Source organism: Acanthochromis polyacanthus, chromosome 8 (genome assembly GCF_021347895.1).
Source record: "Acanthochromis polyacanthus isolate Apoly-LR-REF ecotype Palm Island chromosome 8, KAUST_Apoly_ChrSc, whole genome shotgun sequence".
NCBI classification, from domain to species: domain Eukaryota; kingdom Metazoa; phylum Chordata; class Actinopteri; family Pomacentridae; genus Acanthochromis; species Acanthochromis polyacanthus.
Window position 1 is genome coordinate 29,106,048 of NC_067120.1, and position 110,323 is coordinate 29,216,370.

At 39.6% G+C, this 110,323-nt stretch overlaps 4 protein-coding genes across 8 annotated transcripts; 1 reads left to right on the forward strand and 3 right to left on the reverse strand.

Moving 5' to 3' along the window:
- The first annotated feature begins 13,517 nt into the window (after nt 1-13,517).
- On the forward strand, nt 13,518-53,363 carry pard6a (par-6 family cell polarity regulator alpha). Its single transcript, XM_022212045.2, is given in 9 exon segments — nt 13,518-14,064; nt 26,519-26,741; nt 42,595-42,623; nt 42,625-42,847; nt 42,850-42,884; nt 48,024-48,149; nt 48,714-48,904; nt 52,707-52,893; nt 52,895-53,363. Coding segments are annotated over 9 exon segments (1,413 nt in total). The 5' UTR covers nt 13,518-13,800; the 3' UTR covers nt 53,030-53,363.
- Nucleotides 53,364-76,647: 23,284 nt separating this feature from the next.
- LOC127535065 (kinesin-like protein KIF2A) lies at nt 76,648-100,299 on the reverse strand. 5 transcript variants are annotated; one of them, XR_007943709.1, is made up of 7 exons: nt 80,369-80,567; nt 79,874-79,939; nt 79,056-79,597; nt 78,016-78,106; nt 77,843-77,906; nt 77,382-77,701; nt 76,705-77,223 (listed from the first exon to the last, which is right to left on the reverse strand). XR_007943709.1 is itself a non-coding variant. In XM_051951938.1 (2 exons), the coding sequence occupies exons 1-2, from the start codon at nt 90,775-90,777 to the stop codon at nt 77,028-77,030; spliced, it is 279 nt and encodes a 92-aa protein (XP_051807898.1). In that variant the 5' UTR covers nt 90,778-90,981; the 3' UTR covers nt 76,648-77,027. The 5 variants fall into 5 exon arrangements, 1 of the variants encoding a protein (XP_051807898.1); XR_007943711.1 differs by lacking the exons at nt 79,056-79,597; nt 79,874-79,939; nt 80,369-80,567 and adding an exon at nt 92,685-92,833 and having other exon boundaries at nt 76,648-77,223; XR_007943708.1 differs by lacking the exons at nt 76,705-77,223; nt 77,382-77,701; nt 77,843-77,906; ... (2 more) ...; nt 79,874-79,939; nt 80,369-80,567 and adding exons at nt 93,026-93,230; nt 93,507-93,572; nt 93,676-93,801; nt 100,278-100,299.
- LOC127535063 (homeodomain-interacting protein kinase 1-like) lies at nt 82,808-86,684 on the reverse strand. The gene is made up of 9 exons (XM_051951928.1): nt 86,588-86,684; nt 85,206-85,456; nt 84,846-85,034; nt 84,517-84,698; nt 84,281-84,410; nt 84,084-84,194; nt 83,910-83,993; nt 83,617-83,789; nt 82,808-83,465 (listed from the first exon to the last, which is right to left on the reverse strand). The coding sequence occupies exons 2-9, from the start codon at nt 85,434-85,436 to the stop codon at nt 83,165-83,167; spliced, it is 1,401 nt and encodes a 466-aa protein (XP_051807888.1). The 5' UTR covers nt 85,437-85,456; nt 86,588-86,684; the 3' UTR covers nt 82,808-83,164.
- A 2,751-nt stretch (nt 100,300-103,050) lies between the features above and the next one.
- On the reverse strand, nt 103,051-107,056 carry LOC127535064 (spexin prohormone 2-like). Its single transcript, XM_051951937.1, has 5 exons — nt 106,930-107,056; nt 106,593-106,667; nt 106,460-106,508; nt 105,309-105,386; nt 103,051-103,401 (listed from the first exon to the last, which is right to left on the reverse strand). Exons 1-5 carry the CDS (start codon nt 107,005-107,007, stop codon nt 103,310-103,312), a joined length of 372 nt encoding a protein of 123 aa, XP_051807897.1. The 5' UTR covers nt 107,008-107,056; the 3' UTR covers nt 103,051-103,309.
- Nucleotides 107,057-110,323: the final 3,267 nt, after the last annotated feature.

Here is a 110,323-nt window from a genome sequence, read left to right on the forward strand (position 1 = left end):
ATTTCAATGTGTTTATAATGTTTAGTAAAAAGATAATTCATTAAATGTGAACAGTGGTGGGGCCCACTTGAGGTCAAATTGGGTTTTGTGTGACCCTTGAACTAAAATGAATTGAAACCTCTCATCTTTACTCTGAAAAACAACAAAAATAGAATCAGATAAAATAACACAGCCCTGCATATTCACGTTTTAATATAAAAAGAGTTTATATGTGTATATATATATATATATATATATATATATATATATTACTGTATATATATATATATCACTTATCTGTTGTGAAGTAGCCTGTCTCATTCAGTGCCGAACTACTGTGCCTAAATTAGTCAACTGCCTGCCTGCTTACCAAGCTCGATGCTACCCATAATAATAACCAATTAATCAACATAACGTGACGACCGGGACCACACAACCAATGTCATGTGGTGAATTAGTACAGCGCATGATCAGTATGCTATCACTGACTATTTAGTTTGTGTAGGTTTATTATTAGCCTACATTAGGTCAAGGCAGCACTTGCTGTGACTTATTTGCTAAATGGCAAACAGAAAAAGTAGCTTTCTGCCTTGTTGTAGCCTAATGTTCTACACGCCGCACAACAGTTGAAAATGTACTTTACTTTTCCTACCAAACACCTTCTTGTGGAGAACAACAGAAAACATTCAAGTGTAATATTTCCATTACATGTGCAATAGTTTACTTTCATGTATAACTCTGTCAGTGCAATGTGTAATATTTCATTATTGTGTGTGATATTACTAGCTACCTCAGTAAATTTGCCAGGATTGCTTGTTGCAATTCTATTGTAATTTTATTTTAGCTTACTTAGTTTATTTCAGCAATCCACAGTACTTATATCTTGTTGCTTTTCTACTTATAGGCACTACATTTCTCATATGCCATTTTGGTTGTTCAGAGCAGTATCTGGCACAAGAATTTCATTCAGGATTAACAAAGTTATCTTTCCTGAGCTTAGCTTACCTTATATTTTAAGATATACTGACACTTATGTTTGTGTACGTGTTAACCTAAATTGTCTCTTTGTGAACTGTATACGGAAACTGGAAAAGTTGGAACATAACACAAAACAGTTATAAGCTGTATAGCTTTTCTTAAACACAATCTTACAAAAGTTGAGATATGCTTACATGACAGGCAGGGCCGGCCGCTGGCATAAACACTCTATGCCATTGTTTATAGCCACATCCACTAGAGGGGGCCACACCACAATAAGTGTGTGATTCGCATTTTGTCCCTGTCGAGGATACATTTTTTAGAAAATAAATATTTGCTGTTAATCATGTGCATGTGTGTTTTAACCCAATTACAACCTATGCACGTGATTTGGTAGTTGCCCTGTGCATGTTTTGGGGCCACAAAAAAAATCTTGCTTAGGGCCACCAAACTCCTAGGGCCGGCCCTGATGACAGGGAATTTGGGTTCTTTCATATGCCTCCTTGTGGCAACACCAATGCTGCATCACCAGCCAATGCAATGGCCACAGTGGAATAAATCTGTTTTATTACTAGTCAGTGCTGCTATATCTGTGTGTTGCTGCTGCCCCAAAGTGGACAAAAAGAACTCCTACAGTCAGATCAGCAAAAATGAGCTTAAGATTTTCAGGAGATAATGAAAGTGAAGATTATTATTATAACTGCTATGTGTTTCTCAATACAAATATCTGCAATTCAGCAACATTTATTCACACACTGCAAAAACTCAAAATCTTACCAAGTCTATTTGTCTTATTTTTAGTCAAAATGTCTCATCTCACTTGATTTAAGATAAATTCTTTTAACAAGTGACATTTCAGCAAGATTGAGGGACTTATTTGAAGACAATGCATCTTAATATCTTGTTAAGTCAAACAATCTTGAAATTACCTTGTTTTGAGTTAAATTTCACAAGAAAACTCAAAATAAGTTTAACCCTTGTGTCGTCCTGCAGGTCAAAATTGACCCGGTTTAAGGTTTGAAAATGTGGGAAAAATATGTAAGGGAAGCTTAAGGAATTACTGGAATTTTCTTCTTGGAGGTTTTGCAAATTTTCAGAAATTTGGAGAATTTTTTTGCTGATTTTTCAGGATTTTTTTCAGACAAGGAAACAATATATTTGGTGCCCGTAAATGAAGAAAGCAGAAAGGTTTATACATCTCAAAGGATACTTGAAAGCGAAAATCTGTTTTTGAGTGAAAAACTGCTTCTTCTTTTTTTGCATATCTGGCTTATTTTAAGACACCAAAGCTTGACAATCCTGATAAAACATAGCTTAAAATAAGTTTTCCCAGCTGATTTTGAGATCTCAATATTCTAAATATCACATCTTATATAAAGAAATCTTACCAAGCCATATTTCACTTGTTCTATTGGCAGGTTTTTTTTTTTTTTTTTTTTTACTCATTTCAAGGTAAAGGTTCCTTGAAATAAGTCTTTTTCTTGTTTTGAGAGGGGCATTTTTGTTCCAGTGCTTTGTGAATTGTAACTACGTGTTCACTGCTAGAAGGTCCTGGATTGGATTTTCTTTGCTTGTTCTCCCTGCTGAGTTTTCACCAGGTTCTCCAGCTTCCTCCCACAGTTCAACAACATGCTGAGGTAAATAAGTGACTGTCCAGTTGTCCATATGTGTGAATGTGAGTGTGATTGTTTGTCTCTTGTGGAGACCTCTCCAGGGTGAAACTTGCCTTCACCGGAAAGGCCCCACCTGAAACTGGCGTGAATGTTCAGATTTCTGCTTTGTAGCTGTTGGGCAGACCATGATGAGGTAAAAAAATATTAATAAGTCTATTCCAAAACAAACAAGAAGCCAGTGGAGAAAAAACAGGAAAAGTATTCTGCAATGTTGTTTGTTAAAACCAGTAAGAAACTGAGCTTCTGGATGGTTCAAGAAATGAGTTACAGGCCCTTGAAGTACATAAAAGTTAGGTCAAAATTTCACATTTTTTAATTTGCAATATTTTTCCATCATTTTTGAGCCTCGTAATTTCATGGGTGCATGAGGAAGACCCATGAAATTTTTAGGGCTGAAAAACACATTTGAGCTGTTTTTAAAAATAGGATGACAGTACAAGCTGAAAGAACAAGAGCAGAAGACTATTAGAGTAAAATTTAATAGTCGCAAACAATTCTATTTGTCTGATTGACAGATTTTGTCTTTAGAGTGTATGAATAGATTGGAATGGATGGGAAGTTGATTGGTGGCAAAGTATAAGTTGTTGTACATTTTTAAAAAATCTGATTCTGAAGGGATAAGGTGGGAAGTTTATTTAGATTTGGTTGATTTTGTATAGAAAGAATCTGGTAGAATTCTGAACTGGTGAGAGGTCAAATGGGGATTTTTGGTATATTCCAAAGAGGAGGCAGTAATTAAGGCTGGGGGGAAATGCATTAAGGACATTATACAGGTTGAGAACATAAGTTTAAATCTTGAGGCAGTTCTTAGCTGAAGGAAGCAGAAATTGACAACTTTTTTAAATTTGTGATTCAAAAGTTAGCTCTGTATCAAATTATGCTCCCAAATTCTAGGCAATAGGCTTCACATTAGCAGACATGGAACCAAGGCTTCCCTCAGTGAGACTATTGTCAGTACATCAGTTTCATCAATATTTAAAATGAGAAATATCCAACAAGTAACATCTGTCTCTCACTGCAATGATACAACATATTTGCCACACTGACCAGCAGATGTCACCAGAGAACAAGTTTTCAGAGAAAAAAGCTTTGGTCCAGTTCAGGGACCTCTGAACAGTAATGCTCATGGAAGAAATTGCTGAGACACCATATAGTTGATAGAAGGTCCCCAAAAATTCCCCAAAATTAAGAATTCCATTCATTTCACAGTTTGGACAGAATAACTGACTGAAAAAAATTCTGTGATTAGTTGTCTGGTGCCAACACGGGCCCGCATTTTTCCTGAAGGGCACACTAAAGATGCTTTTGTAACCGACTCTGCTGTGTGTAGGGGAAAACCATATTATTGCTACATATATGCAGGATCATGGATTGATTATTAAGTTAAACATATTAAAATGTTATAAATAATTTTGACACACGCAGTCACACAGATGCCCCAAACATTATGAAATACTGGTTTGAAAAAGTGCAACATTATATAATTATTATTGGTTGCACTTTTTTAATATTGAAACTCAAGAGAGAACCTCTTCCAAGAACCTTGCAAGGTTTTTATAAGAATATGTTGTGGAAGCCCAAGGTTACATTTGAGTTTGAACTGAGTTTCTAGACAAAGGCCGGTATATTATTACCTCCGCCAGGAGGTTATGTAATCACCGGAGTTTGTTTGTCTGTCTGTCTGTCCGTCTGTGTGTGTGTGTGTGTGTGTCTGTCTGTTTGTCTGTTAACAGCATAACTCAAAAAGTCATGGACGGAATTTCACCAAATTTTTACAGGATGTCCAGAAGAGCACAAGTAACAATTGATTGGATTTTGGAGGTGATCCGGATCACCGTCTGGATCCAGGATTTTTTTGAAGGTCGAAGGACAATTGAGAGATGGCCGCCAGGGACAGGGACAGAGTAGGCCCCAGTACCAGCTGGTACTGAAAATGATAAGGACGGGCTAGCTGTGGGTATAAATGTGGAGGAGGTGGGGATCACCTCCAAAATCTAATCGATTGTTACTTTTGCTCTTCCAGACATCCTGTAAAAATTTGGTGAAAATCCGTCCATGACTTTTTGAGTTATGCTGTTAACAGACAAACAGACACACACACGCACACACACACACAGACGGACAGACAGACAGACAAACGGCATGGCGGAGGTATGCGCTCTCCGAGTGCTTTTCTAGTTCAATGTTGTAATCTGGAACACATTTAATGCATTCTTCAGTGCTTTTTTATTATGGGTTTACCAGTGTTTGTCAAACGTATCCGTATTCTTTGTGGCTCTTTGTGTCACAGTGTGGGCACGTCTGTGGAATTGGAAGACTGACAGTCAGACAAGCTTGACGACATTCCAGACTCTTGGGTTTTGACTGCATGGAATGTAGCTGTATCTTATGAGCAGCTGATGTTTTCATATGTGAAGGTTAGTTTTCAAAAATATGTCTTTTTCTACTTGTCCACATCTATATCTTTGGCTTTTTCCCTTTTGTGGTTCTCCATTTTGCATTTGATGACTTTCCACAGGTTTTGAATTGATTCAGATCTGGTGACTAAGCAGGCCAAGGAATGATTCCAATGTTCTGGTTCTCTGTCCATGCTTTAACTGACCTTACCTTGTCTCGTTGGAAAATCCAGTCTTTGGACGCAGGAAATAGTTTTCCAGCTGATGCGAGAGGAGCCCTGTACATGACCTGGTTTACTGGTCCTTCACAGAACTGCATTTGACCTGTTCCACTCATACTGAAACAACCCCAGATGGTCACTGATCCACCTCCATGTTTTACTGTAGGGGCAAGACAGTCTGGTTTGTAGTCTTCTCCAGGCTTCCTCCTAACCAGTCAGTTGGCTGGAGTGGGCATCAAATCAAATGGATTATTGTGTTTTACCTATTGTTTATTTTTTGAAAACGTGTTTCAAAAATTTAGAACATAAAGTGTGTCTTAATGGTCATTATTTTTCAGTCACAAAGTGTAAAACACTGATACCATCCTGATGAAAGCAAGAAAATGTTTTAGGGAGCAAAAGTAGCTCTGTATATCAAAGTTCTGACTTTTGAAGAACTTGTATTCCACACCATTGTGCTTTTTCATTTGTAATGCATGAGTCAAATCATCTGGTGAGGACAGACACTCTGCTAGGTATATCCTCCTGTGACAAGCAGAGAAGAGGGCTGATTTACATCCTATTGTATGCCAGAAAGTGTGTGCATGTGAGAGATCCACCCCGTATTGTTGCACTGGAGGCCAGCCAGAAATGAATGAAGCCACGTGACAGAGATAAAAACCTGTCCTTCAGCATCACCACCTGTCACGCCCCAGTACACTAAACAAACTGACTCACTGGAGGCCTTCACATACCACGAATAACAGACATAGATGAGCTGGACTTGATTTAATGCACCTTGCAGAAAGAGGCATGTGACTCACAGGACTGAACAAAGTATTCAGAAACTCTTGCCTTGTTCAAGTATGCCAGATATTTTCCGTGTTGAACAGTGGTTTCCATGCAGTGACTGTACTGTCAGCTTCAGTTCAGTGAAGACAAGTCTGGAGAAAACATAACAACAGGGCAGGCTAAAGGTAACATAAACACATCATATGAACAAACTAAACAATATCGCAGAACAGGAGAGATTAAACAAACAAGAGGCAAATAACTTCTGTAACTAAGAGAAATACAGAAATGATAACAGCATAAAAGAAGAATCAAAACATGAAAAAGAAAAAAGAAAACATGATACGCATAATTAGAAAGGAGACAAAATGAGAAATTAAAATGAGACAGAAGAAGAGATGTGAATAATGAAGTGAAGAGCATTATTAAAACAACAGTTTAAAAGCAGTTAGAACTTGGTACACATAGGTGACATTCCTGCTCACACACACAATTCTCTCTGTCACAGCCTCGCTCTGTCATCCCAAGATCCCCAGAGGAAGAGACAGGAAAGCACAGGGATAGAGCTGAGGTGTGAGTCTTGTCTGAATTCATTAATCTTGAATTAGGCGGTTTCCTGGGTGTGGCTGCAGGTTAGCACACTGAGTACACATGCTACAGTCAGGTCCATAAATATTTGGACACAATTTTCAGCATTTCGGCTCTGTACACCACCACAGTGGATTTTTAAATGAAACAATCAAGATGTGCCTTATGTGCAGACTTTCAGCTTCAATTTAGGGGGATTTACATCCAAATCAGATGAATGGTATAGGAATTGCAACGCGTTTTATATAGACCTGACTGTAGCACTTCTCATTCTCTTTGCTCTACAATTTTAGGTGTATTACAAACTGAAATGTCCATAAAAATAAAATTATTTAGAGGAGCTGAAGTTTACTGGCTCATGCTGTTTGTTAGTCTTTCCTCTCACTTTATTAAATCCCTGCAGTATCAGATGACAACAGGATCCATAAGAGCATCTCCAAAGAGAGAGAGCTGCACACATTTACATAGCGGTAACTTCATTATTAACTTATTGCTAAATAGTAAATTATCCCTCATGTGGATATGGGCTTATTCTAGCCTAGCTGCGCTAGACCCATGTTCTGAAGGCACAAGGGTCTAGGGCCGCTCAACAGGGAGGCAGGCGGGCTAAAATGTTGTCTATCAAATCACTCTGCAGCAATTGGGTAGGTGTACAACCAATCAACGCAACGAATAGGCTGACGTAGTTCCTAGAGCGCCGGCGGATTGTGGCTAAGTCCCATTAGCTTCCCAACCAGCGGAGCCAACTGGTATATTAAGGATTTGCCATATCCCGTCGGCATAAGTCCAAATACGTCTTTATTCTCAATGAAACACTTCAGTGCCGTCCTTTGTTTATCTTTCAAGTTGAATTTTAGCTTCAAATCTTTAAGGGCTGTGGCCAAAGCCGAGTCGAAAGATAACTGTTTATTGTGCGCCGGTTGTTTCTGTCAGAATCGTCGCACCTCTGTCGTCACTTCGTTACGCCCGCCTTCTGACTACACTTCATGGTGATTGGTCCGGCCAGTTTTAGGAGAATCCAGCCTCGAGCCTTATGGAGGGTAGCTAGACCCACCCTGGCAGAGAATTAAATTTGTTGCCGTGGGTCTAGCGCGGCTAGGCTAGGATTATTCAGGAACTAAGAGTAGGTCATGGTGAGCACCTCAACAGTTCATTTATTTGTTACCTGGCAGCCATGTTCAGGTTGAGCCCTGAGCCCCATCACAGCTATCGGGATATTTTTATTTTTTGACCGTGTGGTAGTTGGATTATTGTCACATGTGGATAGAATCATCAGTGTTTAGGAAATCATAAAGAAACTAGCCTATTAGTCATTATAAGAGTTTGAGAAGCTGCTGTCAGTTTAAACTTTGCCTTTTCTTTGTGCATTATTATTCTCTATCACTTGGTTTACAATCCAGTCACAAGTGAATTACAAATATTGGGTGTGTACCGTGGCTGTCTTTGTCACTGTGGTGGGTATGAATAACATTAGTGTGAAAGCGACCAATGTCAGATTGACAGAATGTTGTTGAATCTTGAATTGTTCTGTATGTCATGTCTGAAAAAGGCTTTATATGTCAAAGTCTGTTTAACTGTGCAATGCATAAAAGGAGGGAGTTTCATCTGTAAACAGCACTGTAAATTGCCGTAAATTTAACTGCTGCTAACGGGAACTTGCAGCTAGCACAGAAAACTACCAGGAATTGCAGGGAATTGATGTGGACGGTTGATCTCCCAACTACTAGGACAAGGGAACCTTTACAGTGTCAATGAAAGTGCTGCAATGCAAATGCAGCAAATGCAAATCAGAGTTGTGTGTGTGTGTGTGTGTGTGTGTGTGTGTGTGTGTGTGTGTGTGTGTGTGTGTGTGTGTGTGTGTGTGTGTGTGTGTGTGTGTGTGTGTGTGTGTGTGTGTCTTGCTTTCATTGTGGGGACATACCATTGACTCCCATTCATATCTAACCCCTAACCCTTACCCTAACCGTAACCTTAACCAAACCCTTACCCTAACCAAAACAATGGCTAACCCTAAAGAAACGTTTTTGCACTTTTACTTTTTTCAGTAACAACAACATGGCCGAGAAAACACTGTTTAAACTTGTGGGGCCCAAAAGATGTCCCCACAAGTGACATAGTTTTCGGTTTGTGTGTGTGTGTGTGTGTGTGTGTGTGTGTGTGTGTGTGTGTGTGTGTGTGTGTGTGTGTGTGTGTGTGTGTGTGTGTGTGTGTGTGTCTGGGGTGGAGGCATGGGGGGTTGATGGGTGGGGGAGGGAACTGACTTTTCACATTGGCATTGGTTTAAGAGAATAAGGACACACAAACAAAACTATACAGTTCACATTTTATTTTAATCAGGGTTCCCACAGCTTTTATAAAAGTAAAATCAAAGCACATCACAGGCACTTTCAAAACTTTCAGTACCCTAAATCTCAAACACCATACAGAGTGGCATGACTTCAGTCACCTTTTCTCTTATGTTGCTTAACTACAGTGGGTATCTCGACTGCATAATTCCTGATGGGTAGTGGTGGCGCAACGGTTAAGTTTCTGGACTACTGATCAGCAGATTAGAGGTTAAAACCCCGATGTGGCCAGTGTCGGGCCCTTGAGCAAGGCCCTTAACCATTCCTGCTCTAGGGGCGCTGTATCATGGCTGACCCTGAGCTCTGACCCCAATTGGGCTATGCAAAGAAACTGCAAATTCCTCCTTGTGGGCCTAACAAGGGATATATAAATAAAAAATAAAAATAAAATCTAAAAGCAATCCAATGTGGCATACAATCTGAGAATGTAAACAAAGTCATTTTACAGCACCGTATGAGGATGTATTTTGTCCGCTCCGCTCACCAACTAGTTCCACGTAACCAGTTCCAACAGAAAAAGGAAACGTCGTAGGTCAAGGACGTCTTAAACTGAGGACTCCTGTATTTATTATTTCATTTTTTAAATTTTATTTTTATTCTTTTAAAGAACAATTTCGGTATCTTGTTTTAATTGTCATTTTGGGAACTGTACTGTTGTTCAACAAAGCTCTTATTTTTCAACATGTGTTTGCAAATAATGTTTCCCTGCCCGTAAATTAATGTTATTGATTGTAGGATAGCTCGTTGGTTAGCAATATCAGGTTTGTATGTTGTTTTTACAAAAAATTGTAAAAACAACTCTCTAAAATCTTGGCCATCCCCTGACATGATGGAAGGTAAAGTTACTTTACTGAAGTGCCCTTTTGCTCACATAAGATCTATTCTATTCAACTCGGGCATCATAAAGCATTATGACAGTGCTGGAAAATTACTCTCCTGCAATAAGTTTTTGCTAGTTGCTTGTGGTAAAAAGTTTAGACAGTAGTTTAATGAAGTGAGTAATTAAAAAGGGAGGGGGGGGGGGGCAGCAGTGTTCTGCACTGTTGAAAAGAGTTAAAGTGTAATGTGAATATTCAGAGGATGATTCGTTATCATTCTGGTAACTCCTTGACATATAACCACCATCTCTTCTACACATGAAAAATTAAAATCTAATCTAAAATTAAAAATCTCGCTTGCTATTTTTTAAAACTATATTTAATATTTTAAAAACTGTAAATGTTAAACACACTATTTATATTGTAAGTACAAACCCAATAAACACTAACTTAAGTCTCTTTGACTGTCAAAGGCATCTCTGCAATACAGTAGAATATTATTTTCTTTCTCTCTCGCTCTCTCTGTCACACACACACACACACACGCACGCACACACAGACACACAGACACACACACTGAGAGAGAGACTGAGAGAAAGGGAGACCAGAGCAAAAGAGAAAACTAATACAAAAAAAACAAAGAAACTGTAGACCCTGAAATAAAACAAGTGCTTACATTTGGTAAATTACATAAATAATCATTCCTACAGTCATTTAACAGTAGAAGTGGGGAAGCCAGTAGCATTTTTATGGCACAGCACTCTTTTAAGCTACGGGGACTCAGAGGGACACCAGTATTTAATTGTGTGTACAGACAACATTAGCAACACAAGCACACACACACACAGACACACAGACACACACACACACACACACACACACACACACACACGCGTGCACACACTTTTGGCTGGCTGTATGAGATCACACTGCACTCCTTTTTCAACTCTCCTCACATTCCTACATTCCATCACTGAGAGAGGTGGAACAGGAATACCAGGGTTGATGGTGAAAGACTGGGGAGGAGTGACTACAGAAGTTAAGGTAGAGAAAAGAAAGCAAAATGAAAGAAGAGAAGAGAGTTAAGGCTTAGAGAACCGTCAGAAGATGTAGATGACCTTAAAGAAGGAAATAGGTTTTTTAGAAAATAAACCAAAACAAAACATATTTCCATTGTCTGGTCTTTCTGTCTCTTTCAAAAGTATCCTTATCTAGGAGGTTTATGCTACATGTGGTTGGTAATTAGCCTCTTACATAAGCGTGAGATCCGGTCATGGTACACACGCACAAACACGTAGGCCCCAGTACCAGCTGGTACTGAAAATGATAAGGACGGGCTAGCTGAGGGTATAAAATGTGGAGGAGGTGGGGAGGTGGAAAATTGAGCAGGAGAAGAGAAAGGGAAAATGCTGAAATAAACATGCAAGTGTTTGGATATCTGAGGATGAAAGTATTATTTCATGAGTGTGATAAAATAAGGTATGGGAAGTGATATATGTTAACATTGTTCTGTGCGATCAATTGTGATAAATATTTTAGCATGTCCGCAAACGTCACATTTTGAAAAACAGTGGCACATTGTTCATTATTTGGAACTTGGAGATTTATATATGGGCTGACTAAGTAAAGCACGGTGTGTGCCCCTCCCAAATTACAGCTCTGTAGGCCAGTGGCAAAATCTGAGAGAACAAAAGACAAAAGATGAAGCAAAGCTAATGATATCACAACCCTGCATGACAACCTCACACAATATCTTTGGTTTACCTACTGGAATAGTATTCATGTAACTATAATAAAGTATACTTGATTTATATCTATACTTGATTTCTACTTGTTTTAAGCCTCTGACTGGTGAGTTTTTCCAACATGCTAAAAACCCACCCAAATAGCATCATTTTTCAGAGAAAGAAACTGTTAAAACAGCCAGAATTGTCAGTCCTTTGACTGAGTCAGTTGTCAATGTACATAAATTCAGAGAGTTTTCATGTGATTTACAGAGTGTATTTTCACAGACTAGAGAGGAACAAAAATAACAAGAGAGACTGCAAGGAAAACAAACACGCTGAATCAATATAATAAATGCAGCATGGTTCAAAAATGGAATACAAACGAGCAAGTTGTCGGCAAGTTAATACATCAAGCATTATGAAACATCTTTCTAGAGCTGATTCTAATTAAATGTATAATGTTATTAAATAAATAATCTATCCCATCCGACTCAGGGCGAAGGCAGGTCACCAGTCTACACAATCACAGGGCTGCACAGACAGACAACCAAGCACACTCACATTCACACCTACAGACAATTTAGAATCACCAAATAACCTCAGCATGTCTTTGGTGAAAACTGACGCTGCAGAGAGAGAACATGCAAACTTTACACAGCAAGATGCCGGGGCCGGGCCAGGATGCAAACCAGGGATCTTCCAGCTGTGAGGTGACAGTGCTAACCACCAGGCCATTATGCAGCCCTCCTAGTTAAATGATAACAATTTATAAATATATATATATATAACTTTTGTTTTCCTTGATTTAAATTAATTGGGGCACTATAACTTTGGTATGCAGCAAAGGAGACATGTTTGAGTTCTCTCTGTTTCTGGCCATGGTTATGCTGTTTCCATATAGCTGCAGAATTTTATGTTGCAGTGAAATAGTAGCCCATCATGACAAAAAATGTGAAAGGAGCAACAAATTCCCAGAATTTCAGAGGGTTGAGGCCTAGTAACAATGGACAAATATTAGCAAGTATCCTGTTATTTGCAGTAATTACAGAATCACCCCTGTCCGTCAAGCAGCAAGGATTCCTGGATATAATTCTAAATTTTATATTGGTGGCTTTGGCTTAGCTGGTAGAGCAGGTTATCCACTGATTGCAAGTTTGGCAGTTTGATTCTCTGCCATGAGTGTGCAAATGTGTGCATAAATGGATGAATGAGAAACAAATTGTAAAGTCACTTCCACTAAAGGAGAAAGGCACTGTAAGTACAGATAATTCACTTAAACTGTGTCCATCCAGCCTGCAGTTTCTTTTTATTTTGACTGCAGGTTCTGGGTGAGTCCTACACTGTTCTGCAGTTTGGACCACTTGTTTCCAGATCTCTTCAAAGCAGGTTTAAACTCTACAGTCTATTACAATCGCACAAGATGCACATATAAAAGCAAATGCATTTTTATAAGCGCTATACACTTTTCAATGAAAATAATATGACAATAATGTAAAAGATGCTACAAAATCACAGTAAACATTTTCTGGTATGTCAGAACTTCTTAGTTGTATGTCGCTGAGTGGAGGGTGGTTCTGTTGTTGCAATATGAGAAAATAATTGTGCAGAAATGGTTCCACAAAAACTTCTGCAAAATAAATATTTGCTACTGGATTCAAGTCCACTTGAAGGACTTCTGCAGGGCTATTTTTTGAGTGGGGGGTGGCAGTGGGGTCTCCCTCCCTAATTGATATCCCAGTTTGAATGGAATTAAAGATAGCTTGAAGCGCAATTGCGAATCGTTAAAATCAAACAGTATATATTAAAAACTGGAATTACAATAATCATAATTCACGCTGCAGATAGTTGCAGATCAGTTGTACATTGCTATCAAGAATGAGAAACCCCATACCCACGAAGAATAAAAGTGACATCCTTTTCCAACGACGACTGACACTGTGGAAATTTGAAAGACGTGAATTGTTGATATCTGTCATACATAGGCTACACGGTCTAGTTATGACATGTTAATGGAAAAAATCTATTCATTTTTGTGGGGCTTTGTCAAGTTGTGGACGTCAAAAAAGCTCCGAGTAGCACACTAGCGATGTGAGCATCAGTAGGTAAACGTTAAAGGCAGCAGCAGCGCCGGTGTACAGACTACAAGCCCCGCAGGCCAGTGCTGAGTTATGTCCCGCCTCCTCTGCCGTTCCAGTGTCGTCAGGAGCGGAGAGGGGGCCTCACATCCCAGACCGGATTGACCGGACTCCACCTGTCGAGAACCGGGCGCTGTGCTTGGTTTCTGTTCGTGGATGTCGTGAGCGAATGACAGTAGCGCGCGCAGACACAGGACGGCACGAGCCCCGGCAGGAGGAGCCGCTCACGAGCCGCAGCATCACATCACCGAGTGACTCCGTGAGTTCAGCCCGGGGAGGAGACACCATCTCCCGCTGCATGCTTTTATCCGCAGTGCCTCAGCCAAGCAGAATGTCAAGACAGCAGCAGCAGCAACAGCAGCAGCAGCAGCAGCAACAGCAGCACCGGACGCCGTTAAAACTCACCGACAACGTAGTGGAGGTCAAGAGTAAAGTGAGTTGTGGGCGAATGGGAGTGTTTTACGGGTTATTCGAGCGCTAATGAGAGGATACGGAGTCTGGTTACGGCAACGTAACCGTCTGTTGTAGTTCTAATAAGATTCGTGATGTCGCCCTGAAACAACCCATAACACGGTAGATTCTGGCGAAATGAGTCGTGGAAATCAAACGCGATCGAGGGGCACCTGACAGGCTTGGCTGCTCCTGCTGTAATCAGACAGACTGCTGTAGACAGACTGCTATATAGACAGACAGACCGCTGTATAGACAGACAGGCTGATGTAGACAGACAGACTGCTGTAGACAGACAGGCTGATGTAGATGTGCTTGAAACCACAGTCGCTACAGATAAGAGAGGAAGCAACATTAGAGCCAAAGCAGCCCGGTTTTAAATTAATTAAAAAAATAATTTCGGTGTTGGTTAAAAAACAACAACAATACTAGTGATGCTGCATGTTGGATCTGATCATCGGCCAGGCTCATAATTGGTGAAGCCCCACTACTCACGACTGTTTATCAGAATCTGTGTATCAGTCGCGCTATTGGAAAAGCTGTAACGTTAGGGGGGAAAAATACCTGTATGAAGAGCCAATATGCAGAACTGGTAAGCAGCTATGCAGGATCTCTGTGCCTTCTGACACACACACACACACACACAAGGTGTGTTCTGGTTCAAACCGTTTACAGTTTACTTTCAGATGAAAGAAATATGCATTTACTTTGTCCTACAGCTGTAGCACTGTGCTGCTGTTCTAATGAATTTTATGGCATTTTGCATTTCAACAGTATGCATTGGTGGGCAACATTTCAGCATTAGGGGTAGAGTTGTTGTTTGGGTAACCACCTTTTCAGTGTTTATCTCACTTCGTCTTTACCTCTATGTGTCTGTCACTCATACCTTCTTGTCTGTTCATCAAGTCACATGATTGTTTTGGTTCTTTATCAGAAACAGTCCTGGTTTGAGAAATTGCCACTATTAGTGTTTAGTGAATCTGGACTTTGAAATACAATGTGAATGACAAGAAACTCTCATCAGGAATCATTGTGCATCATTTATTTGCACACACAAAAAAAAAAAAAACATTTTGCATGACTGCATTGGCATTGGAGTGATTTACTTTCATGACAAGACAGTTTTTTGACATGCAGACTCCATGTGTGCACAACCAAATGAGCAAGAAACAGGACAGAAACACTTAAATGTAAGATTTGGTTGCATGAACAAAACACATTGTCAGTTGTACAACAAACAATGAATGAAATATTAATCATAATAAAGATTTTAGTTTCTGGCGATTAAATGAACATAGTTGGCCGTGACATTAACATTTAAAATATTCCACCCATAGAAAACAGTCCATATGGATAAAATCATGTGGTTTAAGTTGGATAAATTTGGAATGCCTTGTTCTATTTTTAAGTCATTTTTGGGCATATACACTTCAGAGTTGCTGTGCTGCATTAACTCCATGGGATGACAACAGATTTCTCTGTGCACAGCTGCCTAGGTAGCTTCTGCTGTTGTCTTCATGTGAGGCATTTAGGTGGAAAAAGTAAAGTGTAATGTCTATCAGTAAGTAGAATTTTAGCAAGTGAGACGTTTTGGGTTCAGTTTAATTTATATGGTGCCTCTGTGAGATGCTCTGAAGCCTGGTGAAGTAGAGTCATATTTTAAACTCAGAGAAAGGAGAATGTTGACCAAAAACAGGTACTCTGTTGCCATTGTTGTGTACTACAGCAGGCAACATGACTAATTTGTTTGACTGTTATTTAAATAGTTCAGATCTGGCTTTAAGATCTGTATTCCACAAAGCTCAGGTCTGAATCCTGTCATAAGTATGAAACTATTCTGGATGCCTTTGCCATATTAAAAACTCTCCAATCAGTTCAAACTCAGAAAGAAGTAGATTTATATCTTCTCCTTTTTTATTATCGCCCCAGAATTGTTAAAGTAATCCTATTAAAATGTCATTGGGGAGAACATAGGTTGCAAATTGCAGACCTGTGTTTATTTTAGAAAGAGAAAGTGTAGCAGTGGATTTTCTGTTGTTGTGTTTATTTTCGAGGAGAGGAGGGAAAGGAAACCTGTTGACCAGTCTTCACTAGACACCGGCCCATCAGGACAGTGCCTGGTATGCCAGATGGCCAGTCCACCCGTGCACATAAGTAGGAAGAAAGGGATTGTTTTCACACAAGTTCAGTGTGGTGGATTTGGGTTGTTTCATCCAGTTTTGTTAGGCTTCCTGAAAGAGCAAAGGTTGCGTCAGATAGTGACTTTACTTTATTAACACCATATTAAACAGGTTATGAATACACTTAAAGATTAGGATTCTAAAATCATATTCCTACAAGAAACACACATTCTGGAAGAGGAAAGCATTAAGATTAGGAGGAGAAGGCAGGGAAACGTAGTCGCAGCTTCTGTTACTTCACAGGTGACAGGAGTTCTGATACTTCATAAATCAGTCCCATTTCAAGTAACAAATGTAGTCAAGGATAAGATGGTCAAATACCTTATTATCCAAGGTTCACTCTTGTTAGAAAATCTGTGCAGCCCTAATGAAGATGATCCAAACTTCTTCTTTTTTTTTTTTACAAATCTGTTTCTTACTCTCTAAACATACCCAGGGCAACATATTAGCAGGAGATTTTAACTGCACAATGGATCCAATCCTCGACAGGTCTACAGATCTACCGTCAGTCACATAACCAATGCAGAGCAACTATTCAGCGTTTTACTAAAGAACTAGGCCTAATAGACATATGGAGGGAACTGAAACCTGACGGCAAGGCTTATTCATGCAACTGAAGAACGCATAATACATACTCGCATATTGATTACTTCTTAATATCTGTGGGATTTTACTCCAAAATGCAAAACTGTTTCTATGATAGTATTGTACTTTCAGACCATGCACCATGCATAGTGTATGCAGATGCTAAGTTGGTAAAGGACCCACATTGGTGTCACTTTCAGCACTAGTCAGTCCTTCCAGGATTTCACAGGCGTGTTTCGAGATTGTTGCGACCGAAAATGCCTGAATTAGCTGCAGCTTTTCTAAGAAAATTGTGATGTAAGTTGAGATGTTTTAAATTTTGTTGTGATGAAATTGCGGGAGACAGAGACAATTGCTAACAAGTTGTGTTTTTTTTTTTTTTTTGCTTTTAGATAATGTTTGAACTTTTTTTATTGACAATATTTATTCTGGAACTAATTTTTTAACACACTGAAACCTATTTACACAAGCTGGCACACCACTGTGAGAAGTTAGCACCAGCCAGATACTGGTTTGACATGAATTGGGTGGTAGATTTACGCACAAAATGATCATTTAATGTTGAATTAGTCATTTTTGGACATACCTGTCGGTGGCTTAAAAAGTTAATTTCACATTCTGGCAGACACGTTTTCACACACACATGCTCACAGCTTGTCACGTCAGTTAACAAGAAAAGCATTCAGAGAGCACAGTACTCCACCAAAGGATTTTTAGTAGGATTGCAATAATGTGATCGTCAGTAGGCCGCAGAGGTAGTTTAGTTGTTGTCATGGTTACCGTTCCACTATCAAATGCCGTGACGCTATCTCAATGGGAAACCCTTAGCAAATCCCTGGATCCAGACTATAAGCTGCATCACTGCCAAAGTCTAATCACTTGGTCCTTGTGTCATTTCTGACTTTCCCTGAAAATTTAATCCAAATCCATTGGCCCGTTTTTGAGTAATGTTGATAAAAGAAGAATGATTCACATATGCCGACCATCACAGAACTCCGCTGCTTTCCTTGGTGGAATAATTAATCAACTCACCTTCTTTCTTTCAGTGCTCACAATAGATCTGGATGCAACAGCTTGCCACATGGTGATTTGTCTGGTCTGTGGTCCACTTGTTTCAGCAATTCTCCTCATATACTTTGCGGTAGAAAAGTGTTTGTCAATCGATCTTTTTTGTATTCCACCACAATGTTGCACAGAGTGCAAAACAGTTTATTTCTGCTTTCGTGAAGAACATCAGGGAAATGTGTTGCACCGTCTTTAGCAGTAATTTTTGTTGGCACATGAGAGACATTAGTTTTGCAGGTGTATCTGTTCAGTATATCTTCAAACCATAAAGAAGGAAGTGATTTCAGTGGCGTACGTGCAATACGTTTGCACTGAGGACTGCAATGACTGGTGGAGCTCATGGGAGGCTGGCCAAAATTGCGAAAAAGTTGCTGTGATTGGACAAAATTGCAAGGTTGTGCAAAATTTGCAGAGAATAATTAAATTTGCGTAAATTGGTGTGATCGCAACATCACAAATTATAATATGAATTTCAAACCATACAAATAGTCACTTGTAAGTACAACAAGCAACATGATACACTATTTATTTATAATCTCTTGGTTAAGCAATTTGCTATTATTGTCCTGCAAATGTGGATTCTTTTGTAGCCTGTTGCCTTGTATTAGACACTAGTTCCAATTTTGAACGGTGTCAAAATTAATTTAGAAAATTTTATTTCAATTCTGATTCTCATTTCCTAAATAAGAATAATTTTCACTTTAGTTTATAGACAGTGTACTCCAAACATCTGACGTATATCCAGCTGCACAATTAGTTGAATGCCCCTCAAAGAAACAGACTCAGTAATTATTAAATACCACAGTCAATGGGCAGAATTGGAATCATAATCACTGAAATACAGATGATACCTGAGACCTATCCTCATCATCAGCACTGTTGTCTGTGACATCAGTTAAGTTTTTGGTATTTGAAGTTAGGTCTAGCACATTTTTGTCTTTTATTATCTAAGTTAAGAAAGGTTAACAGGGTAGATGTACTTTCCATACCAAGACTGGATTCTGATAGAAAATCATGATCAGCATAGACGTCTTGATCGATCAGAATATTTGTACCACTTTAAATCCAAATATGTGGCCACATTTAATGCCAATTGCCCAGCGTGACAAGTAAACATGTTGTGGTGCTTGGAGAAGTTGAGTTTGACTGGGAAGGGCTGGGCAGAGAAAGGCAGGGAGAGCTGGGCAGAGAGCATGGCTGTCTGGTTGTGTAGTGCTGGTGGTATGGAATGTTGAGTTGGACAGGCTGACTTGGTAGCCTGTCAGGGAGCTGAGTTGAGGCTGGCAGGTTGCAAACGGTGGGCTTGAAACACAGAAGCATACAGGGATTACTGAGCAGGTCAAACAACAAGGGGAGACTTAACCGAGTCAAAGGCTGGCTGTTGCATTAGTACAATGTTGGTGAGCCGAATAATCTTTCAGAGAATGAAGAATGAAGAGCAGAGTTGTGGTATATATGCTGCAGGATCTTGATAGGTGAATAAGTCTTATGGCACCTATCCATATGATGCGCTGTTCCCGCATATAAATGGACCGCATCTAAAAATGTGTAATTGAGGGCAGTAGGTGGTGTTTAACTCATGCTGATCTACTTCTCCAACTATCCTGCCTGCCCCTGATTGGACAAACGCATCGACTCGGGGGCTGTCTGCTACTGGATTCAAGCCGGACCGACATTGCGGCTCGGTTGCAAACTTTCTCTTTTATTACGAAAACAGTTCAGCAAAAAGTATTTCTGAAAGCATCTGAGGTGAGAAATAAACTGTACAGTAGCAGAATCTGTCCTCCTTTTAGTTCACCAACAGCTAGTTTAGACGTTTGACAAAAGTTTTGTGATGCGTCTGACCTCTGCATGCCGCATCAAATTTGCATAAAGTAGAAGTCGATTCTACTTTATGCACGTGAGCTGTGGCCTGCTCTGGGGAGACACACCGGATCGCAGCTCGAAACACACCACAACCAGCACAGCCAAATCAACATGCAATGCGCTGCGTTTCACATAGACAATGAATGGGATGTGGGAAATTGCCGCATCAGGGTGACACGTACCTTTAGGTGTACAAAGGAGTTTGTAGCACCCAGACTATAAGCCACATTACTGCCAAAATCTTTTCAGGTGGTCCTTGTGTCATTCCCGACCTTCCCCAAAAATTTAATCCATTATTCCATTTTTCAGTAATGTTGCGCACATATAAACAGACAACCGTACGTTGATCGTCATATAACTTTGCTGCATTCCTTGGCGGAGTAATTATGAAACATAGAGTGCACACTGTTTCCTGTCCAGCCAGTTCTAGAGAACAATAGAAATTTCAACACTTGAAAGGACAAACTAGTATACAGCCATGGCCATAAGTTTGGACACAAGTACCATGACGCTTGTGAATCTTAGACAATACCACAAAATTGTCACTTACAATACAGTACACAACTCCTGAGAACTATATTAAGTTTCATATTTAAAAAAAACATCAAAAGAGTTTGGTGTCGTTTTGTTATTCTTACCAAATTCGGTTGTAAAAGTACTGCATTTTTTTGTTATTTTCTTCTAATATTATGTTTTGGGAACAAAGTTGTTCCAATTGTTGGAATTTATTGATAATATTATATCCCTTGTTGATTTGTTGACTAATTAAACTGGTGCTGTCAAAAAATATTAGTTTTGTTCTGTCATAGACATCAAAACAGACATAGTGTCCATAGTGCTGTGTCCAAACTTATGGCCATGGCTGTATGTTTCCTTCAGCCCGCTAACAATGCCTCAGAAAAGATGTCTTTTACATTAGCTAAGATGGGCTGAGAACAATTCCAGCTTGACCACAGTTCAAAAGATCAGATGTGAGGGTAATGGTAGCCTTTAACTTTGTCTGCTCCAGGTATACCATAGTGTAACTGACCCTGTGCTTTGATCTCCACTTCCTAACAAGCTGGAATCATGAAAATAATGGCAATATATTAGTATCTTATAATATATAATATATTAATATCTTATCTTATGCAACTTAATGTGTAGTACATGCTTGGCGTATAACTGGCTTTTAGGTGTAGAGGTGTAGCTATTTAGCCTAGCCATGCTAGATCCCATGTTTCTGACGGCACAAGGGTCTAGGGAAGCTCGACAGGGAGGGAGGCGGGCTAAAAGGTTGTCTATCAAATCCCTCTGCAGTAATTGGGTAGGTATACAACCAATCAACGCAACGAATAGGCTGACGTGGTTCCGAGAGCACCGGCGGATTGTGTGGCTAAGTCCCATTAGCTTCCCAACCAGCGGAGCCGCAGAGCCAACTGGTGTATTAAGGATTTGCCATATCCCGTCGGCATAAGTCCAAATATGTCTTTCTTCTCAATGAAACACTTCAGTGCCGTCCTTTGTTTATCTTTCAAGTTGAATTTTAGCTTCAAATCTTTAAGGGTTGTGGCCAAAGCCGAGTCGAAAGATAACTGTTTATTGTGCACTGGTTGTTTCTGTCAGAATCGTCACGCCTCTGTCGTCACTTAGTTACGCCCGCCTTCTGACTCTACACTTCATGGTGATTGGTCCGGCCAGTTTTAGGAGAATCCAGCCTCGAGCCTTATGGAGGGTAGCTAGACCCACCCTGGCAGAGAATTAAATTTGTTGCCGTGGGTTGTCTAGCGCGGCTAGGCTAGTAGCTATTAATACTTGACATCTATCATTGTCACATCTTGTTGCCACTATCATTTGTTGCTATAACTGCCTTTATCACCCCAGTCTCCATCTTTATGTTCTCAGGGTTGATATTTAGTATTTAAATATGTAGAACCTTTACCACCAAATGTAACTGTTTAACCATTTGATAGAAATGGCTAGTTCATTGATCTAGTTCACTGCTGATCTCAGCACAGGACGACTGCAGTAACCCTGAATGGGCCAAAATATAACTTGGGTGTCCAGTGTATTGCAAATCTGTTGGCCTGTCATGCTTAAGTTGACCAAATCAGACCCAAGTAACAGATGAGATGTTTTTTTAAAAGCAGTTTTAGTGGTACTATTCCTGCTCAATAGATGTGGACTTGGAGTATGAACCTGCCATTTCTGCCATACATTTCATGCGACTTTCGCCTCTCTTTCTGCTGTCTGTGATACAGTTTTGAAAATCCCCTTCATAAACAGCGACCTGTTTTTTTCAGTGTTTTATCCATTTTATTGAGAGAGTTTGTCTCCTTCCATGCAAGTGTTCCACCAAAACCATTTTTCTTGTCGCTGTTTTGCAGAGACACCATCACTGCGTCCTCAGCTTAGCACCAACCAGGATTACTGTAATTCATTGAAAGAAATAATACATGAAATTGGACTGTAAACTCTTTGGATTATCCATTTGGGTCATTGCAGAATTGGAGGACACTTTATGTCCTACACATCAAATTTTAAATAACTCATGTACAAAATACTAAAATATGCAGTTGTTGTATAAGCATACTTGTCCTGAGACCAGATCTGGAAAAAAAAAATACAGTAAAGGAAGGTTTAAAAATAATTTCAAATTAGCAAATAAATCTGGAGTCCCCTGAAATACCATTTTTCTCTTGTCCCACCCCTCTGATGACCAAACTGAATCTCAAATATAACAGTTAAAATGAAATTGAAATCTTTTTTTGGTATCTTTTTTTCATTGATGCTTCTTGTAATTTTTATTTTTTTTAATCAGCATATTTTAAATAATTATTATGCATGAAACGTGTGTCCTACGACATGTATGCAACCCTGTTACCATAACCTTTTTAGCTGCTAGAAGAAGAAGAAAACAGTGAATCACATGATAGACTGGAACTGACATCATCAAACAGTTTTTGAAAAGAATGGGTAGAGCAAAGCTATGTCAACTCTTCTATTTTTCATATTTTCATACCATTGTCAACCTTGAATGTCTTACTCTACCTCATGCAACCCTGTTACAGTGCCTATCACAAGTATTCACCCCCTTTGATGCTTTACCCTTTTATTGCTTTCATAAATCAGTCATGGTCAATAAAATTTAGCTTTTTTAACAAACAAAAAAATATTGGAAAAAACTCTTTAATGTCAAAGTGAAAACAGATTTCTATAAAGTAATGTTAATGAAAGAAAATTATATAAATGAAAATAATTGTTTGCATAATTATTCACCCCCTTCAAGTCAGTATTTAGTAGATGCACCTTTGGCTGCAATCACAGCAGTGAGTCTGTGTGGATAGGTCTCAATCAGTCTTGCACATCTGCCCACTGCAATTTTGCTCCATTCTTCTTCGCAAAACTGCTCAAGCTCTGTCAGGTTGCGCGGGTATCGGGCATGAACAGTCCTTTGCAAGTCCAGCCACAAATTCTCTATAGGATTGAGGTCTGGGCTTTGACTCGGCCACTCCAGAACATTTAGCTGGTTCTTTTTTAACCATTCCTGTGTAGCTTTTGCAGTATGTTTTGGATCATTGTCTTGCTGGAAAATAAATCTTCTCCCAAGACGTAGTTCTCTTGCAGACTGAAAAAGATTGTACCTCAGGATTTCAGTGTATTTTGCAGCATTCATTCTGCCCTCTATCTTTACAAACCTTCCAGGTCCAGTTGCTGAGAAACAGCCCCACAGCATGATGCCGCCACCACCATGCTTCACAGTGGGGATGGTGTGTTTTTGGTGATGGATAGTGTTTGGTTTCCGCCAAACATGACATCTTGTCTGATGGCCAAAAAGCTCAGTTTTGGTCTCATCAGACCAAAGAATCTTCTTCCACTTGACCATGGAGTCTTCCACATGCTTTTTGGCAAACTCTAGTCGAGATCTAATATGACTTTTCTTCAACAGTGACTTTCTCATTGCCACTCTCCCATAAAGCTTTGACCGGTGAAGAACCCGGGCAGCAGTTGCTACATCCACAGTCTCTCCCATCTCAGCAGCTGAAGCTTGTAATTCCTTCAGAGTAGTTGTAGGGGTCTTGGTGGCTTCTCTCACTAGTCTCCTACTTGCACGGTCACTCCGTTTATGAGGGCGGCCTGATCTAGGCAGATTCACACAAGTGCCATATTCCTTCCATTTCTTGATAATTGATTTCACTGAACTCCGGGGGATGTTCAGTGCCTTGGAAATTTTTTTGTAATCATCCCCTGAATTGTACTTCTCAATAACCCTTTCCCTGAGTTGCTTAGAGTGTTCTTCTGTCTTCATGGTGTAATGGTAGCCAGGAATACTGATCAGCCACTCTCTGGACCCTTCAGACACAGGTGTTTTACAACTCAATCACTTGAAACACACCCACACCACTCAGGTGATCTTCATTTCACTAATTGTGAGACTATTGGCAACAATTTGATGGACCTCTATTGAATTAGACCATTAAATTAAAAAGGGGGTGAATAATTATGCAAACAATTATTTTTATTTATATAATGTTCTTTCATTGACATTACTTTATAGAAATCTGTTTTCACTTTGACATTAAAGAGTTTTTTTTTCCAATAATTTTTTTTGTTAAAAAAGCCAAATTTTATTGACCATGATTGATTTATGAAAGCAATAAAAGTGTAAACCATCAAAGGGGGTGAATACTTATGATAGGCACTGTATGCATATAATCAGGATAAGCTAATTTTTTTAAACTTTTTTCTTACTTTTTTACTATAAGTAAGTTTGTCCTCTTGGTCAGCAGTAACAACTAGCTAAATATGTAGGTTCTACTCCTGACAAAAAAAAACAAAAAACTAATATTAGCATGAATTTTCAACCCTGCTACCTGCAATCCTGTTACTGTATTTAGAGTTGGGTTAGCAAACAACAAAGAAACATGGAATAAAAATGTTACAATTGATATGTAAGCTGAGCCAGTCCAGCCTTTGATAATTTATTACCTATAATTGATGAATATGTAGCAGAAAACTGTAAAAGAGAAGGTCTATTTTTCTGAAATATTGAAGCCCACATGTACTCCAACTCTAGAATGACCCATTTATTTTTATAAAATTAGGTACTGACTGGCTGCACAGTGATGTAGTGGTTAGCACTTTCGCCTTGCAGCAAGAAGATCCCTGGTTCGATTCCTGGGGTGGGCCTGGGATCTTTCTGCATGGAGTTTGCATGTTCTCCCTGTGCATGCATAGGTTTTCTCAGGGCACTCTGGCTTCCTCCCACAGTCCAAAAATATGCTGAGGTTAATTGGATACTCTAAATTGCCTGTAGGTGTGAATGTGAGTGTGATTGTTTGTCTATATATGTGGCCCTGTCACAGACTGGCAACCTGTCCAGGGTGTCCCCTGCCTTCGCCCGAATCAGCAGGGATAGGCTCCAGCACCCCCTGCGACCCTAGTGAGGATAAAGCGGTGTACAGAGAATGGATGGATGGATAGGTACTGACTGTAGAAAAAATTGCAGCTTTTAAATTTTTAAAATGCATCTGTTCTTTGCCCAACAAAGTACCCAATAAAATGCAGTCCTGAACTCTGTACTTATTAATATTTTTTACTGACCTGTTTTTAGTAAGGACATGGGGAATGAGGCTTTGTAATGTAATAACTTCAGCCTATTTATCAGATGTCACAAATAATAATTTGTTAATGAAACATATACATACACACAATTTTCATAGCTTTTGTACTAGCAAGGCTAGTGCTAATGCTAACTAGTACTACTGCTAGTAGTGCTAATACTTGCTACTTCGCGTGGGGCGAATACACTTTCGCTGTTGAAGGGTTTACAACAAACTTCTCACTTGAGAGGATGATGACATCGCCCTGCTAGAAATTTTGAAAACTCAGCCTATTTTGCTTGCTAATCCACAACTCCTCAGGAGCTGTGTGCTGAAACCTGGTGGTGAGCGTAGCGCATACTGCACACTGTGTGAAAACCTGCAGCCGAACTTTGTGTTTTTGTTGCGCTGCAACAGTTTGCATTTAATTGAAGCTATATATTATAACATGTTGTGTTGTAAATGAACAGTTTTCCTACAGCAATTGATGAAATCTCTACTGCCAGTAGATCAAGCTGTGTGTGATATTTGTCTGATGAGTCTTCCACACATCAGACAAATATTACACTAGAAAACTGAACTTTATTAGTCTTAGATCTTTACTGATTATTTTGTTTTGCTGAGAGATTTAAATAGTTAATGAGGTGAATAGTGCTGTGCTATGTGCATAAATGCTCCTGTCTGTCTCACTTGCACTGCACCTTCTAGTGTGCAACAACTGTAGGAATTTCATAAACTCAGAGAAACAAATCCTACATTCAGTAGTCGATAGCGTCAAACTAAAGATGAAGACTGACATTTCTTCACAACTTACAGCAATTTTTCATCAAAGAACAGGAATTTTTTAGGCAGCAGAATGCTGCTCTGAGCCAGGAATAATAAAAATTATATAATACAGAAAAAAAATAATAATTTCAGTTAATTTAAAACAAAAGATGGATGGGTGTCAATCCCAAATGTCTCAAATTCAGGCTAAAATATCTGTGTTTTGTTAACCCACCCAACTGGAACATGCAACGAAAGTAGAGCTTCTGTTCCATATGTGATGATGCACCCACAAAAGAGTAGACAAACATGAAATTCCAAGTTAGTTCTCTTTGAGAAGGACCTGAGTGCTGAACACAAATTGATGTGTGTGTGTGTTCACTGTCATCTGCAGTTTGAGGCAGAGTACCGTCGCTTTGCTCTCAAGAGAAATGGCCCAGGTGGATTCCAAGAGTTCTACCGCCTCCTCCAAACCATTCATCGCATCCCTGGTGTTGATGTGCTGCTGGGATATGCAGATGACCATGGAGACCTCCTTCCAATCAACAATGATGACAACTTCCACAAAGCTGTCTCATCAGCTAATCCACTGCTCCGCATTATTATAACCAAAAAAGGTAAGAACAAAAAGACAGGAACAATTGAGATTAAAAAGCTGAAGAGTATCACCATCCACACACAAGATTTAAGTAAATCAACATTATAATTTCCTCTTTAATTTCTCCTCATTTGATGGAGGAAAACTGTTCAAGGGTATCTGCAAAAGACAAGGAAAGCAGAAGACAAACTGAAGTAGAAGGTGACTGTACGGTTTAGGTTTTCGCTTCTAACCACAATGTCCATGTAAGTTTGTGCTAATTCATGCAATGAGCACATTCACCTAAGAGAAAAAATATACAATCCCATCAACATTGATGTATTTCTAAAAAAGAAAACATTACACCAATGACATGATCTTTGTTGTGTTTAGGAGCAGTCAAACTACGAGCATTTAATGTTAGTAACTACAATCAAATTATATACTTCACCTCGGGGCTTGTTTATTAGCAAGACTTGTTACACATCCCGAGTGATAGCAGGAAACCAGTCATTCATTCATTCAGACCTATAATACTTCATTATTTATCCCTAATCATAAAAAATGAATAAACACAGATTAACAACTGACATATGCTATATATCAAAGCTTCCTTTAATATATACAGTAACAAATGTTAGAAGGACTGCTTTTTTTCATGGTCTGAGGGGGCCACATTATTGCACCTTCGACTCCATCCAAGACAATACAGTAGGGAGTATATCTAATCGTGCAGTCACACCAGAACCAACTTTGGGGTTGATGATGACTACTGCATCATTCAAGAACGATAAACATCTCAACATGAATTTGTGTCATAGATTCTGCTGCACTTGATAGATGCTTCTTTTCATGTCTTCTGTTTGATCTCCATCCAACTTTCCGTCAATTTTATCATCTTTCTCCATGATCAGTTCTTCCACCAGTGGCTATGTGATTGTTTTTTACTACACTGCAGCACTGTTGTCTCCCAGTGCACATGTTCTTACTATGTCCCTGTATCTTGCACAACTCATGATGTAAACCTCCTGCTTAGTATGCTGCTGTTGTTGAGAATCACAGACAGCTGTTTAGTCAGATTAATGTAGTGGGCCGAAGGATGGAAGGAAAAGAAGAGAGCAAGGGAGACAAGATTTTGAAAGACTGTACAGTGAAAACGGCATTTAATTTACTTGTTAACATGTCCAGACACTGTTTTGTTTGTATGAAGGAAAGCACATTATGAACAAAAGAAGCCGTCAGTGCCACTGCTGAGGATTTGACAGAAATGTTCTACATGGATTGAGATTTCCACAGTTCAGTTACGACCCTGCCACTAGGGTCAGCTGGGTGCAACAAAAAGAGCCAGATGTCATGGGTTAGGGTAAAGCAGTTTATTGCTTAGTGGCAAAATTACACAAAAGAACAGTGATAAGAAAACAGGACTGGTGGATGCAGCTAAATCAAAGAACCAAATAAAACCAAATGAATACTAACACAGTTCTTAAACTAGCTAAAGAATAACAAAACCACTAACTCCTTAGCCAAACTTAAACACAATAGGAACACCCACAACCAACAATGCCACAAAACACACATTAAACACAGGATAACAAGTAACTCCTACACTGAGTTGAACAGCTGCCAACTGAAGTTCCAGTTATCACCGGGACATGGGGAACTTCCACACAAAATTACCAGCTGCCAACAGAAGTTACAACACGTCCAGAAACAAGTAACCTCTCCGCTACGTTAACTGCTGCCAACAGACGTCACAATTCACACAGACCAGTTGCCAGCAGCTAACTGAAGTTACAATAACCACAAACCAAACACTTATACAGAAGACAAGGCCACCCTGAATGAGAATTTGATTGACGATTTATAGCAGGTGTGGTGATGGCTGGGGTCTTGTGGTAGGAAGAGTTCTGGTTGTGGATCAATCCGACAGTTGGGAGGTGGGGAGAAGCAGGGCTGATAGCAGGTCTGGAGCTCCAGGCCAATCGCTCCTGATCTCTCCCAGGTGGGATATGGAGCTCAGTCTTCAGCCAGCTGTGATCAATACATGTTTTACAAGTCCATTACCAACCACACGACCTCCAGAGGATGTAACGCATGAAAAAAATGTACATTTGTTTCTTTGAATCAGAGAGATGAGTTTTTAAGAGTTAATCAGTGACTGGTGAGTGACTTTAAGGCAGAAAGACTACATACTTTTTGCCCTGACATCATGTTTAGCTGACATGCATTGCATTTAGGAAATTTATGCTCAAAGCTTAACAGCCAAAACTTGAAAAATTGTTTCAGAAGTCCATCCAATCCTTTAATCTTTTACACACACATGCACACACAGACGTGCGCGCACACACACACACACACACACACACACACACACACACACACACATTGCATTTGGAGTAGTAGCATAATTTCATCTTCATTGTGCTTTACCTCATTAGTAAGGATTACAAAATAGCTAAAAATCTAGTAACTTGGTCATTTAATCTTTCATCCCTTAGATGTAATCGTGTTTAGATGTCAGACTGTTGTAAATGGAGAGACTTGTACAGTTGAAGAAGCAGAATAGTCTCTGTTGGTCTTGAGAGGGCCGTGCAACAAGAGCAGATTTATATAGTGGTGATGGCTTCATTTTTAAAAAAATATTATGTTATTTATAAGGTTCTTCATTGTAGTATTTGCAACATTGTAGTGGTTTTGTTATACTGTTCACTGTATTAAAATTATAGATTGTGTCTAATACAGTGATATGTAAGAAGTATTTCTGGATATCTTTTATAAAAAATTTCTGACAAATGTTCCAGATTATTAAACTAATATTTATATTTATTGCGTATTAGACAGAGATCACCCACATTAGGCAAAATGATGTTTTTAAATTATTGTTGATTGACGATTTATTGAATGTAAGTTTTGGCCCTACACCTAATAACTGGTTGGTCACTTGGCGGCAACAACTGCAGTTAAACATTTGTGATAGCTTGTGATCACTCTTTTACATCACCATGGCGGAATTTTGACCCAGTCTTCTCTACAGAATAGTTGTAATTCAGCCACATTAGATAGGTTTCGAGCATAAACTGCCCTTCTATAGGTCTTGCCACAGCATCTCAATGGCATTGAAGTCCATACTTTGACTCGGCCACTCCAAATCCTTAATTTTTTTTTTAAGCCACTCAGAGGTGGACTAGCTTGTGTGCTTTGGGTTGTTGTCTTGCTATATAACACATTAGTGTTGAGCTTTAGGTCATGAACTGATGATATGATGATATTCTCCAGGAGGATTTTCTGATAGAAAACAGAATTCGTAGCTCCATCAATGATGACAAATCGTCCATGTTCTGTGAAAATAAAGCATCCCCAAACCATCACACGACCACCATGTTTTACTGTTGGTGTCATGTTCTTCTTGTGGAATGCAGTATTAGAGCTTTATATCAGATGTAAAGGGACCCATGTCTTACAAAAAGTTCGGTAATTTGGTAGAGTAGAAGCTAAGGGGACAATTACTTTTTGTCACAGGGGTCAGACAACCTAGGTGCAGACACCGAACAAGCAGACAGGAAGGAGTATTCAAAAGGCTTAATTTTATTCAAAACCAAAGTCCATTCAAGTAAGGCAAACTACAGAGCCAGACTAAATGGGAAATTTACAGAACTGAAAAAATTACTCGGGTTATTTTTGCCTTACATTCAAATTTATGCTTGTTTGATGGTCTGAATCATTTACTTGTCACAAAATAGAAGATATCTCTCAAGGGGTGAATATGTAGCTCTGTGAGGATGTAAGATCTTCCTGACTACTGCACAGAACTAAGCTCAGTGCACCACTTGCCTCTGCAGAAATATTTTTGCTATGTAAACATTAGATATTCCATCTTGTCTTGTGTACACGTCTTTCCTTCATTCAGTAGGATCTTTACTCCGGGTTGTGTCTGTGTGTGCACATGTCTGTCTTTGTGTATGCGTTTGTGTGTGACAGAGACAGAGAGCGTGATAGCAGCCCATCTGGTGCTGTACGCCATTAGCTGCTGAGTGGGATTATCTTTCTCTAAAAGACTTCATCAATCATATCAGCTCCACTCAGTGCTACCACCCTGTGAGCTCTGTGAGTATATGTGTGTGTTGTTGACATGCACAATGCAGAAAGGTCAGAAAGGATTACATAGAGGAAGCTGGTGTCTAATATCTGAATTACACCCGTCTGCATTAGTGCTGCAGTCATAGCCATGGTAACAGTAATACAACAGTATTACAGTGATTTTTTACTTAATCTGTGGAAACTTCAGAGCTGAAAAACCCACTGTTTGAGGTATTTTGACTTCACATTTTTGCAAAAATTAAATTGCATTTCTGTATTTTAAAATGGTTGAGTTGGCATTGGAAAAAAGCTTGAATAATGAACACTATTGAAATGTTGATTTTGCAAGTATAAACTAGCCACAGAGTGATGGCTCATCCTTTGTTTTTGTGCGTATAGCTTAACTATGGCATAACTGTCTGTCTTTAGCAATATAACAATGACAAAATCTACTGAAGATCAGAACTCTTTCTTAAATGCTGTGGTATACCTCTACACTGAACTGACTGGTCTCAAACAAATAATTCAGAACATATTGGTGTACTGGAATTTTTTTTAACCAAATTTTATTCATCAATCTGCAAAAGTCAAAGTAGTACAGTGTAATGCACAGATTGTATTGTTACAGATTCATGTTTTTTCTTTTTTTCCCAAACAACAATTTCCGCTTCCTCCCCACCTCGACAACCATTCCTCCCTATAGAAACATGAAAGCAGATAAAATAAATTATGTGAAATGATATATATACTTTAAAAAAGGGAGATTGAGAGGAAAAACAAGTATACCTCTAGACCACTACCACACGGTCACCCAGCAAGTTACCCTGAACCTGTTCACATCTATAATAATCAATAACCTCTCATTTTCACTGTATTACTCATAATTACTTGAACAATAAATGCAGAAACATTAATGTTTTCAATTCACATTTTATTTGCAGCAGTTGACACAACATAACTAGAAAAGCACTCAGAGATCGCAGTACTCCACCAAGGCTTCTCAGCTGACGTATCATTTCCGACGGATGAAATCTTTAATTAAAAGTGACCTTGGGCGTTATGTATGAATACCGAATTGCGTGTAAATTACTCTTTTAAAGATCTGCTGATCAGTTCGTCACTTTTGGCAAGCCTTTGTTTTGCTAGTGTTAAAATAATCGTTCCCTCCATGCTTTTATTTTGAAGACGTATTTTTAATGCTGCTGGCTTTTATTTTGTCACCATTCCACCGGCACAGGAAGTGTTTATCTAAGAAGTTTCATGACATGACGAATGGACCAGTTATTGTGTCTGAAATAAAGTTAATGGACCAATTAATGGACCAGTTATTGTGTCTGAAATAAAGTATTGAAGACACTGCTGAAAAGTCTCATAAAGATGAAAGAAAACGGTTCCACACTGTTACTGTCTAGCAAAGGATGTGTATAAACCTAGAAGCACCTAGCTGGAATGGGGACAAGCTCTGACGGTGTTTCCTGAAGAAAGGAGTGAAGGACACAAAGGTGAATTTGTGTTCAAAATAAGGCTGACCGCTGAACTTAACATATCTGGCTGGGCTTTGCTACATTTCGTGACCTAAATATGTAGCGGGCGGCAGGAATTGATGGGACTCAGAAACACCCCACAGTTTAATCATTTGTTCCTCGCAATCATGTGATCGTCAGCAATTAACTGACACAGTGTTCACTTGTAGTCCTGGTTACAGTGACACTGTGCCGGCAGCTATATCTAGCAATGAGAAAGCCTGAACAAAGCTGTGCTTCCAGACTATAAGGAGCATCACTTCCAAAATCTAGTCACTTGGTCCTTGTGTCATTTCTGACCTTCTCTGAAAATTTCATCCAAATCTTTCGTTTGTTTTTGAATAATGTTTCACACAGACAGACAAACTTACACCGATCATCACATAACTCCGCCATTCCTTGGCGGAGTAATAAACAGCTTACATACCAGATCGGAGCTAGAAACAAACCACATGTGGCATGCTGGTCCGGTTGCGATGTGTTTCCAGCTGCAATCCGGTGTGTTTGCCTGGAGCGGGCTTCAGCTCATTTGCATAAAGTAGACTGGACTTCTACTTTATGAAAATTCAATGCGGCGTGCGGAGATTCCGCGTGTCATGCAAATGTCCTCAAACATCTAAACTAGCCGTCAGTGAACTAAAATGGGGACAGATTCAGCTACTGCACAGTTTATTTCTCATCTCAAATGCTTTTAGAATTACTTTTTGCTGAAGTGTTTTAAAAAAAAGAGAGAACGTTTGCGGCCGCTGTGTTTATCCGACTCATCTGCCGGACTGTCAAGCTGAAAGCTCGGTCACGTGACCACGTAGTGGCCCGCTGTTGCTTCAGTTCTGTCATGAGACAATGTTGTGGTACACTAGTGACCGCCCACCATCCGTGCAATTTTCAGATGCGGTGTGTTGCTGTGCGGGAAAATCGCATGTAGTTGACACACGGCTATAGTCCTCTTCGTCATTGTTTATTGTTTACAAGTTATGTGAAACTTGTGGATTCACACGATAACCCCAAGACCCGCCTCTTTTCACAAATAAGCCAATCACAGTGGTCATTCGCCCCTCGCTCTCACATGCATTGGCCCGCCTTCTTCCTTGGTGTTCGTCTCTTTTCTTCTTCTTTTGGAGTTAATGTCGGTTGGCAAACCAGCTCACTTCTGTCTGTCTCAGTACTGTCAACTACTGAGCTGAAGTTTGTCAGCAACAAAAAATAGTCAATAATAATAAAAAAAATCAGCAAATTTACTGGTCGCACATGTGCGAGTACATGAAAAATTTATGCGCACTGTCTCAATTTTAGTTGCAAAATGCGACCATTTAGTCGTAATCTGAAGCCCTGTTTAGGTAAAGAATATCCTGCTGCATTTCTCAGTATGATGAAGACAGTATCATCACAGATAAAGATGTCATGTACTCATGTATACAGTCATCACAGCACCACCTCATTGGAGACCCACTGCAACTTAGGAGGTTGGCCCTGACTTTGTGATGAATACAGTACATTACTACTACTAATATTTCACGACTTATCCAGAAATGATAGAAACACCTGTGAGTCAAGGTAAAGGGCAAAATAGTCAAATTAACAAACCAGCAGAGCTCAGAGCACCCAGGGAAACAGAGAAGTTTCAGAGGAATCAGCTGCATCAACTTGCAGAACAGATGATAGCCTGTCTGTAAAGTAACGGGCTGTCATCTGCAGGAAAACAAAATGTGGGAAACAAAAAGTGGTTCACACAAATACACACAGAGAGACATATCTGCTAAATCTCTGGCACACTGTACAACCAATTAAACTATTTAATTGCATTTGACAAAAATATCTGTCATATGCAATAAAATCCTATTTTTTGCTAAGTAAACATAAACTTTCACATATATCTTCCTTTGGAAGACACTCTCTCTGTGTTGTTAGTCTTTCGACTGAACGTCTTTTAGTAGTACCAACTGCACTCTTGTAAAATACAACACCAAATTTAACAATCCAAACAACAATCCAAGAGGATAAGCCTTTACAAAGACTCCAGAAAGTACTTGATTAATCGTGTGCATCACAAATGTGTAGCTCGGTCCAGCAATGCTGTAGGTCTAATGAAATTGGTGAAAATCTGTGTCAGGTTTTGGTGAACATGTTTGTGACTTAAAATTCCGTCGTGGACGTATTTCCAAAAGGCCTTTACCTGGTAAAAGGTCTTTACCAAGATTTGAGATGATTGGAAAAGTGGTCAAGGAGTTATGGCTAATCTCCTGCTTGTTTGAATCCTCAATAATAATAATAAAGCAGCAGAAACTCTCCAGGATTGTACCCCTGCAGGGTGTAAACATTAAGAAACAGGCACAAACTTAGGACCCTAAATACTGTGTCATGTATGTCTGTGAGCACAGGTGGTTGTGTTTTTGTGGTAACATCTCTTGTACCTATTACCACTGGTTAGAGTTTCTGCTCAGTGACTAGATGAGAGCAAAAAGCTAATCACTGACAGGTTAAAATAGTTTCACGAGCACGTGTCTGTTTGTTACCCTTCTCAGGAAGAGTTGAGTTAGCAGTAACAAAAACTGCTGTGCAGTAAAGGAATAAGTCTCATCATCTGACTATCACCATGACTGGAGTTAAGTTCAAAAACATAGGAGTCTGACACACAATAGCTTTTAATAGTTTTTTTATTCAACATTTACAGCACTGCATCAGTGCATACAGCCATGTGAGGAAATAGGTGTATCCTATGTGAATTGTGAATCATATGTGAATTGTTTTGACTCTTTCAGCATATGTGAAAACAATATTTGATGCTCATTAATGCAGTGCCCATCACTGAAGGTGACATATTCAAACAAGTAACACGTAAAATTACTTAATAACATAAATAATTTTTTAAAATAAATCTGTCATGGCAGCCATGGCATTGTGAAGTTTTATGAAGCTGGGGATTTTGTATAGAGGAGAGCTGTGGCAAATGGTTGAGGAAAGTTTGGTTTGGTTGAAAAATAAAGTGAAATGACTGTTACACATAATCACAATGAATCATAAGAGCCTTTGGAGTTAGAGTCCCCTACAGCATGACACCTCCTCTTTGTTTCATAATACACCCTGTCTTGGCTTGTATTGTATACAAGCCTGTTAAAGACCTGCACTGCATTCAGCCATATGGCAGCCCCTTAGGCTCCAGATGGTGGGCACTGCAGAGTGAGGTCACTCTATAGCACACACCCATACACAAGCTTATGACAGCTGCAGATCACAGTCACATGATACATTAATGAAAGATATGGGGCAGTCAGACACAAAGGCAGATTGACAGCAGTTTACCACAAGGCCAACATCTACGAACAAAAGACCATTTTAGACTCTGGTCAGTGGTACTATGACTGTGCTGTGTCATTTTTAGTTCTCACCAATCCTCTCGTATCCTTTCTAATCTTTGTAAAATTTCACGATTGGATTTTTCAGTTTCTGTGGCAGTTATTTTTTAAATATGGAGTAATAATACAGACAGACAGACAGACAGATAGATGGAGCCATTTGTCCTAAGATGAGAAAGTTCTGATGTTCACAAGTCATTTTATTACTATGTCCATACACTGAGGAAATTTGCAAATTTCAGGTGAACTCGATTTTGTTTCAGTGATCACAAGTTTTTCAGCTCGTCTCAGCAATCACTTGTATTCACTTTTGTTTCATTGACTTTCTACTTTGGCTTGTATTTTCTTAAGTATTTGTGATTGTTCATAAGAAAAATGTGGACTAAAAATATTAAGAGGAATGTTTTGGCATTTAAATGGACAAGGTAGTTTACTCACTTCTGGTCGATACACCTTTTTTCACCCTCCCCTTTCTTCCTCTGCTATATCCGTCTTTGATGGAAATTTAAGAACATCCATCTATTTTCTATACGCTGCTATTTCCTCTGTAGGGTCATGGGGGACTGGAGTCTAAACCAGTTTACTTAGAATAAAGGCAGAGTACTATCACAGTCTATCACAGGGCCACACAGACATACATCCAAGCACACTCACCTTCCCATCTACAGACATTTTAGAATCACCAGTTAACATTTAGGAACATGATACTCAGTAGTAATTTACCAGAATTTACAACAAAATGGAGAGGGATCAAAAAGCATCCCTGGCATTGCAACAGACTGGTCCTGTTTCCTCCATTGCAGCGCCAATCTAAAATACAGAGAGAAATCAACACAGAACACACACTCAAACAGCATGCTCTTTAACTGGTACAGTGACTGTAATATGCCCACAGCAGATTTAAAACAATCTAGAACGGCAGAGAGGCGCTAACAACATGATGACCTCTGCTAAAAGCACATTCAGCACAAAGATTTCAAACTTGATTTTAAGGTGCAATACATAATGATACTACGGCGAGATGCAGTCACAAGTGAGGAGAAAGCCGACAATATTCTTGAAACAAGCATAAGCAGTGTGTGTGTGTGTGTGTGTGTGTGTGTGTGTGTGTGTGTGTGTGTGTGTGTGTGTGTGTGTGTGTGTGTGTGTGTGTGTGTGTGTGTGTGTGTGTGTGTGTGTGTGTATCGAGGAGGCATAGCAGTGTCTGTACCTTCAGGCCTTAATCTGGCAGTTTCCTGTGGGTTCTGTCTCTCTTCTGTCTGCCTTGTCAGGAAAAACGCTCTTTAAGTGGATACAGTGAGGGTATACGTGTTCGCTGTGCATTAGGGCTTTTTCTCTTACTAATAATGTTTGTGTGTCAGTGCTGCTTCTTCATGTCCTGATGCACACTCTTGCAGAGGATTGCAGCAGGTCAGGTATTTGTCTCCAGCAGCAAAACTGCCTTCAACAGGGCCCGAGCACTGAAAGCAGGGTCAAGACCTTCTTGGATGCAGGAAGTATTATTTTGTTTGTTCTTACTCTTCGCCAACTAAATAGCTGCCTTATGAGACTTCGTAATTTTTGTGTAAATATGTGGCATCATGTTTAGATTGATTTTTATTTCTCTCTCATTTTTTGACAACAGTCCAGCAAACTGTAGGTTTGGGTCGTGGGTCTGTCTTTTGAGTTGTACTGCCGTGTTTTGAATCACAGGAAGTCCAGAATGCTACAGCACTGTCTGATTACACATCCTGCCCTTCAACATTAAAGGATAAATGCTGAAAAGGTTTATGTTAATGAAATATGTATAAAACACAATAATAAACAAAAGCATTTTAACAAGATTTTGTTTAAATTAGTGTTATCTTGAATTTTGTTACCAGGATTTTCATTTACTGCAAATGTGAATCTGTTCCAAACATCAGTTATTGATCTTAAATAATAATTGTGTTCTGTCATCCCTGGAAAATCCCTAGTCAGTTACCCCAAGTCTGCTCCAGAGGTCTCTTAATGTAAAGACCAGCAAGGAGGTGGAAGTATTTGCTAAAAGTAATGGTTTGTTGACATGCTGTGTCTTTTGATATCATGTTAAAACGTGAGTCTAATCAGACAAGTATGATCTTTAAACAGATGATGTAATGACATGAAGCTGGAAGATGTTTTGTCAGGCATACCCCCTTAAGCATTACAAATTGTTGCACAAGTGCTAATGGAATCTAGCTTTGCTTGCTGCATTGCTAACATACCTTCATATGAGAACCCTCTGTTCTGGTGTATACTTGTCCATGTGAAATGCACGTCACAGAAATGTGGCTGAAACTTCAGCCTCGTCTCAAAATGAAAGCCCAATGGTATTCCCTGTTTTTCCGGTTGGTTCTCTCCTATGACCTTGTCCTCTTGCTGCAGATGAAGGCTCTGACTGCTCCACCAGTACTGCTGGTAGAGAGCAGGAGGGCTCAAAGTCTACTGGAAGCCAACTGTGTTCAACATAAATCACTTTTACGTTTGGTGGTCCTTGTCCAGAGAATGTTCTGCATTGTCTAATGCCGCTATCAGAAGATATTCCATCCTTGCAATATACTGGTCATCAATCGGGAAGCCTATAAAAACTAACTAACTAAAATGGATGTTCCTTCACTTGCTGCAGTCTGTTTTATCTGAATGTTAAATGATTACAGACTCACATGAAGCAAGTTGATCCATTCAGTGGTCCTTACAAGCGCTCTGCACTTTTGATCAGTCTTACCTAGTAGCTGTTGAACATCGAAAACTGCTAAAAGATGCTCCTAGAGTACAATAATGGCTATCTGTCCCCAGTGTATGCATGCATACATACTGATAGAGGCTGCTGAGACCTCAAACATGGAGACAAAAGAGAATTACGTACAATGACGATGGGATTATAGACAGATTATTTCTGGCAGCGTTAAAGCTGTTTCAGTGTCTCAATTATGGATTTTGACCCTCCACAGCTTGCTCTCAGGTTCCTAGAAATCCCCAATAATCCTCTCATATTAATCTTTAATCAAAGCAAGCCAGTGAGCCAGTAGTCTCAAATAAAATCTCTGCCTTTGGAGGGTTGGACTTACAGTAAAAACAAAATCAAACGTTTTCTGTATGAACCATTTATTAACTGAGTAATACTTTTGTTTTTCTTTACTTAGCTGATTGGTTTGTGCCATAATATGGATTCTAACCGTTGCCAGATTTGGCTATACCAAAATGACTTCTGCACAACACAGCTGATGGTCCCAGCCCCATTAAGAAGGCAAGAAATTCCACAAATTAACCTTGACAAGGCATACTTTTGCTTCTACTTCACTGAGAAGCTATGGAAATAGCTGCACACACTCACACCCACATGTGGGTAAAATCAAACAGGCAGAAGAAGGGAGGTCAGCTGCCACCTAGGCAGAGGTGGAGAGCATGACAAGTATAACAGAAAAAGAACTATTCTGATATCCTTTACTGTGCCCTATCATTTTTCTATTCTTTTGAATGGAGGGGATATAGAGGGGAAATTAGAAAATGATGTAGACATTGTAATTCAAATATTTATAAATTCCCTTACAGTGAGAGTAAAGGGTCCAGACATGAAATCTGATACAGATAATAATATTTTTGGACTGAATTGTATTAAAGTTCTTCCAAAAAAAAGTTCATGAAAATATTCAGTGCTCTGCTCCATTAAATTAGATTATATGAACAAACCACTAAGGGTGCTCTGCAAGTATGTAAAGAACCCTCTGTGAGAATGACTGCAACGGGTCAACACTGCTGGAAGTTCTCACAACCTTCCTGCCAAACACAAAACTGGTTTTAATCATATCTGTAAATTTTGATATTAGTGAAGGTTTGAAAAGCTGCTGCCATTGTTCAATTTAATTATTGCTCTATTGTCAGCATGCTTCAATGACTGTAGGCAGCAAAAATATGTGGTTGCAGTCATGAATAAATATGCATTTAAGATAGAATGGGAAGCTGGGCTTCAGAGTCTAAAGAATACAATATGCACTTCCAAGTTTTTCAGCTTTTGATACGGTTTAAATTGATACATTTTGAATAAATACAGGTTGAATAAGAGAATAAAACATTTACTAATAGGGTCTGTTTCTGTTTTTGTTGTTGTTATTGTTGTTGTTTTTAAAAATGCCAGACATATAGGAGCTGTGTGATGGACTGGTTAACTGTACAGGTGAACCCTGCTTTCACTCTCAGTCAGCTAGGATAGACTCCAACCCCCTCACAACCCACAGAGGATTAAGCTGTGTATAGATAATGGATGAGTGAATATTGTCTTTGAGGAGTAAAGAGCAGAAGGAACACAGACTTGTTATTAGTTTGGAAAGTAATCATATTTCAACTGTTTTACTTAATGGGAAAAATCCCCGAGATAAGCGCTTTTATATTACAAACAATGAATCTGACTGTTATTCTGAAAAAATAACAATTATAATAATAATAATTCAATTACAATGCATTCAAGATGTATATAAGATAAGATAATCCTTATAATTCCCCATGTCGGGAAATTTCCAGTGTTACAGCAGCAACATCTTTCAAAGCAACACTAACCATATGTACAGTGATGATAATTATTATAACAATAATATGTACAATATGTGGGCTGCTCAGTGGCGTAGTGGTTAGCACTTTCGCCTTGCAGCAAGAAGATCCCTGGTTCGAATCCCGGGGTGGGCCTGGGATCTTTCTGCATGGAGTTTGCATGTTCTCCCTGAGCATGCGTGGGTTTTCTCCGGGTACTCCGGCTTCCTCCCACAGTCCAAAAATATGCTGAGGTTAATTGAGTACTCTAAATTGCCCGTAGGTGTGAATGTGAGTGTGAGTGTTCGTCTGTGTATGTAGCCCTGTGACAGACTGGCGACCTGTCCTGGGTGTCCCCTGCCTTCGCCCGAATCAGCTGGGATAGGCTCCAGCTCCCCCCGCGACCCTAATGAGGATAAAGCGGTGTATAGAGGATGGATGGATGTACAATATGTACAAGAATGAAGAATGAATGAATAAATACAGTATTACTACACTATAAATGACAGCAGCATAAAGTGGCTTGTGGAACAAATGTAACTGTAAAAGTGCAAAAATGTCAGCAGTGCAAGAAGTGTTGTGCAGATTTTACCATGGTTTAACATGATATGATATAGTCCAGTTTATGTTAATAACAGCCAGTGAGACTGATATTGTAAAGCGTTACAGCAGATGGAATGAATGACCTGTGATAGCGCTCCTTCGTACAGGGTGGGTGTCTCAGTCTGCTGCTGAAGGAGCTGCTTAAAGATCCCACAGTCTCATGCAGTGGGTGAGAGGGATTGTCCATGATGGGTGTAAGCTTTGCTCCTCTAACCCACCTCCTCTATGGAGTCAGGGGAACAGTCCAGGACAGAACCTGCCCCCCTGACCAGTCTGTTCAGTCTCTTTCTGTCCCTTTCAGTACACCCCACTCTCTAGCAGACAACTGCTTAGAAAAGAGCAGATACTACCACAGTGTCATAAAATGTCTGAAATGACTATTCTGGCTGGAAATGAGACATTTTTAATGGAGTATTTACATAGGGGTACTGAGGCCCATTTCCAGTAATTATCACTCCTGTGTTCTACTAGTACATTGTGTTAGCTAATCGTGTTAAAAGGCTAATTGATGATCAGAAAACCCTTATGCAGTTATGATCATGATTCATGGAAAATTTAAATGACCTTGGTGACCCCAAACTTTTGAATGGAATTGTACATCGATCAGCCATAACATTATGACCACCCGACTAATACTGAGTTGGTCTCATTTATGCTGTTAAAACTTGTCTGACCCAGTGGGATACGGACACAAGGCCTCTGTGGTACCGGGATGGTGGCAGGGAATTCTGTGGGTCCTGTGGGTTGGAGGTTGGGACCTACCTAGATCAGGCTCAGCAAGGTGTATCTACTCATTTTTTTATTGCACAGTTATGACAGTTTCGTCGTGAGTAGAGGATAACTGATGAACTGGAGTTGTAGAGTGAGAAATTTCCAAGTTATGGTGGAGGCATCATCCAGTGACACAAAAACACAATTTTTCTGAGTCTTTTTCTCATTTATCTTTTTTTTCCCCAGCAAAACTGATTTGTAATCTCACTGAATATGTGAGGATTTTTTCTTCTTCTAAATTTACATCTTGAAAACACAACTGAGTGTTCTTTTTTCTCAGACTAGAACCCTCCTCCTCTGGCTTTGTACTTTTTCCGCAGAAGAAAATTCCTTCTGTTGATATTATTGTTGAATAAATGATGAAAAATCTTTTTTTTTCTTGTTGCAGTGTTCCAGTGTATCACCTTTAACAGTGGGCAGTCTTTCAAAGGGGATCAAATGTTTGCTTGTACAAATATGCAACAAAAAATAAACTAAAAAAATGGTTTCTTATTTTATGCTCTGACAGTAAATGGGAAAGACAAAGTATTTACTGGGACATCTTATTTTGAAAATACAATAAAACTAACAGGGATGTGATTTTTCCGCAAATTCGCGGAATTCCGCTTTTTTTGGAATTTACCGCGGATCCACAGATTTCCGCCGATTTCATTTCAAGTTTGAACACTTTATTGTCGCTGATACTCCCGCGAGATGGTAACAACGTTAACGATAGCTTGATAACGACGATTGTAACGGCCCAGCGATTGGAAGTCGCCTGCACCGCCGCCGCCCGCGCCGCCCCCCCCCCCTCCCACGTCACCAACATTCCACTAGAATCAGAACTTGCTGATCCCATCCCTGAACTAAGTAAAATGACAAATTTATTCTACTTTACAGCAAAGTCAATCATCAGGACAGGTTTCTAGCCGTTGCTGTATTTTATGAAATGACATGTAATGTTTGTTTTGTAACTCTTATTGACATTTTAAAATCATTAAAATGTGAATAATCAATTTCTGAATGATTAACTCTCTTCTTCCTTCTGTTTGTCTTCTTAAAGAGGATGAACCTGTCGTCTTTGCCACCAACTTCTCTCCAGAGGCGTAAAAAGGGCTCGGCTTAACTGGGACTGCGCACAACAGGCTCAGGCTCCGCCCACTCAAAGAACAAATCAGGCCTCATGATTGGCCTGCCGCAGAACTTCAGACAGATCTCATCCATCATCGACGTAGACATTTTGCCTGAGACACACCGGCGGGTACGACTCCACAAGCACGGTACCCACAAACCACTGGGCTTCTACATCCGTGATGGGTGAGCGTGCGGGTGACATCACAGGGCGTAGAGAAGGTAAGATAATTAATTTAATTTCAGCTACTTACCAGCCAGACAACATGCTGCCTTTCAAACTGACACAAATTTCAAAAACTGGCTCTTTACTTGCTGTTTAGTATATCCTACCCTTTGACAGGTCTATTTGGCGGTATTCACCTCAACTGTGATTTTAATTTGACTTATCGGTCTGCGTATATATTGCATGTTTTAGCACACCTATTTCAGTGGTGCAGTGCAGTAGTTTGCATTTTCTGCCATGTTACAATAATTGTATTATGCAGTGTGTCATGCTGGTGAAGTCTGTAGAAGGGAGTGTAGAGGTCCCTTGTCCAGTAATGGCCCTGAATATCCCCGATGAGAGCATTCATGGATGACCTCACAAAAACAACATCTGTGCCTGGACACAGGGGAGTCCTCCAACGATATAAAAGGCTCATTACTAGAGGTGTGCATCTCTGCCTTAAGAGGCGATCCGATATGAATCTAGATATATAAGTTATGATACAATTCAATAACGATGCATTTTAATGCATTATGATGTGATTCAGCTTGAATCTATTTGTGTGGTGAAAAAAAATGAGAAAAGAGAAATGTATCAGGTCAGAACAATGTCATTATGTTTATTTTTTGAATACACACAGAGTAGACAGACTGTTGCTATTTTAAATATGAGAAAATGTTAACGTTAACCCCTTCAATATATTGCAATCCATAAACTGTGCAAAAACTTTTCAAAAATAAAAACGTTTCAATGTTTAAAAATGACACAAAATACAGAAAAAATACCATAAAAAGGGATGAAAACAAAATATTTTTGGACAAGATACTGTTTTTGTACTGTTGTTTGCTCAGGTGGCAGTAATAGTATGGAGAACGCATACCTCCGCCATGTCGTTTGTCTGTCCGTCTGTGTGTGTGTGTGTGTGTGTGTGTGTGTGTGTGTGGTGTGTGTGTGTGTGTGTGTGTGTGTGTGGTGTGTGTGTGTGTCTGTCTGTTTGTCTGTCTGTTAACAGCATAACTCAAGAAGTCATGGACGGATTTTCACCAAATTTTTACAGATGTCCGGAAGAGCAAGAGTAAGAATCGATTAGATTTTGGAGGTGATCTGAATCACCGTCTGGATCCAGGAATTTTGTGAAGGTCGAAGGACAATTGAGAGATGGATCACCTCCAAAATCTAATCAATTCTTACTCGTGCTCTTCCGGACATCCTGTAAAATTTGGTGAAAATCCGTCCATGACTTTTTGAGTTATGCTGTTAACAGACACACACACACACACACAGACGGACAGACAAACAAACTCCGGTGATTACATAACCTCCTGGCGGAGGTAATAACAGGAGCATTTTATCCCCTTTTCATTTTTCACAATTTATTCCTGTTTTTAGTTAGTCTTTTGAGAGACACAATATGAATGCATCCTTGCACACTCACTTTCTTTCACTTTACTGTACTTGTGCAAAGTATACTGTGCTTACTTGCGTACTTAATCGCAGCTTTACACATTTTTCAAATGGCCGGACTTTTATCCAACTTTCCATCTTTCTTTTAAAATCCAAAAGTCTTCCACACCTTAGGTTTAAGATTGCATTGCAAACTGTGCCGGTTGTCTGTTGTGTTGTTGTTGCCAGCAAACACGTTCAGCGAACGTGTCTCTCGTAACACATCACGGCCGGAGTCTTGGAGTGGAGCTGCTCATCGACTGCTCAACAGTTGGTATAGATCGATCCAGAGGCATGCGGGTAGCATGCGGAGGAGGCAATTAAGTGGGCTAAGGAAAGATTGCGGCACAGTAGCCAGGTGGGAGCTGCAGTAAATGGTCAGGTTGGCTAAGAAGCAGTTGAAGACCTCACTACAGCAAAGTTTGAGGAATATAGAGGTGAAAGCTTAATCAGGAGGAGGTATGTGCAGAGGTGGAGAGAGGTCGCCTTGCAGAATAGTGAGCGTGTACAAAAACTTTCTTCAACAGTCAGAAGAATCTCAGCTGATCTTTGATTAACAAGAATATTTTTGGCCTCACATTGAGGTGTTAGTCCGCACAGTGCTTGCCTGTAGCAAGTGGGACCATGTGGCTGACAGCAAGATCACCTACTCAGAACTCTGGGAGGCCTGTTGGTCAATTTAAATTATGATTTTACATTTGATCTTTACTTGCATAAAAAAAATTTAAGCAGCTGAGCATAAGACTTAAAGTGTCTTCCAGCCAAAGCAATGAGACTTGTCAGAGCGGATTCTTTGGTACTGTTAATGAGGGAAAAACACTCGGAGACAAGGAATGACCCAGAGTCAAAATATTCATTTAAGATATTTAGATAAAAACGCATTGGATAGTACAGAAATACATGCATGCAGACTCCATGTTGATCTAGCTGGCATCAGACTGACTTAAACTAAGACAATATTCCTCTGCATGCAGCTGTTCACAACAAAGAACGAATTCTAAATTTACATGAGTTTTTAACTAAGAAAGCTGTTGTCTTCTGATGGTTCACACTGCCGGATGTCTTTCAGTCTTCGTCCAACCACAGCCCAGTCTTCACCCCTGTATTGAGAGTACTTTGCATGTGTTGTATGTGCCTGCCTGAGGTGTGACTTCCTGTGAGCTTTACACAGGACTACAACTCACTCTCTGCAGACAACAGGTCTGAGTTCTTGCTCAATTTATGCTGAGCTTTGAGTTTTATTAATTCAGCTTATTAAATTTATATTTCATAATAGTACAACAATATCATAATTTAATTATTTGTATAGGCAGATTAATCTGATTTTATCCTATTTTAATCTAGGATCCTCATAGGTTTATATAAGATTTCTATGCCTGTCCCCAATTTACTGTTAATTTAGACATAGTTGATTACATTTTCTTTTTAAGTATTTTTCTTAGAACATATATTCTTATCTTAATTCCCCAATATTGTTTTATGGTTTAATACTTTAACTTTTATTCTTGTTTAACATCTAGCTGTTGTTGAACCTTTTGCCCTGTCTCTGTCCTCGTGAGTACGTGAACAAGGTTGCACAGTCTTTCTGCCATAACCGCAGACCCCCCACTTTCTTCCAGGTATTGGCATAGTTTTAACCGGATGTTCTTTATTTGTTAATTGTTGTAAAACTGTCAACCTGTCCACACTAAAACTGCCATCCTAGATGCTATTCTTATTTCAGTTTGTTAGTTTTGAAGCGAGGGGAGAGTTTTCCCCTCAGCTCTTTGAAAGGTCAGTTGTAACCACAAGCCTTTAGTCAAGTGGAGCATCAAGCATTTACCTTAAACACACTTTCCTTTAAGTTAGATGTTGAAACTTGCACAACCTGCTTAGATCAACACTTTTCCAGGTTATGAGCTAGAACTCAAACATGCATTCATAAGCACTTTATTACATTTGATTATAGGGTTAATACAAGTTGCAAGCACACATAATATGATCAACGAAGGTTAATGATGAATATAAGTAATAAGTAAAAGAGTAATTAAATGATGATTGTAAGTAATGAATAAAATAATAACATGATGATCATGAGTAAAAGCAAAGTAATTAATATGATGATTGTAAGTAAAAGTGATAAATGATGATCATAAGTAATAAATGTGATTATAAAGTTAATAAAATGATGACTGTAATTGATAAGCAAAAGAGTAATTAAAATGATTATAAGTAATAAGCAGAAAGCAATAAAAACATGATAGTTTAATGTATATGTAAAATGAATATTCCCCACAGACTCATTGTGAGAGTATGAAATCCATCATCCACATTATTGTGACAATAGTTTGATTTTGTTACTAGGCCTTATGTGAGTCACATGAAATGACAGTGTCTGTCATTTGGCTAGACAATCTTGTGATGCATAGTTAGAACTGACTTGAGGGTGCCCGGAGAGCTCAACAGGTTAAGCAGGGCTTCCCCAAGGCAGCGGGCCGGGTTCGATTCCTGCTCACAGCCCTTTGCTGCATGTCTTCCCCCCACTCTTCTCTCTCCTTTCCTGTCGGTCTCCACTGTGCCAAAAAGGCAAAAAAAATAACATGAAAAGAAAGAACTAAATTGAATCTTGAATAAGAAATTGTCATCTGACCAACTCATACACAAATGGACAGTGATATTAAGCATTTCAATTAAGCTTTCACATAGTCTGCAGGGTTCTCACCAGAATTTTTTTTCAGCATGGCAGCATACTAGTTTCACATTAAACTTTTGTAAACTTGACAAAACCATAAAACATTTATTTTAGATTGACTTATTGTCCCTCATTGTGTGTGTTGTACACTACCAGTCAAAAGTTTGGACATCTTCTCATTCAATGTTTTTTATTTAATTATTTTATACATTGTATATTAATACTTAGGACATCAAAACTCTAAAAGAAGATGTGCAATTATGTTGTAAGCAAAAAAGGGTTAATTTGCAGTATTAATCTACAATGCAGAAAATATTACAAATAAATAAAAAGCACTGAATGAGAAGGTATGTCCAAAACTTTTGACTGGTACTGTACAACACGCACAATATGACACCAACATTATCAAACCTTGTGCCTTCATCAGCTAGGTGCTAAATGATAAAGACCTTCATTCTGTATTCAACCTTTTTTTGCCACAGAAGCCGGCACCTTTTCCTTCAAGACTTGGTCATTGTTTAGGTGATCTTGACTACAACAGTAATGTACGATAAATAGCTGGTTGTACCAAAACACTGGTTGGCAAGATGACTCCCAGCATGCAGAATGTTGGCAAAAGAGAACTTGACAATGATTCAACGCACTGTGTCACAAGAGATTCTAAACAAGAAAAAAGTGAAATATGTTACCTGGTGAAGTATGCCACGTCTTGAGTTCAATAAAAAAAAGACTTTTCTATTTTTTAAAAGAGAGAGAGAGAGCAACACAACAAAGAGCTTCTGAAAAAAGACTCTTCAGGTCTGTATTTTTATATAGTAAATCAAGAGCAAATACCCTACTGTTCTACTTAGATGTAATACAGTCACTGTAAGGTTGTACAATTTTAAACCATTTGAAATTTAAGTGATATTGCACAGCGGTGTAGTCCCTTCAGTTATATACTGCACATGAAAAAGGCTAATACAATCACGCAAAAATGTAGCAGATGTTAGGGGATGCTGTCTGTCTGTGGACTGACATTTCTTCCATCCTCTTGTAGGTTCCAGGGGTATTTATATCTCGTCTGGTCCGTGGTGGGCTAGCAGAGAGCACAGGGCTGCTGGGTGTTAACGACGAGATTCTCGAGGTGAACGGCATCGATGTTGCAGGAAAATCTTTGGATCAGGTAAATATAGAGCCAGAAATTAACCTCATGGAAACCTGAAAGCCCACACAAAAGTCAATAAATACAGAATTATATTCAGAATTTCTGAACCAAATACCAAAATTCTGTTTGTCTGTTTGTGTTATATAAATTATATATGTTACCTCACATAACACACATATGATCATTCTAATAACAGAAAATCAGTTCTAATAACAGACCGCCATTTATTTTGCCTGTAAATTAGAACATGAAATTGTACTGGATTAGTGTATGTTAGGATTTTTGAAACAAAACGTGGCACATTGAAGGTGTTTAATGCAGTAATATTAAATAATGTGACCTCACAAGGAACATACAGTTATTAACTAAATATTCAATGAAATCAATGTAACATGTGGAAGTCAGTGGAATACCATAACGCAGCTGGGTTGCAGGAATGGCCCGATCTTACGAGGGTATTGACCTTGATTATATTTGAAGGAGAGGAAACTTTCTTTCAAATATAATCTTTGTCTTTGTTTTTGCAATTTTTCTAGTGTTTCTTCACACATTCCCGAAGTGAGAGTCTGACTGTGATTTCAGGTTACAGACATGATGGTGGCCAACAGCCACAACCTCATTGTTACAGTGAAACCGGCTAACCAGAGGAACAACGTTGTGCATCGCGGGAGTAAATCTTCAGTGGGAAACTCTGGTTCGGTGGGCTCAGCTGGTTCTGCTCTGTCACATGACTCACCAAGCCCTGCCTCTCAGAGCAACCCCATTACTGCGAGGTATGTAATGGACAGGACAAATTTTATGCAATATTGTACTTAGCTATAAGATTACATTTTTTCTAGTGATAGTTCAGTACTTTTGTGGCCCATGGGTAAAAACATGTTCAGCATTTTCCAAATGTCCACAGGTGTTACCAATACTGAAATATATTGTGGCCCTCCATACTAATGATAGTTTATTACTCACATTTTTATTGACTGCAGCAGAAAGATGTCACACAATTGCACTGAAGTCGGCCCAGTTCAGTCAGAGTCCCTGAATTTCTGCCACTTGACTGTTTTGACTGAATTGTTTGTCATTTACAATATTTGATGCAAACATTTTTTGTGCAAATTTTTAAATGAGACATATCATGAATTTTGATGAAATATCGTGACTTTAAATTTAAATTTGGTTAGTTATCCAGACAGAGATGCACAGCAGGGAAATTAGTGGAATGACCGTCCATTGGAAGGTTGAAAATCTGACACTTCGTTTTGTTTTTACAATTACTGGCTCTCATTAAAGGTGTAATTTTGGTGATTTTTAAAAGGTAACATGCCTTTTCAACTCATTAGTGGGTTTTGGGATGCAGAAGGTTTAACATGATGTAGGTTCAGCACCTTCAAGAGGGCACACATTTTCAACAATCATACATAAACTGTGAACAGCAAAAGATTGTTTTTCTATAAATAATGGATTAAATGACAGAATGAATGAATGTAGAGTGATTAGTATGATACATAGTCGCATAATGTCATTTTATGTTCTGTCCAGTTTTGTATGTATGAAAGAGATGGCACTAGCTGTGGCTCTTTCAGTCACTTTCATGGGTATATTTGATTGACAAATGTTAATGTTATGACACCACATATGTAGCTTTTCCCTGCCAGTTTGAAAGGCTGCTCCAGACGTGGGGGAGCCAGAAGTGGAGCAGCACAGAGTAAAGTCTTAACATTCTCAAAAGCCACTTGATACTGGGCAGAAACGATATTTAACCAAAAGAGGAAAAAAACTCCATAAGAACCAGGTTCAGGGAAGGTTTCAATCTGGCTCCACTGGTTGGGATGGAGGGGATGGGGATAGCAGGACAGAAGGTGGAGAACATCCATCCATCTATTATCTATGCACCACTTAATCCTCAATAGGGTTGCGGGGGGCTGAAGCCTCTCCCAGCTGAGTTGGGATGAAGGCAGGGACACCCTGGACAGGTGGCCAGTCTATTACAGGGGCTACACAGAGAGACAAACAAGCACACTCACACTCACACCTATGGACAATTTGGAATAACTAATTAACCTGAGCATGTTTTTGTACTGTGGGAGGAAGCCGTTGTTGGTGGAGAACAGATAAGCAGTTTAGACAGAACAATGAACATGTTAGAGGTTCGTGAGACCAGAAACTGCAGATCAGAGATGTGTAGCTCCAGATCCAGAGACACCTGCACAGAGAACAAACATAGGACCTCAGTGGGGAAACACAGAGTTAGTGATATGTAATGGTAATATATAACTGTATGGAAGAAAGAGGAGAGGAGCTCAGTGCATCATGGGAATCCCTAACCAGTCTAAAAATATAGCATCATACCTAAGGGACACCTCAGGTGATCCTGAGCCACCCTAACTATAAGCTTTATCAAAGAGGAAAGTTTTCAGCCTAACCTTAAAAATAGAGAGGGGGTTCGCCTCCCGAACCTAACCTGGGAGCTGATTCCATAGCAGGCAGAGCTGGTAACTGAAGGATCTGCCTTCCATTTTACTTCTGGAAACTCTGGGAGCCACAAGAGTTTCTAAAGTCAGGTCCATCGCGAAAGGTCTGCATTTGCTTTCAACCTGACGGGGCCAGGTGGAGTAATTACAGCTGTGAGAAGGGCCATTGGAAGGACTGGTGTCATCTGGTGAAATCAACAACTATGCATCAGGTCTATAAATATTTGGGCATTTTCGACATAGGAATATTTTACAGTTGTGCTCATAAGTTTACATACCCTGGCCAAATTTGTGAAATATTGTCCTTTATTTTTTAGCAAATATGTTTGTTCATGGAAACATTTTTTTTTTTCACTTAGGGCTGGTGTTCAGACAAAGCTATTTATTTTCATGCAATTGTATTTGCTCTGATGATTCATGTTTTCACTAAAGAATGGAGCACATTTTTCAAATTCTGCCAGGGTATGTAAACTTATGAGCACAACAGTATATGTGCCCACCACTTTTCAACGGACCAAAAGGAAAAGGGCAGGTGGCTGCTCAGCTGTTCCATGACCAGGTGTGTGTAAGAGAACAGCATGGAGAAAGAAAGAACTGCTCAAGATCCAAAGCACACCAGCTCATCAGTGAAGCATGACGTTAATGGCGTCAACATGTATGGCTGCCAGTAGAACTGGTTCTCTTATATTTATTGATGATGTGACTGCTTACAAAAGCAGCAGGGATGAAATTCTGAAGTGTTTTGGAAAATATTATCTGCTCATAATTCAGCCAAATGCTTCAGCACTCATTGGACGGCACTTCATGGGCAGATGGACAATGACCTGAAGCATACTGCGAAAGCAACCAAAGAGTTCTTTAAGGCAAAGAAGTAGAATGTTCTGCCAATAGTCAAGTCAATCACCAATTGGAGCATGTGTTTGACTTGTTGAAGACAAAAACTGATGGGAAAATACCCCAGAGAACAAGCAGGAACTGAAGACAGCAGCAGTAGAGTCCTGCAGAGCAAACAAGTATCTCCTGAGAGGGCAGGACATGAACTGGTGAGGGCTGATCCTGAGATGCCAAGCTCAGTAAGTGTGGAGAAGAGGGATGTGGGTGGTTTACCTGTGTCAGAAGCAGCTGACAGATCTAAACAGCAAAAGACAGTGCTCAAGTATTTTAGACAAGACGGACATAAGTGAAACTGGTCTGTAGTTGTCGACCTGCGCTGGGTCGAGTGTGGTTTTTTTGAGTATTGGAGCGACTCGAGCTTGCTTAAGTACAGTGGGGGACATACCCATAGCAAGTGAGGAATTGATGGTGTTTGTAAACTGCAGGTTAAGTGCTGGGGAAATGGGATGTAAGAGGTCTGGTGGTATCAGGTCCAGTGGACAAGTAGTGGGACAACAGTCCCACTATTGTCACTACAATAGTTTAGAAACGTTCTCCTCAGTCAGAGGGGAGAATGAGGAGAGCGTGGCTCCATTAGCTGGCAAGTGTACGGTGAGTAAGTCAGGCGCAGAGAACTGGTTACTTAATTGCACACAATTTGTCCGTGCAAGTATGCTTGAAGTGAGCAGAGTGGAGGATGAGGGTTAGGAGGTGGTTGGGAGGAGTGGTTTGTCTAAATGACAGAATGAAGCAGTAATGTTATGTCTTCCATGTCTGAAAAGGGCTGTAGTAGAACACAGTGGACATGTTTGCTGCTTGTGGAGACCGAAGGCCACAGCTAAAAACTGAGGAAAAAAATGAATGCTGAATTTACATTCATATTGGTGGACGCCCATCCATCCATCCCTCAGCTTTACCTGATTCCTCTGACAGATGGTTGCAGACCTAGAGCCTGATCCAGCTGGACATTGGGTAAAAGGCAGGGCATGCCATGAAAAGGACGTCAGTATGTCACAGCGTTAACACAAAGAGACAGACAATCATGCATCCTTATACCTATGGTCAATTTAAGTTTACCAGCTAGCCTGCCCTGCATGTCTTTGAACTGTGGGTGGAGGCAGCATAAGAAAAAAACTGATGAAAAGATTAGTATTGTTTTGTTCATCACAAAATGTTAAACTTCTGGATTCATTCTAAAATCATTTGCCATGACATTTGTTGTTATTTGTTGTTATAGCAACAGCATTGCTGAGGGCGACAGTGATGATGAAGATGATGACGGCGACCTCATTCTGGAGAATGACTGCCTGACACCCTACGACTCCCACAGGGTAGCTAACAGCAACAGCACTAACCTCAACAGAGACTCACCAAGCAACAGGCCGCACAACTTCGCTGTGGGTAGGCCCTTCCCACAGAGTGTTCTCGTTGCCGAACAGCATTGGAGCATCCCTGAGTGACAGCTCTGTGATGATGTCCAATCACAACGGAAACCCTTCCCACACAGCTAGCAGCAGTCAAGAAAGCATGAGAGAGGACGGCAACACAGTAACACTGTAACCATGACAGCAAATGATACACTGACTGTTACAAAGGGATTATGGAATGTTACAGTCACAGTGCTGTAACCATGACGATTCCAGATAATTGTGTCAGATGACAGACTCAGCAGCATCTTTTCTTCTCAAGGTTCTGCCTGTTGATCCCCTGTAAGTTTCCCTTTTTAAAGTTAAAGGGAGATGTGGACAGTTAAGTGCGCTGACAGGACCACACAAACCTTGTTCAGAACAGTCTACGAATTTCTTACCTCTTGTCAGCCTTGGTGGATCATTTCCTGAGGCAATATATAGAGCTGAATAGTCAAGTTCTGGAAGATATATGTATGTATATGATGTTATGTATTGTGTACATATATCTATATCTATATGTCCATAGATAGATAGAAAGATAGATAGACAGATATAGAGATATAGATATATATCATATATATGCTCCTGCAAAAGCCATATGTTGGTTTGATGTCAACAAGTTAAGTTAAGATAATGTCTGTATCCAAAATGCTTGTCAAGTACTACAAAACCTGCAAACCTACTGGTGCACCAATCAGATCATCACTAATAACTGCAGTTTAAGTGGCCATCTGAACAAACCAAGACATTGAAAGATATATAGTCAATAACAATATAGTGTTTAACATTAAGGTTCAATTTTCACACCAGAACAACTGTGTCAGTTTAGTAGCTCCATGATTTTGATATCTCTTTGTCTGTCTGTGGTTTATTTTGTCACCCAGTTCACAGCACATGGTGCACAGATGGAAGCTGAGCAACAGGCAGGTGTGAGGTCACTAAAAAGAAAGTTGTTGGTATTTTGGTGGAATGGAATATGTGACTTAATGCTACAAATAGATGCCTTAGAACTATGTCTGTTTCTGGCGCAGCGTTACTTTACTACCACTTGGATGATTGATCAACGACAGCAAGTTACAGGGCTAGCAGCAAAAGCACAACAGTAACTGAATCAAGTGCTACTTGCCGTACAGCCATTGCATATAATTGGTGTGTGAAATAAAGGTTCATTATGATCAAAACAGAAACATCAGTAAATCAGTTTAAATAAATATATATCAATTGATATGGTTGTTTAAGCTTCTTCTTTAGTTCAATAAACACCTGCAACCTCTGAAGGCAAAAGGACACACTTCTTAATAAACTTGAAGCCTCTGATAGTGGAAATCCATCACCCGAGCACTGAGAGCCGTGCTGTGATTGGCTAAGAGAGCATTTATTAATCACCACACCCTCCTTGTTTCTATAGTTATATTGACAGTGCTGTTGCATGTCCATGAAGCAGAATAGCAAGTGGAGACGGCAAGCAGTTTGTACACAGAAGAAGTGCCGTCCCACACTGTTGGCACTGAAATAGTGCAACAACCAATGGAACTGAACGTAATTTACCTACAAATCACAAATCAATGATCTACTTGCCATTTTTATTTTCTTTTTTCATTCCTTCAATTTTTTTTCAGCAAATAATCACCACCTTCTTGGCAGTTTAACTGAAAGCTTAACATTTTTGAAGTAATATTTTTGTACATGTAATTCCACAGCAACATGCTCTGGGTTGTGGTCAAGAATGTGGTCAGTTCTGCTATGTTGTAAGGCTAAGATTTCGCCTTTTTGATCAGGCACAAGTCTACGAACACAGTCACTTATGTGACTTTTAGAACTATTACAGAATAAACAGTGAGGGGCTGGAAAGGTGTGATTTTTATGTGATGTTCACTCTAAATTTGTTAATCTCATAAGCAGAGACTTCAGTTGCTCTTAGGCCAAACAAAATACAGAAACGTGCCGTCAAGCATCGGTATCAGGACAAATAATAATATTTCTGCCATGTGGAATGCTCCTGTGCTGTTATCTGGCTCATATAAGATTGTGTTTCGGTGTGTATGTCTTGAAGCTGGGAGTATCCTTACAGTCAGAAATGCTGGGTGATGTTGTCACACACTGCGTTCTTCATTCTGTCACATTCTATGCTTCATATTTCACCAAAATATGATTAATCAGAAATCAAATTGAAAAATTGTCCAAAAACAATCACCTATATTGCACACAACAGGAAATGTACAAATCGTCATAAAATCTCTTCATCTTGGCCTTGGCTAACACCCATCTTACTGTATTCTCTACTCATGAAACCTAAATCATATCCTCTGATTCTAATTTTTTGAAATCTTGAAATTTTATACAGAATTTCATTGCATCTAACAGCTTGTGCTCAGCAGCCTCTGATAGTCAATCAGAGGTCCTCAACCCTGTTTTTGTTGATACATGCAGCTTATCCTGTCAGCACCTTTTGCTCCGTGGAATAGTGCGACGCCACCCGGCAAGGCTGTGCCAGCACGTCACTCCTGGATAGTATGTGTTCATGTGCAAGCTCCATAGCGCTACAGAAGTGAAGGGTTAAAGAGGGAGCCTATGAAACACCGAAAAGACTTTCAACTGATTCATTGCTCATGAATCGACAGTAATCAATGAACCATGAGAATTGTTATGAAGCTGTTAGTTTGTGACAGAGTCCAACAATGCTCTGACCCCCAGACCAACCTGCTCTCTCACAGGCAGGTCAAGCGATCGCCGCTTTTTCCAGTCCTGCTTCCACTGATTCACATAGTTACAGCTGCCACAGATCCATTCTCGTTTGTCATTTGTTCCGTATTTTCACAGCAAAACCAATAATAACAGAATTAAAGTTGGACACTGATAGGTTTGTCAGCATTGAGTATTTATCTGAGGCAGTCAAACTATTTTACAGTTATATCCAACAAATGGAGTGTCTGATCCCACTGCTATCCTGTGTGTGTACAGTACAGCCTGCTTTAACTACAGTATATCCCTGCTGTGGCAGTGTATCATTCAAATTACAACTAAAATGTGAGTTTAGGGCTGCCAGTGAAGGCAGAGCTACCAAGTAGACATCTCTAATCAAACCTTTAATATCATTCAATGAGGTACTGAGTTTTGGAAGTATGTCTGTTTGATGCTAAACCAACATAAATTGTCAGCAGACCACATGAATTTTTGCTGAACATGCTGCTTGGTAGGATACTTCTAGACGAAAAGAAAAACACGAGTGCTCAAGTTTACCTGCCAAGTCCACTGATGCTGTTCAGCAGCCAGGAAGGAAAATCAAGTCTGCAAGACATTAATATGTCTTTTCACACTTTTATGTCAACAGCTGCTTATCGCACACACACACACACACACAACACACACACACACACACACACACACACACACACACACACACACACACACACACACACACACAAAACACACACACACAAAACACACACAAAAAATCTTCTTAATGTATGTTATTGTAAAATAGAAATTTAAAGATAATATCTGTAATGTCCCTATAACAAAGTATAAGAAGATTTTCATTACCTGAGAAGTTTTATGTAAATTGACGTTTTATAATATGTGTAAAATATGGAGACTATTTTTCATATTCTTGTACTTTTCAATTGTGTATGAGAGGAGACAGAGGACTAACATGAACAGTGTGTATGTGTAGGCTGCTCTGATTTTGTTATGATTGACAGTGTTTGTTTGTTTTGAGGCAAATGTGATTTTAACAGCCTCGCTGAACACGAGTGGCATCTTTTTCTGGAGGCAGCAGGTCCACATTTATGTTGGACCTAAATTTGATTACATTTAATTTTTCTTAAATGTTCTGAGTGCATGCCTAAATGTTCAGTGTTCATAATGAAAATCCAGAGAATGTTCCGAAAATGAAGTAGCATTGGTGTGCATGCCGGCACAGTCAATCCGAGGGTCAGGTTAGGTTGCTTCTCATGGCTTATAACTGTATCCATAACTGTATTGATCGTTTTGTTGTTGCCTGTTGTATTTTGTGTCCCTTACAACAAGCACAGGGGTTTACAGTGCTGAGACAAACACTTAGCAGCTCATGGTCATTGTAAGTCAAAGACTGAACAACCTAAACAAAATCTACTGGGCACACAGTTGGACAAACTGGATCTCCACCAGGGATCTCAAAGATGCCAGACACACTATCATGTAATGTAGGCTTAGTGTTTAATTGTACATTTGCACCACAAAGGTGCAATATAAGTGAAACAATGATGGCCATGAAAGTGGTTCCTGCATTTGAACCTCATCTTAAGGCCTTTTCTTGTTTGAAGGACTGGAGAAGCTGTAATATATTATCGATGTCCGTATGACATGCAGTGTTTTCCTCATTAAATCCGTGTGTAGCCCACAATCACAAACTAACTTAGAGAAGGATGGTGGCTTATGAGGCAACTGCTGCTCATTCTGGCTGCATGAACCCTTTGTACAGACCAGCATTGAAAGAACATGCTAAAATTCATTCCTTGAGTCAGATGAAAAGATGACTGTACCTCTGTTTATCTAGTGGCTTGGATTCAGGACATGTTTCTTTTAGCTTAGCTCAAAGAATAGTCTATCTCCAACTCCGAAAGAGTAACAATTACTGTACATTCATTTCCCTTGTGGAATTCTTGTTAAACCCTTTTCTATACAGAAAAGAGTTCAACAAGAAATGGCTAATGGCGCCTGTGTGTTCATTATCTTTTGGGCTTCATGTTATCCGGCCAGTCAAGATGTCTAGCAATGATATTTGTATGAACTCTGAAAAGTTAGTTTAATTTTTCAAATGGCCAAATTATTAAAGGGGAACTTCGTTTTTTTTTCAACCTGGGGTCTGTTTCCATATGTAATTTCATACATGTGAGTGATGGAGAAATGAATTTTCGACATAGCTCCAGTATTTAGCCAGGCAGGCAGCTTAGCAGCTCAGCTAGCAGCTCGGCTAGCGAAAAGTATGGGGCAGCTGCCCCGCCCCCCCCCCCCCCCCCCTCCCCCCCCCCCCCCCCCCCCCCCCCCCCCCCCCCCCCCCCCCCCCCTCGTCAAAGTCCGCCCTAACGTGCTTTTGCCCCACACTGACCGGCTCAGATAGTCTCAATGAGTGTCCCACAACATACTAGAGATGAGAAGTGAACAAAAACCTCCACATTACCTGACGATCGCTCTTTGTTGCGGTCTGTATCCAAATCTCTGGACGCTAGAAAGCAAATCTCGTTCCGAAATCGCACGATTTCGGATTTGCGATTGTGTGTCTCCACTCACAGCTTCTTATAAACGCTTTGTGGTTCTATCTTTGCCTTGTCTTAGTGGGCTCACCTGATTGAAAGAATTTTGAAAAGCATGTTGTTCTATTATGCTAGTTTCCAAACTACTACGCATGTTTTGTGTGAGTTGAATTGGTCATCAAAATCATTTGAGCCAGTGGTGTTATTTTTTTCAATCAGTTATCATTTGGTCTCTGTGCTAAGCTAGGTCAAACACTTTCTAGGTGTACCTGTGATAAACGTACAAAGATGGCACTGATACTGATCTTCTTTGACTCTGGATAGGAGCACAAACGAGGATATATCTTAAACTATTGTAGTGCTCCTTCATTCAATAGTGAGGAGAAGCTTCAGTCCATGTAACCTTAATCTGATAATGATCTAATAATGCTAATAATTGGGATAAAGTGCATGCACAACACTAAAACATTAAAATAATTGTTTTACCAGTAAAAACAATTATTGCTAAACTGAGTTGACTTTGGCCCTACCCCATAGTGCCTCTGGAGGAAAAATCCACTCTAAAGTGTATCCCTGATGCTAATGCCTGATACCCGATGGCAAAGAACCAGTTCATGCTTGTGATGATCATGTTGCCAAACCCCACAAAGTGACATCACTGTTGAATTCTGTGTTTAGTCTGCTTACAGCAATACAGCAGGTCAGCTTGGAGACATTTGGACAAAGATGTCTTCCTGACTGCACTCAGTTTGAAAAGAAATCAAGAAGTGCCTTTTTTAAGTGAGGATCCTTAAGTTTCATTGGATGTTATGTCTTGTGTGATGTGCTGTACACAACGGAATCATGTCAGTGTGTTGAAGGGTAGACACATGATGTGTGACCTGCAATCAGCACACAGCTGCTTTCTGTAGGAGTTTTTAACACTGTGAATGTCATTTAGAGATCAGATAGGATGATTATCAAACTATGATGTTATGCTAATAAAGTATTATTAAGAGGCACAAAGACTTATCTTTCTTCCCTGCCATTATGTTTTTATCTTCTTTTTTCTTAGTTTTTTGTTCCTATGTCTTTATTTTTTTCATTATCTAGTCATATTCTCACTTCTTTCTTCCATTTCTTGGAGCAGTCTTATTGATTTTACTTGTATTTGTTTTTCATTTGTCTTTTGTTTTTACCAGCAGCATTTCCTTTCTGTCTTCCTGCCCCCTTCCCATCTCTTTTCTGCGACTGTATTTCCTCCTTTGCTTCCATTTTTTATTGCTGAAATATATTTTAATTGCCATTAACTATTAATGTATTTTAATGTGAATGTTGTTTTCCGTGGATCTTTGATACAATGATGCTCATACTTCATTAGACTTCAAAGTATCACCATGTTTGGGTGTGGTCAGACATGCAGAGGTGGAACAGCAACACAGAACTGCACCACAAATATTGAGCTAAATGCTGCACAACAACAGCTATAATTAAAACGAATTATGCCATTTAAACAAATTAAGCCAAAGCAGCATCAGATAATAAGAGGTAGTCACTAATGCTGGACAATAGACACAAAATAAAAGTTGGTCCTATTCTGAATATATGAGAAAAAAATGTTTTCAATCAAGATTTAAACACTTGAAGTGCAAATGGCATCCTGACCTGGAGAAGGAAGCTGTTTCAAAGTTCCAGAGCTGTCACTGAGAAAGCCCTCTTGGCCTTATGTGCCAGTCTGTGATCAAGGAACGTTCAAAAAAGCTAGTCTAATGGCCTAAGCATGTGGCATGGGACATAAGCGTGCAACACATCGGAAAGATAGGCTCGAAATAGTACATTCAAGCACTTGTAAACAAGTGACAATTCTACAGTTCTTTGATTTCATTTATCAAACGCTTTTATCCAAAGTGATGTACATCTGAGAGTAGATACAACACAAGCAAGTGACACAATTTTAACATAAATTCTTTACTGAAGTAGTAGCTAGTAGTTTAATTTTAAAATTAAAACAAAAATATGAGAGTGAAGTATCCAAAATCCATCAAATCTCAATTTTATTTTCATTGAGATTTTAAAAAATTAGCAAGAGCCAAGTTTTGAACATCAGCCAAACAACTTAGCAAGGAATTTAAAGCAAGTGACAGGTATCATTGGCATAAAAGTCATACTTGACTAAGAAGAGTGATTACCTATACTGATGAACAAAAAAAAAATGAACTTTCAGTGTGGAAGGATTGCCCTTGGGATATAAGAGATGACAGAAAAGACAGGAGAGCAGAATGGTATGGCAGCTGTATCAGTGGCAGCAGTGAGATCAAGCACAATAGGGACAGTGGACTTATTAGGATCCACAATGAGTTAAAGAGTCAGCGCAGTAAATTATTTGATTATACAAAATTTATCAGTTGTATGCCAATGCAAGAAATTTCAACATAATTTACTTTAAAAAACAAATGCAAGTCCTCCTTCTCTGTTTCGTTGTAGAGATGCAGTGAATAAAATATCAAATACTTATTTCCCTGTGTTCAAAAGAATGGATCCAGTTTCTATTTTTGTTCAGGTTTAGCTCATAACTAATGAGAGATCAGCCCAAGAAAGCAGCTACACCCTCTCTTCCAAGCATGGTCACATCTCGTTTCAAAAGAACTCAGATGGTGACAGCCAAAATTCCAAAGTTAGAGTTCTAAACTTCTCCACAAAGCAACATCTGTCTTTTTATACAGTTTGTGCTTTTATCCAGCAGAGAGCAGCACAGTAGATCTCTTTACAGGAAGTTCACTGAAGTTCTTTGAGGGGCAACAAAAAAATCTCAGGCCTCCTTCGAGGTGAATGTGGGGTTAAGTTCACATATCACCCTCTAAGCCTTCCTGTCAATGAAAAAAACTAAGAAATGTGCAAGCTGATTCCAGCATCAATGTGATGAAATGTAGCAATGTGATCAGTGTAAACAGAGGTGATATCCACCCCCGTTTAGGGAAACCAAGCACTGCTGCTGTTTATTTAACTGAGGTTAATAGAGACTGTTTATATGGCTGGAGGAAATGGGGCTTTGAGTGGTTGAAGTTGTAATGAGAGGTAACAGTGTTCAGACGGAAGCTCTCTGACTCGGGTGTAACCTCAGCAGTTATTATCTCAAGTTAATGATAAAAAAATGAGTTCTCTGAAAACGGAGTAGGTATACTTTGTTAGTAAGGTTGGATGACCTTTTGCCCCAGAGCCACCTGACATACTTTCAACAAGTGGAATTTCGCTGGATTTTGGTTGATTTTTATGTGAATGTTCGTAAAGAAACATTTTTAACATTTCTTTTTTCCACCAAATAATGTTCAAAGATTGCCCAAAAATGTTGAAACTGTGGACATCAGAAGTTCCACTGTGAAAATATTTTTTTCCCCACATTTTCAAACTTTAAAATGGGTCAATTTGACCTGCAGGACAACACGAGGGTTAAACTTGTTTTGAGTTTCTTGTAAAACTCAACTCAAAACAAGACAATTTCAAGTTTGTTTGACTTAACATGATATTTAAGATGCGTTGTCTTAAAACAAGTCCCTCCATCTTGCTGAAATGTCACTTGTTAAGTTAATTTGTCTTAAATCAAGTGGAATGAGACATTCTGACTAAAAATAAGACAAACAGACTTGGTAAGATTTTGAGTTTTTTTCAGTGTACCACTACTAATATTATCAAAATGGTTCAAGTCCCACCAGATATGCAGTCAGCCATGTTGAAGACATCAAGTCATCGTTAGAGCTCTTCATAACACCATCGATTGAAAATGTTGTTCTTGGGATGACAAATTTAGAGGGGAAGCTTGTGTATGGGGACAGTTGGAAAAGCTTGAATGTAGTTGATTTGGAAGCCAACATTGGCTTGCTCAGTTTGGCAGGAGTCGTCAATTCAAAAGGTGAAGCAACAGCAAGCCTTTGGAATGCTGAAACAAGAAGGGCAATATTTCTTGTCACCCTGTTTCTAAAGATATTCCAAGTTTAGTTTTGTGCCATACATTTTGATAAACAAACAAATATGTCTATGAGAGAAAAGCGGGGGTCATCAACATCAATCAATATGGTTCATTTTGTGAGAGTCATGAATGTGCACCTGAAATCAGAAAAGATCTGGATGAAAGATTTTCAAGATACACTAACTCTAAAACTGAGAGTTTGACCTGACGGCGGTGCTACAGGAATGGTCATACATATATAGGTGTATCTGCTGCTTTTAAACACATTTTCTAATATAATTTATTTTTAGCAATGAGCTGTACCAGTCTCAATGACTTTTTGACCTTTTCCTGCCATCTTTAACCTTTTAACTGTAACCCATTCACCTCTAAAATAAACATTTTTAACCCTTTACACATGGCACACATTATATCTGCCACTACAGTTGCATGTAAAGTGCATTAAAAGCGGCACCGATAAGAAAATAAACATTTACTTACCGAACTATCAGAGTCCTTTCAGTGTCAGTCGAAGGTAGAAAACTGGTTAAAACAAGCCAACAGGCAGGAAAACGGTGTGTGGAAAAGGTTCTGCTGCTCCACCAACAAATAAACAGTTATTATGTCAGAATTAATCCAAAGGAGAACAGTGTCTCGGCTGCCTCCTTCAACAGACTGTATATCTTTATATATGTGATATATATATGATGGAGCGGCATGGTTCAGTGGGTAGAGTGGCTGTCTTGTAACTGGAAGGTTGCTGGTTCGATCCCAGCCCATTGTGCTCATGTCGAGGTGTCCCTGAGCAAGACACTGAACCCCTAATTGCTCCTGGTGTGTCATAGTTAGCGCTTTGCATGGCAGCTTCCTCCATCAGTGTGTGAATGGCTGAATGTGACGTATCATGTAAAGCGCTTTGGATAAAAGCGCTATATAAATACAACCATATACAGTCTATGCTTCCCGCTCTCGGGCTTCTCTAACACTCTATTAAAATAAAAACGAGATTGATTTATTTTAAGATCGGCCACCAGATGTCCCATTTTGACCATGAAAGCTAATGGAAAAAAATTATATACAGTCTATGCACCGTACTCTGTTTGGCTTCACACTTGCTGATGATCCACTTCCGGTCTCAGGAAATGGAAAAACTGACGTTTTTTCGTTTCTGTCTCTTACTGATTTCATTTTCTTGTTATTCTAAATATAAAATGAAAATCTAAGCATTTTTAAAAATGTGTTTATCCATTTTAATTATGAAAAGAAAAAACGCCTTCTATTTTAATATTAATTTTGTATTTTAAAACGAAAATCAAATAACTATTTGTTTTTTGTTTTTCAATACCCGTTTCAGAACGGATATCCAATTACCACATCCATACATGGACAAGGGACAAGGTACGTTTTATCCGTTTGTTTCCTGGCTATAAAACACACAAGCAGAAACAAAAAATCAAGCCGTTTTATCGTTTTTTCGTTTTGAGCAAAAAAAAAAAAAGGAAACGGTTCGTTTTTTCGTTTTTTCGTTTTGAACAAAAAAACAAAAAAAACAGGAAACGGTTCGTTTTTTCGTTTTTTCATTTTCACCCCCAAAATGAAAATACGACTCCATATTTCGTTCCATTGGTGGGCGGGGCTTCGGAGCCTGCCAGTGCACAATAAAGCTCCTGCCCATCACAATAAAGCTCTTGCGCTGGCATTCACAGACAGACTGACTTTCATTGTATTGCCTGCCCCCACTGCACTTCCCCTAACTCTAAATCAAAGTAAGTCGTGTACACAGTAATGACAGTCATAACCAGTGGTGTAGTCTAGTTTTTTCTACTGGGTATACTCCAACCTCATAAACCAAAGCCAGGTCAGGTTCTCATACATGTGCGCGTGCACTCACATGTCCACGCGCTTGTGTGTGCGCGCGCACGCACGCACGCACGCACGCACACACACACAGCAGCAGCAGCAGCAGCTGCTCCTTTATTTCAAACTACCAATTAGATACTTATAGACTTTTTAGCGACGGCAGCTCCTCCTCCTGCCATCAGGTAGAGCTGATGTTTCCTCTTCATCAGGTAGAGCTGATGTTTCCTCTTCATCAGGTAGAGCTGATGTTTCCTCTTCATCAGGTAGAGCTGATGTTTCCTCTTCATCAGGTAGAGCTGATGTTTCCTCTTCATCAGGTAGAGCTGATGTTTCCTCTTCATCAGGTAGAGCTGATGTTTCCTCTTCATCAGGCTCCCTTTCCTAAATGTTAACCTTAGCTCCAGCTGTAGTGTTCCCTAAAGTGGCAGTATTCACAGGACAAGCAACAGGCTTATTAAAACACTGAAATGGTTTCATTTAGCTTTGCTTTCTTTTTCTTATTTTTTCTCCACTGACTGATGTTGGGTCATTAGAAGTTCTAGACTCATGTCCCTCTTCTTCTAAGCCAGGGGTATTCAGCTAAAATTCAGAGAGATCCAGTCAGCAAAGGTCCAGAACATCATAATGTCTAACTTGAGTTACTGTGATATATGCTGATGTAACCTGGTAGTTTTATTAGAGTCTGCCTGTAATCAAAAACTGACCGTCAAATAAATTCAGTACGGTTCAAAACATTTAGACATTTATTAATAAATAACTTATATGTAACTGTATATCTTAGAATAAAGTGCAGAACTTAAAAAGCATGACTGAACAACCTGAATCAACTTCTATACATCTTTAACAATAATTAAATCTCATAAATGTAAACATTTGAACACTTTTACATTTTTGTCTGTCTCATATCACTCCCCTAATATCTCTGCAGCTTAATGGGAGAACTGAGCTGCTGCTTGTTTGAGCCGTTCTCAAAACATATTTTGATTATGTTCATAGTTGAGAAAGCTGCCTTACAGCTGTTTGCTGAGCCAAACATGGTCAGCATGTGACCACAGTCTGTCCTCTAGAGATGTATAAGGCACAAAAGATACGGTCCGAATTTCCATATAACCACTTAACATGGTTATTTCACCTCACCTGCTTTCTAGTGACCCAGCAAACAAACAAACATGGTGAAAAAAAGAAAACAGAGGAGAAACTACTGGAACTGTAGTTTGACAGCAAAATGAATGAGTGGATAACCAAAAAATTCAATAATAGTAATGTTTTTTGCTTTGAAAATGTGGTTGTTTTAGATTTGTAATTTATTTTTCTTTGGTTTGGGGAAGTCTGACCTTCAAGACTATAGTAGAGGAAATTATGTTTTCAATGACAATTTTTTTCAATGGTAATTTTTTTTTTTTTAATGACAACCAATACTGTCTCTATTTTAGCTCCATGAGGAAATGCCTGACCATCTGAGCAAAAAATGAGCTCTGCAAAATTAACCACACATGAAAATGTAAAGGATTACAAATGATTAAGATTGATAGTTATGGGAGACTTGTAAGTTGTGGAGTGCAGGAAAAATAACTTCATCACTCATTGCAATGAGATGTGCTTGTCACTTTAAACCCTTGTAATACCACTTTGTTTACAAGGCATGTATTCTTTTTAACAAAATCTTCAAAATGCACACTCTTTTTAGAGCCAGAAACTATAAAAATGGAAAGAGTGGTTCAACTTTCTGTTTGTAATAAATACCATCAGTTTTGTGTGATTACATAGAGAAAACATCTTGAAAATAAGCTTAAAATTGTCAGATTTCATTGTAGTCACTTTATTTAAAATGTCAAATTTAAAAATTCACCAAAAATAACGATGGTATTTGTAAAAAAAAAAGAAACCCAAAGATTCTCTGCTCTGCACGGCACTGAGAAGCCATGACTGACTCAGGGCAGTTCTGAGCAACAACCATGTGACCAAAATCCAGACACTTTTTGGGTGAAGCTTTCAATTCATTTTCAATCATTTTATTTACAAGTTCAAATGTGTGATCTCAAGACAAAAGTAAAGACAAAATTATAGAGAGAAACCCAACAAATCCAAAATTTCCTTTGGATTCCCTGTCTGAGCAAGCACTTGGCGACAGTGGGGAGGTAAAACTCCCTTTTTCAGGAAGAACCCTCCGGCAGAACCAGGCTCAGACAGAGCGGCCATCTGCCTCGACCGGTTGGGGTGAGGGGAAAGAAGACTGAGAACGGGATACAGAAAAGTCATGAGATCAAAACACAAGAGAACAAGAAAGCCAGCCAAGGATTCTGAGGTCAGGAACTGTGAGTCCGAAATGTTAGTCCAGTCCATCACTGCTGCTCAGTTCATCACATCGGACACACAGCAGCAGCAGAACTTCTTCTTAATCCAAGAGAAGACACGTTGGAAGCAGTTCTTCTTCATTGTCTTTCTCTGCTCCTCATTGACTTCAGTGTCTTCATCATCATAACCATCCTTGCTGTCCTCGGTGTCTTCGGCAGTGTCAGCGTCATCACTGTCCTCGTGCTCACTGCTCTTAAGGTCATCGTCCTCATCGGGCAAGCCTGTCAGGTTAATTCTGTTTTCTGGGTCTGCAGGCTTAACCATGATGAACTTGCTGGTGGAGGGTTTCGGTTCATCGCTAAAAAAGGAAACATACACTGTTGGGTTTACATCTGACAAGCAGAGAATGTAAACATGGAAATCAACAAAAGTCCATATCAGTCTTTTGTCACCTGCTGGGCTGCTAATGTCTCACAACCTGTGTACAAAGTAAATAGAAACACACTTACCAACTCCTGGTGGGGGAGCTGCTGTTGAGGTAGCTTTTGGTGATGAAAGGATGGTTGAGGATACCACTGGGGGTGATTCTGTCGTCCTCATCCCACTGAAGCATCGCCTTCAGCAGCTCGATGCACTCCCTCCTCTCATCAGCCTCTGCTGGGTTGTCCGTCTCAGAATACACCTGGTGCAGAAAACATTTGGAAAGTCCAACAGTGGTCAAATCACCTTCCACCGTCAAATGTGAATACCATAAATGAACGGGACTTTTCAGCAACTAGCTGCTGCTTCCAAAACTACCTACCGTTTTCATTTCATCCAGAGAGTCCAACTTGTAAACCGTGGGGTCGGATGTGGACGATATCGGTCTCAAAATACTCTCTAGGTGTCTGAAAGAAGAAAACAATGATGCTTACTAAAGTCTTTATCTTATTGAGTGAGTAAAGGTCAGAGGTAAAATCACAGTAGGAGTATTGTACCTTCAGCCGCCACAAACCATCAGACTTTTTCTTGAAAAATAATTGCGATCTCAGGCCAGCATCGATGAGATGTTGCGGCGGCAGACCAGCAGACGGATCATGCGTCGGAGCTGCAAACAAAACAGAACACCATGTTTAGACCTGAAGCTAATCCTGTGACGGCTTCTAATGTGTTTCGGCTGCAGTAATTTACTCACTGTAAAGTATTCCGAGTCTGAGCCCTGATCCGAAGAGACTATCTTCAGTCATCATCCAGGCCAACACGCAGCCCTAAGGACCCAAACGTCGATGGCCTCTGAATACGGGCAGGCCCAGGGTGATTTCTGGAGCTCTGAATGTGGAAAAAACAGCAAATGAAGATGTGACACAGTAGACAGTAAGGAGACAGCGCTGAATTCAAGATTTCTCAATGTTTAAAAAGTATCGGTATTTCAATACCTATATTCAAGTACTTGGAATAGCTCTCTGCTTGGGCTTCGATCTGTACTTGGCCAAACCAAAGTCAATCAGCTTGACTTTGAAGGGCGCTTCACATGATCCACCATCATGATGTTATCCTCCTTCACATCACAGTGGATTATGCCAGCACTCTTTGTTGCATTCAAAGCAAACAGCCATCTGCAAGTAACAACATTATCAGGAGTTTGTTCAAGAAATGTGTCAGATGACAATAAAAGTAGAAGTTGTCAAGGTTAATCAACCACCCATGTTGATTCTAGCACCACTGAAGGAGAAGAAATAGAAGGAGAAATAGAAGGTCACACCTGCTGAATAACTGTAACGGACGTGTTCCATTCGCATTGGCTGTGCGAAATTCTCCACGTAGGTCCCACAGGTCGATGTCCAATTTCTCGAGCACCAGGAGCCGCGTATCTTCGAAGAAGACGTCTCCTTTGTATTCAATGATGTTGGACTCCTTTGAATTGTGGCTCATGACTTTTTCAGGATTCTGGCCTGTGGAGACACAATATGTTTGCTTAGCCACATAGTCCAATCAGTTCTTCTCAACAACTAAAAAGTACACAGCATGACCAGTACCACTACTCCAGAATCTTGTAGTATACTTTCTCTTTTTAAACAATGTCTTTCTTATGTCACCGTTCAGCTGAAATCAGTGTCCTACTCATGGTCTAGATTGTTCCATGTGGGCATCTTTATAGCCACGTGCTCTTCAGTGTTTGTTTTTCACACAGTCCAGCACTCTTCAAAGCCTCCATCTCTCAGTTCTTTCACCACCGGTGTAGCCTGTTGTCTCAGTTCGAAACCCTGCCATGCGATACTCCCCTCGAGGAAGATGAGGATGAGGATGAGGATGAAATGATGAGGATGAACTTTGAAAGTTCATTTTGATCTTGTCCCAGAAGTCTGAAGTGAAACAGACACAAAAGAGAACCAATTCTATGGATGTCTTGTTGAACCATTGTAATCTACCACACTGTTGTGATCTCAGTTTTCAATCATATTTGCTAAATATTGAACCAGTTATCATAAAAACAACAGCACTGAGTGTTACAACCTGTCTGAATTGTGTTATAAGGCATATTGGAAGTATTGCAGCAAAAACTACATGGATGTTTCCTCAGAAACTCCAAAGTGTTCACTTCAACTTAAACAGAAGAGTGGAGTTACTTACTTCACAAAAGTTTGGTCATCTAGAATTTTGCTGAAAATGTGGATGTCTCTGAGTTTGGTGTTAAGCTGGGTTTCACTAAACTACTCAATAAACCATAAATAACTCATAAAATCATTGAAATGGTGTCTCCACTCAGAGTTTTGTGTTTGTCATGAATTCTAGAATGAGTTTAACAAACAATTTAAAATTTCTCAGCATTGTTTCATTTTGAAAATGACATTTTAAATGACTAAAAACTGGCCCCGTTTTTCTCATCTATCTACACTTAATAACTTATAGTGACATATTCTGAGTAATTTGTAATAAATTGTTGAAATCTCTCCATGTTGCAAGTTAAGGAAACAGAACGAGCTAACCTTACTTATTACACTAGCTGAATTAATTTACTTATCAGAAAAAAGTGACCTTAAATCTTGCTCACATCAACACATCACATTATCATTATATACTCCAAAATGAATATTTCCCAGTAGAAAAATCCTGCTATCCCAACATATCTATGCATTTGGTCATGGTTATAGTCAAATTATTCCAAGTTTTCAGCTTTAAAACCAAATTTTGTCTTAACAAAAATGTTTGTCCTGCTCTTTACAGGAGTACTGCTTAGTTTTAGTCCAGTTTATCCAGTTATGACCAAACCTGAACACATCACTTCCCTTCCACACTGCTAAGATCTTACTTTTTAATAACAAGATGTTAAAAATTACAAGACAAGTAAAAAACTGAGTGTTACATCCTGTTCTGACTCACAGATTTCATTACAAATTGGACAGAGTTGTAGAAAAATACATTTTAAAACTTCCTTCTGAATGTTTCCTCTGGTGTTTGCTTCATCAAACAGAGCAGTGAAGTCACTTACCTCAAAAATCTTGGGTTCTGTGGATTTTGTTGAAAGGTTAGTTGAGTTAATCTCGATGTCCTGCTAGTTTCAAGTAGTCCTGTTGTCTTGTTGAAATCTGTAAGACACTGTGCAGAACTGTCTGCACCCTGATTTAAATGCAGCACTACCTCGTTCAAATGTAAACAAAGCAGCATATATATAATGTTGTTATTTTTTAAACTTTTAACTGTCATATTTACTGTAAAGAAAGCACACAGTGGATAAATTTGGGTTCATGTAAAATGCTGAAACACTGGTGTAGTCATTGTATATGAGGAATATGGCTTTCCAAAGGGAACAAACTTGGAATTAGTTCAGCCTTTGGAGAAAACATGTTGGGGGTAAATTGTGCCATCAATTATGTTGAAGTAAAATTTAAAATTTTCCATCTCATATAATGTAAGATCTGTCTCCATTTGTTCATGTATGACCTGATGGGCTGAAAAGTCATTCTGTGGATCTTCATCTGCCACCTGATGTATGAACTTCCACTTCTTTACTTTTTCTACAGCTCTCTCCAAATCCTTAAGAGAAGCTGAAGTCCTGTCTGTCTTCCCAACCCGGTCTCACAAGGATTCGTGAAACTGTTAAGTAAATTAATCTATGGTTTCGTGCGCACCAACAGATTTTCTCATGTTTTTCGTGTTGCTCACAACGAATGTGTTTTTCGTGTTGCTCACAACGAAATTCAAACCAATGCATTTCAAGCGGAGGACTTTTCGTGCCACTCAGAACGTATTTCAAACGAATGGGTGTATTATATTTTTAATGTAAAAGCGTTGCGAATCCAACGCTATATTTGCATTACATCGTCCCATATTTATAATGTAATGCAGGGGTCGCAATTAGATGTGGCTTCGGGCCAAAATTTGTGTAAACGTCATTCGGCCGTTTGACCGAAGGGCCGGTGCGCTGGTATTTATGAAATCATTTTGCTTACGGGGTATCCGATGCCCATATAGCTGAGAGGGTTAAGCAGGCCACTCATGTACAGGAGCTGGTCTCCGACGCAGCGGCCCGGGTTCCATTCCGGCCCGCTGCATTTAATACCAGGGAAATTTTTCATACACAAATGCAGATTTCTAAAATGTAAACCTATTTTTAATATGTTTCATAAAGAAATGTCTCTATTCTTCTCCTCACTGAAACATATGAAAAAACGGACTGCTGTAAAACTTTTTAACATGATTCAAGATATCAAACTCATGGACAACCCCTAACCCACTGGACATTCATGCGACAGACTCCTGTTTCAATTAAAAAAAAAAAAAACGTGCAGCACTTCGGCACCTTTCTTCTTCGGTGGTGTCTGTGTAAAACAATGTCCAACATGCAAACAGCACACCTGGCGCCATGAAGCACAAAATGCAGGTGTAAATCAATGGGGTGCTGAACATAGCATAGTAATATTCATAACGGCAATAATAGGTGATAATAGGTAATAGAATATTCTGAAATTAAGCTCGACTGTAGACAGGTATTTTGCAAACACTATAAACACACACACACACACTAATATATGTTAGAGAAGCAGATAATAGCAGTAAAGTCAATTATTTTAATATTTGAAGAGACAATATATTATTACGCTATATATACATATATAAACAAAATACTGACTAATGAACACATATTTCTAAATAAAACATATATATATATATATATATATGTGTGTGTGTGTGTGTGTGTGTGTGTGTGTGTTGATTTACAATGTTTGCAAAATACCTGTCTACAGTCGAGCTTAAGATCAGAATATTCTATTACCTATTATTATTATTTCTATTATTCCCTCTATGAATATTAAACTATGCCGAACCATTTGTCCTGTATCATAGCTACATGTATGACGTTGGCAGCAAAAATATTTCTGTACACATTTCTTTTTCTATTTTTGTCACTGATGACAGGTGAGGGCACAGCCCTCCCCTGACCGCCAACATCCTGGTGTGTACTGCATGTTGTGTATGCTTGTGTGTTGTTATGTGGGGTATTGGTGCATGCATGTGTATTTGGCAGGGGAGAGATGGTGATGATATGAAAACAGAGTCTACAGAGACCTGTTCAGTAGCCTGACAGCTTCGGGGAAAAAGACTTCAAATGAAGGAGAACATTATGGTGGCAACATATCAGTATCAATAAAAGTCCATTCCCAGTGGGGGGGATTCAAGTCTGATATTGTGTGGGACTATTCAGAGCAGTCACATGAAGCACTGTATCTGTTTTCAAAGGGTCTAGCCCCATGGGAACCCGCTTTTGTAGGAGTGAGGCCTGCTAGCAGTGATGAAGCCTGAGGCTTCAAACATGTCAAAAAATTCCTGCTCGTCATTTTTGGGTCGAGTGACACCAAATCGGACACATCCTACTAGACAAGCCCTGACCTTGCATATTTTTTTTTCAGAGAGTTAGCTCAAAGGGGCCCGAGCACGGCCCGGTTTTCACTCGACCATTAACCCTTTAATGTCCAAACGCTTCAAAATGGGCTAAAAAGGTCAAAATCTCACACATTCCTCAACCAATTTGGACCAAACTGCACAGGTTCTATATATAGAGGCTAATGTGAACACTCATGCACGTTTCAGACTCCAGGGGCCCTGAAGAAGGAATGAGGGCCAAAAAAACACATTTTTTTCATAAATGTCCCTGTTTTTGGCTCTCATTTCACTTCTGTTCACACTCAGAGAGCTGAAACCTGGGATCTGGTACCTCTGAAACATCTAAAATCTAAATCCACTGGAACTGTTTTGCTAGCCCCTCCAAACGGAAGTAGCCCAGGAACGACCTTGAGACTTGTGCTTTCAAATCAATTGTTCACCAAGGTCACTGAATCACCCCTAAAGGTTCAGCTCATTTGATGCAAAATTACCAATTTATGGTGCTTCAATGTCCAAAATGTGACATTTTGAACCTGCGCCAGGGGTCACAGGAAGGTCATAGAGACACCAAACCACCACAGTTCAGCTCCAATATAGCCCAGTATAACATAGTAAAAGATCAGCCCCAGGGTCCCAGTAGAAAATCTGACCAAGTGTTCATGTTAAGGAAAACCGTAACCCTTGTCAGACTCTTCGACCCCGAGAGCCTTCTGCCAGTGGAATTAGACCCTCACCCTCATTTTTTACCTGAACGGGACGAAATCTTAACCACAAGTACTAGGGGCCCCTGTGAGTCGGTATATACAATATCAGCCTCCTAGGTCAACATGGGGCCAGATGGTACCTAACATTTGACTGAGTAGGTGTGTTCTCCATTCTCCAAACTCGGCGGCGGCGGCGCAGCGACTTCCAATCGCTGGGCCGTTTACAATCGTCGTTAACAAGCTATCGTTAACGTCGCTACCATCGTGCGGGAGTATCAGGGACAATAAAGTGTTAAAACTTGTGAAATCGGCGGAAATCCAATCCCTGAAAAAAAGCATAATTCCGCGAAATTCGCGGAAAAATCACATCCCTGCATATTCCCACCTGTTGGCAAAGCGTAGAGTGTTGACTGTGCTCACATGTCATGTATTTATCATGTATTCTTAATAGTATGTGTTCTGTTTTATTGTTTTGCTGTGCAGCTTGACTTCTTGCCTTGTCTAAGACAAATTCTCCCACAGGAGACAATAAAGTAAACTTGAACTTCTCATTCAGTGCTTTTTATTTCATTATTTTGTACATTGTAGATTAATACTGAAGACATCAAAACTATAAAATAAGACATATACAATTATATTGTCAACAAAAGTGTTCATCTTCAGTATTAATCTACAATGTACAAAACAATACACAGGGCTTAAAGTGAGAAAAAATCCTGAGCCTGAACTTCTAAGATCCAATTTATAGTGTCAATAAACGTATTTAAATGTGTTTTAAAACTCACTAAAACACAATATATATGAGATTCTATTAATTCAGAGCAAATATGAGGTCATCTGGTGGAAATAATGCCCATTATGATCCCACTATTTATTGTTGCTCAAATGTAAAACCTTACTTGGCCAAAACATAACGCATTTTAGAAAGTGCCCCAAGTCTGATTTTTTTTTGTGTTGATGTTTCAATACCACATTACTATAATTGCAAAGATTTATTTTAGTATAAAGGGGAAAAAATCATGAAAATCAAGTACATGTATGATTAATAACTTTTAATAATTTTTATCTCTTCAGTAAGAACTCAAAACAACACCAACCACAACAAAACTGCTACAAAACTATGCTGCTTTCCTTCATAAGGCACAATTTTTACTTACAACATTATCTCAAGTGTCAGTCTCAAGAGAATATTAAGTGCTTGGAGAATACTGTTTGAAAAAGTCATTTCTTTTTTCTTTTTTGCTTTGTTTGTGAATTTTCTGAACATTTTCTTTTTAACATGTTCAAAATGTTGTTTGTTGAAATAAACTGCAAAACACAGACAACAGAAATAACTTGTTTAATATTCTCTGGAACACTACAAGAGAATAAACTGTCATATGTCACTTGCTATACCAACTTTGTATTTAAGCAGGTAATAAAAGTACGAGTATTAACTCTTTAATGCAATTTTTGTTATTGCCTCACAATATAAGATACGAATAAGTTGATCATGATGCTGACTCTCTCAAACTCTGTAATTAGCAAAGAAATCCGGGCCTTCCTGATCTGGTTTATCTGGGTCCTGGCGGCAATGGACTGCTCATGCTGAAGAACTTCTACTCTGGCCTTTTCCTCTGGAGTCAGCCCATTTCTCACAAAGCTCTGATTAAGAAGCCCTCTGTAGCACATAACCACACATACGCATGTTAGTAACTGCTCATTTGATACACCTCAATAATCTGTGTGATTAGTTTCAATCATTTGATTTTCAATTTGAACTGACACACATTTTGTTTGTTTTTGGTAAGGGAAAAAAACGTATTCACTGTATAATTTGTTCAGTTGGCTTTCAATTTAAATGTTGTTTCTATTTTTATCTATATTTTGGGAAGAAAGAACGGTGAAAAGCAGGCTAAGAACATTCTTATTTAACTATCCATTATTCATTTCACACAACCCATACGTTCGTTCTTTTCTTACTAATAATATTTGCTTTAGATTGGAGATTTTTTGTTTGTGGCTAGACATCATTTAGATGCATAAGGTCACAAAATCTGCTGAGAGCTATTTAACTCATTATTACAAACATCCTATATGTCCTCAAATAAAAAAGGTTAATATCACCTAAGCTACATTCAGTTTGTGCATATTTAACTAAACAGATGTTCTGAGTAGAATAATGGGACAAATCTGTATGGCTTGATATTTGATTTTTTTCCTTTCAAAATAAAATCCAGCAAACTAAATAGCTGTTTCATTTTTTCCTTTTGTCGTTGTAAAACATAGAAAATTTTTAAAGATTAAGAAATCAAACAAAATCAACAACTTCTCTTTTTGTTACTTTTTTAAATTCAATACCTAAGCCCGTTTGTTTTTATTTTGTGGCGAAACTATGGGGACTGTGGGGCGTGCACGCGGATCGCCACTGACGCACTTAGGCCAATGGGGCGAGTCAACACACCTGGCTCAGGGATCGCGGCAGCGGCTGCTCTCTTTGTTAATCAGCAGAGACACATCCTCTCTCCTCTGTCACACAAAGTCTGAGCAAACTTTAGTATCTGCGTCTTTGGGCCAAACACAAGCTCCAACGCTATTGACCAGTGATCAGCTGCTCGATTCTTCACCGCACCACTCACAGACTGGAGCTCCGTGCGCTCTGGAGAGACCAGGCAGCCACAGGGCTGGGACACGTGGAATGGGTATACAGTCCAAGCAGAAATAAAATAATTTGCAATATATATATATCAGTGTGTTTCCAGTAATTAGCTTTAATTATAATTACAAAAAACACCAACAAATATTGCAAGTTTGGATTTTGTTTGTGGGATACTGTTATTTCTTATCAGTAGCTCAGCAGCACTGACGATGCCGAACCGAGAGGGCGCAGCATATCGTGCGCCCAGCAGTCGATGCGCACTCGCAGTTAGAAAACTGTAATTGAATAAACGTTCTATCACAAAGTCGCATGCCTAGACAGAAGGTATATATTTTTTAATGTAGGATTTGGAGTTTGATTGATTAAAACGGAGCAACTGAATGCACAATGACGCACATGCTTGGAGCCTTCGGGACGGAGATGGATGAATTTTTTTAAATGGTACACTTCCATGCGCCGGAAATCCGGCGCGGCGCCGAAAAACTTTAAGCCCTGAATACAAATAAAGAAAAAGCATTGAATGAGGAGGTGTGTCCACACTATTCACCGTTGGTGTATATGACAACATGCACACAGATTATTTAGCAGGACAAAGAACTGACCATGCATGTGTGTGAATTTTCCCCAATGAAGGAGTCTCTCAGGACCTGGGTGAGCTTACTGGCTCTGAATGGAGCGTGTGGTTTGTTACGACCAAGAGCTCTGATACACTCCTGAAACAAGAAGAGAGGGAAAGACAGGATATAGTAAATAAAAAGAATGAAATAAATGTGTATTTTGTCTTTTCACGAACAAACAAGTGGCAGAAAACACTGTGGACAACACTGCTGCCTTCCACAGAGCTTCAGGGCCAACAGGCTTTTGTTGATCTCAGCTCCTTCCAGACAGTCTGTCATGTGAGGTGGATCTGGACCCGTGCGGAGGACCACGCTACCAAGGCGGAATTGGGTGTAAAACAGGTTTATTGTAAGGGGTGGAGATGGTCCGGGAAGCAGTGGAGATGGATAGAGAGTTCTGGCAGCAGGGAGGGAGTAAAGCCGGGGATCGGCGGCCGTGGCGGCTCCGGTGGGGAGCAGAGTGTGGTGGCAGATGTTTGGTGGGGATCCCTGGCGGCGGTGCTGGTCCGGGGGTTCCGTGGCGGGGTCCAGTAACGGTTCGGTGGGGTCCGGGGGCACCAGGAGAATCGGAGAAGGGGGTCAAGGCAGGGAAGGCAGAGCAGGTTCGGAACAGAATGGGCCGGTCGGGGCAGGGGCAAGGAGCCTGGACAGCTGGTCCTAGGCAGACGAGAGGAAACAGAGTTAGTAAGGCACAAAAAGCATAGTAATCAAAAAATGGCGAGATGATGACTGACTGTGTGTCTAGTTTAACAATCTGACAGGGAGTGGAATGATGAGCCGGTTCTTATTGCTGAGGTGGTAATCAACGAGATGTCTTCCAGCTGCCCGGGATCCATGGATGTGGCTGATTACCTGAGTGGAGTCAGCTGAGAAGCTCAACTCCACTCAGGTGCCACACTGCAGGGGAAGACAGAGGTAGAGGAGCGGATGGGAGACTGAAAGGGAGACACAGAGACAGAGGAACAGAGAGGCAGAGAGACAGAGGAGAAAGGTAGGGAAAAGGGGTTTTTAGGGATGTCAGGTGGGGATGGGATGAGGAGAGGACCCTGACAGAGTCTGGCGGTCGGCAGTCGACGTATCGGCCCCCCTCTCATTTCCTGCAAGGTCGATGACCGAGAACTTCCCATGCATCTTTCCCTTCCTCCGAAGAATGATCTGGAACACCGCGTGGCTGCGGGATGAGTGAGCGTTGGCACACGTCTGCCCTGATGTTCTGGAAGAGAGAGGAAAGAGATGTAAAGATGAACAACAGGCGAACGAGGGTGAATGGAGAAAGAAAGACAATGACATTTGCACATGTAAGTAACAACAGTTGCAATATGTTTATCAAACATGTACTGAACAAATGCAGCAATGTTTCTGTTGTCCTACCTGCAGCTGTTGCCCACTTCAATGAGTTTCAGGACATTTTCTGTGCACTTGACCTCCTTCTCCTGAAGCCCCACAACCTGCATCTGCTGCTTCCCATCCTCCAGCACCCTCAGCTTGGATTTACGATTCAGGAGGTCAAACACCTGTCAGCACACACACAATACAGTCAGCGTCGGTTAGTGTTGATCACACATGAAATATGGTCACACCAATCACGAGATGATTACACTTGCCTTTTCATTGTAGATTTGAAAGAAGGCTGCATACACTTGTAGATCTAAATTCTTGTAATTGGGTTTCTTCAAAATGACAAATACATCCTGAGCCGCACAAAAAGAGATTTACGATTTCAACCGTGTTAAAGTAGAATCTCTATAAAATACCCACACAATTAAAATGTGAAGTAGTTTAGTCAACGAGGTGCATTAAATTAGGTCAGAAATCACAGCTCATCTGTTTACCAGCTAATGCATAAATTCCTTTCCAGCAGTCTTGGTTCTTTCCAGAGAAATCTCCGCCCATAGTCTACAATGCAATACAGGTGAAGATATAGTTACATTCAGCAGAGTTGAAACAAAGTAAAAACCCTCAGTTTCAGCTTTTGCAAGAGAAAAAGTCGTTGCCTGTAACTCACATGTGTTTTTCCGCTTCCTGTCTGTCCGTAGGCCAAGCAGGTGGCCATGCCCCTCTCAAAGATGGTCTCCACTAGAGGTCTGGCAGTGAACCTGCAGGAGAAGACAGAACACAAGTTTATTCTCTATCTGCTAAAGCAAGACATTACAAAGTGCATTGAGAGGACTTGTGTTATGATCGGTTGCTATATGAATAAAACTGAATTAAGCTTCGTCACAAGTGGGACGGTGGTCATGCGTGTGAACTCTGCACTTACCTAGGCAAAAACAAGGTCAAGCAAGACAAAAACACAAAGTACAGAGGAATATTAACAAGTGGCTTAAAATGTTAAAGTCAAATTAATATGAATTAACAAGGTTCCCACTCTTTTCTGGAAATCATTTTTCAGGACGGTTTCTGGTGTTTGTGTAGTGTCTTAGTATTATACATTTAGGATTCAGACTATTTTTGAAATCTATATTTACTCTGATTTCTTATGAATATATTATGTTGATTTACTCTTTATGTACCCTAAATTTCAATTTGCCATTTTTTTATTTTTGTCACCATTGTTTTTCATTTTCAAGATCTTATTTATTAACTTGCATTATTTTATCTACTCCTATTTTATAGTTAAGTGTGCATTAGTTACCAAGAACATTTTCACTTAATTTCCTATGGCAGATTTTTGTTCATTAAGAAGGTAGAACGAGATAAATCATTTTCCAGGACAATTCAAGCTTTTCCTGGGCATTTTATTTTCCATATGTTTTCCATGACTGCAAAATTGGTCTATCATTTTTCAGGTTTTCCAGGACGCGTGGGGACCCCGATTAGAGGTTCAGCGTCCCGTATTCCATCGGGCCGTTTTGAGATGTGCATAAGCATTTTTCAAAACTGACCAAAGCTGCAAATTCCATGATAGAAACACTATACACCCATGGAAAGCTTAGATTCTCATGAATCCGCCGGTATGAACCACTTTCAGATGTGATTACCACAGCGGGTAATATAAAAACATTTGTCCAACAAACAACAAATCACGTAAACAGCAAAACTCACCTTTGAAGGCTCATAACTGGTCACAGATGAAAATATTCCACAAAAAACGGCCATAATCCAAGCTTAGACATCCAGACAAAACAAGCCAGTATAATATATTGTCCAAAACATGTCTTGAAATCAGTAAATAATCCACAAATAGCACAAATATTTTTTTGCGTTTGAACAAGTTTTTTCTTTGATTGAAAACGTTTTTTTTGATTGAAGTGAAGTTTTTTCTGATTGAGAACATGTTTTGCGATTGGAGCAACTTTTTTTTCGACTGAAAAATAAAGAAACAAATTTACCTTCATACAGATGTGCCATGAGCATCACTTCACCAACATTTGGGTGTTCAGTTTTTATTTGTGACACTTCAATATCTAATTGTTGATCACTGATTAGATCAAATTTGATGTTGGAATATTGTAGTCTTGTAGTAATTTATAGAAAGTTGGCCTTGAGATTCCAAGAGTAGATGCTGCTTCAGTAAAAGTGGTTTTCAGGGAAAGAACATGTTCAAGCTCCTCTCTGGATATATCATGCCTTCCTTGGTAGGTACCCTACAACACAGGAAATAAATATGACTTTGAATATGTTTGGATCACAAAAGATGGCTAATTCAAAAAAAATTGAAACATATTAAAGACATTTATTACACATTTGAAGAAAATGTAATAACATTTCATTACAGATGAGCATTAAGCAGTCCATTCTGAAGAGAACTGTTGAGATAATACTCATTGCTGACTTACAGTTTAATGATATTAAATAATCTGGAAAATCCACATACTACAGCAACTCAGAAAAAATAAACATGAGTACTGATCAGTACTTACTGACTGAGAGGTCACTGGGGTGAAGTCTGGTGCTGTTAAAGATACCGTACCATCAGTGCCGGAGTCCTGAAGAGTTTAAGAATATGATTCAAATCAGAAACACGTAATTACGCTGTTACATGATGTATGTAATATGAAACCAGCAATAAAATTAAAGTGGAAATATTACACAAGTCATGTTAAAAACACAAATAGACATCTAGGTCAAATCAGTATGACAGCATAGCATGCGGTAGGATGTCAAAGTGGAGGTAGACGGTGTGGCTGATCTAAGAGCAGCGTAGTTCCGAACAGCCTGTAGAGACATTGTCAACGCATTAGCGACATTTCTTCAAAGTGTCAAAACGTGTGTGCTCAGAAATAACATTTTTAAAAAAGCAACTATACTATGCATGAAGTGAACTGACGCTAGTAGCAAATCTCGTCTGGGCTAACGTTAGCTCGTTTACAGTAAATAAGCCTTGCTTGAGCTAATGCAAGGCGAGAAACACTTACCGAGTGCTGTTGTGGCTCTGCGGCAGCCGTTGTAGCTGACGCGGGGTTAATTTCTTGTATAGCTGCCAGAACGGCCCTTCCAATACTTTCAGCCAAAGGTGAATCCCTCGACATTGTGTGGTAAGCGTGGGGCGCGTAGCGACAGTGACCGAGTGGAACCGAGATGACGGCAAGGCAGACATGACAGTTCACATATCACTAAGCGAGCTCCCCGAGCTTTTATTTTGGTACTTCCTGTAACCGGGAGTGTCAATTTGCATATTAGCTAAATATTTAGTTGGAACTGAGAGATTTAGATTTAACATTTAGATTTAGATTTAACATTTACATTTAGATTAACATTTACATTTAGATTTATTATTTAGATTTAGATTTAACATTTACATTTAATATTTGACATTTATCCTCGACATTTACTATTTAGATTTAATTATTTCAGTTATTTATGAGATGACATATATTGGTGTAAATGTCCTAAAAGGTGACCTGCAAAAATTCACACCAGTTGTTTTTTACATGGTTTACAGCTAAATGTGACGAAATGTTGCTGTTATTTTTTGCATGAGCTGCTTTACAAACAGCACCCCATGGAAAAGTCATTCTGTCGATCTTCACCTGACGTATGAACTTCCCCTTCTTTACTTCTTCTACAGCTCTCTCCAAATCCTTAAGAGAAGCTGAAGTCCTGTCTGTCTTCCACTAGTCTCAAAATTAAAATGTCACATCATTTTGGTTCTAACATGTAAAAATACCAAATAAAATTAATAATGTAATTATTTACCAATTATCAAATTTGCCTTCATCACAAAAATGCATCATCCAGGCGGTTTACAGTTCACTACATACTAACACTTTAGCCTCATTTAGTAGCTTACTAATGCACTAACGTGTACAATAGTTTCAGATGCCTCAATAATTATACAGACACGACACTCATAAAACCATGAAGAATTTACTTTGAGCAGGAAGCAATTGTTTTATACACTAAAATGTCTTATTCCATGTGCATGTAAAGGATACTTCTTCAAAAATGTTTGGCCACATGAACAATTTCTTCCGTGGTTTTCGAGAACCAACTAACCCACAGACTCTCCCCTAAGGGATATTTTCAAAAGGTGACATTTTTAAATCTGTGATTCTGTTCAAGGTGTCAAAGTACAGTCATCGCAATCCTTAAGATCCAGTCATTATTCGGGGCGAGTAACTCTTGATGCTTCAAAATCATTAAAATAACTTGATTTTAATCTGTATGAAGCTAAAACTCTCCACTTTAGTCTGTTTGAATGACGTGCACTAATAATGCTTATTGGAGAGATATTGGGCAGCAAAACGGAAAACTTTGACCAGCTGCAAGGAAAAGAGGATCTGGTGACCACAAATGTTTGTACAAAATTTCATGCCAATTTTTCAAACTCTTGTTGACATATTTCAGTGTGGACCAAATAGTTGGACCACTAGAATGCTACAAGCAGTCCAGTCCATTTATTTTTTCAACATAATACTGGAGCATTACATTATTATCTTCCAGGTGTAGTGGATTCTGAAGCTCCAAGCAGTTTATACTGCCGTAAACTTAGAACTTTTTCACCTGCTTTCTAGTGACCCAGCAAACAAACAAACAGACGTGGTGGAAAAAAAGAAAACAGAGGAGAATCTACTGGAACTGTAGTTTGACAGCAAAATGAATGAGTGGATAACCAAAAAATTCAATAATAGTAATGTTTTTTGCTTTGAAAATGTGGTTGTTTTAGATTTGTAATTTATTTTTCTTTGGTTTGGGGAAGTCCGACCTTCAAGACTATAGTAGAGGAAATTATGTTTTCAATGACAATTTTTTTCAATGACAACCAATACTGTCTCTATTTTAGCTCCATGAGGAAATGCCTGACCATCTGAGCAAAAAATGAGCTCTGCAAAATTAACCACACGATGAAAATGTAAAGGATTACAAATGATTAAGATTGATAGTTATGGGAGACTTGTAAGTTGTGGAGTGCAGGAAAAATAACTTCATCACTCATTGCAATGAGATGTGCTTGTCACTTTAAACCCTTGTAATACCACTTTGTTTACAAGGCATGTATTCTTTTTAACAAAATCTTCAAAATGCACACTCTTTTTAGAGCCAGAAACGATAAAAATGGAAAGAGTGGTTCAACTTTCCGACTGTTTGTAATAAATACCATCAGTTTTGTGTGATTACATAGAGAAAACATCTTGAAAATAAGCTTAAAATTGTCAGATTTCATTGTAGTCACTTTATTTAAAATGTCAAATTTAAAAATTCACCAAAAATAACGATGGTATTTGTAAAAAAAAAAAAGAAACCCAAAGATTCTCTGCTCTGCACGGCCACTGAGAAGCCATGACTGACTCAGGGCAGTTTTGAGCAACAACCATGTGACCAAAATCCAGACACTTTTTGGGTGAAGCTTTCAATTCATTTTCAATCCATTTTATTTACAAGTTCAAATGTGTGATCTCAAGACAAAAGTAAAGACAAAATTATAGAGAGAAACCCAACAAATCCAAAATTTCCTTTGGATTCCCTGTCTGAGCAAGCACTTGGCGACAGTGGGGAGGTAAAACTCCCTTTTTCAGGAAGAACCCTCCGGCAGAACCAGGCTCAGACAGAGCGGCCATCTGCCTCGACCGGTTGGGGTGAGGGGAAAGAAGACTGAGAACGGGATACAGAAAAGTCATGAGATCAAAACACAAGAGAACAAGAAAGCCAGCCAAGGATTCTGAGGTCAGGAACTGTGAGTCCGAAATGTTAGTCCAGTCCATCACTGCTGCTCAGTTCATCACATCGGACACACAGCAGCAGCAGAACTTCTTCTTAATCCAAGAGAAGACACGTTGGAAGCAGTTCTTCTTCATTGTCTTTCTCTGCTCCTCATTGACTTCAGTGTCTTCATCATCATAACCATCCTTGCTGTCCTCGGTGTCTTCGGCAGTGTCAGCGTCGTCACTGTCCTCGTGCTCACTGCTCTTAAGGTCATCGTCCTCATCGGGCAAGCCTGTCAGGTTAATTCTGTTTTCTGGGTCTGCAGGCTTAACCATGATGAACTTGCTGGTGGAGGGTTTCGGTTCATCGCTAAAAAAGGAAACATACACTGTTGGGTTTACATCTGACAAGCAGAGAATGTAAACATGGAAATCAACAAAAGTCCATATCAGTCTTTTGTCACCTGCTGGGCTGCTAATGTCTCACAACCTGTGTACAAAGTAAATAGAAACACACTTACCAACTCCTGGTGGGGGAGCTGCTGTTGAGGTAGCTTTTGGTGATGAAAGGATGGTTGAGGATACCACTGGGGGTGATTCTGTCGTCCTCATTCCACTGAAGCATCGCCTTCAGCAGCTCGATGCACTCCCTCCTCTCATCAGCCTCTGCTGGGTTGTCCGTCTCAGAATACACCTGGTGCAGAAAACATTTGGAAAGTCCAACAGCGGTCAAATCACCTTCCACCGTCAAATGTGAATACCATAAATGAACGGGACTTTTCAGCAACTAGCTGCTGCTTCCAAAACTACCTACCGTTTTCATTTCATCCAGAGAGTCCAACTTGTAAACCGTGGGGTCGGAGTGGACGAGATCGCTCTCAAAATACTCTCGAGGTGTCTGAAAGAAGAAAACAATGATGCTTACTAAAGTCTTTATCTTATTGAGTGAGTAAAGGTCAGAGGTAAAATCACAGTAGGAGTATTGTACCTTCAGCCGCCACAAACCATCAGACTTTTTCTGAAAAAATAATTGCGATCTCAGGCCAGCATCGATGAGATGTTGCGGCGGCAGACCCAGCAGACGGATCATGCGTCGGAGCTGCAAACAAAACAGAACACCATGTTAGACCTGAAGCTAATCCTGTGACGGCTTCTAATGTGCTTCGGCTGCAGTAATTTACTCACTGTAAAGTATTCCGAGTCTGAGCCTGATCCGAAGAGACTATCTTCAGTCATCATCCAGGCCATCACGCAGCCTAAGGACCAAACGTCGATGGCCTCTGAATACGGCAGGCCCAGGGTGATTTCTGGAGCTCTGAATGTGGAAAAAACAGCAAATGAAGATGTGACACAGTAGACAGTAAGGAGACAGCGCTGAATTCAAGATTTCTCAATGTTTAAAAAGTATCGGTATTTCATACCTATATTCAAGTACTTGGAATAGCTCTCCTGCTTGGGCTTCGGATCTGTACTTGGCCAAACCAAAGTCAATCAGCTTGACTTTGAAGGGCTGCTTCACATGATCCACCATCATGATGTTATCCTCCTTCACATCACAGTGGATTATGCCAGCACTCTTTGTTGCATTCAAAGCAACAGCCATCTGCAAGTAACAACATTTATCAGGAGTTTGTTCAAGAAATGTGTCAGATGACAATAAAAGTAGAAGTTGTCAAGGTTAATCAACCACCCATGTTGATTCTAGCACCACTGAAGGAGAGAAATAGAAGGAGACAATAGAAGGTCACACCTGCTGAATAACTGTACGGACGTGTTCCATTCGCATTGGCTGTGCGAAATTCTCCACGTAGTCCCACAGGTCGATGTCCAATTTCTCGAGCACCAGGAGCCGCGTATCTTCGAAGAAGACGTCTCCTTTGTATTCAATGATGTTGGACTCCTTTGAATTGTGGCTCATGAGCTTTTTCAGGATTTCTGCCTGTGGAGACACAATATGTTTGCTTAGCCACATAGTCCAATCAGTTCTTCTCAACAACTAAAAAGTACACAGCATGACCAGTACCACTACTCAGAATCTTGTAGTAGTACTTTCTCTTTTTAAAACAATGTCTTTTCTTATGTCACCGTTCAGCTGAAATCAGTGTCCTACCTCATGGTCCAGATTGTTCCATGTGGGCATCTTTATAGCCACGTGCTCTTCAGTGTTGTTTTTCACACAGTCCAGCACTCTTCCAAAGCCTCCATCTCTCAGTTCTTTCACCACCGTGTAGCCTGTTGTCAATTCGAAACCCTGCCATGCGATACTCCCCTCGGAGGAAGACGAGGATGAGGATGAGGATGAGGATGAGGATGAGGATGAGGATGAACTTTGAAAGTTCATTTTGATCTTGTCCCAGAAGTCTGAAAGTGAAACAGACACAAAAGAGAACCATATTCTATGGATGTCTTGTTGAACCATTGGTAATCTACCACACTGTTGTGATCTCAGTTTTCAATCATATTTGCTAAATATTGAACCAGTTATCATAAAACAACAGCACTGAGTGTTACAACCTGTTCTGAATTGTGTTATAAGGCATACTGGACAGTATTGCAGCAAAACTACATGGATGTTTCCTCAGAAACTCCAAAGTGTTCACTTCATTAAACAGAAGAGTGGAGTTACTTACTTCACAAAAGTTTGGTTATCTAGATTTTGCTGAAATGTGGATGTCTCTGAGTTTGGTGTTAAGCTGGTTTCACTAAACTACTCAATAAACCAATAAATAACTCAATAAAATCAATTGAAATGGTGTCTCCACTCAGAGTTTTTGTGTTTGTCATGAATTCTAGAATGAGTTTAAAAACAATTTGAAAATTTCTCAGCATTGTTTCATTTTGAAAATGACATTTTAAATGACTAAAACTGGCCCTGTTTTTCTCATCTATCTACACTTAATAACTTATAGTGACATATTATGAGTAATGTTGTAATAAATTGTTGAAATCTCTCCATGTTGCAAGTTAAGGAAACAGAACGAGCTATTACCTTACTTATTACACTAGCTGAATTAATTTACTTATCAGAAAAAAGTGACCTTAAATCTTGCTCACATCAACACATCACATTATCATTATATACTCCAAAATGAATATTTCCCAGTAGAAAAATCCTGCTATCCCAACATATCTATGCATTTGGTCATGGTTATAGTCAAATTATTCCAAGTTTTCAGCTTTAAAACCAAATTTTGTCTTAACAAAAATGTTTGTCCTGCTCTTTACAGGAGTACTGCTTAGTTTTAGTCCAGTTTATCCAGTTATGACCAAACCTGAACACATCACTTCCCTTCCACACTGCTAAGATCTTACTTTTTAATAACAAGATGTTAAAAATTACAAGACAAGTAAAAAACTGAGTGTTACATCCTGTTCTGACTCACAGATTTCATTACAAATTGGACAGAGTTGTAGAAAAATACATTTTAAAACTTCCTTCTCAATGTTTCCTCTGGTGTTTGCTTCATCAAACAGAGCAGTGAAGTCACTTACCTCAAAAATCTTGGGTTCTTTGGATTTTGTTGAAAGGTTAACGTTGAGATTAATCTCAATGTCCTGCTTGTTTCAAGTAGTACTGTTGTCTTGTTGAAATCTGTAAGACACTGTGCAGAACTGTCTGCACCCTGATTTAAATGCAGCACTACCTCGTTCAAATGTAAACAAAGCAGCATATATATAATGTTGTTATTTTTTAAACTTTTAACTGTCATATTTACTGTAAAGAAAGCACACAGTGGATAAATTTGGGTTCATGTAAAATGCTGAAACACTGGTGTAGTCATTGTATATGAGGAATATGGCTTTCCAAAGGGAACAAACTTGGAGTTAGTCGAGCCTTTGGAGAAAACATGTTGGGGGTAAATTGTGCCATCAATTATGTTGAAGTAAAATTTAAAATTTTCCATCTCATATAATGTAAGATCTGTCTCCATTTGTTCATGTATGACCTGATGGGCTGAAAAGTCACTCTGTGGATCTTCACCTGACGTATGAACTTCCCCTTCTTTACTTCTTCTACAGCTCTCTCCAAATCCTTAAGAGAAGTTGAAGTCCTGTCTGTCTTCCATTAGTCTCAAAATTAAAATGTCACATCATTTTGGTTCTAACATGTAAAAATACCAAATAAAAGTAATTAATAAAGTAATTATTTACCAAAAATCAAATTTGCCTTCATCACAAAAATGCATCATCCAGGTGGTTTATCCATCCATCCACTCTCTATACACCGCTTCATCCTCACTGGGGTCACAGCGGTGCTGGAGCCCATCCCAGCTGACTCGGGCGAAGGCAGGGGACACCCTGGACAGGTCGCCAGTCTGTCACAGGGATACATATATAGACAAACAATCACTCTCACATTCACACCTACGGGCAATTTAGAGTAACCAATTAACCTCAGCATATTTTTGGACTGTGGGAGGAAGCCAGAGTACCCAGAGAAAACCCACGCATGTACAGGGAGAACATGCAAACTCCATGCAGAAAGATCCCAGACCCACCCCGGGATTCGAACCGGGGATCTTCTTGCTGCAAGGCAAAGTGCTAACCACTTACGCCACGTTTCATTGTCCTGCTGTTGGTTGATCGGTTCCACCCAAATGGACCTGTTCCAGCAGGTTTCCGGAGATCACAGCTGAATGCCGCTTGATTTAAAAATGATGGTTCTCAGGCCTTAGCCAAGAAAAACGGGTGTTGATGAAAAACTGCTCAGATTAAGAAAAATAAATGCTGGTTCTGAATCTGTTCTTCAGATTAAAACGAATAACGTCGGTTTAAAATTGAGCAAAATGTCTCCTTAAGTTACAAAAATATTAAGCGATAAATAGTTAACGTGTCTGTGTGTGTGTGTGTGTGTGTGTGTGTGTGTTTTGGTGGAGTGCTCCACCTGCTGGGAGAGGTAGCAGCAAAGTCATCAAACTCAAAGGTATTGGTATGCGAGTGCTCAGGGCGACTCCCCTGACCGCCCTGGGAGAAGGGGATGTCTGAGGGACTAATCCCAAACTCCTTCACTCTACACAGCAGCAACCAGCCACAGCAGCACACAGAGGGGCACAGGGTGGGAGACGAGAAGGGAGAAAAAGGCAGGAAAAAAGAGGAGTGAGAAGGAATACAAGAGTCAGAAAGAACTACTGAGAGTAAGCAGAGAAATTTGCATAAACGGCACCATACAGCTAATCTAAATCTATACAACAACCACTAGGGATTATAGGAGAATTACAAGAGCTAATATTTCACCAGAGGGAATCATTTCCTTTGTTTCCTGTAGAAACAAGGCATTGTGCACATTACTGTAGTGGCTCAACATATTCCCACCTGTTGGCAAAGCGTAGAGTGTTGACTGTGCTCGCACAGGACGTCATGCCAGGAGAGATCGTTGCAATCTGTTTTCAGAAAGAGAAAACCATTCAGATTAATATCTATGGAGATACAGTATGGACACACCTTCAAGGATACCTATGATTTTACTCGCCATCTTCATAACCTGGTGAAGATGGCGAGGAAAATCATAGGTACCCCTGTTCCACTGATGCCACAAGACTTATTTATGCAGGCCACCATCAGGCAAGCAAACAGTATTCTTGCTGATCCATCCCATGTCCTGTTCACACAGTGTGAGCTGTTGAATTCAGGCAGGAGGTACAGAGTCCTGCTGTGAAGCTCAACTGTTTTAAAAATTCTTTCATCCCCGTCTCAGTCAAGCTCATTAATCAGCGGCTAGGTGCAGCTACCAAAGGGAGGTAATTGGGGATGTGCGAAATGTATGCATGGGGGAATGTGTGTATTTTGTTTTATTTAATATTGTTTTAACTTAGTTATTATATGTCATGTATTTATCATGTATTCTTAATAGTATGTGTTCTGTTTTATTGTTTTGCTGTGCAGCTTGACTTCTTGCCTTGTCTAAGACTAATTTCTCCCACAGGAGACAATAAAGTAAACTTGAACTTCTCATTCAGTGCTTTTTATTTCATTATTTTGTACATTGTAGATTAATACTGAAGACATCAAAACTATAAAATAAGACATATACAATTATATTGTCAACAAAAAGTGTTCATCTTCAGTATTAATCTACAATGTACAAAACAATACAAATAAAGAAAAAGCATTGAATGAGGAGGTGTGTCCACACTATTCACCGTTGGTGTATATGACAACATGCACCCAGATTATTTAGCAGGACAAAGAACTGACCATGCATGTGCGTGAATTTTCCCCAATGAAGGAGTCTCTCAGGACCTGGGTGAGCTTACTGGCTCTGAATGGAGCGTGTGGTTTGTTACGACCAAGAGCTCTGATACACTCCTGAAACAAGAAGAGAGGGAAAGACAGGATATAGTAAATAAAAAGAATGAAATAAATGTGTATTTTGTCTTTTCACGAACAAACAAGTGGCAGAAAACACTGTGGACAACACTGCTGCCGTCCACAGAGCTTCAGGGCCAACAGGTTTTTGTTGATCTCAGCTCCTTCCAGACAGTCTGTCATGTGAGGTGGATCTGGACCCGTGCGGAGGACCACGCTACCAAGGCGGAATTGGGTGTAAAACAGGTTTATTGTAAGGGGTGGAGATGGTCCGGGAAGCAGTGGAGGTGGATAGAGGGTTCTGGCAGCAGGGAGGGAGTAAAGCCGGGGATCGGCGGCCGTGGCGCCTCCGGTGGGGAGCAGAGTGTGGTGGCAGATGTTTGGTGCGGATCCCTGGCGGCGGTGCTGGTCCGGGGGTTCCGTGGCGGGGTCCAGTAACGGTTCGGTGGGGTCCGGGGGGCACCAGGAGACGAGGATAGGGGAGGAGAATCGGAGAAGGGGTCAAGGCAGGGAAGGCAGAGCAGGTTCGGAACAGAATGGGCTGGTCGGGGCAGGGGCAAGGAGCCTGGACAGCTGGTCCTAGGCAGACGAGAGGAAACAGAGTTAGTAAGGCGCAAAAAGCATAGTAATCACAAAATGGCGAGATGATGACTGACTGTGTGTCTAGTTTAACAATCTGACAGGGAGTGGAATGATGAGCCGGTTCTTATTGCTGAGGTGGTAATCAACGAGATGTCTTCCAGCTGCCCGGGATCCATGGATGTGGCTGATTACCTGAGTGGAGTCAGCTGAGAAGCTCAACTCCACTCAGGTGCCACACTGCAGGGGAAGACAGAGGTAGAGGAGCGGATGGGAGACTGAAAGGGAGACACAGAGACAGAGGAACAGAGAGGCAGAGAGACAGAGGAGAAAGGTAGGGAAAAGGGGTTTTTAGGGATGTCAGGTGGGGATGGGATGAGGAGAGGACCCTGACAGAGTCTGGCGGTCGGCAGTCGACGTATCGGCCCCCCACTCATTTCCTGCAAGGTCGATGACGGAGAACTTCCCATGCATCTTTCCCTTCCTCCGAAGAATGCTCTGGAACACCACGTGGCTGCGGGATGAGTGAGCGTTGGCACACGTCTGCCCTGATGTTCTGGAAGAGAGAGGAAAGAGATGTAAAGATGAACAACAGGCGAACGAGGGTGAATGGAGAAAGAAAGACAATGACATTTGCACATGTAAGTAACAACAGTTGCAATATGTTTATCAAACATGTACTGAACAAATGCCGCAATGTTTCTGTTGTCCTACCTGCAGCTGTTGCCCACTTCAATGAGTTTCAGGACATCTTCTGTGCACTTGACCTCCTTCTCTTGAAGCCCCACATCCTGCATCTGCTGCTTCCCATCCTCCAGCACCCTCAGCTTGGATTTACGATTCAGGAGGTCAAACACCTGTCAGCACACACACAATACAGTCAGCGTCGGTTAGTGTTGATCACACATGAAATATGGTCACACCAATCACGAGATGATTACACTTGCCTTTTCATTGTAGATTTGAAAGAAGGCTGCATACACTTGTAGATCTAAATTCTTGTAATTGGGTTTCTTCAAAATGACAAATACATCCTGAGCCGCACAAAAAGAGATTTATGATTTCAACCGTGTTAAAGTAGAATCTCTACAAAATACCCACACAATTAAAATGTGAAGTAGTTTAGTCAACAAGGTGCATTAAATTAGGTCAGAAATCACAGCTCATCTGTTTACCAGCTAATGCATAAATTCCTGTCCAGCAGTCTTGGTTCTTTCCAGAGAAATCTCCACCCATAGTCTACAATGCAATACAGGTGAAGATATATTTAGTTACATTCAGCAGAGTTGAAACAAAGTAAAAACCCTCAGTTTCAGCTTTTGCAAGAGAAAAAGTCGTTGCCTGTAACTCACATGTGTTTTTCCGCTTCCTGTCTGTCCGTAGGCCAAGCAGGTGGCCATGCCCCTCTCAAAGATGGTCTCCACTGGAGGTCTGGCAGTGAACCTGCAGGAGAAGACAGAACACAAGTTTATTCTCTATCTGCTAAAGCAAGATACAATAAATAATTATGTGCACACACAATAAACATGTTAGTCACTAATTCAGATCTGTAAAACAACACAATGTGCTCATTGTATTGTTTAGTCAGTCAGGTGTGACCTGTTCAGTGCTCATCATTATTATTGGAATACAACAAGTATAATGATATAATGATTAATAGTTTTATTATTGTTAACATAATAGCAACCAGTTTGACAAATGCTCAAATGCACTTTAGGATATACAGCTTCTGAAGCAAGTTTATTATTCAGTGCTGGAGCGTGGGGCTACCTGTGAGGTTTTTCTCTACAACAATGTCTTGTCCTCACATTACAAAGTGCATCGAGAGGACTTGTGTTATGATCGGTTGCTATATGAATAAAACTGAATTAAGCTTCGTCACAAGTGGGACGGTGGTCATGCGTGTGAACTCTGCACTTACCTAGGCAAGAACAAGGTCAAGCAAGACAAAAACACAAAGTACAGAGGAATATTAACAAGTGGCTTAAAATGTTAAAGTCAAATTAATATGAATTAACAAGGTTCCCACTCTTTTCTGGAAATCATTTTTCAGGACGGTTTCTGGCGTTTGTGTAGTGTCTTAGTATTATACATTTAGGATTCAGACTATTTGTTAAATCTTTATTTACTCTGATTTCTTATGAATATATTATGTTGATTTACTGTTTATGTACCCTAAATTTCAATTTGCCATTTTTTTTTATTTTTGTCACCATTGTTTTTCATTTTCAAGATCTTATTTATTAACTTGCATTATTTTAGCTACTCCTATTTTATAGTTAAGTGTGCATTAGTTACCAAGAACATTTTCACTTAATTTCCTATGTCTGATTTTTGTTCATTAAGAAGGTAGAACGAGATAAATCATTTTCCAGGACAATTCAAGCCTTTCCTGGGCATTTTATTTTCCATATGTTTTCCATGACTGCAAAATTGGTCTATCATTTTTCAGGTTTTCCAGGACGCGTGGGGACCCCGATTAGAGGTTCAGCGTCCCGTATTCGGGCCGTTTTGAGATGTGCATCAGCATTTTTCAAAACTGACCAAAGCTGCAAACTCCATGATAGAAACACTATACACCCATGGAAAGCTTAGATTCTCATGAATCCGCCGGTATGAACCACTTTCAGATGTGATTACCACAGCGGGTAATATAAACACATTTGTCCAACAAACAACAAATCACGTAAACAGCAAAACTCACCTTTGAAGGCTCATAACTGGTCACAGATGAAAATATTCCACAAAAAACGGCCATAATCCAAGCTTAGACATCCAGACAAAACAAGCCAGTATAATATATTGTCCAAAACATGTCTTGAAATCAGTAAATAATCCACAAATAGCACAAATATTTTTTTGCGTTTGAACAAGTTTTTTCTTTGATTGAAAACGTTTTGTTTTTTTTTTAATTGAAGTGAAGTTTTTCTGATTGAGAACATGTTTTGCGATTGGAGCAACTTTTTTTTCGACTGAAAAATAAAACAAATTTACCTTCATACAGATGCGCCATGAGCATCACTTCACCAACATTTGGGTGTTCAGTTTTTATTTGTGACACTTCAATATCGAGTGGTTGATCACTGATTAGATCAAATTTTGATGTTGGAATATTGTAGTCTTGTAGTAATTTATAGAAAGTTGGCCTTGAGATTCCAAGAGTAGATGCTGCTTCAGTAAAAGTGGTTTTCAGGGAAAGAACATGTTCAAGCTCCTCTCTGGATATATCATGCCTTCCTTGGTAGGTACCCTACAACACAGGAAATAAATATTACTTTAAATATGTTTGGATCACAAAAGATGGCTAATTCAAAAGAAATTGAAACATATTAAAGACATTTATTACACATTTGAAGAAAATGTAATAACATTTCATTACAGATGAGCATTAAGCAGTCCATTCTGAAGAGAACTGTTGAGATAATACTCATTGCTGACTTACAGTTGAATGATATTAAATAATCTGGAAAATCCACATATTACAGCAACTCAGAAAAAATAAACATGAGTACTGATCAGTACTTACTGACTGAGAGGTCACTGGGGTGAAGTCTGGTGCTGTTAAAGATACCGTACCATCAGTGCCGGAGTCCTGAAGAGTTTAAGAATATGATTCAAATCAGAAACACGTAATTACGCTGTTACATGATGTATGTAATATGAAACCAGCAATAAAATTAAAGTGGAAATATTACACAAGTCATGTTAAAAACACAAATAGACATCTAGGTCAAATCAGTATGACAGCATAGCATGCGGTAGGATGTCAAAGTGGAGGTAGACGGTGTGGCTGATCTAAGAGCAGCGTAGTTCCGGACAGCCTGTAGAGACATTGTCAACGCATTAGCGACATTTCTTCAATGTGTCAAAACGTGTGTGCTCAGAAATAACATTTTTAAAAAAGCAACTATACTATGCATGAAGTGAACTGACGCTAGTAGCAAATCTCGTCTGGGCTAACGTTAGCTCGTTTACAGTAAATAAGCCTTGCTTGATGTAATATACGTCGTGTACGACGCCATGTCAGGTGATCAACAGGTCTCCTTTTATTCTGTGGTCTCACAACACAGTAACAACATGAACAAGCTACAGTGTCATCTAGGGGACAAACCGAATATTGCAGCTCTTATAATGAATACACTACATCTCCCTTTCTCAAGATAATTCTTTCTTTCCTGTAGAAGAATGCTGTAACCGTTGTGAACCAGGTAAGTAACTATATCACCCAAAAGTACTCAAACATTCTACCGTCTACACCTTTCCTGCGTATCACAAAAACAATTAACTTCAACCCAACACTCCGTATTTCAATTCTAACAGAACATAACTTATCCTCAAAGTCATGACAATATCACATCATTACAATCAGTATACAGCAGTTAAATATCAACCTTTGTGGCTTTTTTTTTTTATATATATATATATATACGCATACACATCTTTATTCAAACCGTGAACCAAACCATAACAGTCAGTAAGTTAGCCTATTTTAATTATTCCAAATAACGTTTTGGCACTCTTACTGGTCTTCCACAGCGTGTTGTAGTCACAGGGCTATTTACAGTCTCATCAGTCACTACTCTTGGACTGGGTGGTACAGTGTAACAGTCAGGTGTGGGATTGGGTGTATCAGCACTTGACAAAGTGCCTTGTCCCACATCGCCTGAGTGCTCTGATAGTGTGTCATCAGGTGTCCCTGGGAAAGATGTCTCTTTAGTTTTGAGCAAGTGTCTGCGATTCCTTCTGTACATTTGTCCTTCCGTCGTTTTGACTATGTAGGATCTTGGCAAGTCATGTTTCTGTATCACTGTAGCTGATTCCCACTTGCTGCCTTGTCTAATCCTCACATGCTCACCAACCTGGAGATGAGGCAGTGTCCTGGTTCCTCGATCAAAGTAATGTTTCTGTCTTTGTTGTCTGTTCACAAGGTTGCTCCTAACATTGTCATAGAGAGCTGGCTGCAGCAATGTTTTTGTCACCGGTAATTTTGACTTGAGCCTTCTCCCCAAGAGCATCTGAGCAGGTGAGAGGCCAACCCCGCTCAGTGGCGTGTTCCGGTATTCCAGCAGGGCCAAGTATGGGTCTCCAGAGCTGTCCTGTGCTTTTCTCAACAGGTTTTTCACTGTCTGAACAGCTCTCTCAACTTGCCCATTTGACTGTGGAAACGTCGGACTGGAGGTGGTGTGTTTAAACCCCCAGTCGGTGCTGAAGTCCACCATCTCCTGACTCACCAGCTGTCTACCATTGTCTGAAAATAACTCATCTGGCACACCATGCCTTGCAAAGATAGACTTGAGTGCAACGATTACATGTTTGCTTGAGGTTCCACTCAGCTTCACAATCTCTGGAAACTTCGAAAAATAATCCACACACAAAAGAAACTCTGCATCATTGAAATGAAACAAATCCACACCTATCTTTTCCCATGCTCTCTCAGGTACTGCATGTGACATGAGTGGCTCTTTAGGATTCTCATTTTTGTGTGCATTGCATACAGTACACTGAGATACAACTTCCTCTATCTGTTTTGCCATACCTGGCCAGTACAGTATGTCACGGGCTCTCTCTTTACACTTAACTATACCCATGTGTGACTCGTGGATTTTTCTGAGCATTTCACTTCTCAGTGTGTTTGGAACTACTAACCTTGAGTTCTTGAATATTAGTCCATCAGTATAACACAGTTCTTCTCTGAATGTCCAGTATTGTTTGATTTTGTCTGGAAGCAGTCTCTGTTTATCCGGCCATCCTTTCAGAATTGCATTCGCGACCAGTCCCAACTCTGCATCTTCTTCCGTGGCCTTTCTGAATTCCTGCAACTTTTCCTTTGATACTGGAAGTTGCTGGCTGACAGAGTTAACTTCCAGCTCGTCATCAAGAAGTTTCTCATTTTGTTCTTTCAGAAACTCTCTGCTTAGAGCATCAGCGATATGCATTTCCTTGCCTGGTTTGTATTTGACTTCAAGACTGTACTTTTGAAGCCTCAAGAGCATTCTTTGCAACCTGGCTGGGGCGCTGAGAAGTGACTTTTTAAATATCACTTCCAGTGGTTTATGATCACTTTCTACATGTACATGTCTTCCATATAGATACTGGTGAAACTTCTCACAGCCAAATACAATTGCAAGCAGCTCTTTCTCAATTTCTGCATAACGTTTTTGACAGTCGGTTACCGCTCTGGAGCCATATGCCACTGGATGTCCCTCTTGAAGTAGCACAGCTCCCAAACCCTCAGAACTCGCATCAACAGACAATGTTACTGGCTTGTCGACATCATAGTACTTGAGCACTGGTGCTCGGCTTACAAGAACTTTTAGTTTGTCAAAACTTTGTTGTTGTTCTGTCCCCAGTGCCATTCTGCATTTCCTTCCAGCTTCCTCAGAGGGGCACTGATATCCGAGAGGTTAGGGATGAACTTGGAGAGGTATTGAAGTAACCCAGTGAACCTCTGGAGCGCAGCTTTATCTTCTGGTGCAGGCATGTCTTGAATCGCTCTGATCTTTTCAGGATCAGGCTTGAGTCCTTCCTCACTGAGCACATGTCCAATGTAAGTGATTTCAGTCATTCTTATTTTACACTTACTTTTGTTCAGTTTCAGATTAATGCTTCTGAGGCGATCTAGCAGTTGCCTCAAACGAATGTCATGCTGCTCTATGCTCTCTCCCCAAACTAGAATATCATCCATTACATTGACTACACCTTCTAGCCCTTCTAGGTGTCTGGCCATGCACCTCTGGAACACCTCTGGTGCTGATGATATACCAAATGGAAGCCTTTTAAATCGATATCTCCCAAATGGTGTATTGAAGGTACACAGGTGAGAGCTTTGTTCATCTAGTTGGATTTGCCAAAATCCATGATTTGCATCCAAAACTGAAAAGCATTTGGCATTTGGCATTTCAGCTACCACTTCTTCTATTGTACGTAGTGGGTGGTGTTCTCTCTTAATGGCTTTATTGAGGTCTTGTGGGTCAATACAGATCCGGACTTTGTTAGGTTTTGTTACAGTCACCATACTGTTTACCCAATCTCTAGGTTCCGTTTGTTTGGTTATCACCCCTAAACTTTCCATTCTCTTCAGTTCTGTCTCAATCTTGTCTTTTAGTGCGACAGGAACTTTCCTGGGTGCATGAACAACTGGAGTAACATCTGGATTCGTCTTGATGTGGTGCACTCCTGGTATGCAGCCTAATCCAGAGAACAAGTCCTCATATTCACTAAGAATGTCACTCTCTGTTTTAAGTACATGTAGTCTTTTGACAAGACCCATTTCTTCACATGACTGTCCTCCCAGGATTGCAGGTGCCTTGTTCTTTATTACTTCAAATTCCACATCATACTTGTTATCTTTGTACTGACAGGTCAGCATGATTCTTCCTTTAGCTTGAATTTTGTGACCTGCATATGCAACAAGCTTGGAATGTGATTTGCTCATCTTTTTGTCCAATCTCAGCTTTCTGAGGTCACTCACAGAAATGACGTTACAGTCAGCTCCTGTATCCAGCCTGAATTTCAAAACTTTCTGGTTGACAATCAGATTTTCTTGCCACTTTTCTTTCTTTGTATCCACAGTATTGATCTGTGAGACTGGGTTGTCATGTTTATCTGCTTGGATTGTGCAATAAAGAGTTCATCATCGGCCTCTGCTTTGTTTATCTGTTGCACTTTATGGTTATCTGTGTGTCTTCTGAATTACACATTTTTGCATAGTGATTCTTTCTGTGGCAGGCTTTGCACACTTGTCCGTAGGCAGGACATTTCCTTGGCTCATGTCTGTATCCACATCTGGTGCAGTTTCCTTGATTTTTCATCTTTGTACTCTGTGATGTGGCACCTTTAGCTTGCTGTCTGTCATGCTGTTTTTGCTTGGAGACTTTGTTAACCGGAACTTCAACCTCTTCATGTAGACTTTTGAGCTGAGTCTCAGATAGCTCACTGGCTCTACAAATATCTATTGCTTTTTTCAGCGTGAGGTCAGGTTCTCTTAGAAGTCGTCCTCTAACTTGATCATTTGTGATGCCACACACGATCCGATCGCCGAATCAGTGAGTCTGCGAGATGCTCAAAACTCACAGTCTCTTGCCTTATTCTTCAAATCTGTCATACACACGTGGACAAAACTGTTGGTACCCCTCAGTTAAAGAAGGAAAAACCCACAATTCTCACTGAAATCACTTGAAACTCACAAAAGTAACAATAAATAAAAATTTATTGAAAATTAAATAATCAAAAATAGCCATTACTTTTGAATTGTTGATTAACATAATTATTAAAAAAAACAAACTAATGAAACGGGCCTGGACAAAAATGATGGTACCTCTATAAAAGATTGAAAACTATTTGACCAGAGTGACATGATTAACTCAGGTGTGTCATTTAAATGACATCACAGGTGTTTCCAAACTCATAATCAGTCAGTCTGCCTATTTAAAGGGAGACAAGTAGTCACCCTGCCTGTTTGGTGAAAAGGTGTGTACCACACTGAACATGGACAACAGAAAGCGAAGGAGAGAATTGTCCCAGGAACATCCGAAAAAAAATGATAGACAAACATCTTAAAGGTAAAGGCTATAAGACCATCTCTAAACAGCTTGAAGTTCCTGTGACAACAGTGGCTCATATTATTCAGAAGTTCAAGACCCACGGGACAGTAGCCCAACCTCCCTGGACGTGGCCGCAAGAGGAAAATTGATGACAAATTGAAGAGACGGATCGTTCGAATTGTATCCAAAGAGCCCAGAGCAACCTCCAAAGAATTAAAGGTGAACTCCAAGGCCAAGGTACATCAGTGTCAGATCGCACCCATTCGTCGTTGTTTGAGCCAAAGTGGACTTCATGGGAGACGACCAAGGAGGACACCACTGCTGAAAAAAACTCATAAAAAAGCCAGACTGGAATTTGCAAAAATGCATGTTGACAAGCCACAAAGCTTCTGGGAGAATGTCCTTTGGACAGATGAGACCAAACTGGAGCTTTTTGGTAAGGCACATCAACTCTATGTTCATAGACTCAAAAACCAAGCATACGAAGAAAAGAACACTGTCCCTACGGTGAAACATGGAGGAGGCTCAGTAATGTTTTGGGGCTGCTTTGCTGCATCTGGCACAGGGTGTCTTGAAAGTGTGCAAGGTACGATGAAATCTGAAGACTATCAAGGCATTCTGGAGAGAAATGTGCTGCCTCGTGTCAGAAAGCTTGGTCTCAGTCGCAGGTCATGGGTCTTCCAACAGGACAACCATCCAAAACACACAGCCAAAAACACCCAAGAATGGCTGAGAGAAAAGCGTTGGACTATTCTAAAGTGGCCTTCTATGAGCCCAGATCTGAATCCCATTGAACATATGTGGAAGGAGCTGAAACATGCCATTTGGAGAAGACACCCATCAAACCTGAGACAACTGGAGCTGTTTGCTCATGAGGAGTGGGCCAAAATACCTGTTGACAGCTGCAGAACGCTCATTGACAAATACAGAAATCGTTTAATTGCAGTGATTGCCTCAAAAGGTTGTGCAACAAAATATTAAGTTATGGGTACCATCATTTTTGTCCAGCCCTATTTCATTAGTTTGTTTTTTTAAATAATTATGTTAATCAACAATTCAAAAGTGATGGCTGATTTTGATTATTTAATTTTCAATAAATTTTTATTTATTGTTACTTTTGTGAGTTTCAAGTGATTTCAGTGAGAATTGTGGGTTTTTCCTTCTTTAAATGAGGGGTACCAACAATTTTGTCCACGTGTGTATATGCATCAATACCTTCAGACTTTCCTTGTACTCGTGTGAAGAATAAATGTCTTAAATATGTTACATTTTTCCGTGGCTCACAATGTCGGCGAAACAGCTCTTTCAAAACGTCGTAGTCATCCACGTCTTCATCGAAGTCAAGCGTATTAAAAACTTTAATTGCTTCGTCCCCGGCCACGTGCAGAAATGTGGCTCTTTTCACTTCGTCAGACTCTTCATTAACTCCGCTGGCAACAAGAAAAAGTTCAAACCTCTGGATCCAGATCCTCCAATTTTCCGCTAGATTTCCTTCTAGACTTAGTGAGGTCGGGGGTTTCATCTGCTCCATGTCCTTTTCTCTGCCTCAACTTCTAGATTCATTCTGACACCATGTAATATACGTTGTGTACGACGCCATGTCAGGTGATCAACAGGTCTCCTTTTATTCTCTGGTCTCACAACACAGTAACATCATGAACAAGCTACAGTGTCATCTAGGGGACAAACCCAATATTGCAGCTCTTATAATGAATACACTATACTTGAGCTAATGCAAGGCGAGAAACACTTACCCAGTGCTGTTGTGGCTCTGCGGCAGCCGTTGTAGCTGACACTGGGTTAATTTCTTGTATAGCTGCCAGAACGGCCCTTCCAATACTTTCAGCCAAAGGTGAATCCCTCGACATTGTGTGGTAAGCGTGGGGCGTAGCGACAGTGACCGAGTGGAACCGAGATGACGGCAAGGCAGACATGACAGTTCACATATCACTAAGCGAGCTCCCCGAGCTTTTATTTTGGTACTTCCTGTAACCGGGAGTGTCAATTTGCACATTCGCTAAATATTTAGTTGGAACTGAGAGATTTAGATTTAACATTTAGATTTAGATTTCACATTTAGATTTAGATTTAACATTTAGATTTAGATTAACATTTAGATTTAGATTTATTTTAGATTTAGATTTATTATTTAGCTTTAGATTTAAATTTAGATTTAGATTTAACATTTAGATTTAGATTATTATTTAGATTTAGATTTAAAATTTAGATTTAGATTTAAATTTAGATTTAGATTTATTATTTAGATTTAGATTTACATTTAGATTTACATTTAGATTTAGATTTATTATTTAGATTTAGATTTAACATTTAGATTCTGTTTTGACAGTTAAAGTGACATAGAGGAAAATGTGTCTGAGATCGAGGATTGTGTTGAGGAGGACCCCATTTTTGAGGCATTCTTATCTGATGAGAGAGTGTTGACCATCGATGCTATCTCTCAACCACCAGCAGACACAATCCCATCCAAAAGTGGAAGGATGATATGGTCCCTTTACCCACTTCAACAGCAGGGTAGACGTAGCATTACTAATATTATCAAAATGGTTCCAGGTCCACCAGATATGCAATCAGTCATGTTGAAGACATCAAGTCATCATTAGAGATCTTCATAACACCATTGATTGAAAATATTGTTCTTGGGATGACAAATTTAGAAGGGAAGCCTGTGTATGAGGACAGTTGGAAAACCTGCATGTAGTTCGCTTGGAAGCCTAATTGGTTTGCTCATTTTGGCAGGAGTTTTCAATTCAAAAGGTGAAGCAACAACAAGCCTTTGGAATGGTGAGACTGGAAAGGCAATATTTCTTGTCACCCTGTCTCTAAAGATATTCCAAGTTTTGTTCCGTGTCATACACTTTGATCAACAAACAAATATGTCTATGAGAGGAAAGAGGGGGTCATCAACTTCAGTCAATATGGTTCATTTTTGTTGAGAGTCACCCGAAATTAGAAAGATTTAGATGAAAATTTTCAAGATACACTAACTCTAAAACTGAAAGTTTGACCTGATTGTTCTACAGGAATGGTCATATTGTCACCAAAACCAATAGGGTTCATACTCTTGTGGTCATTAATGTTGTCAGTAAATTTGAGAGGATTTATATGAAAACATTTCAAGATACATTGATTCTAATTTAAAAGTTTGGTCTGATGGTGGCGCTAGAGGACAGGTCAAGTTTCATTCTCAAAACAAATTAACAAAGTCCTGACACATTAACTTGGTCAACAATTTTATGTATATAATTTTCTGGAGGGCAAATATCCCTGGGGTCACATTGACCCCGAGTTAAAATGTGTTAGTAATATTTGAGGAGATAGGAGGGTTAAGCGCGTACCAGAAATTGCCATTAATTAGTAAAGAAGTCTTACAAATGGAGATTCATTATTGGAAAATAAACAGTAATTCTTTTTCAGAAGTTGATATCACAAATCTTGAAGTCTATCTTACTATATACAACCAAAACACCGAATCACTTGTGAAAATAACAAATGAACATACCACTCAACCTGGATCATTGTAGCTGAAATAGGGCAAATAATGGCCTAGCACTGTATCGTGCTATGTTTTTTCTGTTTTCATAAGCCTGCAATGAACTTTTGCTATTTTTAAGAAAATATTTATAAACAGCAATGAAGTACATATTATTTTTCTACACTGACACTTTATCCAATTTAGAATTAGTTTTCTGTCTATATTGTGTTGATTACCTGTAATAAATCTTTAAACAGAATTAAAGTAGCTTTCAGGACTTTGCTTGACTTTGCCAACCTGAAATCTGGTCATTGCTGCGCAGGGCAGTAAACTAGCTTCCATGACTTTCTGTTTCATTGGAAACATTTTGCATATGTATTTTTGCCTAGATTTATTTATTTCAAGTTTTATCAATTCAAATATATATCAAATTTGAAAAAAAAAAAAAAAAAAAAAACATGTCCCATTCCCACTAGCTGCATGGTGGCTCAGCTGTTAGCACTGTCGCCTCACAGCTTGAAGATCTTTAGTTCACATCTTTCTGTGTGGAATTTGCATGTTCTCTCTGCTGGGTTCTCACTGGTACTCCAGCTTCCTCCCACAGTCCAACAACATGCTGAGGTTAATTGATGTATCTGAATTATCCGTAGATCTCAGCGTGAATGTGTTTGACTGTCTGGCGACCTGTCTAGGTGAGCTGTTTGTTTTATTGTAGTAGTCAATATAGCTTTTCTTTTCAAATTAAATATACACAACTGGTTGATTTTTGACTTTTATTTGCTGTCTGTTCTCAGTCCGGCATTATTGTTTTTTTTTTAATGTTGAATTGTTTAACATAAATTTCCCTATGTAAAGCATTTCAGAGCTTTTTGAAAAGTGAATAAAGTTCACCATCATTCCAATATTATTGGAGTAAATATTGTGACTTCCTGCTTTTTGTGAGAGCTAACCATCAGCTTTTCTGTTAGCTACTGCTGCCCTCTGGTGGTCAAAATGATGCTTCAGTCTGGCACAACAGACAAAATACATGTAAATACAATCTTTCTATCGTTTATTCTGAGTGTTTTTTTCGTGCTTTATATACAGCAAGCTGAAACCCATACAGGACACATATATGAAAAATACAACAACAGACACCACAATTCACTGAGGTCACCAGTGCTTTCATGTATCTTTGCTGATTTGGTAGCACTTGTGTCATTGTCTGTCATGGACACTGCATTGTAGTATTTTATTTTGCAAATGTTCTCAGTAAATTGTCAGTTTCCTTCATGTGCAGACAGTCTGACTCTCTCATCTCTCCTGGAGGTACTCGATGAGGACTTTCTCTGAGCTCAAAATATGACTGGGTTTTTCAAACTCCTTTGACTGCAGTCTCTGGATGCCTGTGTACACACACACACACACACACACACACACACACACAAAGGAGAAATGCTATGTCAAATATTAAGAACAAATCTCAAATTATGTCCATCTGTGCACTCTTTCTGGTTTAAACGTGTGGAATGTTACGTGTGGACAGTGTTTGGGAACACAGATTACACACCCACCTGAACCATGTTTCCTAATCATGACACAACAACCTGAATATTGTGTTATTTGCTGCACGATTGCTGCATAGAAAATGTCTTCACAGTGCATGAATTTAGATGTTTTCTGAAACATTCTAATATTTGTGACAGTGCTACTTTCAGAGGACCATCTATACAAATAAAAGAGCCACAGTAAATGGCATCACTGTAATCAGAATAAAATGCAAAGTGCACAATTGTTGTTGCTGTTGCAGAAACCGTATATAAAAGAAGACATCTGGTTTCACTGTTAGACTGGCTTGTGGGGTTTGGTCAGCCTTCATTTTAATTTGCCTGATGCAGGTTTCACTAAAGAAACCAGACTAGTGACTTGTAATTCGAGCATTGTGAACAAGGTTGTGGAGCATGTCTTGCAAGTTAAGAGAGTGAATTAGCCTGTTGGGACGCATCAGTGCAGATATAAAGCAATTAATTGTCCCAAGAGACGTGACAGCATTTCTGCTCCAGTTCTGCGTTGCTTTGAGATTATATGGTGCCGGGAATTTGTTGTGTTCCGTGTGCCCTGTAACATCCTGTAGCTGTTGAAATCTTTCAAACATATTTAGGAAGAAATAGGACTGAGAAATTTGAACTTGTTGCTTTCTTTTGCTTTTATTTTTTTTTAATTTTTACTCATAATTCATAGCAAATTATGACAGTGACTACATGTAAAGACTTATGCAACAGGTTAAACTGAAGTCTTACAAGAAGTCTGACTGCTGATTAGAGCTAAACTAAAGTCATTGTGTGTGGTAGTGTAACGGGTTCATGAAGGGCCTAGTTGCCATTGCAGGGGTCAATCACTATGCAGTTCTTTATGCCAATGATGTCTCATAAGATTCAGTCTGAGTAAAAGGTTATCACTTGTATCCTTGTAAGTAACACTATTTTATTTATGTAGCACTTTCCAATACATGGGTTGCTTCTTAATGAGAAATGTAGTGTCCACTGGAGGGCAGACAAACTTCAGAACAAGCAGACACACACAAACAAACACTTTTCTGTTTAAATACTCAGCAGCCACAGAGAAACATGATCATTCATTTGGAGTGATACTTGTGTCTACCTGTTGAGTGTAAGTAAATAAGCACAAAATGGGAAGTACATATTTACGTTCTCTTTTATTTAGGTTCAGTTTTTACCAACTCCAAAACTAAAATGTAAGTCTGTTGACCTGCTGAACATTCTATGTGCACCTTCTAGCCTCTGTCATTGTCTTCATAGTACTGGTGAGCAGAGGAGATTTTGCACGGTATGTTTATGAAGGGGCTGCACAGTGGATCTTGGCGCTAGAAGATCCCCGGTTTGCATCCTGGCCTTTCCTGGATCTTTCTGCATGGAGTTTGCATATTGCATGAATTTGTGATTCTAAGTTGTGCATAAATTGTCCATGTGAGTGAGCTTGTTTGTCTGTCTGTGCAGCTCCGTGATAGACTGGTAATCTGTCCAGGGTGTGCTCCTGCCTTCACCCTAAATCAGCTGCAAAGCTAATGAGGATTAAATGGTGTATGGATAATGGATGGATGTCTATTGTCACTGAAAACAGTTGCTTCTGGTGAGAACACAGAGACAGAACCATATAGTATCTGAGCTGCAAAAATCAAAATAACAGCTAAGCAGTCCAAACAGTCTGCAAGAGCGGCATAATTTCGCACCGCTTCTCTGTGACAGGCTGTCCTTCCGGCCGCACAGAGAGGCAAAAAGGAATGGTACTGTACCTCTGAGCACAGCATACCAGCCCTGCAGAGCCTGCTTCAAAACACCGCTGTCTTCCTCTGACACAAACCTCCGACCATCTGATGACAAGAACCACAGAAAATGGGCTGAATTTGACATTTTTACTACTGGACTGGCAGATAATTCTGTCAGGATGAGGCCAATTCAGCAGAAATGTTATCTGGCTGATAATAATAAGCAATAAGTGTACACACCACCAACTGTAATAAATGAGCAGGGCTGAATTTCCAAGTAAATTTGCTACTATATGTAGAACCAAGAACTCCCTGAACCCCCATACAGTTTCTGGTAGTTTGTCAGATCTGACTGTAACAGCTTTGCCCACTGTAGGCTAATTTCTCACTGCACTATAGAGTTCTGCAGATTTATGGAAACAGCACAACAATGGCTAGAAGTAGAGGGACCTCAAAAATATCCTTTGTGTAGTATAACACAGTGAAAATGCCACACATCATTAAAAAAGAGACATTTGTGTGTTTGTGATAAGATATCAAGAAATTAAGCTTCGATTTGGTTCATTTCCCTGAGAAACTACAAGCCACACCAAATTAGAGTTTTTCCCAGTTTCTGACTCTTTCTGATAAATGGTACAATTTCGCTACAAGGTAACATATCTTTAAAACCCACCAGCGGATTTAGGAGTTCAGAGGGTTAAAGTATGATTTGTTTATGAAACTGTAGTCTACCTGTCTTGTTTATGTATTTTGATTTCTGTGTATTAGTGGACACTGGTGCAAGCCTGTCACCTGCCATCAAATCACTGTGGACAGAGAGAGTAAGTTCATTCACAAAACACGATGCCATTCAGAACAGCAGCCATCCCCCGACGCTCTTCACATTGGACTTTAATTTTAAGCGTCTCTTGGCAGCTTTGTTAAATGATCAGAGTTTTAGTCAGTGCATCTCACGTTGAATAATTTTGTGTTGAAATTTCAAGTTGCCAATTTTATATGCCAGATCAGAAACATTTGAAAACAAGACAATGAAATAAATAAAAAGCATGTCTGGTCAGATCATTTACTCAGTTTAAACACAAGTGAAGCTTACTGAATCCTCATCGATTAAATATGATGTTGATACACAGAGTGAAAGTGACAGCAGAGTCTAACCTCTGCTTTGTGTTTGAACTCACGTTTGCCCTTCAAGTACATCATGGACTGAGGACCCCAGTGGATATTCAGCTGAATGGAAACAGACAACAGTTTGCTGGTAAGAAAGTGTTACAGAAACTCAGTGGAACACGTGAGAAACTTGAAGAGGCTTACCTTCTGTGTATGACAGGACTCTACAAACAGGGAGATGATTAAAGTAAATTTCCAGACAACTGAGGATTTTATCTTCTGGAGCAAGCACAAGCAGAGAAAGAAAAAGAAAAGAGAGCGAATTCTCTGAACATACATGTAGTTATTTGTGCAAAATGTACAAAGTGTGATTTTTAATCTTATTTAGTTTGTGCTTCTACAGATTTGAATACATTTATTCTACACTTATAAACACACATACAATTTTATATAATTAAATGCAACTACTTTTTACAAAGCTCAATATACACATTGGCACAATTGTGAAGGAATAAGAAAACATGCAGTGGTTTCCACTTACCATATCTGCTGCAGTGTGGGCAAGCAATCCAGCTGTATGTGGTTCAGAGCAATGTTCCGGGCTGCTTATATCCCCCATCAGGAGGTTCAGGTTCGATCCTGCTCCCCGTGAGGCCTAGCATGACTCCTGTTTACTAGAAGCTACAAAACAGCACAACAACAGTCTGACGTCATGACCGTGATCTGCAGTAAGGTACATCAATAGTGTAGATCTGCTGTGTGAGTCCTACAAGTGGTGTGTCAATGTGAGACACGGTCCAACTGAGTAACAGATTGAGGTATTTCATGTTAAGGCTGTTTTTACTTCCATTAGATGTTTCCTAGAATCAGGAAATGGCTGAGCATCACTGATTATTTGAACCCGCAGTCTTCATCAGTCAAGTCACCATTATTAGCAAAAATCAAATTACAGATGTTGCGCTGAAGGGCCCCCTAGAACGGAAACTGGCATTGTAAATTTACCTAATACATTTCAATAATATGTTCAGGCCCTTTCAGTATTATTTATTATGTAAATTTACCTGGGTATTTTAAATATTATGGCTAAAATCCTACAAAAAATATACAAAATACAAATTTAGCTTACTAAAGTGTTAAGATCCTAAAATATTTTGAATTCACCTGACTGATTTAAATATTGTGGACAAGTTGGTGGGAGCAGTAGCTGCACAGCAGGCCTGTGCAGCTCCAGAATCTGAACTACAGTTTGCGAAGACATACAGGACAAAAAAAAAGTTAATAGCACACACACATAAATGTATATATGATACTATATATATATATATATATATATATATATATATATATGAATGCATGGAGGAAGTGCTATGAAGTACAGGAAGTTTGGTTTGTCCCCATAAAATAATTCTCTAACAGCTGTCAATATAAAACAAGGATGTTGCTACCTATAAGTCACTTGTTAACAAGAAACCAAAACTGCATAAGTACAGATTTGTCTGACAGCTGACGAGCTCTCTCAAATACAGCCAACCAAAACCAGACTTCATATTTGTCTTCTAAAATCAGAAATTCCAAAATGTGTCCTCTCCACAAATGAATAAAATACATTTTAAAAAATGAAAATAAAAATCAAAGTAACGGCGACCGAGAGATGCTCTAACTTTTATAAATGATTTACACTTGCTACTAACAGGAATCTGTATTAGGATAACTTACCTGGATAAGGGAAGTGTATGTTCAGCATGTGATCAATGAGATCACATTTGGAGGTTGTCTGCCTAATATTGTGACTGGACATCCATGACAAACTCCAGACTGGCTTTAGAGCTCTCCACAATAGAGTCTGCTCTGTTGGAGTGCCACAACAACATTTTCGCGTCATGTTAGCTCTGCTTGATCTCAGTGTAGCATTTGACACTGTTGACCATGACATCCTTTAAAATGTTATGCTCAGTATTTGAACCAGTTGGAAACAGTTGTATGATATTATGTTTGGCCCACTTGGCCATGTTAAAAGATTGTTGTCAAAAATGTGAGCCTTCCTTGACTTTTATTTCAGTTTCATAAACAGGTCAGTAGCATTGTGAACAGTCATCCGTGTATACATTAGCTCCTCACTGGACTGTTGGAACTTATAGGTGAACTATAAGGTAACTACAGAACTACAGTTGGTTCAGAATGTAGCTACCAGGCTCTTACCTAGAACAAAGAAAAGACAGCACTCTGACTTTCTCTTATCTGCATTAGTTTCTAATTAAACACAGAATTTAGTATAAACTGTTATTCTTTGTTTCTAAAGTTAAATTTGATATTGCATGTTACTAACTTTATGTCTTCTATCTCTACTGCAGTTTGTACTTCGTCCTGTCTCTCTTTTCTCTCCCTGTACCTCAGGTATTTCTGATTGGTCCAGTGTTTTATGTTCTCTTGCTTGAGCCTCGATAATTCCCATAATATTGCTTACATAAGAAACACATACAAAATGTTGATGACCTTTTTTTTTGTCTGTGCTAATCATGGTATAAGCTTAGTACTATGGTAAATTTGTGAAGTATGAGAGCGAAAAACCTGCCAGGCACCTATCTTTCCAAAATTATCCATCAAACAATCAAGACAGGAAAACTCTCTCACAGACCCTCTGCCACGCATAGGCCACCCTGTCTGGCCAAAATATAATCAAGAGCCATATCACGCTTCAACAATGTCAGTCTATGACTCCTTTGAGCATTTGACAGATATTCCAAGCCTCTTATGGTTTCATTCGCAAAACCTTGTAGGGTGTAGGTAATATTATCAATATGATCAGCCAAGAACGTAACACCATAACACAGAAAGAGTCCTATACTCCATTTCTCACCTAAACTTATCCTCCAAGACTCCAAATTATGAAACTGTGCCAATTTTCCCCCTGCTTTTAGAAACAATGTTCGACTGGACCTCGTCTGATTTTGTGGCCTCCTGAACAGCCAGAACCTCATATGGGAGTTTCAGTGTTGCCATATAACAACACCCTTGTCCATCCATACGGCAAAAATAAATAAGCCTTGTCACTACAAACCAACCAAATATCCCGAAAATATCCTATAGTGACATTTGCAGGCAAGAGACGGTCAAGAACCCACACGGTCCTACTCTGTTTTTAATGGGGTAAGTAGAAAGTTACTGCAAACAGTTTATGAGGATTTTCAAGTTTTCCTTTACCCAAGTACATTGTATATTCATTACAATCGAATATTCCCTTAAACATCCCAGGTCCCTCATGCATATTATGTGAATAGAAACAACTAAAGGCTCTCACAGGTTTCACATCTAGTGCATCAGGAACTGCTGTCATCATATTTTCATGTTGATCCAACAAATTCACATATGGTAATGCCCTTATCCAGGAACAAGCGGATCCTGGCCAAAATAAATTCACTGACAAAGCCATTGCTGTGTCTATCGATGATCGCTGCTGATACAACAACTATGATTATGCATTCGATTAGCATTCAATAGCCAGTGGTTCAGGTACTGTCTCTAAGATTGAAGGCCATGTGCCTGGTGATGGAACTTTCACCAGACATGGACAATTCAACTTCTAACTAATCTCACAGAATAAGTTACTTGCTAGAACCACAAATTCCTACTTGCTCTTGGATCTGCAATTTCCAACACTGAGGAGTCAAAACCATACGCCTTCCACTTAGTTTTTCTCTTCTGTAGTCCATGCAAAGGCTCAGTCCCATCTTCCGGTGTCCAATCATAAATATTGTTATCTACATCTGACATAGTCATCTGAACTGCCTTCAGTGAACCTACGTCATCGTTCTCAGCAGTTGGCTCTCGAATCTCCAATTTCCTACCACAACTAGATCTATCTTTCAACTCTTTCAGGGGCTCCTGCTTCACATTTATCAACTCCGTCAATGTCGTAGATGTCATAGATATAGCAA

What these genes read in the sequence shown, in the direction of transcription:
- LOC127535063 (XM_051951928.1), bottom strand. Translation starts at nt 85,436, where the DNA reads ATGAACTTTCAAAGTTCATCCTCATCCTCATCCTCATCCTCATCCTCA. An exon ending in GGAACAATCTGGACCATGAG is followed by an intron (nt 85,035 to 85,205) that starts GTAGGACACTGA and finishes GTGTCTCCACAG; the next exon opens with GCAGAAATCCTGAAAAAGCT. An exon ending in CAGACTCGGAATACTTTACA is followed by an intron (nt 84,195 to 84,280) that starts GTGAGTAAATTA and finishes TTTTGTTTGCAG; the next exon opens with CTCCGACGCATGATCCGTCT.
- LOC127535065 (XM_051951938.1), bottom strand. Translation starts at nt 90,777, where the DNA reads ATGCAGGATGTGGGGCTTCAAGAGAAGGAGGTCAAGTGCACAGAAGAT. An exon ending in GAAGTGGGCAACAGCTGCAG is followed by an intron (nt 77,224 to 90,694) that starts GTAGGACAACAG and finishes TCTCTCTTCCAG; the next exon opens with AACATCAGGGCAGACGTGTG.
- LOC127535064 (XM_051951937.1), bottom strand. Translation starts at nt 107,007, where the DNA reads ATGGGGGATATAAGCAGCCCGGAACATTGCTCTGAACCACATACAGCT. An exon ending in GATGTACTTGAAGGGCAAAC is followed by an intron (nt 105,387 to 106,459) that starts GTGAGTTCAAAC and finishes TCTTGTCATCAG; the next exon opens with ATGGTCGGAGGTTTGTGTCA. An exon ending in CTGGTATGCTGTGCTCAGAG is followed by an intron (nt 103,402 to 105,308) that starts GTACAGTACCAT and finishes GTGTGTACACAG; the next exon opens with GCATCCAGAGACTGCAGTCA.